General features: G+C 32.6%; 2 protein-coding genes and 1 long non-coding RNA gene across 4 annotated transcripts; all 3 read left to right on the forward strand.

Annotated features, from left to right (window-relative positions):
• The first annotated feature begins 3024 nt into the window (after positions 1-3024).
• Positions 3025-23222, forward strand: LOC143246591 (uncharacterized). Its single transcript, XR_013026059.1, has 3 exons — positions 3025-3176; positions 14833-14874; positions 21166-23222. It is a non-coding gene; the product is annotated as an uncharacterized LOC143246591 (long non-coding RNA).
• Positions 23223-39030: 15808 nt separating this feature from the next.
• LOC143246214 (SIN3-HDAC complex-associated factor-like) lies at positions 39031-79930 on the forward strand. Of its 2 annotated transcripts, XM_076492503.1 has the most exons (6): positions 39031-39164; positions 42776-43024; positions 49221-49374; positions 49768-49937; positions 49969-50015; positions 64502-66939. In XM_076492503.1, the coding sequence occupies exons 2-6, from the start codon at positions 42797-42799 to the stop codon at positions 64710-64712; spliced, it is 810 nt and encodes a 269-aa protein (XP_076348618.1). In that variant the 5' UTR covers positions 39031-39164; positions 42776-42796; the 3' UTR covers positions 64713-66939. The 2 variants fall into 2 exon arrangements, with proteins under 2 accessions (XP_076348618.1, XP_076348607.1); XM_076492492.1 differs by lacking the exon at positions 39031-39164 and adding an exon at positions 39204-39391 and having other exon boundaries at positions 49768-50015; positions 64502-79930.
• Positions 79931-90672: 10742 nt separating this feature from the next.
• LOC143246616 (leucine-rich repeat-containing protein 52-like) lies at positions 90673-95208 on the forward strand. Its single transcript, XM_076493687.1, has 2 exons — positions 90673-90812; positions 92529-95208. The coding sequence occupies exons 1-2, from the start codon at positions 90710-90712 to the stop codon at positions 92672-92674; spliced, it is 249 nt and encodes an 82-aa protein (XP_076349802.1). The 5' UTR covers positions 90673-90709; the 3' UTR covers positions 92675-95208.
• The last annotated feature ends 48971 nt before the right edge of the window (positions 95209-144179 follow it).

The following is a 144179-nucleotide window of genomic DNA, read 5'->3' on the forward strand; positions in this document are numbered from 1 at the left end:
AAAACAAATAAATATTTTGTTCATTCTGTAATACTATTTCTTAATGATACTATTTCTTAATGAGATAGAAGACTTTGAGTATATGTTCATATACTATTGTTTGGTATATTGCTATAAACCATTCTACGAATACAAGCTATGTCAACATTGCTATTAGTATTTGGCTGGGACCAACAAATATTAAAAAAAAATGTAGATATAAATGAAACTTAACAATCTGTATAATAATAACACCAAATAGTATATGAAAACAAGTTAATATATAACAATACACATATTCAACAATGAAATGTGTATTACAGTTGCTACGAGGCCCCAGCAAGCAGGATAATTAGATCACAGGGCGTGCTAATGGGATTTTAGGAGTACCATACTCTCCCCAAAAAGAAATGTCGTAATTATGTGCCTGACTGATGTTTTGAAAAGTTAAATAACTGTAATAACAAAACAAAAACAAACTTTATATTTGTTTGAAACAACACCAGTTTAAGATTGGACCGTCAATAGTAATCTGCATTCCTTAAATATACCCTAGACTATGGAACTGAATGTGGAACCAAAACAACCATTGTATGTGCCAAATGATATACACATTTTAGTAATATTCAGCAACCCACTTATGTGTAATTTGTTTGTTTTTTGAATTTCGCACAAAGCTACTCGAGGGCTATCTGTGCAAGCCGTCCCTAATTTAGCAGTGTAAGACTAGAGGGAAAGCAGCTAGTCATCACCACCCACTGCCAACTCTTGGACTACTCTTTTACCAACGAATAGTGGGATTGACCGTCACATTATAACGCTCCCACGACTGAAAGGGCGAGCATGTTTGGCGCGACGAGGATGCGAACCCGCGACCATCAGATTACGAGTCGTACGCCTTAACACGCTTGGCCATGCCAGGCCCTTATGTGTAATATTATACAATTATATATATATATATATAATGAACAGGCACATTGTTTTAGAATTAAATGACAAATCGCAATACAACTTCTAAATCATACGAAATAAAATCAAATCTTCTCACGTATATTGCTGTAACATTTTGTATAATATCACTTCTCAAACGTTTGATAGAGATGAGTGTGTGAATTAAGGAAATACTTTTCTGTACAGGAAACAGAAAGCCAGCATGTGGCTATTGGCAGCAACCATTCACTGCTGTGAAAGCCGACGGTTTGTACACAACACGTTTATTCAACCTAAGCGATAGCCTGGAAGATTGCATCTAGGATTTCTATTCACAAACGAAATGGACGGACTTCCCTCCATACAATAGCAGCTTTTGTTAGGCCCACATTTGCAATAGTGTCTGCTTTTCTTGTTAGTAATTCTACCGTACTGTTTCGTAGCAGTTTCATCAATTTGTAATTTTTATAAAAGAGCACCTATCGTCTTTATATATATAACATAGACACAAAGAACTATTACATTTTTTTCTTTCAAATTAAACAGTAGTTCAAAAATTATATTTCAATTATCATGATTATTAAAGTTGTGTTTTGCTATTGAAATTCAAGTAATAGTTAAGAACAAGATTCACAAGATAACAATAATATCATTAATACAGGAAAATCCCAGTTTCCTGCAACAACAAACATCATTGTAGACCTACGACTATGATTCACCATCTTCTTTCACACGTTTCTTTAAATTTCTTGCGTGCACATCTTCTCGTGAAAACGTGTTTAACATTTACTAACAGCTCAGTCTTTGTATCATCAATCTATAACACAATGTTCCACTTATTTTTTTAGTTTTTGTTATATTTTTAAAACAGCTTTGCCATGCTCACACGTGAAATATGTTTTTTTTGGTTGATTCTTTACCATGCTGATTACGTTCTTGTAACCGCCTTCAACAAACTTCTCTTGCTGAATCTTACTCCAAACATATCCCACTAGTTTCTGTATTTATTTCTGAGCATGTTTGGAATCGATTTCATGTTAAAAATTGTCAAAGACATTCTCATCCATTTCGAATGTTTTCTTAGATGACTCTTCCGCTTACTACATTTTAAACTTTCAATTCCAGCAAGATGTTCAAATAGTATTTGAGCCGCACCCTTAGAAGGATTAGATTATTGGAAAATATAAATATAAAGCCTAGGTGGAATGGAATGTATCAGAACTACATTTTGCAGGTCTTGGCTTTTGATAGTTACTGTGATACCACCTGAAACTGATAACTTTTGAGAAGGACACGTAACAGTCCTTTCTGACACCAAATATTTCTATCATAGAAATATATTCAGATCAAGGATTTAGAGTTTTGAAAGCGGAAGTATGTAATTTGTGGTGTTGAAAAGAAATAGCATATAAATCAACTTGGGGAACTCGGACCATTCAGAAACAAATTTTATACCTATATGTGTTAAACAAGAAGCAACGTCTTGTAAAAGGCAAAAATTCATGACAACGAAGGCCAGTGCCAAAAGCTCTCCCCATTTTCGAAGCATCAATAATCAACATGACCACAAAGAATCCCTGTCATGTTTGTCATGTGTACACAAGTTACATTCATAAAACATCCCAGAAAAAAGGACTAATTGTAGAAAATTACATAACTATCTATATAGGGAAAAATGGCAGTATCTGACGACACTCGATGAAGTGTATATGGACCTTCATAATTATAACAAGTTTCGCAACATTTTTTGTTAGTTTACGGCTGAAACCAATTTCTAAAAGTGATATATGGCACTTCGCGAAACATTTTCGAGGAAATTCATTATCAATTATGGAAATTCCAGAAAAAACAAGTTAGTGAGCACAAAGATCGAGACAGACACTACATACTGTCAAACCAATGTTCTGATGCCTTTGTATCGCACAGGAATACCAACTTTATACTTCCGGAAATGAGTTCATCATGATATTAGTTTTATTAGAATAAGGGTTCAAGCCGTATCTTCCAGTTAACCGTTCTGTACCGCAAGTAGATGTAGAATGAAACAGGTATTCATGAAGTTCCATATGAATAAATACCAGTTGTATCGACGAACGCAGCTCCTATGGTGTTCTGTGTGATTTTACAGTAAAAAGTAGTGCTGGGAAAAAACGTCGTTTTCGTACATTATTTGGAGTTTGGAAAGTTAGCATGACTTATGATATGGGCGTTTGCGTTTAAAACTGTTCCTAATATCATAGTTGTCAGATGGAGCATCATCAGACAAGGTAATATGTACTGTAATGACGTAATGAGATTCTAAATTCATTTTAATATAACGTACTAAGCCTTCTGTGTACCCTCCTGTTTTTACTTCATTATATCAGTAAAATAAATGATGTAATGAAGTAAAAACATTTTGGCAATGCACTAAAATTTTTCTTTTGTGCCTAGTTTAACCTTAGGTTGTTTGTAAGTCAGTATTAATTCTGTCATAAACCTTATAGCGCAAAATAAAGCTTAGAGCGTGCAACTAACTGCTGAAATGTCCATTAAAATACGAAAGTAACTTGAGCAAAGCATATAAACCTCCAAGTACTTTCTCCAAATTAAATAGAATTTACAAAGCCAAGTGCAAAAAACCAAGAAAATGTTAAGATTTCTAGTGGTAGTAAGCAAACTGAACATGTAGAGAACGTATTTTCTAATTGCCTAGAAGTAAATTTCTTAAGTATAACTTAATCTTATATTAATTACATACTTCACTAGAGGGGTGCATCTATTACACTCCACATCTAAATCCTATGAGGAGTCTCCTCATTAGAATTAAAACTTTTGATAAAAACACGTTAATAGCAGATTTTTTCCACATTACTTTTAATTTGTTCATTGCAATTCGAAATCAAAAGTGTAAAAAAATATTGTTTCAGATCTAGATGACAGAACCACTGCCCAAAAACTCAATGGACGGTGACTTGAGCACTACATATATCACAAATCACTGTCCTAGAAAATCAGTGGACGTTGACTTTGGCACTACATATAAAATGTATACAGTGATTTATTATAAACCATTCCTAATGTCTTTTTATTTTATTAATTTCATTCTGAAAAATACATTTGAGGCATGTCGATAATTAGGTTTGTTTGAGGAATATTTACTACGTCCGAATAGGGGAATCGAACCGCATATTTTAGCATCGTAAATCCGTAAATTTACTGCAGTCCTCTTGGAGGGATTCTGTATGTGAGACACTTTTAATTCTTAATTCTGATAATACAAATAACACAAAACTAAAAAAAAAGTTATCCCTATTTCATTAAAATATAAAGTAGAGCTGTTTAGAAAGGTGTGTAACTGAAACTTATGTGAGATCATAAAGAGTCCTTTTTAAATATACAGTTAATTTCATATTCTTCATTCGATTGCAAAAAAACTGTTAACAATCAAAATAAATTAGCACACGTGATTTTCGTTTAAGAACCTCAACTACACTTTCATAATGATTGCAATAAATGAAACAAGTTTATACGAAGTTCAGAAATGCAACTCAGTATCCACCTCTTATGAAATGAGAAGGTCCCCCGCTGTACAGCGATAAGTCTACGGATTGGCAACGCTAAAATCAGGGGTTCGATTCCATTTTGTGGACTCAGCAGATAGCCCGATGTGGCTTACCTATAACAAAACACACACGCACATCCAATGGGAGGATCAACTACTGGATTTAAAAAATTAAATTTCTACAAAAGCTTATACTTTTCCGCATGCTGAATAAATTGAATGACTTTAAATGTATTTGCATTGGAAAGGTTACTTAAATATAACACGATAATTTTAGTTAGGGTTTTAAGAATAAAATAGTTATCTCATAACTTAGTTGAGTTACTTTGATAAAATTATTCGTATGAAAGTTTGTTAAAAGAGAAAAACATTGAGCATTTTATTTTAAATTATTATTATATATATATATCATTTGGAGAAAATTATAAATACTTTTTTCATGATTGAAAATTTATGATGTCCTCAATAAAAGCATAAAAACGCTGTTAATTGAAAGTCGTAGCTCTTATTTACTATTACAGATTTTATACATTTTTGAAAGTAGTTTATTTCATAACTTTCTTGTTTGCTGTTTTTTTTAATGCGTAACAACACAATGGGCTATATGACAACTGTCCACCGAAGGATATCAAAGCCCTGGAATTTGCTTGTAATTTTGTAGACTTATAATCATTCATAGTTATGTTTATACTTAGTGCTGTATATGAAGGCAGTGCAACTGAATTTCATACTTATATTCTGTATTTTAATGTTTTACAGTTTAAGTTATAAACAAGGTCAGTTTTAGACATTTCAATATTTTGGTAATTGTAATCTTTGATTGTTTGGAATTAAGCACAAACAAACACAATGAGATATTTGTGATCTGCTCCCCACGGGTATCGAAACCCGGTTTCTAGCGGTGTGAGTCCGCAAACATATCGCTGTGCTACTGGGGGTGGGTCAAATCTTTGAAAATAATTTAATTTCGAACATTTGCGTTATTTCGACACCTATAAACATTGTATTTATTTCGAGTTGTTTAGTTTAAAAGACAAGAGGGCAGGAAGCTAGTTATCACCACCCACCTCTAACTCTGAGCTACTCCTTTACCATAGGATAGTGGGATTGACAGTAACCTTATAATGCCTCCACGGCTGAAAGGACGAGTATATTTGGTGGGACAGGGGTTCAAACTCAGTACTAAATATCTATTTTTTTATGTAAAAAGTTATTTCTTGGGCTATCATGGTTAAATTGAAACAAAATTACAATCAAAGTAATATTTTTACAAACAATGTTTTGGTTATATTAAAAACAAAGTACAAACAAAGCAGTTTGGCAACTATGTTTGCTTTTACTGTGTATAGTGAATTATGTACGTATGGTGAGAGCAAATAATTTTCCATATCTGTTTGTATAAATTAGTGTAACATTTCGTTTTTAATCACTTTTTTTAGTTTTAATTGTTTATTTTCTAACCATTTTTAAAGCAAAATATTCCTAAATCTTTTTACATAACACTATCAGTGCGCGTTACATTGTAATGGAAATAAGACAACCAAAACAATACATGAAAAAATATACTAAACATTTCCTGGTAAGCTAGACGACCTTCATCATTTCACTCAACTCTCCATATATAACGCTCATTCGATTACACCACCGTTTCCAGTTGATCCAGGAAGAAACGTCCACCTTTCGAAAGCGATTGGGTTGTAGTGTTTTATCACATTGCATCAAAACTTATTGAACATATGTGTTTTTGTTTGACATCATGAATATAACTAATTAAAAGCAGTGTCTGAACATCCTTTGTATTCACACAAGACGTTTTACTGTTTAACAAATGCATGCACTATTTTTATTAGCTATGATGTCAGTGTTATACATGCATTGTTAGTACACGTCAGTGTTATACGTACACTAAATGTGCAATTTACCCGACAAATCTGCAACAGTCTATATATACATACCTTGAAAACTGCACGTCTGATACAAATAAACCAAATACATTGTTTCCAAAGGCTTCTTATAATTGATGAGGTTTAATTACTATTTATTCGGAGATAATGTCTTTGTTAATTAACCAGTGTAATTAAAGTATTGTTTTTTTAATTTGGATGAAAGACGTAGCTATAAATTTAAGCTGAATCAAGACTATATGTAATATAGTCGCTATAATGTAAGTAAGGTAAAAGTACTTAAGTAAGTAATTGTTGTAGCGACTTATCTTTAAAGATACTCTTTGTTTTTATTAATATTTTGAATTATTCTAAAGGTTTATCTATAGGTGTGGCTACAATTTGTTTTTGAATAAGGACCATACTTGATATCTTCCAGTGGGTCATAGCTATGTTTACGGACTTACAACGTCAAAATCCAGGGTTCGATTCGATGTGGTAGATAGAGCGCAGGTAGTTTGTTGTGCAGCTTTGCGTTGAAGCAAATAAGCAGAAATAACATAACTACTGTTTCCCAGTGGCACAGCGGTATGTCTGTGGACTTACAACGCTAGAAGCTGGGTTTCGATACCCGTGGTGGGCCGAGAACAGATAGCCCATTGTAAAACTTTGTGTTTATATTACAATTAAACAAATCTTAACTACTAATTTACTGAGAGGATTGAAATAGAGCACAAATGTAATCTTAAGCAGAATGATGAAGAGAGGTGAATATAATCAGATTTTAAAACTAGACCATGCTCTAAACTATAACTCAGGAAATAAATCACTTATTGTATTGCCTGAAAAGGGCCTGTGGCTGATACGATGAGCAAAAACTAGTTGTTTTTTTTGTGAATAAATGATTCATATTTGTGTCTTAATGTACTTTGATTTTGATGGTTTGTTTCATCGAATGCAGTTATGTATTTCAGGTCTGTTTAATTTATGCTATTGCAGTAATTCTAAACATAAAAACGTTAAATATTGTCAATAGAAAAATATATAATTTAAAAAAATTAACCGTATATTTCACTGCTAAATATTACTTATAACCATGAAATATTCATTGTTTTCGTAACGTGTTTTTTCTTTCCAAACTTTAAAAGCTCTTATGTTTTAACTCAGTATCAAATTGGAAATTGATTTTACCGAGAATCATTCTCATAACAACTATTTTAATGTATGTTTCAATGATGCTGCAAGCTTGAAGTTCCAATCAATTATCCAAATTCATATTAGCTTGATTAAAGATAGTTTTTTTAAAATTACATTAATACCATAGGCAACAGCTGTCACACTGAATGTGGTACTTCAGGCAAAAAAACTAACTTGTAATGAGTTGTCTCTCTCTCGAAGTTAAAAGTCTAGAAAATAATTTGATTTGTTGCTTTCCGAAAACCAGGCAAATTACACAAAGGTTATCCTTCCATGATTCTAAAGACAATAGATAGCAAATGATGAATTCTTGGACTCAAAATCCGGTAGAAAAATGCTTGAAGAGCTTCGATTAAAGTAAGAAATTGATAGAATACCATAATATGCAGTCATCCTCACCACATGGTAATGTACATTACCATGGTAAAATCCCAAGAACAAAAATTAAAAACTTATTATATTAAACTTATTTAAGCAATAATAAAGTCACGAGTGATGCTAATTAGATACCTTCAGCAAACAAGTAAAATCACAAACTAAATTTGGTTAACAAAGTACAATAAAATCATATTTAACAAAAACCAACAACTATTTTCAATATTTTACTCACTGTTTTTAAGCTGTTCGTGGACCATATGTTTTTTTGGTAATTTTATTTTCTGTGGCTTGTGCTACAAAGATGAGATGACATCTTCTTTATTATTAATAGCTTCTTTGTTACTTTGAGAATGATATCCAGATAGATGGTCAAAGTAAAAAAAATCTGCTCCTGTTTCCATCTTTGGTGACACTCTGGAAGTAGTAAGGATAGAAATATTGACTTCTTCAACGGGTTAATTTACCATTGACTAATTATTTTAAACTCCACCATTTCTTCAGAAGTTTGGTGAAGAACTATTGCTCTGGGTATTTTGATTGCTAACATTGGACATATCTTTATAAACAAGGCTGATTTAATTACACTCACTTATGTGAATAAGTTCTGTAGACACATCAAATTGTTAAACAAATGTGTTGAAAGCTTCCTTCTAGAGTTCTTACTTTCTGGTTAGGAAACAATAAGCTCCCAGCCATTTGGTACAATAGTTTATCACCATCATGATACATTTATTCCCACTGTTAATCGAAGTGACTATCTCAAATGGTTCTCCAACACAATAATATCATAACTTTCCATGTTACCTCTTTTGTCTCACACCATACTTTAACATTTTCTATTAATTTCTAGCATTCAGCATAATAAAATTGTTATTCTATTTTTCCCAGTATCTTTTTAATACTTAACTGTCCAGATATTGGATGGTTATGGAAATAATAGAGTGTTTTGGATTGTAGTGATTGTGAAGAACTAGTTATATCGATAATTTATGTCTTCTGGCATTTTCCCATTTCTTTTACATAACACAACTTCTAGTTGGAATAATGAATCCCACTGTATCCAGTATATAATTGTCTTTGGCTATATAAAACCAAACCACTGTTTGCACTGAGGACAATTCTGCACTATTGTGGTTCTGCTGATTAAATGGAATAATAATCATGTATTTTATCTGAGGGCCTTTTAATAGTGTGTTGGGCCACATTAGTTCTTCTTCATATGATGATGTCTAAGTTTGGATTTTGCTTTGTTGCAAATTATGTTAGTTGTCTTTATTATTTTGTTGTTCCACACTTTCACAGTGCTTGTTCTTTGATGGAAATACAATGTCTTTTGCATAATGCATTAGTATTTCTATGGTTACATCTGGGATGATGCGCAATGTTAAAATTGTGGTCTTAAAGTTTCTGAAGTCATATTAATACTGAGGATTCCGGATTGTAAAATATCATCACCTCTTTAATGTTAAATGATCTGTGCAGAGTGTAAACTTTAGTTTATATAACTAATGATAAGAATGACGCAAGGCTCGAATAATACATTTTCTATCTTCATCTCAGAAGTAACTTTTTACCTCTCATGACTAATCGGATCAAACAATGGTAATTATAAAATCAGTTTTCTTTCAATAACTAACTTTTTATTTCAACTGAAGTTAATGGAGTATTCGCTGCTGAACTTTACCCCTGAATTCAATCTAACACCTTTTTTTCTGTTCTTTGGTTAATTATTTTTTCTTTACTATGGTTAGACTTTGAGATTCATTCTTGGGATACTGAGTATCTTCTTAGGGTTTATAATGATATTTAATTTCTCACAGTCTCAGTTGTAATATTCATGCTTCCCACACTTAGACCACTTTTCTGACATCCTTTGGAAGGAGTTTATTTCGTAAAGACCCTTGCATTTCCAAGCAAAGTACCATCTTAGATTACAGTTGAAATATTTTTGATTGTATGGTTCACATCTTCTTCTGAGTAAACTTTGATCATATAATTATTAGATGATACTTTTAGTTCTTTATATGTGGCTTTAATATATTCCAGTTCCACCACTATCTAGATATTTTCCTTAAAGATGTACGTACATCTACTTTGCTTTAGATTGATTCTTACGTCCTCACCTACTGTGGGATTTATGAATTGATCTCAATTCATAACGCAATTTGGCAAATCTTTCCACATCTTTTCTAAATTCAATTAACGTATCGTCTATTTTCCTCACTCTATAATTAAACTTTGCTTTGGAATCTTTCCTTCTGATATGGCACTCCATACTTGTTGCCTGATAGTTTTTAAGTTTTTCAGGTACAAAACTGTTTAATATTATTATGGCTGGAAAGCAAGATGAAAGCAAAGGCTTACATTCGCTACTCCGTCAATTTACGTCAAAAACGATTTTGAGCTAAGTTTGATATGCTTTCTATGACATATTTTCTTTAAAATACGGTGGTTTCTAAACTGGGTGATGTTAAATTGGCCCTTTAAATAAATGACTTGGAACATAATTGAAGTATTTTAGGAATGTTCTGCAATCATGAATGGTGCATTAGATTAGCTCTCCTATTCCATATTTGATAATTAGTATTGTTTGCATTTTGAGTTCGTTGGTGGATACCAGGAAGGTGGAGGCTGATTTGCTTATTCACTTTCAAGATATCTTATCTTACAGTTAACGCATTCTTATTTTTTCAATATCATTGAGTATAATGGACATTCCAGTATTATAAACTTCAATAATCTCTTCTCAAGAGCAAACAATTTTCAAATGTATTACATTACAACCAAGGCTTTTGTTTGTTTGGAATTAAGCACAAAGCTACACAACAGGATATTTGTGCTTTGCTCACCACGGATATTGAAATCCGGTTTTTAGCAACGTGAGTCCACTGACATATCGCTGGGCCACTGTAGATCACAACTAAGGCACAAAATAACTGTCGAAATGTAGTCTGATGTCATATGAAGGCATACCATACATTTTCTACCTTCTTATCTTAATGTAGAACGTTTTCAAAAATGTCCCCTTATTCCGAATTCATGTAAGTTTTTATCTGGTTTAAATTGACTTCACTTATTCCTTTTGTTTCTTTGTTATTTTACATATTAATACCTGTTCTATTCATGTGTGGTGTTTATGTAATGTTGCACATTGTGAAAGAATACAGACAATAGTGTCCTTAACTGGTAGGACGTATGATATCTCGACTTATGACCTTCCCTGTGTTGAATGAGAATGACAAGTATATGGCAGTGCTAGTTGATATAAGTAAATCCAACGTTTCTTTTTAAATAAAAAAATATTAATTTAAACAGTTGTTATGAGATCTAGAGAGAGCTGGTCTCTATGAAAATATCTTGAACGAAGAAATTCTATTCATAAGCCAATTGGAAAGGTACTGTCCATCGTACAACGCAAGTAAATTTACTGTGATTGTATATATGATATAGATAGATATTATTTATTTATATCAACATAATAATATTAATAAATCAATGGTATAGATAAATATTACTTTTATTTTACTACACATCACATGAGGTCTCTTTATTTTTTAACTTAAAGCTCAAACAGTTTAGTTAAATACAATATAACTCTGATAGTTCCACCACGACTTTATATCGACTTTGTTTGTCACGTGACTTGCTTATTTTCATGCTTAAAGGTGCTTAAATTTAAGGATTCAACCTTCCATTTTCTCTCATTTTCTGGCATTACATTTAGTCTCGTCTTGACGAATAGAACAATGGTCCAGCATGACCAGGTGGTTAAGACATTCGACTGGTAATTTGAGGATCGCGGGTTCGAATCCTCGTCTCACCAAACGTGCTGGCCCTTTCATCCATGGGGGTGGTATAATATGACGGTCAATCCCACTATTCGTTGATAAAAGAGTAACCCAAGAGTTGGCGGGGGCGGTGATGATTAACTGCCTTCCCTCTAGTCTTTCACTGCTAAATTAGAGACGGTTAGCACAGATAGCTTTCGTGTAGCTTTGCAATAAATTTCGAAAACCTACAGACGAATACTACACTGCGAGATCTGAATCCTGATTCGAGTGATATAACATTTGACAAGTAGTAAAGAAAGGTGGCTGAAGAATGCTGTCCCCCAATCATAAATACTTCCCCCTTTTTAGTGTTCTTTCACATCGATATGGGTGACTTTAAACGATATGAATCACATGAAAATATAGAGGCTATAAAGATTATTCATGAACTAGGCAGAGCTGACTCGTCATCTTTGCACGTTTCTAACGTGTCCTTGCTGATAACCACCATGGATATCAAATTCACCCGTAATCCCGTAATCACACGAGAACAAGCAAAATGATTTACAAAATAACTGACGCCGATCTGTTATGTCCTCTCCATCCTTACACTTAAGGTACCTTTAGCACTTATTAACATGCTTTTCTGTGTATGTACATGTCCTAAGTTGTAGAACTGTAACAGGATATAGAGAAACAATGTACTAAAAGAGTGGTAATTACGATTCATTTAGCTATATTTAACAAATGATAAACAAATATACTTCACATGATTATTAAAATACCTTAGAAAGATAATTATTATACGCAACATCTCTTAATTACATGATTAACTGAAATGATTCAAGAAAATCTTGAATGTAATAGTGATACGAAAATATAATAGTCGTGTAATAACATTCTCTAGACATCACACAAGTAAAGTGTAATATATTGACATTGTTTGACATCAATTAAATGTTAACTCTAGCTAGTATTCTTTATCAAAACCATTATTTTTCGTTTCTGTATTGCTTTCAAACGTTCTATACACTTTATCACAAACCTTATTTTATACTATGGGTAAACTATTGCCTCCAGTATATTCGAATGAGCTTGGTTTAAGGAACTGATTCTTTTGAAAAACAAAGCACAATGGGCTATCCGTGCTTTGCCCAACACACGTATGTAAACTCGGTTTCTTTTATTGTAAGTCCAAAGATGTTTTGTTGTGCCACTTGGGAGTGCGGCAGTTAAAAGAACGGATAGCACAAATTTCTGTTCGTTCCTGTACGTGTAATTAAACAAAATCTCAAATATCGTGTGTTAAAAGATATTACGATGTTTACTCATGAATAAACATGCAATTGTTTATTTGTTGCCAGGTGCAAAGCTTCACAATGGTTTTTCTGTGCTGTGCTCACTTTGAGTATCAAAACCCAGTTTTTAATCTTATAAGCCCTTAGAATTGCTGCTGAGCCACCGGAAGACTACAAGCGATTATACTCCATACATTGAAATATATATAAACAAGTGATTATACTCCATACATTGAAATATATATAAACAAGTGATTATACACCATTCATTGAAACATATACTAAACCAGGAATTATACTCCATACATTGAAACGTTTTCTAAAGAGGTGATTTTGCTTCATACATTGAAACATATACCAAACAAGTGATTATACTCCATACATTGAAATATATATAAACAAGTGATTATACTCCATACATTGAAATATATATAAACAAGTGATTATACACCATTCATTGAAACATATACTAAACCAGGAATTATACTCCATACATTGAAACGTATACTAAAGAGGTGATTATACTTCATACATTGAAACATACACCAAACAAGTGATTATACTCCATACATTGAAATATATATAAACAAGTGATTATACACCATTCATTGAAACATATACTAAACCAGGAATTATACTCCATACATTGAAACGTATACTAAAGAGGTGATTATACTCCATAAATTGAAACATATACTAAACAAGTGATTATACTTCATACATTGAAACATATACCAAACAAGTGATTATACTCCATAAATTGAAACATATACTAAACAAGTGATTATACTCCATAAATTGAAACATATACTAAACAAGTGATTATACTTCGTATATGTATATGTATACTGAATAAGCGATTATGCATTGCACCTTAAAACGTTCATAATCGAACATTGATACAACGAACTTGGATATATCTAAAATATACAGCTGAATTAACCTCAAAACTCAATATCGTCCCTTACATTTAACACATTGTATGTAACAATTAAGACTTGTCATGTAGCACAAGTGGTGTCAATGGTTTAGACAGAGTATTTTGATTTTCTGATATTTTGAATAAACTCTCAAAACCTTGAAATGTCGACATTCCAGTGTTTGGATGTATGTATATCTACTGTTCCGTTTATTAATATTAAAATTTCATAACAACAGACCTTTCATTTTTGCTGTATGTATATCTACTGTTCCGTACATTAATATTACAATTTCATAACAACAGACCTTTCATTTTTGCTATATGTATATCTACTGTTCCGTACATTAATATTACGATTTCATAACAACAGACCTTTCATTTTTGCTGTATGTATATCTACTGTTCCGTACATTAATATTACGATTTCATAACAACAGACCTTTCATTTTTGCTGTATGTATATCTACTGTTCCGTACATTAATATTACAATTTCATAACAACAGACCTTCCATTTTTGCTGTATGTATATCTACTGTTCCGTACATTAATATTACGATTTCATAACAACAGACCTTCCATTTTTGCTGTATGTATATCTACTGTTCCGTACATTAATATTACAATTTTATAACAATAGACCTTCCATTTTGGCTTCTCCACTCTTTCATCTTCGTGAATGTCTGAAGTTACAAATGTTTGTTACTTTGCTTTTATTTGTTCTTATTTGGAATCGCTTTTATATTTCATTTTAAATGTTTTTTTACCTTTAAAAACGATTAATTTTCCCAAGTGAAGTTACTAATATTAAAACAGATCGTCAACCGTAATGTACGCAGTGATATTCTCGGTGTTTAGTTCATATTTATTGAGAATAAGTGTAAACTGTAAACACTATTCACACATATTTACTTGCTTTATTGACTCTTTCAGCTGACTCCTTGGACGTACTCAACTAATCAGTTTCAAAGCAAGGTAACCATTTGATTTTTTATACTCGATTATAGTTTTCGTGCCATTTTTAATCATAAACGTTTGGTAGTTTTTGTCTCTCTCCATCTTGTTAGTATTTATTCATGCTAGAGACTTATCTTTCACTTCTGTTGGCCATGATCGATGTAAGAACAAAATTTAATTAGGGATGTTCCCCAATGTTAAATATGACGTAACCTAACGCTGTAGGATATGGCGTAAAAGAATGTGTAATATAACCAAAAGTTCAAAATGAAGTGTGATAGTCAATAAATATTGTGGGGTGGACTATTTTGAAGGTAAGTGTGTCACACAATAAATACTAACTTTCACTTTGGCGACAGGAATAGTTGTACACGGTTGGTCAATTGTATCTGTAGTGAACATCGTGGCAGTGTAATAATACTATACTGTGGCAGTCACAGTATTATGGTGCACTTTGTTAAAATTTTAATTCACATCGTAACACAATTTTATTTAATATTTACTGAGAAGTTTAAATTGCTTTCATAGTTTCACTTCTCCATAGATAGCTGAATTTTATTTCTCATAACAATTTTCTAGTAATCATATATATGATATTTGAACTTAATATGTTACAAACGTTGCAAAAAAGAATATTTTTTGTTGTTATTTGTTGCTCAGCGCAACGCTATGCAAATAGGCTAATTTGGATGTGCCGATTTTTTGCGTTATAAGCTCTCAGATGGAGCCATCAGGGGAGTCTTCTTTTTTTTTATAGTTAAAGTCACTAAAAAGTATTAGGAATCACTTAAATATCGTCTTGTCATTCATCAAATACTGTATCCCGCTAATATAGTGGTAAGTCTACAGATTTACAACGCTAAGATCAGCGGTTCGATTCCCCTCGGTGCGCTCAGTGCTCGATGTGACTTGGCTATAAGAAACACACACACGCACATTTATTAAATACTTGAATAAGAGTTAAATGATCGCTGTTACTGAAAACTAAGATCAGATATAGACAAACAAAATTAATTTTAACAAATATAAAATTATATCACCTTTGGTTAAAATAATATTTAATCTGAATTGGTTATCTGCTATCATTCGCTCATTTGTTCAATGGCTATGATATTTATACTACTTGGAAAGGTCAAAGAGAAACTTAAGTCACTTATAATCTTGTGGATTTGTTTCGGTTCTTTGCACATACGAGTAGGAGATGAAAAATAAAGAACGAATCTGTTAAGAATAATCTTCTATTTTGACCAATTTTCTGTTCAACAGTTCTTTATCAAAGAATAAAAGGTGTTTACTCATCTCATACAACCGTGTGTTAACACGAAGAGAATCCTTTGTTCCAAATCTTTTGTGTGCTGTAAACAGATGTTATTGAAGGCCAGAAAGGAGCTTGTGGTTCTCAGTTTATCGTTGTAGACAAAGTATTAGCTGCACCACAGGTGTGCAAACATCTCTTTTATACTGCTTCTCGCAAAACCGTCATTAATGCTAGCCTATTGTCTTTCGCTGTTTTCTTTCTACTTGTTTTGACAAAGACATAACATTAAAGTTTGTTCTAAAACATTTAAAAATTGTCTACCAGTATTTTTCTCATTTTAACAACGAGTTTCGGACAAATTTCAACGCATTTATACAGGTGTAATTCAAACACATCAAATATTAATGATATTATGATTTTTTCTCAGCCAATAAATTACGACATAAATATAACTTCTTCAGTATTTGAGGTCTTACAACTGTAAAATAGCTTCTAATAGAATATACGCACACACACACACACAAAAGAACTTTTAAAATGTGCAGAAAATAGATGTTGAGTGGTAAACAGTGGCAGTTAATTTCTAAGGAAATAATAAGGCTGGAAATAAAAATAGTGTTTGAAATAATATAGATGATAATGAAAATAGTGTTTCAAGTAATTAGGCTATAATAAAAATAGTGTGTGCAATAATATAGTTAACAATATAAATAGTGTTTCAAATAATATAGCTAATAATAAAAGTAGTGTTTCAAATAATATAGCTAACAACAAAATAGTGGCTGAAATAATAAGGCTAACAATGAAAACAGTGTATGAAATGATACAGTTAATAATGAAAAGAGTATTTGAAATAATATAGCTAACAATAAAAATAGTATTTGAAATAATATAGTTAATAATTGAAATAGTGTTTGAATAATATAGCTAACAATATGTGTGTGTGTGTTTTCTTATAGTAAAGCCACATTGGGCTATCTTTTGGGCCCACCGAGGGAAGCTAACAATGAAACAGTGTTTAAAACCATGAATTTTTACAATGAGAAAGTATAAATATTAAATTTTGTGCATTATTAAGAAAGAAACTACGATAACCAGTGGAAATAGCAGTTACCAACTATCATAAAGTAAGTAGAACAGTAGAAACAGTACTTGACACCAGTTACTAAGCAAACCGTAGAATAATAGAAACCGCGTTGGACATATGCTGTGAATCAAATTACAGGATAGTGGAAAACTCTCAAACAAAACTGCTGAAAAAGTAAAGTGTAGATTAGTGAAAATAACGTTTGTCGCTTATTGTGAAGGTTCGAATCCCCATTACACCAAACATGCTCGCCTTTTTAGCTGTGTAGACGTTCATATGTTACAGTCAATCCCACTATTCTTTGGTAAAAGAGAAGCCCAAGAGTGGGCTGGTGGATGGTGATGACTATCTGCTCTTACTCTAGTGTCTTAACTGCTAAATTAGCGACGAGTAGCGCAGATAGCCCTCGCGTAGTTTTGATGAAATTAAAATAAACAAACAAGTAAGCTGTTAGCAGGACGATTATAACATAAAACAATAACTGTACAAGTTCTCTAGTCTGGGTAAAATATTTCATACTAAGTTAACAACTGACTGTCAGTATCTTCTCACATTACTTTAAGTCATGTAGCAACTTTATTAAGTGTGCTCTTTTTATGAGTGCTTAAATATTTACTTTCGTCTCTCATATAAACAAGCACAAACTATATGCATTTGATTGTTTATTTGTTGCTTAGCACAAAGCTACACAACGGGCTATCTGTACTTTGCCCACCACTGGTATTGAAACTTGGTTTTTAGCTTTGTGATTTCCACTAGGAGCATATATTTGACATTCAAAACATTAGTTCCAGGTTGAACTTCAGGTGCTTTACGTCCAAGAACAAGTACTTGACTCATGAACGCTTGGTGATAAACATCGTACTAGGGCCATTACATTATATACAAAAGGCCGCATTTGTTCTATCATGTCAAGTCGATAAGCATCACAGTTGAGCCTTTGTTGTTGTTTTAAAACTTCAAAAAATGACTCACTCCTATAGACATGATTTATTGGCTTTAAAGCAGATAACAGACAAAACTATTTCTTGTCACAGACTCCATAAATTGTTTGTCTAGACAAACGAAATGCCACAAATAAAACCTTTGCAACTGTTACCATAAGTTGGGCGTTTAATGCTGGAAGTATGAAAATCAACTGTGGCAACTTCAGTTGCAGTTTAAAACCTATATACATCTGTCTTATCACGCCTCCTATTCCAATGTACTAATATTTTCATTTGTTTTATTTTATTTTTGTATTCTCTGATTCCTGGCTTTTATTGATTATGCGTCTGTTCCTCACAGCTGCCACCCACGAGAACATGTGTCTGTGCACATGTAAACTGTTACAATATCCTGAACTGTAACCCTACAGAATTTTTCGAAACACATGAATGATGAAAATTTAGACTAACAAACGAAGTCATGCAAAAAAAATAACAGAAAGTGTTCAAGACTCAAATTTATCAATCGCACTAGGCTGTTAGTTGAACATAAAAACGTCATTATAAATTAATAAAAATTGAATTATGTACGTACATACTTTCATATTAAGATATCTAGTATTCTTTGGTAAATTTTCTTTATATTACAAAAATATAAAAAAAGAGTGACACATTTCAACCATAAAATACGTTAAGGAAACTCTTAAGGCGCGAGTTGGCCTTGTGGTAGATCTCTGGATTTTGGAGTTAGCTCGCGATACCACACAACATTCTCCATATTTTATGTTGTGGGCGTATCAAAGAGGGCAAAGGCGTTTTAATGAGTTTAAGGGTGCTGCTTTTCTCTTATCAGTATCTCAAAATTACGGACGTTGAGAAAAAGCCTTATTAGATTTACCATATATATAAAAAACACGAATACTTAAAAAGATGCAGAGTTGAACGTTGAGAATACTTTCATTGTAATTAGTCATTAAACTCCAAATACATTGTATAGTTTTTAACTACTACTAACATTTATATGTATGTATCTATACATATGTTTCAGACTTATTCCGTTGCTCGCATGCTTAAGGCCATACTGACTCGTTGTTCTTGGTCAATATTTGTAAAAGGAAGAATGAAGCAAACGATTAAAAAGAAAATATTGACCCAATAAATGAACAAAATACAATGATAAGGTAGAAACATAGATGCCTGAGAACGGTTTGCTAACCTGGAAATTTCCAGTGTTCTGTAATTACATTAAATTCCCTTGTATATTCTAATCTATAAACGTTATGACATAAATTGAAGCAACACACACAAATCAAACAGTATAATATTTCTACAGACAAACATATACACCGGGCTTACTTTTAACATTGGAATGAGTCCCTTATTTTGATGTCTGAACACTTCACATGTTACTCAACTTACAAAGAAGAACAATATGTTTTAGCTGTTAGCCTGGAAGATTATACTGAAATCTCCCTCCCTGTCTGCCTGTTTCTCTCTCTCTATATATATATATATGTAAAGATGACGGTGTTTTGAATATTATACATACCCGAAGAAGTGAAAGTACTCCAAATTATGTTGCATAAAATAAATCCACAAGCTCAGGTATTTTTCCAGAAAGTCAGTTTTGTTTAATAATTGAAGTGATTGAATTATTTGTTGTAATGGTTATTTTACACATCCTTAATAATACTTAATTCGTATTAAAAAGCATTACTTAGCTACGGCCAAATGTTTGGATGTGGGCTACGAGAAACTAATGGTCCACATTCAGTTTCTTCAGCCTGGATATACGAGTCACTTCTGGGCTCGGCATAGCTAGATGGTTATGACCCTCGACTCGTAATCTGAAGGTCGAGGATTTGAATTCCCGTCACACCAATCATGCTTGGCCTTTTCACCGTAAGAGCGTTATAATGTGACGGCCAATCCCACTATTCGTGAGTAAAGAGTAGCCCAAACGTTGGCAGTGGGTGGTGATAACTAACTGTTTTCCCTCTGATCTTACACCACTAAATTAGGGACAGCTAGAGCAGATATCCTTCGTTTTATTTTGCCCGAAATGTAAATACAAACAAACGGGTTACTTTTTTAGGGTCCTCATTTAATATTAGATCTGATCACCTTCTACCATGGTAGTATTCTGGACTTGGAGTGGCATAGATTCTAAGAAGTTACATATATCTTGTTTGATTACAGTCCATTTATCGAAAGCATGAACTAAAATGCAAAATGCGACATTCAAGTTTACTCCAAAAACTCTATGTATAATTGCAATCTAGTAACTGTATTGGCCAATATAAATGATTGAAATCGCAGTTACGTTTCATGTAATAAATTTTTCATAATGGGACCACAAGTTAAATTATTCTCTTGGAAAAATCAATGCCTATCAAGTTAAAAATACAGCTTTTCGGATGGAGACGGTCAGCAAAGTTGGTCAGATTTACTCTATATGCAATCATTATTTCATATTCTAAAGACATTAAAGTATCCATACCTTATAATAGGGACATTATCTACACCGTGGTGTCACCTAAAGTAATTTGTACTATAAGAACAACTAAAGAGGGATGTTGATTTTTTGTATTTTTATCTACAAAACATTGAAGTATGGACCACAATACCCTTTTACAGTTCAGTTACTCGCTGAACAGAACATTAGATTAAAAATACAACTTTCGAAACCAGCCTTTATCACTTAGATGTTTATCAAGCCTTTGTTTCAATGCCATTAAATGTATTTTATCCATCAATTCTGAAAACAATACATTCCAAAAGTCAGACACCCTATTAGAAAAATTAAACTACTTTAGCCAAAAATGTCTTTTATCCTGGTAAAATTTATATTTGTATTATTTAGTCTTACCATTTTTACCATTAAGTACGAAAATAAGATAATTCACCTATACTGCCATTTCCCTTAATAATATTAAACATTTCAATCATACTTCCTCTAACTGTTTTTTTTTTTCTTTCAAGTTAATTCGAATTCAGAGATCTTAACTTATACTCGTATGATAACCTTTTCATTACAGGTACCAGAGTAGTTTTCATCTGAAACCTTCCAAAGTCTTCAGTGCCCTTCCTAAGTTAAAACTTCGAAGACTGAACACAGTGGAACTAACTACCTCTATAATATTGTCTTTAGACTTATATTAAATATTTCGGAAATTACAACCTAAAATTCTACCATAAAATTCACTTATCTATGTAACTGATATAAATGAAAAAGGATATAGGTCTTAAGACTGAACTGTGAGGCATCCCACTTGTAATAGTAATCCAGTTTGACTGAACTCCATTTATAACGGTTATTTATCTTTTTCCATCCAACCACCCTTTGTATCCAACGAGCTTACTTAATTAACCCCTACCTGTGGAAACCACTTTAACAAGACTTTTATGTGACATCTTGTTTAATGCTTTCCAAAATTATACATATACCAGAGTATATCCTTACTCTCAGCAAAAGCAGTAATCTTTAAAAAAAAGTTAAAAGATTAGTAAGACAAGATTTTTTTCTCCAAATGACACTATGTTGAAAAATTGTTGAACTTTATTAGTTTTGCAAGGCATCTTTTCTCAGGTATTTAAATTTTTTCCAACTACTGATGTGAAACTTACAGCTCTATCGTTTTGAGGGTAATTTTTATCATCTCTCTTATAAAATATGAGTAATATTTACCAACTTGAAGTCTTCTTGTACCTGTCAACTATTTAAAGAATTAGAACAAATAGTAGTAAATGGTTCACATATCCAAATAATATCCTATCAAAAACCCTTGAGTAAGTATTATCCGGCCCCGTAGGCTTATCATTCTCTAAAATTCCAATTTTTTCATAACAATCTCAAAACTAGTGTGACCATCTAGTGCTATATTGTTTACATCTAGCGACTGTTCAGGAAGAGGAATATTGTTTGAACCTTCTCAGTAAAAAGTGAAGTGTGTTTGTCGTTTTCTTATAGTAAAGTTACATTAGGCTATCTTTTGTGTCAACCGAGTAGAATCAAGTCCCTGATTTTAAAATTGTAAATTCAAAAACTTACTGCTGCCCTAGCGGAGGAGAAAAAAGTAAAATTTAATAACCCAACCATTTCCTAATCATTAGACAGAAAACTCCCTTTATCAATCCTCAAAATCCCTGTTTCCATTCTAATAACTTGTTTTAATTTAATGTATTTATAAAAATCATAACTATTAATTTCATATTTTCAGTGAACCTTTTATCATAAAACGTTTTTTATTTTAACCAACTCTCTTAACCTTCTATAAAACTCTATATTTTTCATAATAACAGTCGGTTTATAATGAATTTATAACCATTGAATATAGAAATATTTAATTTGGAAAGTTTCCACCTTTGATAGTAACTTAGAGTTAAGAAAAGGTAACACCTCTAGCATCGTTTTATCTATATAATTACATTTTTTAATCTGAAACGGTAGTCTCATTATTTTTCTCCAAATACTGTAAAACATCCAACGCAGTTGAGCAATTGTCACTTACGCTCGTAAGTTCTCCCTCGTGCATTCTTTCAACCATTCTTATATTAGAAGTTAATAATAAATCTAAAATAGTAGGTTTCCTAACAAGTCGGTTAAGAAAACCGTCCTTATGAGTTTCTAGAAGCGTATCAGGCTCATGGATTAATTCAAACATTTTCTAATATATGTTTAAAATTTAAATTCCCATTAAATAAAGCCACATTAACAAATGAAAACTCAATCTCAATGTTTCCTCTGATGGTCTGTATCAAAGTTCATCTAAAACAATTCTCTCAGTATGTCTAGTGGATCTTTTTAAAATAATCACTTAGGGTAAAATAATTTAATAAAAATGATATTTCACTGTAACTAAGCAATTTCTACCTGTTCTGTTTCATTTTAAGAAATTATAAATGAAGCACAGTGATAATTTCAACTGCACAATCAAACCAACATTTATCTTTATGCAAAAGATAAACTAAACATCTGTTGCTTCTAGTCATTTAATTATTCACTTACATCTCAAAGTTTGAGCTGAATGAAAATTCACAGAATTCAAATGATCCTGTAAAACGTTCATGATTATTAAACCACTGCAACCACCAACGACGCTGTCTATTAGAATTGATCTTCTTATCACAAATATTCAGGCTTGCTGTGTAAAGTCACCACATCTTGGGGACAAAGCCTTTCATAGACTATTTACATTCATACTCGTTCGTTTGGATCATCAACCCATAATCTCTCCAGAATTGGTCCATCTATCAGGTTTGAGTGAAATGAGCTTAACTGCATAGCTTTTCATAATAGAACACACAAATATTTCTTGGAGTTGCATGAAACATGAGTAACAAACAAATCAGTGAAATAATAAATTACTATTGTGCTCATAAATCTATTAATGTAAATTATACAATTTTTAAGTATTAAAGCAAATGACACTTTTTGCCGTGAAATTGCTTTTTCCTCTATCGAAAGATAGAAATATCTTCATTTGCAGCTAAATTCAATCAACAAATGACGACAATAGGCTCTTTAACGATTAATCTTTTTCTGATATACTGAGTAAAGAGACAGGCCTGTCAAGCATGTCTGAAACCATAGAATTATTACGTGAAAAAGTTACTATCGCTTGAAGTAATTTGTAAAAGGAATCAAAATTAAACTAAGCTTCTGAAAGCGAATCAGATTTTCTCGACAAATTTCCACTAGATCCTGCGGTGAAGTGATAAGGGTATTAAATCGAGCCATCATTTCCCAAAGGACCTTTCTATAGACATGAATTTAAAAATTCACATATCATTCCTCAGATCATTACAGAAAATTCATTTTTTTTCGTTTATAAATGAAAAGTAAGTCGAAGAGACGGGAAATACTTGATTATTATATGAATATAAAGTAGACTTTTCAATATACAAATTAATCCAAGTTAGAGTAATGTATGTTCTTTGCCATTCTTCGTTAACTTTCCTTGTGAACACTAAGAAAGTTAATTAATATCAAGCTGGAAGTTATATAAATACATTTTCTTACAAAAATGCTTTTTCACAAGAACGCTACTTTTTGTTACAAAACCACAAACACTTACTAAGTAGACTGCTTTTTTATTTCAGTGCCATAGTTTCTCTGTTTATCAGTATTATTCCTAAGCCTTAAATAATACAAAGATCGAGGAGAAGATGCTGTTGAAAACTTGATAAAACGTAGTGACAGGCTAGTAAGAAATGAGAAACAAACGTCCCCCTAGTACAGCGGTATGCCTATGGATTTATAACGCTAAAATCAGGGTTTGCTTCCCCTGCGTGGGCTCAGCAGATAGCCTGATGTGGTTTTGCTATAATAAAAACACCAACACACACATAAAGACAAGGAGTGGAAAACACTGTGTAAAGTGAAAGGAGTTCATTCTACAGGCAATCTCAGTTATTGTAGTAATTACACACCGTTATGATATTCTATAGAGCACAAGATTATTTCATTTTAGTGAAGCAATAGATTGTTTTGTAATGTTTCCATATGCCACCTAACTATCAGTAGTAACTGAAGTTTGTCTTTAGCGTATAACACAGTCGTAAACCATTTTAAAAAGTATAACCTAAACCTGTAGCCTATATTTTCCTGTTTACAAAGATCTTCACACTAGACAAAATAGAGCAATTTGTATATAATGGGCTATAATATTCTAATAAACAAAAACAAACCTATAGGAAAACAGAATTAAAGACGGTGCACAAATCAAAGGAACTAAAAAGATCCAAAGAATACAGGCTATAATGTTGGATATAAAATGTATCCCAGGTTTTAGAGGTGACTACAGAAGTAGGATGCTCATTTCGGTGAGAATACACCGTCTATCACTCTTAACCTCCGTTCGTCAATCTCACGTGAAGAAATTCATAAAAATAATAAAAAGAAACAGAAATTAGAAGAATGATTGCACCTTATTTCGTGTTTACTTATTTATCTATTTTCTATTTACGTTTTTATTATTTTCCTTCATTCTTCTTTAATTTGGAGAGTAGCCATTCCAAAGCCTAGGGTATATTTTATATCCTGCATTACAACCTGTACCTTGGGGATACTTTTCATTCTTTTGGTACGGGCAGCGTCTTTGATATTATATTTGTGGGTATGTTTTTGTTTATTAGAATATTATGATTCAGAGATTTGGTTTTGCTATTTTTAACACAGTCCTTCCTTTTGATTTTGTTTTACTTGACTGTTAGATATTAATCTTCTATACATAAGAAATTATAATATATACACAAAGTACATTACATAGTACACCCATGCAGATCAAAATAATTTATTAATCAGACTCAGCGCCATCTATTGATTTGTACATAAAGTAGTGAGATTTAAATTGCTTTGTGTCAGTAAACTCCAAAACAGAATATATAGGATTACGAAAGGAAAGGTACCATTTATCTTACTCAAAGATAAAAAAATTCTATCATTTGTTGACAAGCTAAGGCTATTCTATATTGTGAGAAAAATTGTAACACATATTAACCAAACACTTAAAAGTTCTAGAAGTACTTAGCAAGACACGCACAGTTCTTGATAAAAATTATATTGGAATAAAAGCTATTTACTCATTTGTTTTCCTAAAAATGTATAATATATTTCTACTCATTGTAAAAAATAACTGAAACAGAATAATACGCTCATTATTATGGCTTGTACAAAGTATATGTTAATAGCATAAAATCAGAACAATATTCAAAAGCTTCAACACAATACGATTGCTGTCAGTACACACCAGATCGTCTAAAGACCCATTGAAAAGAAAATCAACATTTACAACTTCACCTGTCTTGACAATAATAATATATATCTAATTGTTCATCGTTCCAGAGAATACCATACATTAAAATGAGATGATATTAAATAATAGGACATAAGTCACACACGAGAAAAGAAAAATGAAAAGCTATCAATTTCATTCTAACTCATAATACATAACAAACAATAAAAGCTGGATGCTCTTCCAGAGAAACATTCAAATAGTTTGTTGTTTTAAGTTTTAATGAGAAAGACTTCAGATGAGTCTATCATGTCACCCCATAAGTAATGTTTGAAAATTTAACACAGGAAGTGCATCATCATTTCTCTCTTTGTAGAAGGCTTTAATGACTAAAATATGTAATAGGACGTGTGTAAAAATGTTCAGACAAATAAAAGAAACTAACCTAACTCCACGTTTTCAGATCATTAATCAAATAAACCCTTATGAAGATGGATGTGTCTTAAAAGCACGTTAGGCATATAAGGTGTTTATGGTGCGGAGTCTCTCAATGAAAGAAAATGTCGAAGGTGGTTTCAGAAGTTCAGATCAGATGACTACAGCTTAAGTGATGCGCCACGTTCAGGTCGTCCTGTTTAGTTTAATGATGACTTGCTGCTGGCTGCACTTGATGAAGATTGTGCTGTAACAGTTGAAAAGCTAGCACAAAAGCTAAGTTCAACCCCCATTCAATAGTTCACCGTCATCTGCAACAGCTTGGAAAAGTGTCAAAACTCGGAAAACGGCTCCCTCATGATTTGACAGAAGTGGACATGAGAGTGGACATTTGCACTTCTCTACATTCTCGTGAACGTAACTCACCTTTTATTTGGACACGTTAGTGACTGAAAATTGGATATATTATAAAAATGTTAAGTGCTGCAGACAAAGGCTCAATGCATATGAACTGGCTAAAGCACGGCCCAAAATAGACCTCCACCCTAAGCAAGTTTTGTTAAACGTTTGGTGGAGCATTGTTAGTGTGATCCACTTCGTGTTGCTGCCACTCAATGTAATGTACATCAGACTTCTTTTGTCAACAGCGCTTAAATGTTGCACTGAAAGAATAATGGCCTGCTATGATCAATGATAAAGGTGTTGTGTTACACCAGGATAATGCACGGCCCCATACAGCAAGGATGACATATGCAAAGCTTGAAGAGCGAGAATGGGAAAACCTTCCACATCCTTTTTATCATCCAGACCTTCCTTCATCTGATTATCATCTATTCCAAAGTTTGCAGAACTATCTTGATGAAAAAGAGCTTGAAACACATGAAGATGTCAAAACTACCCTCTCTACATTCTTTTCCTCTAATCCCAAGAATTTTATAAAAGTGGCATTCAGAAGCTTGTGAATCGTTTGCAGGAAATAGTTAATAGTAATGGAGCATATATTATTGAGTAAATAACATTAAAAGCTCTTGAAATTCTTTTTTCTTTTTCTGAACCTAAAATTGGACATTACGCGCTTAAGGGATGACCTGATATAAAGCAATACATTTCAGTAAAAATACCCAGTTCGAATTCGGGCTACTATTACCACTGGAAGAGCGTTTACCAATACATCCCTGAAGATTAACAGTTGAATTGTCGGATAAAAACTATTTAGTTATAAATAGGGCCTAAAATGGTCTGATGATTAGGACTCTCCACTCGTAATCTGCGGGTCACGGGACCGAAATTTGGAGCCGAAAATGCTCAGCATAATTGCCCTTTAAGCCGTGAGAGCGCTATCATGTAACGATTTATTCCATTATCCGCCGATGAAGGAGATAGCAATGATTGCTGACATCTGGTTGACATTCCAGAATTAGTGATGACAGCAGATAGCCTCAGTAATTTTGCCATAAATAAACCAAGAAACAACATTTTTAATTAAAACAGCTACTAGATAATAATGGGAGTAAGGCACTAAACATGAAATGCTTGATATTCAGTCACTTCAACCTTACCCTAAGACATTTTTGTTTGTTTTGAAATTCACGAAAACTATACAAGGGCTATCTACACTAGTCATTTGTAATTTAGTAGTGACAGACTACAGGAAAGAAAGCTAGTCAACACCACCCACCGTCAACAGATGGGCTACTATTTTCCTTCACAGCTGAAAGGACAAGCATGTTTGGTGTAGCAGAGACTTGGACCAGTGACCTTTAGATTGCGAGTCAAACGCCCTAACCACCAAGCTATGCTAGGCCGCTTTTTTAAAAAAGAAAGTCGTCATTTATATAAATAAGTACAAATATTTATAATAATATAAATAATATCAGATATCTTTTCTTTAAAATGTTTTATTAATTTATTGATTTGGAAATTTAAAATTTTTGAGCCATTCATAGTCTAGTGGAAATGGTATTTAACTAACAATTGTGAGTCACGGGTTTTAACCTTACGAAAAATATAATCGCTGTTTCAGGCTTTATAATGTGACGGTTCATCCCACTATTCCTTATTAAAAGTAGTCCAAGCGTTAGCGGTGGATGATGTTGACTAGCTGCTTCCCCACTAGTCTGTCATTTTTAAATTAGGTACACTTAACGCAGATAGCGTTTGAATGGTTTTGAGCAAAACTAAACACATAAACATTCAGTTCCTTCCCTCAATTTTATTTATTGTACATGGTTTTTTATGCAGCTAAATGCTACAAAATCATTATTACATGTTCTCTCTAATAACTAAGTATTTCTCGTCATTATTTTCAACATAAAGTAAATATATAAGACAAATTTCCTTATTTTAAACACAATCTTTATGTATTTCTAACACACTTTTTTGAGAGTATTTTGCGAACAGTAAAATCAACGATACTAACCATCTGTAAAACACTATATGGACCTGAAAGGTTTAGTTACAAATTGTACTTTAGTGTGATAATCACCCTACAGGCAGTTATAAGCTCAATATGTTAATAGTGTGATCACCACTTATACAACGTATTTAATTACATTTACTTTACCATAAAATGTAAAAATTTAAAAAATGTTTTATTGTGCCTGTCTCTGAGTGGAAAAGCGGTATGTCTGCAGACTCACACCCCTAGAAAACGAGTTTCGATACCCGTGGTGGGCAGAACACAGATATCACGTTGTATAGCTTTGTGCACAGTTCAAAACAAAGAAACATTTATAATGCAACAACAGAGAAAGTACAGACAAAAATAAAACGTAATATGTGTGGACCCACATTAACATAATGACAGACAATACACAGTAACAGGGAAAATATGACCTTCTTTTTGAATTCGTTTGCCCATAACTTTCTCTATATGCACAGCAGATTTTGAAAAGCTGACACACAACTCATAGTTACATGAACTGCTAAAATTTGTGGAGACCTACAAGACATGAAAGTATATTTTAGAAATTACCTGTACCAATTAATATTTTAACTGAATAGTGCACTTTCAAATACAATAAGTTTACTATTCTGAGGCACAAAAACTAAGAACATTTAGTCATCTAAATAGAAAACTTTCAAGGATTTCTCTATCAGACGTTCCTTTTGCTTACTACAATAGCACATACATCCAACTATTTGATATTCACTATATAGTGTGTTAACAGTATTATAGAACAAACTTAATACATTCAAACAATAAGATTACTGTTATCACCGACAATATGTCTAATAATTTGTTGTTATTTTTGCACAACATTTTCGATATATGCTAGTACTGTAAGATGTTTTACGTGTCACCTAACATACCTTGCATTTCATCGAAAAATTGCACAAATCAATTGCTACAATACTTAGAATGATATTTGTCTTCCATATAACTCTTGTTTCAATTGACTTGGTGGTCTTAATACCAATACATTTCTGTTCTTAGCTTAAGTTATATATATATGTATATACATGTAATTATTTTCTTCTTATAAGCGTATTTGCTTGAGAATACAAGCTAGGCTGGACTTTTATTTAGAATTTTCAGTGATCTATGTGCTAAAGTCCCCTTGTGGGACAGTGTTAAGTCTATGGAGTTATTGTGCTAAAATCAGTGGATAAATTCCTCTCAGTGAACACAACAAATAGCCCGATGTGATTTTACTATAAAAACTGCACGTATACATTCACCTTAAAGTATAGAAGATAAAAAATAGAGTTAAACTAAAATAAAACAGAAATTAAAGTACCATTAGTACATAATGGAAATCAAAATAAAATACCCGAGAACAACGTTGATTGTTTATATAGTTCAGTCTCTTGTAATGTAAGTATTGATTATATTGATAAAACATCCACTGCTTACAGCTAAGAAAACTTTGGAAGCAGCAACCAAAATGTTACAGAGTACTTACTTAGTTATATTTTGACTTGAAGATGTTAGAAGTTACTGGTTCTAAATGTTTAAACATTTTATAGAAAATAGTTTAATTTCTGAAACAAAGTTTCAAACTAGGTATTAAGCGGAAGTATGTATATTTATTACTTTATTCTGAAATTGTTAGAATGTTTAGCTAACTTCACTACTATGGTTTCAACATATAAAACTTACACACTATGCGTCACTAAGTTTATGTTAAACCGCATATTTTGAGACACGTGGGCTAAATGGCCAAGACCTTAAGATTCAAGTACAACCGTCTGCAATTTGAAAGAAAAACAAAGACGGTTATCAGACTACAGTAAATGTTATCTACACTGCTACTCATAGCCTGATAGTTAGATTAACTTCCATTTTTATGACACACTTTACAACTGAAACTGAAATTCGTATTCAGAGACGTCGTGGGATCGAATTTTGGACTTTGAAATCCACTACTTCCCTTTTTAATATACAAAAGTAATATATTTATTTAATTTTGCGATTATGAACTCAACGTATTAACTACAAAGACCCCAATTCTATATTAAAATTGTATGTTTGCTTGGCCTATAAAGATTTTACTTATCTGAATATGACAGATAAAGCTCCACTTTTTCTACTAACCTTCTGAAACAAAATAAATTATTACTATGTTCATTAATATAGTTATCATACCTACCTACTCACCTGCTACATTTACCTTATAGTTTGGGCACGGCATGGCCAAGCGTGTTAAGGCATGCGACTCATAATCTGAGGGTCGCGGGTTCGAATCCTGGTCGCACCAAACATACTCGCCCTTTCAGCCGTGGGGACGTTAATGGTCAATGGTAGAATGGTCAATCCCACTATTTGTTGGTAAAAGAGTAGCCCAAGAGTTGGCGGTGGGTGGTTATGACTAGCTGCCTTCCTTCTAGTCTTACACTGCTCAATTAGGGACGGCTAGCACAGATAGCCCTTGAGTAGCTTTGTGCAAAAAACAAACAAACCTTATAGTTCCCAGTCTCTCGTTTATTTACAGTTAAATTTCAGGTGTTATATCGTGTTTATAAAAAAAACTACGTTTGAGACAGTGAGTTCCATAATTTTATTACGAAACTGTTATTTCCTGTAAAAACTTCCTAACGAAGGACTTATTATATCTAAACATATAGAAGTCTATGCTACTTCAATAGCAAACGTACAAAAATATCTCACGTAATTCAATGTTATTTTTCTAAGTCATCATTAAAATCCTGTTACAAAGGGTGTGAAAAACACTTATTTCAGGAGTTATCCTTAATAGATGCCGCCACTTACCATAACTAACCCACAGATCAAAATCATGTTTGTTTATTTTTAATTTCGCACAAAGCTACTCCAGGGCTGTCTGTGCTAGCTGTCCCTAATTTAACAGTATAAGACTAGAGAGAAAGGAGCTAGTCATTTCCTCTCATCGCCAACTCTTGGGTTGTTCTTTTACTAACAAATAGTGGGATTGAAGGTCACATTATAACGCCCCCCATGGCTGAAAGGGCGAGCATATTTGGTGTGACAGATCCGAACACGCGACCCCCAGATTACGAATCGAGCGTCCTAACCACTTGGCCATGCCGGGGCTTACTTATGTAGCGTGATTTTCACGACCAATAGATAATCAAAACAATAATAATGATTACTACGTTATGATGGTCAAAGTCATTTTGTTGTCCCTTGTGCACCTACTACACTTAAATGTGGATGTGTACATGCACTTATTTAATACTTTACAACAAGAAATGGGGGCTAGATGGACGTCTGGAGCAGAACAAGCCATTTCTGATCGTTTCTCTCCTTAAAAGCTAAGTTCTAACACTTGTTTTACACACGTGAAAATATTACTAATGGTGTAAAAATCAGGGACGATGCTAACCGATGGTAAACTGTGACACTTTTCTATTATATATTTGATCCAATTTATATACATACACACACACATATATATGTACGCATATACAATTATGCACACAATTTAAATACATACAAGACACATGGACATTTGAAAAGCTTACGCCATAAGCAAAAATTGTAAATATTGTATCATTACATGATGTTTATAATTTTGTTTCGTATGCTTATAGTATGTTAACTGACCATCTGTTGTGTTTCTCGTGATTTTTGATTCTTTTATTTGATATCTTATTTCGTTTGAGTTAACATTGAAGTTACACGATGGGTTATCTGTGTTCTTCCCACCATGGGTATCGAAACTCGGTTTCCAGTGGTGTAAGTCCACAGACAAACAGCTATGCCTTTTGGCGAGCTATGTGTACGAATCGTTTGGTTTGTTTTCAATTTCGCGCAAAGCTACACGAGAGCTATCTAAGCCAGTGGTTCCTAATTTAGCAGTGTAAGACTAGAGAAAAGACAGCTATTCATCACCACCCACCGCCAACTCTTGGGCCACTCTTTTATCAACGTACAGTTGGATTGACCGTCACATTATAACGCTCCCACGGCTGAATGGACGAGCATGTTTGATGTGACGGGGATTCGAACCCGCGACCCTCAGATTACAAATCGAGTGCTTTAACCACCTGGCCATGCCGAGCCATAGACGAACCGACCCCTACATTCTGCAGAATTGTATAATTAATGCCATGTACTACAGAGACCACATCCTACGACCAGATGCCTTTCCAATAAGCTGCTGCAAGTAGACTCAATCGACAACAATACTCTACCCCATCATGCTAAACTGGTGCATTCATTTCAAACACCAAAGAGAGTTAATCATCGAATATTAATCTTATCGAACATACATGATAAATATCATATCCTGTCAAACAACTGTAGATGGTAAAGACAGTTTTTTGAAGGAGTGGTCGATTTGCGTGAAGGGTTATTAACTGTAAAGATGTGAAACCACTTCTACTATAAGTTCAATTTCGATCGAAGGCGTAATGACCATTTCATATCACGCTGTGTATTATCAAATAAGTAACGTGAATAAAATTGAGTTGTAATTATAAATATCACGTTATCAGAAAGTAATTTTTCCTATGGACTATAATTTTGCCAATTCCAATTATTTTACGCTTGTTCTGTATGCTGTATGCATGTTTCTATTGAAAAATGATAATTACATTCAACTGATTTTGTGTATGAAATAGTACAACCAATTAGTGCTTTTAAAGGAGAGATCAACAAAATGTTTATGGCTACTCACCTCATCAGATAAATGTTTTAAATGAATAAATATATTCATAAGTCATGGTTGGTCTATCGCTTGCTTTCAGTGTTTTAAAAGTAAGTTATATAAGAAAGACAGTTTTACAGGGGCACAACTTTTGCTTTGATATCTTTTGAATTTTGTGCTTGACAAATTTGAATATTCATCACGAATACAATGCCACTTTCGAACATTTTAAAACTTAATAACTTAAGTGCATTATTTACATTTCTCACAATTTAAAATGTTCTTCTTTATTCACTAAAATTGTACACCTTTCCTCACAAGAGAACTCATATTAACATCAACCCTTCTTGTGATTTTTCTTTGAAGCGAAACAAAATTTCCAAATATCCAAGAAGCTGTTCAGAGTATTGACAACGGCATTGTACAATAAATAAATATACATATACATATACATACATATATATTCCCTGAGAGACTTCAGTTGTAAGACCACAGACCACAAGTTGTTTTAATCTCGTGGAAACAACAAACGTTTTATCTATTTTTTATCATTTATATTAATTCCTTAAAACTCCAAATTTCTCTTTATGTGACATTTTACAAAATACTATTTAAACGTTGAAGTACATGACCAACAAAATCAAGTTATATTAAAAAATTCAGTAAAGTGATTAAAAAAAAGAAAAAGGTTTTTCGAACTGTATTGATTATTATTTACTAGATTCCATTTTATTAAAGTCTAAGTTTTCTCTGAAAACAGCTTTCAACGTCTTTCTGACATTGGAACACAAACCAACAGCCAAACGTGTAACAAATACTCCACCAATCCCTAATCGTCCTACACTTTTCACACACACAAATTTTGGTTAACATAAAATATAATTTATGGAACGTTACTCCATACTTTGAAATAAATGCGTCAGAATAGGAAGTTATCTTCACAGGGTTATATCTGGCCAAGTAATTAGCCTATTAGGTAAGTGAATCTAAGATATACAAATATGACAAGAATACAAGCTTAGATATTTACACCTTCTGTGTATAAGTAGGCTAGCGACTGGACAAACGTAATTTAATGGTAGAAACCTTTGAAGACGAAAGCGCTTCTTAAAGTAAGCAAAATGTATGAAAACTATCCCAGATGAAGCTCGTTCATAAATTATTTACATAATGGTTAAACCTTATTTATTTCTAATTTCTAATAGCCTTTTGTTTGTTTAGAATTAAGCACAAAGCTGCACAATGAGCTATCTGTGTTCTGCCCGCCAAGGATATCGAAACCAGATTTTTAGTGGTGCAAGCGGGTAGACAAACCGCGGTGCTACTGGGAGGCTCTATTTACCTTACTAGTAATGTTACTCTCGCAATATATATATATACACATATTTTATTACTAGCCTTATTGATTTTTGGTTGAAAAACAGGGATTTTGGAAAGATACAATACTTTTCACGTAATTTATTTGAAATAAAAGCTCTTTATTCTTCAGTAATAATTTTATGCAACTGACAATATTTTCTTAGCTATTGTTTTCTTTCACAATTTATAACAGTATCTGAAAGTTTGATTCTAGGGCTGCAGTACGTCTTTGCGTAACAATGAAAATTCATTCATCATACAATTGTGTTTTTTTGTGTTTTTTTATGATGCAGCGTCTATAAATATTAAGCTTACAAACACTGCTAGATGACAAATTGAGCTGAGACTAATTAAATTATAAATTATAATGATACATGCAAAACATGATTAAGTTTCATTTATACATGCCAGTACTTTATCGCGCAATTGCTTGTTTATCCGAACCATTTGTTTACAAGATTAAAACTTTCAAAATTATTGTTTCTTGTGAGACAGATTCACTATCAATGTTCTCGCTAAATCTACGCCAACAGTCTTTGAAGATGCACACACGTTTTCGGTCCGACATGATCAGGTGATTAGGGTGTTCGACTCGCAATCTGAAGACCGCGGGTTCGAATCGTCGTCACACCAATCATACTCGCCCATTCAGCCTTTGGGGCATTATCATGTGACGATCAATCCCACTATTCGTTTGTAAAAGAGTAGCCCAAGGGTTGGCGGTGCATGGTGATGACTAGCTGCCTTCCCTCTAGTCTTACATTCCTAAATTAGGCACGGCTAGCGCAGATAGCTCTCGTGTGGCTTTGCGCGAAATTCATGACAAACAGAGAAACACATATTTGAAGGGGGCTTGAATTTCCTATTTTTGTGATGTAAAAGAAAATATACTTATGTAGTTATAGCGCATTGTATTTAACGTTTTCTTCACACTCTACATTTTTCTGCTGAAGTATTAGCATTTTTTAACTTGAAATATTAACATGTCTCAAAACCTTGTAGCATTAGCATGATGATTGTGTTTCGTCCAATATGTTTTGGTTGTTGATCTCGCGAATTTGGACCCTCCTTTCAAACACTCTACTGACAGGCCTGTGACAACCATCAACCTGCGTTTCTTTGAAATTGAGCACAGGACTACACAATGGGCTGTCTGTGTTCTGTCCGCCACGGCACAGAAACCCGGTTTTCAGTGTTCTAAATCTGCAGACATACTGCTGTGCCACTGGTGAGAAGCGAATAACCAGCGAATACTAAAATCAAAACGGAAGTTGGTACATGTGTATTAACTTCCAAGCCAATACATAGTCTATAATGATAAGAAATAATGACATTATGTTTTTTAAACAACTTTTTATTATCACTGGTGTCCTAACAAGTGAATTTAGATAAATTATCTTTGTTTAGTTATTATGGCAACTTTATATCCCAGTATTGTGAATGGTTTATAAATTATATAACAAAAGAAAAGGCAATTAAAATGTTCCATTTCACGTTTAAATTTCAATACTTCCCCGGTGTCCCCCAGTCAATGGGACGTCAATAACCCTACTGCGTGCATGACTCAAATATACGCCCAGTTACAGCCTTGGATTTCATGAAATCACGCACATGGTTTTTATTCACACTCTAGCAATTTGTAAAATGAGAACATGGGTTTAGAGGGTTTCAATTAACGAGTAAAGAGAAATAGGTTACATGCGTTTTATTTTGTGAGCCCTCTAACGGTAAGTTTGTCAAGGATATGTTTTTCAGTGTTTTAACAAACGACTGAGAACAACTCGAGTTAACTAACCGGTTTCAAAAGATAGTTTCTGTTTGTCTCTACCTTGTGAAGAAATGTATTAATGTACTTTTATACACAATGTTCAACACATGTAAGATTTGTAAATGAGGTATATTTATAAATTGCTTTAGAACGTTATATTTTCTTTTATGTTGTTGTTCTTTTCTTAATTTTGCGCAAAGCTACACGATAGCTATCAAAGCTAGCCGTCCCTAGTTTATCAGTGTAAGACTAGATGGAAGGCAGCTAGTCATCACCACCCAGCACCAACTCTTGGGATACTCTTTACCAACGCATAATGGGAATGACCGTAACTCAATAATGCCCCCACGGCTGAAAGAGCGAGCACGTTTGGTGTGACGGGGATTCGAAACCGCGACCCTCGGATTACGATTCAAGCGCCTTAACCCATCCGGCCGTGCCGAGCCTTCAGGAAAAGAGAACTTATCTAAAATGCTTTTATAACACACCTAATTGCATAGGTTGGTGTAAGAAAGTGGTTTTCATTGGTCACTTACTTTTGTTTGTGGAAATATTTAGATATTTCCTTAGACTAGTGAAATTATGCTTTTCCAGGGAACATAGAAAGAGCATCCGTATATTTATACTTAAAGACAGTTAGTATGACTCTTATTTGCGATTTTAATTTTAGTCGTTTTCGTAACAGTAATAAAACTGTGATGATAGACAATAAGCAATAATGCAAACACACAGATATGTACTCACATTTCACGTACTCTTCCTGAAATTAATTTTACCCTTATTAAGACTGTTGACCTATTATAGAGATTTAAGCTTAACTGTGATTTTGTAAGATGTCTCAACCGTGTAAGATATATTAATGTCGAAAATAACCTTAATAGCGAAAAGTATATGTACCAAGCTGGTGATTCAGTATATTACAATCATTTTCTTGGTTTATTCATTTACATTAAGAACTTTTATTTAATTGGTTTTACATGACATTTATAATTATTTTATAAATTATATTTTAAATTATTTTAGCCACCCCCCCAGTGGCTCAGCGGTATGTCTGCAGACTTACAACGCTAAAAACAGGGTTGCTTGCGATACCCGTGGTGGGCAGAGCACAGATAACCCATTGCGTAGCTTTGTGCTTAATTCAAAGCAACAACAACAAATTTTTCTAGTTCTGAATTACAAGTTAAATATCGGAGGAATAAAAAAATACTGGAGGTTGATATATTTTTATTTGTTGAAAGTAATGTTTTCTCAACTATGTTGGATGTCAAATATACATGGCCAAGTACTCCACAGTGGTTAACACATTAACGTATCTGATGATAGATCCGATAATTACACTTCCCGGAAAAAAAAAAAAACACAAAAAAATATACTTTTATAACGTGAGTACATTATACGGATGAAAGTCAAATCCCACTATTCAGTTAGATAAGAGCATCCAACTGTAGCTATGGGTGATGTTAACTGGCATTTTGTTCACTTAGTCTTTCAGTTCAAAATAAGAGCAACCATAGAAAGTGCATACACATGACAAGCCGTTCCTTTTCGAAATTGTCTGGGTTCATATTGGATAAAGTCAAATTTTACCTTCTAAAACTCAGACAATCCTTCTCAGATCCAGAATTATCAAATACCCTAATCATTGAGCAGTGTGATGAGGAGTCTTAACCTTAACGAGTCTATGAAATTAGGTACAAATCCAATCACACTTTACAAAGTTATTAACCAAAACCCACAAAAATACCCTGTCTTTCCCATTATAAGAAGTGCTTCAAAGTTATCCAGAATCCAAATCTAGACCAAAACTGAGGAGGGCTGTCCCATTCTAATTTTTATCTCGTATAAAATTTTCGTGTACATTGGTTTATTAGTTTACGAGATACACGTAGGAAACACAGACAGTTGTCTTTATTGAATTAAGCACAGAGCTACATAATGGGCTATCTGTGTTCTGCCCACCACGGGTATCGAAACCCGATATTTAGCGTAGGTCCGCAGACATACTGCTGCGCTACTGGGGGGTGGAAACACAGACAAATACACACAAACAGACCCAATTGTTGTACCCTTTCCCTCTCTTTTAGGGAGTAAAGGTAATTAGGAACGGGAAGCACAAGTAGTATATCCAAAACTAGTCCCCCGCTGGTACGGCGATAAGTCTACGGATTTACAACGCTAAAATCAGGGGTTCGATTCCTCTCGGTGCGCTCAGCAGAGAGCCCGATGTGGCTTTGCTATAAGAAAAACACACACACACATCCAAAACTAACTACAGTAATGTTGTGAAATAAATCATTAAACCAAGCTTAAATTTACAACACCTGAGAAACACACCAAGTTCTTGTTCGCTAGAACGTTTTGTAATAGTTATTCACATGTGTGTTATAAATTTATGCATTTATTTCTTCGATCTTTAATTCAACACATTTAATTTGGAATATTTTTATGGATCAGTTTCAATACATACGAATTTTTAATTTTACCGTGGACATTTTATTTCTTGACAAAAATTACTCAAATCAACTTAGAGGCTCCTCCCCCTGTCGTAAAAAGTCGGAATGGCCGTGTTTCAAGTTTATACAGCGAAAAGCGGAACGTATTCACGTGTCTGTTGTCTGTCTATTGGCGGAGTTTTGGAGGATTTTGTTGTACGTGAGCAGTCTGAGGTGAGTTAGTTTAAAACAGTTATGGTCATAGTTATAAATGAAAAAAGGTAAAATATCTTAGGTGTTATTTACTTTACTAATGCATTAATCAAAACGCGGCATATACGCTGTCTGTTACAAAGATATGTACATGTAGACTTTCAAACCTTCACTGTTAGTGAAGTTATCTTTCTAGATTTAGGTCAGTGCCCTTGGCCAGATTTCGGCCGCCATTAGGCTACTTTCATGTAAGAAGTCTATTATTTATATAACATAAATTAAAATAAAGTACATTTAAACAGGAAAGTCATTTTTAGATTTCATATTTCGTTAACTTGTATGTTAAATTTTGCTGCTGATGACAATGAATAATATTAATAATAATAGTGGTATATTTTTCATAAACTTAAAAAATTATCTTTTTAAATAGTATTTAACCTTCATAACCCTATGTAACAGTGGGATACAAAATTAACTTGTGCTGTTTCTTTTTTTAAAGTTCGTTTTGTTTTGACTTGAAGATATGTGGAAACAGTTTCTACTCAGTTAGTAGTAATACTGTAACAGCTATCACTTCCACTTAAAACTTCAATTTATTTGATGTTTTGAAATTGTAAGAGTAATCAGTTTAAAGTTTCTAAACCATTAAAACAATGAATTAAGACTAATGTCCAAACAATTTGCTACATATGAAAACATGTAGTATGGTCATCTGAATATCTAGTTAAGCATGTGAGAGAGTGAATAAACAAAGTCTGTTGTGAAAAAAAGTGTAAACTAACTTGTTACATTCAGTGTAATTAAGATTTATAATACTTATCAGACTATTCTGAAAAGGCACTGATTGTCTTGTTTCCATTCTGTTGGTTTTAGCATCTGTCCACTTTTTAATTGTGGGCTATTTTGTTGTTTTTTTTATCTTATTGTATTCAAGTCTCTTATGGTGCCATTGATGTCTTTATTTTAGAAATGTTAGTGGCTCATGCTTGCAGGAATACCAGGTAGTTTGAAAGCTAGGGCAAATCTATGTGTCCTTGTTTTTTATTATCTCTTGTCTCCTACTATATAAATTATAGTCATCTTTAACCCTGTTTGAACTATTGGGATGTTTTGTGCTCACATGTATAATGTTTAAACTAAATGCATGAAATTTGGAATACATTTTCTATGTATTATGCAGTTTGTCCTTGGAAAAAAAAATTGGGTTAGTATTTGTGTTACATTTTGATTTGAAATGATGTTGATACTTATTTTTGCTGTATGAGTAAAAATCATACAAATAGTTTTGAAATAGAACATAAAGGTTATCATAACTTATAACATTGTAAAGAAAGAAAATTTAAAAGTCTAAAGTTTGGCATCTTCCTAAGTTTTATAAATTTGCATAGAATTCTTTGTTTTACACTGTAAGAACTTTTGCTAGTCATTTTCTCAGAAACACAAGTGAAATTTATTGTACCATGATATATAAACCAGTATCTTTTTTTGTCCACTCAGGGTTAACTGTTGGTGTTTGCTTTTGTTTAGATACCAAGATTTACTAGTTACTGTCCAACTTGCTGTGATGACATAAAACATTTTCCAACATGGAGTTCTTGAAAACAGTCATTTAAAAAACAGTTATGTTAAGAATAAAACTTTAGATAAATCTATTTTTTAGGGATGCCAGGGTCTGATGTGGGTATAACAACTCTTAAAAAGGCTTTGTATTGCAACTGCACAGAGATTAATGCTCAAGTATTTTTAACCTATGCCACATGAGCCAACTCGGCAGCTTTTGATACTAGACATAAGATATTCAACAAATGAAGTCATTCTAAAAGCTGGTGATTTTAAGGTTATTTTAATAACAGAAGCTTAGCACAGTTTCTACATTAAAAAAAATCAAATATTAATGTTAATAAGAAATAGTGAAATCTATGTTTTGGTACTACCATACTGAGCACTATCTTTGTATTTACTTTTCATTACAGACATGGAGTCTTTAAATTGAGAATCACAAGAGAAATATTGTAATGAATGTATTGTACATCTTCAGTGTTGCTTCTTTGTGCTTAATTGTGCTGCTGGATTCACAAAGTATTAAAGTAATGATTTCAGTCTGTCTTTTGGAAGACAGTAATAATATTGTGCCTATATTTTTGCTGCTGATGCAGTAATCAGCTGACAAATCTTCTGTTCAGTGGTGTGTAAGATGATTGAGATATTTTCAGATAAATTCTTCCTGTACCCACAGTTCAATTTAATTATTACTCTTAAACTATCAAATTCACAACTACCTCTAGAACATTTTAAACATGTTTTGTTATTACATTTACAAGTTAACTTCTCTATGTTGGGTCAGGTCCTAGGTCTGATTCTCTGACCTAGATCTTTGAAACATAGTACAAAGTCTTCTTTTTGTCTAATCAAAACAACCCACAACTTTCCAAGTGAATTTTCTGATGTTGTGTAACAGGTGTTAAGTTTTTTTTTTTATAAATTATACTAATAACTTTTGAACAATTAAACTTCAATTCTGGAATATTTTTCAACAAAAATATTGTTGAAATATAGTTAGATTACTTTTGTTTTTTTAACCAAAAATTGTAAAATCTGTTATGCAAATGTGCACTTTCAACCCTGGAGAGTACCCACCAGCTCTAATAGGTATTTCTCAAGTGCACTTTATGTTATTGCACACCAATATTACCTTAGGTGTTTTTTGTGTTGTTTTTCACTGTTGCAATTTTCTATTTATAGATGGTCTGACAAATCTCTGGAATACATTTCCATACTTAAATCTATTGATTGTCCTTTTTCCTTTGTTTTTGAAAGAAATTAAAAGTACTGTTTTGTGAGAAGGCTTTAGTTGTATGTACAAAAAAGTGGCTACCAGTTAATAGATTACAAGCTCTTAGGTGTACAGAATCTTTGAAATTCTCAAGATCTGATCACAGTATTCTGAGATGCAAGTTGGTCCATAGTTACTAGTCATGTGGAACTTGTTCTTCCACTGTGATGTCTAATGATTTTTTAAGGTAGTATTTTCTTCCCTAGGAATATTCTTCTTCCAAAATTGATGTGTGGGGATTATAATGTAGCTCTAGAGTAGTAGAGGATAAATTTTGCATATGGAATAAACATTTTAAAAAATAAAATAAAGACAACATTGAAATTTAGTATTTTATTCTGAAATGTTACTTTTTAAATCATACTATCCATGAAGGTATTAGCAAACAAGGCATAGTATAATAGGTGAAAAGTACATTGCATATATAAAGTACATCTAATTTATAGTAAATGTGCTTAAATGAAAATTGAGGTTTATGTTTTCAAAGATAACTTGTTCAATATCATTTAGTAGTTTACAGGTTAAGTTTTAAAACATAAAAGCTAAGATCATAGAGATCCATTTAGTTCTTTGAATTCACCCTCTAAAAGTTTAAATTTAGAAATTTGTATGGATGTGTTTATCCAGCAAACATTACTTCACCATAAAGCAAACTGCACTACATATTTAAAGATGTCAAAGAAGTGTTTTCAATATTATGTGTGTATATATGTATTAATTATTTTAAACTGTTTTTTACATGTGTATTGGATAATATTTTGTTGCTGTTATTCATTGTTATTATTTTTCTGTGTTTTAGCTGTATTTGTAGATCACCACTATGTTTAGTTTTCATAAACCAAAGATTTACCGCTCTGTAAATGGCTGCTGTATCTGTAAGGCCAAATCTTCCAGCTCAAGATTTACTGACAGCAAGAAATATGAATCAGAGTTTGAAAAGTGTTTCTGTATTAAAGAAACCCGATCAGGGGAAATCTGTAATGCTTGTGTTTTACTTGTCAAAAGATGGAAGAAATTACCTGTAGGAACTAATAGAGATTGGAGCCATGTAAGTATCAATGTTATTGGTAACATAAAAGAAAAATAGCTTGGGACTTTGTAACATTTGTTACAAATTATTTTATTGAATAGTCTTAACCAATTTAAAATCAAGATATTTCCACAATAAAGCATTTTGCATAGGAGGGAACAGATGTATAATGCTTCTTGTTTGTAAAAATTTAGATAGTGTATATGTTTGTTAGGCTACAAGTGAATAATTACTGTGAAGAAAAGTTGTAAGTACTTCTTTGGTCTGATTTTGTGCTCTAATTAAATACATATTTTAATACTGAAGTAGTGACATTTTTTTTGTAAATGCATTGTTTCAAAACTGTGTTACATAACATAGCTAGCATGAAGATGATTGGGAAGGATTGAAAGCTTGCTTGTACTCTACACGGAGATTAAAATCTCAATGATTTAGTATTATTGATATGCTAACATTATGAGTTTACAAGAGAAAAGATTTCTAAACCATCCTTATTTTGTTGTTATAATAAATAACATTTCTTTTTGTTGATCATTGCATGAGCATTCCATAGTAACTTTTTAATTGTGTTTATATTAATTTATAAGTACACATATTATAGTTATATATGATTCATTTGGAAGATTAAAGTATTATAACATACTTTAGAGCACATCTGTAGATTGCTCAAAATTGACTTCATCCTCTGGGAAAAAAGTCCAAACTTGTCTCTAGAGTACAGAATAACAAGAAGTGATTCTTGTTCAGGTTTTTACAATGGCAGACATTAGAGAAAAATAACTAAAGAATTGGGAGTTCAGATTAGTCTTGTGTGTACAAGTGGTGGTGAAAATGTGCATTTTCCAACCTTGTACAGTGTGGCATTGATGGTATTATAAATTTCATTCAAAGGTATCAACTTTTTGTGTTATCCCAGATTGCTGATTTCATAAGTTTGTCTTAGAAAAAGTACCAGATACAATATACAGTGATACTACTAAAAAAACAGTAAAAACAACAATGCATTTAACAATGTGGCTACAGGTCCACTTTGTGAGTATGTTGTGTGGCAAGCTGATAAATTTGTCATCTTTAGGGCAAGGCCATTTGGCTTTTTTATTGGGGGCAGCAAGGCCAGAAAAAAATCACTGCAGGACATTAAGGCCACAGTACTCATTCATTGTAATGGAAAGGAAATGAGTTGCCCAGTTAGTTTAATAAATATGGCAGTAATTTTTTTTCATTGGGGACTTGGGAAGGTGGCATAATTTTTCACATTGTTTATCAGATAGATTAGTTTTAACTTTAACCAATGAGACTTATGAAGTAACAGTGTGTCAGTTTTAAGATTAAAAAGTGATCTAAAATGCTCTGTAACCTTAAGATTACTAGTTTTTGCCCTCTCCTGGCCTCAAATAACATTTGCCTTATAATTGAACAGAAATTTAACCCATTCACAATGGGCTCAATATAAGTACTTATAGCATACTATAACTTTTGATGCAGTAGATGTACCTTCATGTCAGTTGATACTGTTAGTAAAGGTTGCAAGTCTTTTGTGTTTGCGCGCGCGCACGCACACACACACACAATTTAATGACTTTTTTTTCACCAAAGATTTGTTGGAGTCTGTTTCATTGCTAGTTCAAGTGCAAAGTGATTTTTGTATTATGATTAAAAGAAAGTTATTTGTCCCAACATTTTTAAATGATGTTTGTGTAAACTGTAAAATCTCCTAAGTACATTTAAAATGTTTGTTTTGTGTAAACTTTGTATTCTGTCTGTTATTTTCTCTACCCTAACTATATGGGGTTTGTAAATTTGACAAACCTTGTAACCACCATTTAAAACAAAAAAAAAAGTTCCATTCTAGTATTACTACAAATTAGAACATAAAAACACATGTTTAGTCTAAATTGCCAAAATCTTATAGCATCATTTATTTTATTGATCTTACAGTCATGCCTGGCTACCATTACAAAAGTTGCATTGATGCTGTCCATTGTGCTACCATATCCAATAATATAAAACTGACCTTTAGTGTTTACAAAGTGACCTATCTTGGCTCTGTGTTAGTGGACTAGTACTTAGTAAAACAGTCACATTTTAATTGCTATAAATTATATGTGTATAGATTTCTACTATTTAGAAATAAGTTCTGAAACTTATTTTTCTTAAAACATAACAGTAATTAAGTACAGTGGTACCTCAGTTCTCGAACTTAATCTGTTCCAGAAGGATGTTCAAAAACCAAATCAATTTTTTCCATAAGAAATAATTAATCTGTTACAGACCTCCAAAAATTATGCATTTTGAAGCTTTTTAAGTAAAAGTATTGCTTATTTATACCTGTATAATAATACTTCATGCATAAGTCAACCACAAAAACTATAAACACAATAAACAAACAATAAATGAAAATTTTACTGCACTTTACCTGTGCTGAGGACAACTGATGGCATAGGTGAAAGGTGATGAGGAATGTGGAGAGTGGGAGGGTTATTATTGTTTGGATTGGGAGTCACCTTCTATAAAAACGTCAGGTAACTCTCCTTCTGGGTTTTTTTTCTTTTTCTGTCTCATTGCACTGCTACAACCTGCTTGAGACTCACTGGATCTATTTCTTACTAAATACTTGTCTGATGAGGTTTGTTTCTGCCTGGCACCCTCCCCATGTCTCACCACACTATGTATGCCACTTCCTCAATTTTTCAAACCACCCCCTACTAGCCTTAAAGGCATCACTTGTATCAGCACTTGTTCCAGGGGTGTTTTTCAGGAGGTCAGCATGCAACTGCTTTCCTTTCTCACAAATGATGGTCCCAGAAATGCTATCACCAGCTAACTGTTTTTTGTTTACCCAAATCAACAACAGTTTTTCTACCTCTTCCATTATTTGTGATCTTTGTTTTGTAAGCACTGTCACTCCTTTTGCAACATCAACTTCTTTGATGACCTCTTTATTTTTCAGTACGGCATAGACTTCTCCATACCAAACTGTGTAGCAAGGTCAGACACACAAACACCACTCACATACTTCGCTGTGAGATCTTTTAACATCTCTATTGTGGCTCTAACAACTTTTCTTTTTGGTTTGCTGCTTACATTATCCTTCTTTGACCCCATGGTGGCTTATTTAATCAGAATATTTAGAAAAAACCAAAAAGAAAAACAAGAATGTTCACAGCAGATTTTAGCGGGGTGTGGACTGTGCGACAGGTGTGGGTAAAATGTTTTGGGCCAGCTAGGCATGGGCCAAAAATGGTCAAAGGGTCAGTGGGGTTATTACAGGAGTTCAGGCCACGACAGCTTGGTTTGGGAACCGAGTTTATGTTCGACAACTGAGACATTTTTTTCTCAAACAATATGTTTGAAAACCGAATTATTCGAGAAGGGAGTCATTCGAGAACCGAGGTACCACAATATAGCAAAATATATCTTCTAGTTACAAAGACTTCTGTACTTGTGTGTTACTTGCTGTTGTTTACTAATCACTTTCAAGTTTTGCACATCTAGGATATGACATAACATAATTTGTTTTAGTTTTTATTTTAAACAAAAAATGATATATAACTACATCGATATCAAGAATCTTTATAATTTATTAAACTTAGTAACAGAGCTAGAGTTTGCCTAAAATGTGTACTTAGAGCAAACTGAAGACAACCTACCTGCTTGAATTCTTTGTTTGGAAAAATGAAGTGGCTACCTACCACTTTAAAATAGCTGGGAAAGTTGGTTATTTATATGTACAAGTCCAAAGCAGAGTTGACTTACTATGCCTTTAATTACCATTCCATCATGTTAGTTTGCTTTGAACACTGTAATTTTGCAGGCACCCAAAATAAAGCATTCATGTTAAATGAGTAGATTTATTGTCCATGATAAGCTAACATTTTAGTGTGGCTAATGTGCAACAATTGCTGTGGAATAAGTGGACACTTTCTAACCAACCTGCTTCAATGTTTTGAATATTTTCGTAAATTATTTTTAAACAACTGTTCTGCAATTTCATTGGAACCAGTGCAATTTTACAAATCTATCTTGGTTGTTTCAAAATAAGGTACCAGACAGTTCCAACTGAGTAACCTACAATGTCTTTTGTTTGTTTCTACCCATATCTTAATGACTTGTGAATTTTTTAAATATATATCTGTCTATGCTTGCCCCACCATCACTCTGAGGTTAAGTGATAAGACTGAGGGCTTGTAATAATGTTAACGTGACAAATACTATCAGTTAATGCAGTCACAAAAAAAACATGCTCACTCTTGTATAGTACTCTTATAAACTACTTATATAAGTTTTTTTTCCTTTGATCTACAGCGTGAGGTCATGTCCAGATGTCAAGTCAACTTCTGCAAGGCACCATATTATAAAAACCACATCATGTGCTTACGTGATCTGCTACTTATGATTTCCTTGTTTCTTGTCTGATCAAGAGATGTATAACAATTACCAATTAAGTTTTTCTACCTGTCAAACCTCTCTTCATAACTTACATTTTATGCAAAGGGAGTTTTCAAAAATGGAAAGAGGTTACTAGGGCTGCTGTGTTTTGATTCAGTACATAAGCCATATCTCAACAAATAGAAAAGATGAGGCTTTTATTTTGTATTCTAGCTTGTCAGTATTAGAAATTTGAGTTCTTTATTTGTATGAAACATCTAATTTGAACCAGTGTTACATTCAACATACCATGTTACACAAAAAACCAATAATTAAGATTTGTTCTTTTAATACTTTATTTTCAATTACGAAATTTACCAATTTATATAACTAAAATTTGAATTATAACCTACAATTTGATACCAAATGTATTGACATAAATTTATGAAATCGTAGTTCAATAAAATTTTGGATGCAAGTCAACAAATGTGACATGGCCTTTGATCCTTAACAATTAAGGTTAAGGTACTTTTCTCCATTTAATAATTTGTCTAAATCTGAGAAGGATTAAACAGAATCCCTGAAAAGAAAAGCATTTTAAAGGTTTCCAGAATTTGACTTCTGGTGACTTTGCAAATCATGAACAAATTTTGGATATCTCTATCCACTTAATTTATTTAATTTTTATTTTAAAAAAAAACAAACACACACCAAAAGAGAACAAGTGCTTTATATAATATCTAGCTTTTGCCCTCCTCACTCCAAATGCCTTTGTCCTATGAATTTTAGACAATTTTTATGCACTGTTATTTTTTTATTACTTTGTCTAACTTTGAGAATGATCAGACAAAATCCCTGGGAACAGGAGAAGATTAAGGCCTAATTTCTATCAACAGAATTCAACCTAAACATGTCTGACTATTTGAATAAGGTTGACAATAATTGGTTACATGATCTTTTTAAAATATTGATGGACAGATAGTTATATTGTCATGACAGTAAACTGTTTTCTATTGTTTATAAATGTATTAACAAACAAAGAGAATTATTGGCATTTTAAGAAGGATGGTATGTGATGGGAAGATAAAGGGTTGTTGGTTACCTTTATGGTTTATATCTGTACATAAAATGATAATTGTAAGGTATGAATAGATAGTATTAGTTTCTTTAATGTGTGTGTGTGTTATATATAAAACTTTCATTACAACTCAAACTGAAATGAGGAGAAAATGTCTAAATTGAATAATTCGGAGGGAACAAGTGTTGCATGATATAAATCTTTGAAAATTGAGAGTAAAGTATTTCCTTTTGAAATTGAGAAATTAAACTTATCGTGTAATTAACAACATTTCATTACTAAATTTATTGACATAATGGTAATAAAGTGGTGCAATTAAATATTAAATGCATGCCTAAAACAGTTGCAACATACCTTTACCTTCCTATATTTAGAATATTAATTGATATGATTCATTACCTGTGAGAAATGATTACATTAATTACTCGCAAATAAGCTAATTGAAATGATAAAGTTGATTATCATGAAAAAAATTGGCTAATTGATATTACAATAGATCAGAATGCTTCATTTGTGGTTTAAAATATCAGCGTGCTGAGCAAAGATTATAAAAATTTACTGGAGTTTTAAAATACTTTTCTATCAATATTTAGTAATTAAATATGTCTAAACATATTTTAAAAATTACATTGGATTGAAAACTTAGATGTTCAATAACATTATTTTTATACTTTATATTCAGTAATTAATACTTTGAGGATGTTATAAGGTTAGGTTAATAATACTTTAAGTAATCTTGATTTATGAGAGAACTGTCTCAATGATTAGGTAGTTGATGCCCGGGCTGGTCCAGGAACTAAATCTGTTAACAAAGCTAAAGCCAAGGCATCTAAGAGATTACAGAAGAAACATAAGACCAAAAAAACAAGTGAAAAAATGGAACATGCAAGCTCTCCTGGTAGCTTTTCTGATGATATGATAGGTAAGGTTAAAGTAATGTGTGTAGCATTGACTGATTCAGATTCTAATTACATGCATATTGTTAGTTAGTCATGTTTGTGTATAAATATATCTTGTAATTTAAAATACAATACAAGTTACAAGTATTTCAATGTACATGCTTATGTTTAAACAGTGTTTTAATATAGAGGGCTCGTGCAATGATGTTGTCTTCTTGCATTTTTCAAACACTTCTTGCTGTCTGTCAGCACAGGGAGGTATGTTTTACATGTTAGTGATCTTTCAGTTGTCAGACCATAAAGGTAGCCGACATGCATACAAAAGTTTTGTTTTACAGTCAGTAATTATTAGTTTCAATTTCTCTCTGGTATGTTAAAAACTAAGAATTTTTGAAGAATGCACTATTTACCTCCAGGTGGGGATGACAGTCTGAGTGAAGCTTCGAGCCTTTCTTTCCCTCACAGTCGTGCCCCTAGTCCTTCCCCTAGTAGCACATCTGAGGATTCTGGAATTTTGGAAGAACAATACGAGTCTGAAATTGTTGACAATGGAAGATCTACACATAGTCACACACAAGTAGATGCTGTACGTCATACAAAAATGAAGCTGTCGCCAGAAGCTTCTCGCATTTCCTCCTTTTTTGGACATGAACTTTTGGAGAAAGTATGTGTATTTATTTTTAACTATTGGATTAGATTTCTATTTTCAGTTTTTATACATCTGTATTTAAGTATATTGTAGAAAAAGCTAATACTATTATTAAGTTGAACTGCAGTGTGTGAGGTGAGTTGTAGGAATTTGAAAGTACATTTTGATAGAAAACAAAATGTATGCAGGTCTTTGTTTCACATGTTTAATTTTTAAAAGCAAGCTTTGAATGTTCTGCTCTCTTGGATGAGTTCACTTTATTTTGGGAAAACAAATTTGCTCAGCAGGTTACATAATTAGAATAATATCCTGCTAGCTATAATAAGTCATTATGTATAAAATTGTTTTGAACATGGAACCTTTGAGGTTGGTGCTTAACCACATTATAGGGTTCCAGATTCATCTGATTAACATATTTGTATACTATACTTTCTACAGTGCATGTAAAGTGCTGTCTTATTGATCAAGGGAATTTATATTTGGATGTAAACTGTTTAACTATTGGTTGGTTGCATCCATCAGAGGAACACTTGGAATTCCATTCTGGATGCAGATATGGGGGGAGACATTATTGGTAATTAGTAACGTTTGTTCCATTTGAGTGATAATTTCTATTTATAGCAAGAAAATTCTTACTGTTGAATAAATTTTTGTAATTAGCTGAACCTTAAACATCATATTTCTTGTCCATTGTTTGCAAAATTGGTGAAAATAATGAGATACTTCATGTTAGCCATGTTAAAAAAACAAAAAATATTTGCTACTTATTTTCAATAAAATAGCATTATTTTAATAATCAATAAATCATTAAAATAGTTAATATAAAAATGTTCTTACTATTTTTGCATCTTCACATCATGAATTCTTAACCATCAAAAGATGGAGAAAGAAATTATCTGCAGTTTAAATGTAATTATTACAGGGATTGCAATAGGAATTTTGTGTGTTAAGTGAATGTTTTCTTAACTTTCAATTTGGATAAGTTTGCTTTGGATAAAATTCCTGAAACTGTTTCATGCAAAAGGCATATGTTGAAACTTCATGGTTACACTCCTTAAAGTATTCTCTGTACTCTGACTTCAATGAATGGATCTCTGCTGTACGTTATTAGAGTAAATTATGTGAGATATCAGAAAAAAAAAAGTATAATTAAAAATGCACCCTGAAAAGAAAGAAAAAGTAAATGGTGATGTAAGGAACATCTGTGTCACTGTTGAGTTCTGTTGTCTGCTCTATATGTTTAGTTTTCACAGAGGAAATTACATATCATTTGTGAACCTGTTTAACTGAATGTATATGTTAACAGAATTCATATTTCATCTACTTAGTAACGTTTAAAAACTACTAGAACATAAATTGGTGCATTTTTCCAGGTGATAAAAATGAATGAGTGTAAAAGATACAGCTACAAAAAAAATTACTTAGTATGAAATAACACTGCAACTGTTAGTGAACTGATTTGCAGTGAAATTATACATTACAATTTTATAATTCATGGCAAATTCTTAAGTACATGAAACTTTTAACATATTGCAGGGAATAAAATAGGCAAACTTGAGAATTTTACTGCTATTTTCAATTTAGTTGCTTTAAACCAAACTGAAAAGGTACAGACACCTTTAACCTTTTCTGGTTTCATTTTTATTATCACTTAAGAATATAAATCAATCAAGATTCTGTTCAAAAGACAACCAAGTTTATATTTTTCATCTAAACATGTAGTTTAAAAAAAAATTAAGCTAAATTCTGTTTGTAACAGTGAGTCATGATTTCCCTCCCAGTAGTAAGGGTCAGCACCTATTATTTTAAATTGTTCTTTACTCTTTGCTAGCTGCGCCAACTTTTCTAATTTTAGATTATCTTCAGTGTGTGTAATATCATTGAGCCAACAGAATTTGTCTGTCTGTGCTGTTCTTTTTCAATTTCCCCTCGGTGTGGATTCCTGTACGTGGTGAGGGGACCTCCCAGGGAAGGTTCTGTTCTATCTGGTTACCTTCTCTGGGATCTAAACATCCACCCACGTGTTTGCCGTGCGTGGCGACCCGTGAAGGGGAGGAGAAGATCCTGGTGGTTGAGGGGTCCAACCCTAACACACCACTTTGCCCTCAAATTCCTGCAGACGGGCGGCCTTTGGGTGGCCCCCCTTGGGTCAATCGGCTGGTCCACTTGGGCTAGAGTCAACCAAGTACCAGTGTTGGAAGTTCTCAACGGGTGTTGTGGACATTGTGCCTGATGCTGGTGTTTGGGTATAGTGCTCACGAAACCCTGGCGTTGCTGCATTGTCCTTGCGTGACTTTGTAGTGCGTCCCTTTGTAGGGCTCCATGGTGGGTGGGGTCAGTGGGTACCAAATTTTTTCCTTTTCCTATGGATCCTCAAAAAATTTAAATAAAATTGTAAAAAACAGTCAATGGGTAAGCGACCACGTCTTGAATACTCAGAACAGCAATCTTCAACATCAGTAACACATGTACCTCATTTTCTTATATTACATTCTCTTCGGAAAACCTTTAGGGCAAATGTCCCCTTTTTTTATTCAAAAGGGACTAGAGGGACTTGCTGGCTCTCCAAAATCAGTAAAGAAACTTCGATCTGGTGACATATTAGTTGAAACATCCACATCCCAACACAGTGAACTCCTGTTGAAATCAAAGGCAATTGGGGATATACCTATTGAGGTTACACCCCATGCTGCCTTGAATTCTTCAATAGGATTTATTGTTGAAAGGGATTTGAAGAACGTTCCCGAGTCAGAGATTCTCGCTGGTCTCTCCACTCAAGGAGTTTCTGCAGTGAGGCATCTCCACTCGCAAAGATGGAATTACACTGCCAACAAATACCCTCGCTTTAACATTTACTTCACCACGTGCACCTGCCACCATCAAGGCAGGTTATCTCATTTGCAGGGTTCGCCATACATACCAAACCCTCTTTGATGTTTCCAATGTCAGAGATTCGCCACTCAAAGACATCTTGTCGTGGTTCCCTGACATGTGCTCGTTGTGGAGGCAAGGACCACGATGCCTATGACTGTGACATGAACCCACATTGCGTAAACTGCAATGGTTCTCACCCTCATACTTTCATTCTTGCCCAAAATGGTTGGAGGAAAAGAGGTGCAGCGTTTGAAAACGACACATAACATTAGTTATCCTGAGGCTCGGAAATTGCTGTCCACAACTCCATCTCGACATATGCTGCTGCACTTCATTCCACAACTACAGTGGGAGTGCAGACAGATCTCTCTGTGCCTCCAAAAGAATCGCTTTCAAAACAAATGAAAAGCCTTTTGACCTCCGTGGTTAAAAGGTTGATGAATCAACTACCACACCTATCTCTGTCCCTCCCATACCTTCCAACACACCTCAAGATCCATGTCCTTCAGTTTCAAATACAGGCATTTCTTCTGATACATCTTTTTCTCCCACCACAAGAGACAACACAATTATTCGTTCAAGTCCCTCAGTCACTAGATTCCCCTTCCAATAACAAAAACCTGCCCACCCGACACAGAGCAGGATCCATGGAGGTTGATAGACCTCCTCCAACTAAAGACAGTAAAGAAAAGAGACGTGGTCGTGAAACCGAAGGGTTCTCCAGCCACTTCACCTACCCGCTCTTAAAAATGGCCACCTTGATACAATGGAACTGTCGAGGTTTACGCTCTAATCTGGATGATATCAAAGCGCTGATTGCTTCCTACCATCCTGTTTGTCTTTCTTTACAAGAAACATTTCTCAAAACTGCTGATACTGTCTCCATTCGGCAGTTTTCTCTGTACAGAAATGACAGGTTGTGTGATGGTCGAGTACATGGAGGGTGGCACTGTTGGTTGATCAACACGTGCCCACCCTGTCTTTGTCACTCAACACACCCTTGGAGGCTGTAGCCATCCAGATTTCCTTGGGTCATACCATCACTGTTTGTTCTCTGTACCTGTCCCTGGAAAGACATATGATCAATCAGATCTGGATGCTCTCGTTGAACAATTGCCATCTCCGCTTCTAATCCTAGGGATTTTAATGGACATCATCTCCTCTGGGAAGTGCTATTATTGATGGGAGGGGCGATCTGTAGAGCGGATGCTCTCTGATCACAATCTTTCTCTTTTCAATACTGGTTCTTCCACTTACTTTCATGCACCTGGTCAGTCCTTTACCGCTATTGATCTCTCAGTTTGCTCCCCTTCATTATTTTCCCATTTTTCATGGAGGGTTGACAGTAATCCACTAGGCAGTGATCATTTTCCAATCCTTATAAGAGAGACTGGCGTGGTCGATGCCACCCTACCAGCGTGCCCGTGGAAGCTGGATCAGGCAGACTGGTCCACTTTCACTGCTCTTGCAGAACTTGATCCTACCATCGTAAATCAGCCATCAATAGACGACTGTGTAGCAGCGGTAACTGACTGTATTACACATGCAGCTGCTCAGTGTATTCCTAAAACCTCGACACGCTTTCCACGATATCCTCGTCCGTGGTGGAATCCTGCTTGCCACTTAGCACGGAAGGCTCAAAAGCTGGCCTGGGATACTTTTCGTAGATATCCCACACTTTCAAACCGGTTGCTTTCCAACGGGCCGTGCACATGCTAGGTGGGTAAGACGTCACAGCCAGAAGGAATCTTGGATTAAGTTCACAACCAGTATATCTTCTACCACCAGTTCCAAGATCATATGGGACAGGATTCAAAGGTTAATGGACACTACAATTCTATCCCCTCTCGATCTTACTCTCTGATGGTCAGGAGGTGACTGATGTTCGAACATCGCTAACACTCTAGGTGAAAGCTTTTGCCGGTATCTAGCACTTCTGCTTGTTCCTCCACCTTCCTGGCCATCAAGACTCGGGCGGAGCGATCACCTCTTTCCTTCGAACTAACTGTTTCTTTGACTATAATCGTCCTTTTACCCTGGTGGAACTAAAATGGCCCTTCATCGGTCTGCCAGTACGCCTGTTGGACCTGATGATATTCATTATGACATGCTGCACCATTTATCTCCTGCTTCTCTTAATGTCCTTCTGATTGTTTTCAACCGGATCTGGCAGAAGAATGTTTTTCCTGATGCTTGGCCAGGCTATTATTTTACCTTTCTCTAAGCCAGGGAAAGATCCCAAGATTCCTTCAAACTACCGTCCAATTGCTTTGACGAGCTGTCTCTGTAAGACATTAGAAAGGATGGTTAATGCTCGCCTTGTTTGGTTCCTTGAATCAAACAACCTCCTCTCGCCCACCCAGTGTGGGTTCCGTCGACAGCACTCCACCACAGACCACGTAATTGCCTTGAAACATCTATCAGAGAAGCCTTTCTCAGCCGCCAACATCTTGTATCAATATTCTTTGATATAGAGAAGGCTTACGACACAACATGGAGTTATGGCGCTTTTGAGACCTCCATACATATGGGTTACGTGGCCATCTACCCATGTTTATTAAAAATTTTTAATGGGCAGGAGATTCCAGGTTCGTGTGGGTTCGACACTTTCCCGTTCTTTTGTACAGGAACTTGGAGTCCCTCAAGGATGTGTATTGAGTGTTACACTCTTCAGTATAAAGATAAATGCCATCACTGAACAACTCCCTCTCACTGTTGCGAATGGGCTGTATGTCGATGACTTTCACATCTCATGTCAGTCGTCAAACATGAGATATATTGAGCGGCAACTACAAACCGCCCTCAATTGTGTAATGGAAGTGGACTATGGCGAACGGCTTTAATTTCTCTCTCTCCAAAACTGTGTGCATGCACTTTTGCGCTTGACGGGTATTCACCCTGATCCTGAACTTCATATCGGTGGAGTTTTGCTGCCAGTTGTCCCGAGACCAAGTTCTTGGGGCTTATCTTTGATCGTAAACTGACCTTTATACCACACTTAAAGCAGCTTGGTCAAATGCACAAGAGCACTGAACATCCTCCGTGTTCTCTCTTCTACCAGTTGGGGGCAGATCGCTATTCAATGTTAAAGGTATATCGTGCTCTTATTAGATCGAAACTCGATTATGGATCAATGGTCTATGGCTCTGCCAGACCCTCAGCCTTAAAGATGCTGGACCCCGCTCATCACCAAGGACTTGACTCTGCACTGGGGCTTTCCGTACCTCTCCAGTTCAAAGTATATACATTGAATCTCATGAACCTTCTCTACACCTTCGCCGCTTGCAGCTATCTTTACAATATACTTGAAACTTCATTCCTTACCAAAGCATCCCACCTGGAAATGTGTTTTCCTTCCTCGGTGGGCAGTACTTTTCAGAACAGACGATCTGTCATTGCTCCGCTTGGCCTTCGTGATCCGGAAGCAATTGGATGAATTGGGTCTGTCCTTGGATAACATTGCATGTTCCACAGGTCGCCCATCCCACCATGGCTTATTACAGCCCCCAAATGTGACCTTTCTTTCAGTCACCTAAAAAGGCAGATACTCCAGATTGGAAGTACCGCCTTTATTCAATGAATATCTTTCAAACAATCATTCAGTTCCTATTTATACAGATGGTTCCAAATCAGGTAATTCAGTGGGCTCTGCTATGGTTTGCTATGGATCAGTAGTTGCACGCAGAATCCCTTCTACAGCTTCTGTGTTCACTGCTGAACTGTATGCCATATCTCTTGCCCTGGATCATATTGCAGCTGAGCAGTACTCCAACTGCACTATTTATACTGATTCGCTTAGTTCTATACTTGCCTTGGAATCGCTACACGCTGGCTCACATCCTATTCTCGCTGATATTCGTAACCGACTGGCCCGCTTCTCATTAGCAGCTACTTCAATCCAGTTTTCTGGATACCAGGCCATGTTGGTATTCGGGGAACGAGCTTGCAGACATGGCAGCTAAATATGTCTGCTTCAGCACCATCACTCCTATGCCTATTCCGCACATGGACTATGGTGTTATCTTCAAGGGTCGGTCCGTGCCAGCTGGCAGTCCACTTGGAGTGAGCAACGTGACAACAAACTTTTCAAATCAAACCCAAAATTGGACTTTGGCCATCTAGCTTCCGTAAAGTTCGGAAGGAGGAAGTTGTTCTCACTAGGCTACGCATTGGTCACAGTTTTTAACTCATCATTTTCTTTTATCTGGAACTGATGCACCAATGTGTAATTTGTGTAACACTCAAATCACTATCAGCCACATTTTACTTTCTTGCCATCGTTACAATTCTCAACGACGGCAATATTTTAAACATATTTTTTCCCAGGGTCAATCTGTAACATTGGACAGAGTTATTGGTGATGGTGACTCTGTCCACCTTGATAATGTTTTAATTTTTTAATGGCCATTAACCTTTTTAATCTCATTTAAGTGTTGCATGTTTATTCATTACACCTTTTTAATTGTGGTTCCTTTTTTACAGTTTTAATCTCTCTCATTCAATTTGACATTGGACAATAGCCAGAACATTAAATAACTTGACACCAGGACTAGAAAGGCCAACTTCAGGTGACTAACGTTCCTGTTTGAACTACTCGTTAGTCATCCTGGCGAAGTTGTTATTATACTTTTACTGCATATCATTTCACACTTTTACTAATTAACTTTTAGTACTGGCCATATTGACTCATAACCCGAACCAGGACTGGAAAGACCAACTTCAGGTGACTGACGGTGGTTTTATACTTACTTGTTAGTCTTCCTGGCGGGTTACGATCATTACCATTCTGCTACAGGTAGTTCTTACAACTTTGTTGACTGGATGTCAACATTGGTTTTACGCCATTTTCTGTCTTAATTGCCGCTTTGCTTTTATCTTCAATTACTTCTACAAATTTTACTCTATTTACTTGACTTTATCCTTTTACTGGACATTTGGCTACTCATTATTACGATTTTGCGGAGTGTCTTTTAAAACTTTTACTTTCTTTTACATTTTGATAATAGCTGCTATGATATATAACCCAGAACCAGGACTGGAAAGGCCAACTTCAGGTGATTGACGGTGGTTCTTGAACTTACCTGTTAATCTTCCTGGCGGGTTATGATCATTACCTTTTTGCTAGAGTAAATACCTTACAACTTCTTATACTCTACCTTTTATCTTAACATTGTAGACTAGGTGTCAACATTGGTTTTATACTTTTTTGTTTTACCTTCAGTTCCATTTATGTCTGTTACTACATTTATTTATTTTTTTACATTTTTACCGAATGTCTGGCGCAGATAGCCTCGCTGCTTTGTGCCATAAAACACTAAATCAATCAATCAATCAATCAACTTTTTCAATTTCACCCTTCAGAATCCCCACCAATCATTTCTCAGATTTAATTCTGTAACCAAAGTACTTCTGCTTTATATTATTTATGTAACTGCACTAGAAAATAAGTCTACTCTAATATTGTTTGTCTTCTCATGACAAAAACTCAAATGAAAAGAATTTAATTCTAGTCTCATGATACATAAATTATAAAATACATCTATATGAAGTTTAGTTTTAATTTTTCAAAGATATATATGAGTAAAACATTTTCAAAAACCTGTTTTTGAGGAATATCAGTAAGTGCAAATGTTAGAGTAATACACAGATTGATTTGGTATGATTGTGTGAGTGTCGTCCCATGCTACATATTGACACAAAATACAATGCAAGTTTTACAAGGTTAGAGGTTGAAAACCTCAGTTTTTTCCTTATTGTGGTTAGTTTTACATGTATCTTGTTTCTGTTTTTGTGTATTTTAGTAACTTACATGATTTACAAATACATGTGTAATCTTGCACTTTCTTATTTGTAACTTCCTTCAGTGTCATATTTTTCTATTAATATTTATTGTAAAATTTACATGTGTTTCATGTTTGTAATAAGAACAATCTTTATTTCTACATTTAATATTTAAATACAAATGACTCGGACTATTGCTATAAGACTTCTCCAGCTTACTTGCACTGGTTTGTGGGTATCTGCCTTTCATATCCTGATTAAATCACGCATGCTCGGGCACACTTGTACATATAAAGATATTGCTATATATAGATAGATACATGAAAGTTTCTAAAGGTAATATCTGTATACCTTGTACAAGTATAATATAAGTAAACAAACAAGAGTATTCAATGATATTTCATTTCACAACAACAAAAAATTATTGTGCAGAAAAGTCTTGAGAAATGAAAATCATATGCTTTTTTTCTATCATGATTCTAAAAACATTTCCTGGGAGCATGTAGGACTTAAGTGTTATCTGAAACTCCTGTGTTGTAGTATATTCCATTGAATACACACAAGAACCCCATGTTAGCAGCTGTGTTGATCAAGACTTGCTACAAAGAACACACGATATGTGGGCAATATCCAAACAATTTTGTATCTAAAACATTTTACAGCCATGTGATGTGAATATACATAAAGCCAGGATTTGTGGATCAGGGATATCAATAGAAACTGAAATCATAAATAAAAGCAACAACAAAAACATTTTTAAAGGTATAGAAATGAAAGCAGTATATTATGTTATGGAACTTGATTGGTTTTGGGTATTTGCTTTTCGTATCCCAATTAAATTGTACGTGTGCAGACACACCTACGTATATATATAAACATTGATATATACATGAACATTTCTAAAGGTGAAAAATATACATATATATACCTTATACAGGTATGAGAAGTAAACAGACAAGAGTATGCAGAATTATAAAAAGGAATGAAACAAGAAATAAAACTGCAAACACAAACTTATAAATTCATTTCTTACTTTGGCAGCTTTATACATTTATCTGTAGACCAAAGTAAGGATTACGTTTTATACATTTGTGGTTTTAATTGTAAAAGTTTTATAACTATCAGGGGTGTATAGCTATACTTAGTTTGTAGATGTTGTATTAATTCCATGGTCAATAAAAACTGACCAGTTAAATAAGAAAAAAGAAAATTAGTATAAGTATCCAAAATGAAATAAATGCTGTAATAATTACTTAAACAAGTAAAGTGATGCTTGTTGGATAGATTTTAAAATTTGTAATCCATATAGTTAATTGAAACAGTTTAATTCAAATTGAGCTAAATGAAACACACTTTAGACTCTGTCATTGACATATACTTACATAAATAAAATTATTTAAAGCAAAATTGTCTTAACACTAGTTAGCCCAGCATGGCTAGGTGTGTTAAGGTACTTGACTTGTAATCTGAGTGTCACGGGTTCAAATCCTTGTAACACCAAACATGCTTGCCCTTTCAGTCATGGGAGCATTATAATGTGATGGTCAATCCCACTATTTATTGGTAAAAGAGTACCCCAAGAATTAGTGCTGGCTGGTAATGACTAGCTGCCTTCCCTCTAGTTTTGCACTGCAAAATTGGGGAAGGCCAGTGCAGATAGCCCTCGTGTTTTGTCATGGTTTTTTTTTTTTTTTTCACCTTTGATTTTGGATTATATTTGACATTTTCCTAATACTTTTGGAAGTTTGTGCCACAAACGTTTTCCTCTACATTTTGTGCTTTCTTGACAGTTGGTACAATTTTTAATTATTTTATGTTTTGTTAGTGGAAAAATAAGATAAATTTTCATAATTATGTATTGAGTTGAAATTTCTTTCTAAATATGCTAATATCTTGATCTTTGTATAAAACATATCATCAAAACTTGTTTTAAACTTTGCTTCTGAGAATTGAGTTTTACATTTGATATTTTTTTCTTCATTGTTTTGTCATTATTGATTTCTTTGCATGTGGTAGGCAGAGCACAAATATACCCTGTTGGTGGATTCTTGTGCTTAAATACAAAGTAACAAATTGATAAATTTTGTTCATGGATTATGAAACTTAAGTTACATTGGTCTTAAGGGACTTCCAATCAAGAGATTGTATAATGCAATAATAACATTTCATCTTGCAACAACAACAAAATTGTGTGCAGAATACTCTTGAGGGAAACAAAACCATATGATTTATTTTTATTGTGATTCTAAATAACTTTCCTAGGATTGTGTATCTAGATCTTTTACTCTTTTCTTAACCCTTTTCAGTGCTCATTCTCATGGGACTCTAAGTAGAAAATATTTTATGGCTTCAATATTTAACCTTGTAAGGTTGAACCTACTTGGCTACTTGTCATATGGAGAATGATACCTACAGTTCATTTGTACTTGCAATAATTCTGAGGTTTCTTAACAAATTGTCACAATGATTGGTAGGATTTTGTTAAAAATTAAAGATATTTTGTATGCAAAGAATGAGATTTTAATTAAGCATTGTTTTATTTGTACTCTTGAGTTTGAGTATTATCATCAGTGTATTATGTAATGAAATGTCTAAAATTACTAATAGAAAAATATACCTACCTTTTTTAATTTTTTGTTGAATAATCTTAAATCATTTTATTGTATTCTCAGTTGTAGATTTCTACATATAATTTATTTTTGATGTTTTATATTCCCTTCTTCTTCTTTAGCATTACTTCTTATCATGGCACACCTCTACAGGCATTCTCAGTCAAGAATACTTTAACATTTGTTAGAATTTTGGGACATTTGCCCACTACACTAAGCATGATGAACTGAAGCAATGTGGCTTATATTAATAAGATATAATTAATTAAAACCAAAATATAGTTTGTCAATCTAAAAAACATTTATAGGTGAGAAACAATGTTAAGTTGCTACCAAGAATTAAAAAGCAGCAACACTGCTAAGAGAGCAGTTTGACAACTTCTGTGTGGGATTCTTTGTGCCTATTTTAAAATATCATTTTAATGGGATATCATATTTGGAAACAAAGGATCTTATACTGATTATAAGCATCTTGCTCAAGTATAATTGGTTGAGAAATTGCAACTCTGTGTAGAAAGTTGTGTGTGTGAAGAGTTTCAAGAAATTTTTCTTTTCTCTGAATGTGCCCTAAGGAGTTTGAAAGGAGAATGTATAAACAAAGCAGTTAACCTATAGGAGAAGTTGCACCCTATTGTAGGCATCTTCAAGATCAAGGGCAACTGCAAAAATGTCCTCCTTTGATTCAAACCCAGACCACGTTTTTGCTGTGGAGCTGGCAGCATTGATCCAAGTTTCACATTGAGGCTTGTATCCTCCAAGACCATCAGGAAACAGGTGCTCAATCTGTTTGGTGATATAGTAAGCAACAACTCTCTCAGGAATCTTTCCACTTATGAAAACATCTGTCCAGACTTCTGTAATGACTCCTGACTTCCAACTCTGTTCATAAGCCTTTGATGAGCTCTAGATCACCTCTGTTGACAGGTCTTTAACATTCTTGAAAGTGCTCCATAATTGCTGGTCCAGATGGCATCCATCACATTTTCCATGTTGAAGCACTGCATGGGCTCACTCACCTAACCATCTCTTCAACTTGATTCCTGACCACTGTCCTTTGATCCTGGTCATTGTGACTACTTTGACAAATCTAGCAAGAAAGGCTTTTTCTTGGTCCTCATTTGTGAGTGGAACTTGTTCAGAGTTGCTGTACAAAGTGGTTCTTCCAGAAGGCTTCTGAGCTTTTAGCTTGTTATGGAACTTCCAAACGTCCCTGGTGTTGAGGTTGGAATTATCACATAACCAATCCCATTGTGCTCTGATGGTTTTAGCAGCAGTTCTCTTGAATGTTGAGGTAGCATGGTGAAGACTTTCAAGTTTGCAGTGCCCTTGCACTGCTCAAACTCTTTCCTTTCTGTTTTTTTCTTTCCAGGCTGCATACATGTCAGGATTCCACCAGTTTGGAGCATTCTTCCATGTGATTTTATGGTCCTTGGAGGTTTCTCTTTTCTGATCCTGTCCTTGATAGCAGCTCAAACCCTGGTTTTGTCCCTCTAACTATACAAGGCTTTCTTCCTTAAAGAAGTGATATGATGGAGCTGATAAAAGAAGCATACTTCACACAGGAAGTGGTTGCTCCCAACTCTGTAGCTCCTTCTCCAAACAGCTAAATGCCTGGCATCTTCATTCATCAGAGCCAGGTCAATCACTGTGTTAGGGTCTCCATATCTCTCTGCAAGCCTTGTTGGTTCTCCAGTGTTGAGGATGCAAAGATTTAACTCAGCAAGGGCTTCAAACAGTCCAAGGCCATTCCTGTTGCAGTCCATGAAATCTCAGCTAGTGTGACATGAATTGAAGACTCCCAAAATGAGAAATGGCCTATAATTGAAGCTCATGTTCTGAAGAAATTCCCACTCTTTAGCACTAGGTACATTGTCACAGGCCATATAAAGGTTAGCCATGGTGAGTGGTCTGGGTAGTCTGGGGTTGGATACTCTCACAAACTGGATCTTCCTGTTGTGGGTGTTGTATGATGCTTCGTCATCTAGACGTTCCACTCTCATAGTGCTATCTATCCCGCTAGTGATGGCTAGTCAACTCTTGCCTAACAGCATATCCAAAGTTCATCCTTTCAGATCAAATTCAGCATTGTCTTGAAGCTTGGTCTCCTGCAGAAGATCAAGTCAAATGCCCCAGTTACCTTCTCCAAGCTGAAACTTACTTTTGCATATTCCCCTGATGTTGCAGTATGCAACCATGATAAGTTTCCTTCTCAATCTTTCACACTTTTCAATGAGTTGTCTCTTTCCAGCTCTTTTCCCAGGCCTCTTCTTCCTAGGATCTCTTTTACTCTTCTTACTCCTATCCAGTCTTCTTCTTTTGACCATTTGGGTCATCTGTCCAGGTGCACGCACATCATAGGCTTAAAGTATTGTTCTTCTTAGGATCCAATGCTCAATTGCTTACCACTTAATCCGTGATGATGAGAAAACTCGCGTGTAGAGAAAAATATACGTGTAAAAACAGCTGGTATGGGTAGAGAAAACTCTGTAGAAGAGCAAACAATGTTTTGACCTTCTTTGTGAACCTGACGATGACCGAAGAAGGTTGAAACATTGTTCACTTCCCTACATAGTTTTCTCTACCTGTACCAGTCATTTTTACCTATACATTATGCTTAGCACATGCATTATATAAAATTACTATTGATCATGCCACCATGACTTGTTGGATTCACATTGATATTTTGTGAAATAACAAGATGATAAAAAAAAGTTATAAGCTCGGTTGATTACACTAGTTTTTCTTAATACTAATATTCTGAGATTTAGCCAGTAATGTATTGGCCTCATTTTGAAAATTGAGAACAAAAGAAATGTATTTCCAGGTCTCAAACATAACTACTTAGTCTTTTGTATACATTTTTAGCATTTCTTGTGCAATGTTAATAATCCCTGGAAAAATAATCTAAGGAGTGGAATTTATGTACAAAGTAATCTTTTAATGTCAAATTAGACTTTCAGCATTCTGTAGTGATGTATTACATTTCTTTAAAGATACATTTGTGAGTAGTTTATCAAAATATTATTATATTAATATCTTTTTACTTTCAGTGTCAAGTATTTGAGCTTACAGTGTATGATCTAAAGACTAGAAGTATCAGTGTTCTTGCTTAAAATACTTAATCTGCATTTAATTACAGCATATTGATTATTTTTCCATGTATACTAGTTTCACTGTTTGATTCATAAAATGCTTGCCTCTTTGAAAGCAAACAATCAATGCAGCTTTTTATTTCAGGGAAAAAATCTGCTGTGGAATTATATTTAAGGGGCCAAATAATGAGGTGCTAATATATCCCAAGCTGCTCCGTCCATGTCCTTGTCGTAAAAGTCTTGGTGCAGGCGGAGAATCTCCACAAATGGTACACCAAGGAAAATCTCAGTTTGCCGGAACAGGCCAACTTTCAACCACTGATATTGCTACTTCTAGATGTGAAAAAGTATATTAACATTGGCTAAACTTAGTTTCATTTATTTATTTTACCTTCTGTAAGAGTTTTTATTTGAGTCCAGTCAAAGTAAGTTGAAAAAACAAACTTGACTACCAACACATGCAGTAAACAAATTTTAGGAGGTGGATGAAATGCTTTAATCCCTACCCCCTATCACCCACCCCATTAATTTGAAAATGTCAGTACATTATGTGGTAGTTGTTTCCAGTACTTTAGCACATTCCAAGTATTTCACATAGAGGCTGGATTATGTATAGATTTAAATTTGTAACCTTTCAAAAAACAAGAAAAATTACAGTATTAGAAGTTGTGTTCAAGGTTACTTGTAAGTTAGATATTGAAATTAATATATTCTTATACCATTTTTTAATTGTTATTAAATTGAAGCAAATTGTTTTCTTGTTTTCCACAATAAGCTATATTTCTCTGAAAAATTTCATTTTTTTTTTTCAAATGTCTAGTGGCAATAATAGAATGAGAATAAAATACTGATAGGTTTTCTCCTCAGATTTTTTGAATAAATGGATATTTAACTTGTTTTAAGATAAAACTTTTTCAGGAAATTATTTTAGCAAAATGTAACACAGCAAGATGTACCAGGTCTTTACTGTATTTATTCAGTGTAATAGTAAAAAGTGGTATTGCAAAAATTATGATATATTGTTTAGTTAATGTTTCACAATGACCATTCCACTTTAAACAATTTCTGAAACTAAGAATTAAAACAAAGAAATAAAAATTCACCAATAATTATAATTGGGTAAAGAAACAAATATAAGAGGAAAATTATGTATATATTAAAAATTAATTACATTAACCAAAGAATCTTGCAGAAATGTTAAAAGAATTTCAGCTTGATAGAACCAAAGATATTTAAAATTGGGATGGTTCTGTTCAATTAAAAGGTCAATTTTTTTTATTAGGGGTTCCATGTCTCGTTGACCTATTAGTAGGACTTTAAGGTCAGGTGGAGAAACAGCAATACTAGTATTTTGACTCAGTGTACGAGTTAAAGAATTACTAGCTTAGCTGGTTTTGTCGGCTTTCCTTGTAAATTCATGAATTTATAAATTTAATTAGCATTTAGTTTGTGCTACTGAAGGTTTAACCCATGGATATAAAGAATTAATTTATGGATGAAGAAGTAGGAGATAGTATATTTAAGTTTCTAAAATTGAATTTGCATTTTCTAAATTTTAATATTTAAATGTCTTTCACTAATGTTTTAATTTTTGGTGCACTTATTACTCAAATAGCAGTATCTTGGATAAATAGAAAATACTGTGTACTCTGGCTTTATGATCGTACTTGTAGCTTTAAAAGTTATACTGGCATATTATGAAAAAACTATAAACTATTAATGCTTTCTTTTTCCCCCTTTCTTGTCCCTCCTCTTACTATAAGCTTGTAATGAGATATTGAAGTTAGAATGTTGATTTATTGATACTGTTTTATTTAAGAGAAAAGGTATTTAACTTTTTATGCTTGATTAGATTTATCTTTTGGAAAAAGTTTTTTTATGTCTAATAACAAGTGATGGTTAGGGCATGTACACTCTTAAAAATAGAAATGTCTCAAACTATAAAGAGTGTATTATACTTGCACGATTTTGTGAAATAAGACATTCATAATTGAGACTGGAAAATATTAAATATGTTTTCCTATTTATACGTACTTTTCACTGTGATTGCATAAATATATGAATATATATGATTACATAACTCTTAAAATGTAATTCATAGTTGCAATAACATTTCTGATCTTAAAGATGAGCATTTAAAGGTTTACTTTGACTGGACTCTTGTCAAGATTTTTTTATTGTACCTATTATTAAAATGATTTATGCCATAATTATGGCTAAAATAATTCAGAGATGTTTTCACAATAAGATAATATGCTGGAAAAAAAATTTTTTTTTGTATATGTTATTTACGTGTATGTAATAATGAAAATGTATTTATTACAATAATTCCAGCACTTGATGCCCTTAGTGTCTGGATGTGTCTGTGGTTAATTTTGTATAAAAATATTAAATGGTATTTATTTACTTGGAATGAAATAATCTGGTTTACATAATTTCTGAAGTTAAGGTTTCATTTTTGTTATTAGATGACTCTAATTAGATGGTAGTAACCTAATTTAATCAAGATAATGTTAGGTTCATTTTAAACTGAAGAAATGTTCTTTTAAGAGTATACTCATTTTTATACAGAAAAAGAAGAAATCTGTTGGTTGTTTTCTAAGTAAGATGTTTAACTAAATAGTCTATTGAAATCTACCATTTTCATAAAAAATAACTTGCTTGCTTTCAGATATAGTCATCTACAACTGAACTTGCTGTTGTCATTTTACCTTTTGGTTCTTACATTCATGTTTTTCATCCACTACTGATTTATTTTAATGCTGTAATTCCTTTTGTTTGTACTGTAGATTTTGAAAATAATTGACTCAAGACATTTACAGTTCTTCTGTTTCTCAAAATATTGAAGCTAACATCTAATCTTTATGAAACATGATACATAGTCATTTTAGGGTTTCATCCAGGTGGCTATTATTGTTTCACCAACATTTAAGGTTTACTAAAAAGTCTGTAATTTAGAATTTTCTTAAGCAGTCTTTGTGGAAACTCTTTCCCTTTGTTTTGTTTTGTTTTCTTCAAAAATGTTACAAGAGTTGTTAAGCAGAATAATGTAAGATAAAGGAATTAACATTATATCTGTTTATATTTTGAAGTCATTAATGATTACAACACTGCACTGCCTACTGTGGTTTATACAAATCTGTGATGTCGTATATGTGCTTGTTGTAGACCAAGCAGTTCTTTTTTCGAAAGTTATGTGCTTAATTTTTAAGCCTTATTAAAACCTTAAAACAACTTGATCATAACATAAAAGTAATCTGTTAAGTAGAGTATATTGTGTTTAAGAGTTATCGAATTATAATTTTTCTGTTATGATTGTCGGTATTAATGGTAAAAGCTTTGTTAACTTAAAAAATGTAGTTCTGAGTGAAAGTTGGAGCATGTGAAGAAGAAAAAAGACATATTCAAGTGTTGTTTTTTTTTTTAGTCTCAGTGTTTCAGTTATGCATGTTGATCATAAAACTAAAGTTTGGTTTATATAGTCTCTTGATAAAGTAGGGTTCTTGTTAATGCAAAATCATTGCTACAATAAATAGAAAAGAAAATTGGTACAATATACATACAGTATACACTTTTTAAATCTTTTTCTTGATGAAGTTGCCATTAGAAAGTTTTAAATGAGTATGGAATGGAAGTATTTTTATATGTAGTCTATCAGTCTAGTGAGACACTTGTACAAAGGGATTGCTGAGATGTGATATTTGGCAAATGATGTTCAATCTGAGAAATCCTGTCAAGTAATTGCCATGGACTGTGTTAATTATACCCTGAATTATCGGAGCTGCAGGACCAGTTGCAAGTGTCCCTTGCTTAGTTTTTCAGACCCAAACTAGAAAATATAGTCTTGCATCACAGAAGGCCACATGAATAACAAGATGACAATCTCAATGAAGAGGCCTGGTCAACTAAGTTCAGTTATTGCTAGAACATCAAAATCTATGCAAGCAAGAAATCTCAAAAGTTTTTGTAATATTTGTGAACTGAATATGGTGTAAATAGTAAGGAAAGTGTTCAAATACGTTTTTTTTAAATTACTTTGTACCCTTTATTATGTAGCTTGTATACAGTGTTTGATTGCCTGTGAATTCACAACATGTATTTTTTTCAAACATTAACGTAACCTGTAATAAATGTGTGTAACTGAAATGTTGAGACAAAGTGTAGTGTAAGGAAAGGTTTTTTTTCTTAACTCTTTTGGAACAAAAGTCATGTAAAATGTTCCTTTTCTTTAAGTGTACAAGTCGAAAAAAGTCCACAAAGAAGAAGACATTTGTCTGGTATCACGTGAGATGCTTTACATTAAGCAACTGTTATAGATTACTGCAGTGAAGGTACAAATTTATTCTTTTGCAGACTTTTATCGACTTGTGCATTTAAAGGGAAGTAAAAATCTTGGACGATTATAGTTGCAAAATGTAGCAAAAGGGTTAATAGTGGTGGTTGCTACTAACCAAACATCATCAAAGTTGTTGAAGAATGTGATAACAGAATAGTTATATTTCTCTGTTCACCCAGCTGACTTCTGATCTCTAACACTGGGTGATGGTAAAAGAACTGTCAAAAAAGCATGCAGTAATTTTGTTTATATAGTCTTGCCTCCTTTGAAATGTATCTTAATCTTATTTTTGTCCATTAAACATTCTAAAACATTTTAACACTAAGCACACCAATCTGTACCCCTCCTCCCCCAAATTTTGTGCTACTTTTGAACATGTGTATAGCACATGATCATTCTTCACTTATTATTGTATTGCCTCTAGTGATACATCCAGTTCTTTCTGACGTTCCTGTTGAATCCTCACTTTCTCAATCGATATTGCTTCATTTAGACGTTCCTTTTTTTGTGCATGTGACTACAGTTCATTATTGCACTTTGGCATTTCTGTAGCTTTTTCAGCAGTTTTATTGTATTTGCATTCTGTTGTTTCATTTTTTATTTATTTTTTGCTTTAGTTTATTGCTATCAAATTATGTTTACGAATGCCTTTGTGGTTCAGTGTATTGAAAGTGGAAGCTGTGGTCACTGTAGGCTAAACTTGTGCTACGACTTCCGCAGCATCGAGTTCAACTTTGTGTGCTGAGGAGGTACACGTCTTAATTTTTAGGGAGTTAGATTCCTACTTTTAGGTAGTGTTTACTTTTTATTTTCAGCCTGATAATGCTTCTGTGAGGAGATATGATCAAGGAGAGGAAAATTAGATTCTTTTTCTTCTGACACCTTCTCATTTTTATCTGTCACACACCATACTTTTTCAGTTTTATTTTTACAGCTGGTTAATTGGGTATTATAGTTGATGGATGTTGTTGGTATAACATTTATTCTATTAATGCTACCAGAGACCTCTACCTTACCTGTTATATTGTCATATGGTTAGTTGGCCCCTTATTAATTTGTTTTCCCTGCACTTAATTTTGGGTGAGTTATGGTTTCTACTCTTTACCCTTTCATGGCAGACTCTGCTATTTGTGATAATCATGTTGCAGATATATCTTCATCAATATCTGTCATAATTGGGATTTCTTCACATACTTTCAAAAACTGGTAAGATTTTATTAAAGATCTTAAATATCTTGTACACAAAGAATGGCATTATCATAACTGTTTTTACAAAAATATCATTTTTCTATTATAGTTACTCGTACTATTTACAAATTGAGTACACAGTGATTTTCATTTTAAGGTAAAAAAATGCTTTTTATTAAATTGATAATTTCAATTCTTTTTCAGGTACAGTTAATTTTTAATGCTGTACTTTACCTCTTATTCACAGGGTAACAATTTCTTTGGGAGATGTATTCAACTCTTCAACAAGCAATATCATAAGCCTTGAGAATAGACACAAAGTTTGATGTATATTTTAAAAATGTTTTAAACCTGTTAAGTTAGCATTTAAACATAACTATTACATAGTTAATTAAAATGCAATAGTAAGATCTAAATACAGGATAAACTAACTACAACCTATTTTGGTAAGAAACAACAAGTATTATAATTGATCATGTATCCAACAGTACTATAGTCAGTTGCATGTACTCTGTGATGACAATAGCACACCCATTATAGTGCAAAATCATTTTTTTTAATAGCTATACAACCCACATCTTACACTTAGGTTAAAGTTGAAACAAATTTGTCTCAACTGTATTCATTCAGAGATCTTTGAAATTAATGAGCCAAATGGTTATGTAAGCATTTTATTGTACTAATGTACCTTTACTCAACTATCAATGTATTACTGAAGGTACAGAAAACCAAAGCAGAGAATTTTCATAGGTTGGTTTTTCTTACAGGTCATTTAAAGTTTTAAGTGGTTTTTAAAAGTTTGTTTACAAATAAAGAACCTAAAAATTGAATCAAATAAAACTTAATAATGTACATTTATATATTGATAGTAAAACCATTAAATTTATAATGTTCTAATGACTTGCACAAAAAAGCTTTTAAAGGGTCTCCCATTGCAAAAAGGTTAATACCAAATTCAGGTGTTACATCATTTTTATGGTTGAGTTGAGATAATGACATGACCTGTAATACTAAGTTTGGTTTGTTGTACTTATTTCTTCTACAATGGTTTTAATCCTCTGCTGGTACAGTGGTAAGTCTACGGATTTACAACGCTAAAATCGTGGGTTCTATTTCCCTCGGTGGACTCAACAGATAGTCTGATGTGGCTTTGGTATGAGAGAAACACAAACTACAGTGGTTTTCAGTCAAATGCTAACTTCCTCTTCATATTTTCAGTTGCATTACATATGTATGACACACTGTTTAGTTATGGGTAGTATACTTGTCTACATAAAGGTGCTTCTCCTTGTGTGGGTACCAAGTTTGCTGTGGGTTTTCATTTTGTAAAGTGGCTATTCACCTACAAGAGTTACCTTTTTTCCAGTCTGGTTGGTGCAATGTAAGATACTTCTAATTTCTGTATGTATATATTCACTGTGGATTGCATCTTTCAGAACAAATTATATTTGTGCACTTTTCTTTTCCCATGTCAGCTTCATTTCTATCTTATATGGCAAATAACATACATGTTCCAGAAGTTAGTGCAGTACCCTGTGTTTATCCTTTGGTTTTGTCTCGGAGTGCACTAGCTATTTATAGATGGTTTCTTTCCACTTGGTGTTAATGCCTACATAGGCCCCATCCACCTCTTCATTGTAGGATTGTAGCTTTATGTGAGAAAAGGAAATACTGTATTGAAAATTAACATTTTCTTATACTGAAAATGTATTTCTTATAGTCACTTGCCTCCTGACAATTCTTGAAAGTGAGGATTGATCAGGAATGCAGGCACCCAGTGCTGATTGTGGAGGGTGGTTCCATGCTATATACGTGTTGAAGAATGGTAAAATGTCTGGGGTATATAGATTTGTGTGCTGAGCATTAAAATTTTTGGCAATGCTTAGGGAATTAAAAGAAGATTGCGATAGCTTTGTGTAAACAGAGATCAGTATGTATTAGAAATATGTTTCTCTCTGTAAGAAAATGTAAACTGTTACTGTTTTAGTGACCAAATACCATAAAAGTTTTAATAGTACGTAAGTCATTTTAAGCCATACTTATTTTATAGAAGACTAAGGTTTTTGTTTTAATTACATATTTAATATATAACTTTCACTATTTATGGAGTGCATAGTCTTATGTATAAATTGAAGTTGCTGTTTACACTACACTAGTGTATGTGTGTGTGTAACATATATACTCAACATTTGTACAATTTTCATTTCAGGGTTTTTTAACGTACTCATTTTCAAGAGTGTAACGAACAAGTTATTCTGTGGCATACCATGGTTTCAGTTGTTACACTTTTATTTGATACCTCATCAGATTTTGAAGTGATATGCTGTGTACACTGTATAATTGCAGGGATTTCAAAGTTTTAGTGATTACAATAGCACAAATATAGTACCTGGTTAGATAAAATTACACAAATTTATGTAGTTACCTGAATTGCACCATTGTTAAACTGGGAGTACATGAACATTTTCATCCTTGTCAACAGTGTGCACTGTTTGTATGCTTAGCAGTCTTCTTAACAGCATCTTTGCATCTGTATATTAAGATTTTATTTATGTTCAGCACAATTCAATATTTGTATTTTCTCTTTCACTGAAGAATACATTCATATTGATTTTGTGTAACAACATAGCGTAACATTTATATCTGTGTTATGCTTAGCAGAAGCAATGCAACATCCATATCAGTGTATTCGTATCAGAATTATACAACATGCATATCTGTGTATGCATGATAAATGGTTGTCATGTCTGTAGTATAGATTAGCAACATTGCATAATACAGTATTAATTTTTTGGTATGCTTGTCAGTAGCATCATTTTTAATATCTGTGTGAATATAACAAGTCTGAATGTTTTGTGTGATCTGTCCTAATGAAGAGACACTTTTCGTGGATATTTGTTTTTATTTCACTGTAGATAGCTTTATGTGATTTTAAATATATTTGCATGTTGTAGTTTTAACATAAATGTTACATTTTCTTTATGAGCTTTGACTGTTGCTTATGTTTCATATAACACGTCACCCTGTGCTGCACCCGTTATAACAGAAGAAATTTCTAGGTTTAGTGAAAAACTTTCCATATATTTCTTATGTTAACAGAAAGACAACTATGTTTACTTCAGTATTTTTCTTTTTAAATTTTATATTGTCTGAAGAAAAGCAGATAAACCATGAGGAAATGATGCTTACCGTTTTGCTATGCTACTAGGAAACTGTTCACCAAGGTTACCTGAAGAAAAGTAACTGTTGTTTACAGGATATTTTGTCAGGGCAAGTTTCATATGTAGCTTAACTTTTAATCATACACTGATCAGTATCTATTTAAACATACATTCTTGCTAATTGGAGAATTAAAGGAAAATCCTCTCACTATAAAAATCATTGGTTTGCACATAAGGTCATCTCATGGGCTTGTGAAAGGTTTTTCAGAATTTTTGAAGTTCAACAGCTGATCCCCCTCCTTTTTGTATATACTGTGCTAAATAACAAAACAAAGTGCATTATTTTTCCATTTTATCCAGCATGTTTCATCTGCACTTAACATCAAATTCGTTGTTCAGAGACAGCAAAAAGTTTTTGTTAAATTTTAGAAATTGCTGCTTTTTTGTGTTCTTTAAAGTAGTTATTAGTTTTAACACATTCACTGCTGTATAATGAATAAAACTATCATTGAAGAGGTGCCGAGGAGCAGTCAGTGTCCAAAATTAAGATCAGTTTGGTTTTGAAACATAATTGTATGTGACCAACCAAGTGTATCATTCAGTCCATAACTGAAAGTCAGTTGTAACTCAACAATGGAATGTATAGCAGTGAATGTGTTAAATTTTTTCTTATTAAGTTAAAAGCAACCACTATTAACTTATAATACATCCTTCTTTTTCACATTTTTCAATGAACTTATGTTTTATGAAAAATATATAAATTGTTAACTGATAATGGCAGTGAGAGAAAAATTGTTTAATTTTAAATGAAAAAATTCACATTTTATTGCATCATTAAATTTCATTGGCAGTCCAGTAATGGAAGTAATTTTAATTTAACTCTGCAAAGGAGTTGAGTAATTAACATAACCATGAAATTTTGAAACAACACCAAAATAATGTGAAATGTTTTCTCTAATTCTTTTACATATATCTTGCTTGTTAACTACATTGTCATAACAGTGTCTAGTTATATATAGATGAGGGTTTCTGAATATTCCAGGATAAAGATTTTGTTTCCTGTGCGATATGTAGACTGTTTTGTAGATGGTTGAACTCTTGTGACCTAGATTAAAAGTGAAAAGGTTCAGTATAGTTTGTGTTATATCTTATCACTTAATCAAATACATACTTGTATTTATAAACACACATTAAAGTTGCAAATATTGAAATTTTACATGAATGACAAGCTTTTCTTAGGTTTGATACATGTGTAGATGGTTTTGGTTGTAGTGTGTTTATAGAAATTGATACTGAGGTTTATAAAAACCACTTTCTGAAATACATTATTGATAATACTAAAACTATATGATGGGATGACATGGAAAAGTGTAAAAATTAAATTCAGTATGTTTAAGTGTAATTGGTTTACATACGTAATAAGGGTGGTAAAATGACTAGTAGTTATTTGCTTGGTAGTATAGTTTGGTGTGTATATTTTATAGTAGAGTTTAGTATTGTTTTCCAGCATATAAAAGTTAACATAGTTAAACAAGTGAAATGAGATTATAATTGATGCCAATTAGTCAGAGCTATCACTGCCATTTGCAACATTTTTTTTCACCCAGTAAGCTCAAGGGAAGGTTCCAGGCTTAATACAAAGCCTCCTTCTTAATTTATTTCTGGGATGAAAGAGTATTTTTTTTGTATTTTCTAGGTAAAAATGTATTGGATTATCAGTCTTTCAAGTGTAGATTGTTGAATTTTGATGATGTATCTGCATACATTTGATGAACTATGTGTGAAGTGTTTTGGCACCTTGTAAGAGAGTGCCTTACTGAATTTTTTTTTTTTTTTTTGTTGTTGTTGTGTTTTTGTTCTGGGGTTGAAGGATTTGTATTTTGTTTCACTAACCACATAGTGGATAGAGTACATTACAAAAGGTGCATAAGATCAGTTGTTTGCTTCTATCGTGTATTTTGCAAAAGGATAATTACGTACTTATAGAATAAATCCATATAATGTCTAGTGTTTCATAAAGAATATTTTGTCTTGTATCTTTGCTTGTCATTGATTTAGTCATGTAAATGTTTTGTACATGTTTATAGTTTACTGTTGAAAAATTTATTTTGAAAGTTTGTGTGAAACATGCATTTCGTTTATATGTAACTGAATGTTTGGTTTTTTTTACTGTCTTTGTTATATGTTTAGATTTGATGTTGGAAGAATATGCTACACAACTTTTTAGTTTATTTCATTTTTATCAGGTAGGGTAGCTTAAGTGACAAGTAACTAAATTAATATTCAAGTAAATGTTTTGGCCCTTCACTAGCACGTATTTAATAATCTGTATATCTTTGTTTATTTGTCTTCAATCTTTCATAAGTAAGATTATAAGCTATTTACTGTTTCTTTATCAAAATACCTTTGAGTTCATGTTTGGAAGAGATTTCCACTTTTGGCGTTGCCTATATTTTGAAAGTGTAAAGTTAATTACTAATCTCTCAATTTTTGTATATGAACTAAATTCACTTTTGCAGTTTCTTGTATATGGAAGCATTTGTATCAGATTTTTAAACAAAGGATGTCAGTATTTGTGATGTTAATCTAAGTATCTGATGTAGAAAATGGAGCTTTGGATGACTGTGTATCATTATTTTAGATTGGTATAATGTGCAGTCAGTTTTTTTCCAGCTACTTGCATAATCTAGTAGCATGACTTCAACTCTCTTAAGTAGTTTATTTAAACAGTAATTGTCTTCCTAATTTAACTTTCTTTGTACATCTAAAATGGAATTTGTGATGTATATGCTTTTGTTGTCATGCTAATAACAGATGGTATATTGGTAAGTATATTTTTTGCACAATGTATATGTAAATATATATTTATGTATATTGAATCACATACACTAGTTTTTGTTTTTCAACTAAACTTTCACTGAACTGAATTTGGTTATGTAATTTTTAGTTTTACTATTTTAATATTACCACTCAAATCGTACCAGCATTGTTCTTCCATGAAGAAGAGGTGAGCGGACGTTTTCTTGGTAAGTTACAGAGATGGACTGTGCTTCTTCAGTAATATTTTTTCACTCATGGTCATTTTTGAACTTTGGGTTATTAATTCTTTTTTTCCAGGATGTAATTCTTGGACTGGAAAATCATATTAGATGCTAAAGTTTCTAATTTAAGTTGGAAGTTTCTGTAGTTTTAGCTAAACTAGTGGTTAAAGTTATGTAGCACCTTCGTACTTTCAATTTTGTAACATTTTTCTATAATTTTGTAGCAAATCCAATTGAAAATGCTTAATTGACAAGTCTTATTTTTGTTCAAATAAGATTCAAAAGGATTTTGTTTATCCACTTTATAAAACCACATTGATACTGTATATTCTGCATAAGAGGAAAAAAATAGCCTAGAAATGTTTAACAAACAGCAGTGTTATAGAATCCAACCTATTTCCAGCAGTGTTTTGTCTTTTAAGAGATCCTGTATATTGTGAAAAGCTTGAATTTCATTAGTGGAAAAACATAATTGTGTATTCAAAACCTTTGTCATGGAAATCCTGTGTAGATTATTAGTTATTGCTTGTAAACATCTGCTTGTGGTTTGATTACAGTACTAACTCACATTCCACTGAATTAGAAACATGTTTGCCCTTTCAACCATTGTAATGAAGTTATTTATCCCATTATTCATTGAGTAGCCCAAGAGTTGGCAATGAGTTTTGCTGGTTGGTTACCTTCCATATGGTCAGCAGTTCAAAGTTAATAACAGCAGCAGATAACCTTAGCAGCTTTGCTACAAACAACACAAACATCCATGTTTGTTTTTACAGTTGCAGATGTTACTGTTGTTAGAGGTAAAGGAATCTTGGTAATTAATTATAATTGACCTATTTGTTTTTAATATTCAGTTGCTGGAGTCCAGACTTTCTTTTTACTTATCTCCCATCTACTGTATGTATACTCTAACATTATATTAAGGCAAATGGGTTTTTGTCACTTGTACATATTACTTGTTTTCTTAAGAGAACACGATCTGAACAAAATGTTATACAACAACTGTTTTCCATATTCTTTTCTTGTAATAAATATTAATGCTTCTTTCATACAAGAAAATGTGTTTCAAGATGCTGCAATGTTGAAATGAATACTCTGGCTTCTTCAAAACGGTAGTTTATCAATATAATTTCATCAACAATGAACAGTTTTAGATGATTACTTATGGTTCATTTATCTCAAGAAAATAAATAATCTCGTTTGAATTTTGATGTATTTTCAAAATGATCTAGTTAATAAATGACTTTCTAAACCTATATCTTGACATGATCAAAAGGACTGTGGGCTTATTCATGGCTTATATTGTATGGACTTCCAAATTATAACATATAGCCTATTGTTAAACTTGTGCTTTGGTGTATCATTGAAATGTTGTTTCCTAGACAGCAGACCAGAAATGTTTCTAATAATAAGAATCATACTGTAGAGGCTAAATGTAGTAAAATATTGTTAACACTTGATACTGGAAGTTAAAAAATTTTAAACTGTATTTCTACATTATGTCTACAGTGTCTACTTGCAACAAAATTTCTGTGACATACAAGGAGAGATAATTATTTTACACGTGTGCATATTTTTTGCTATATTTCTCAAAGTTGTACTTCTGTGTGTTTTTGTTGTTTTTTTGTATTTTATATTATTTGTTATTGTATTCTTGTTTATAAAAAAAAAAAAAGACAAATATTTGCTGGTTTTACCTATAAATAAGTAAACAGCTAGCTAACATCACATCAAACATTATAGCTGAGATTAATCTTTATATTTCTATATTTAACAAAGTAAAATATCCACAAAATATGAGTCAGTTCTCTATAATTATGCTGCCATCTAGGTATGAATACCTGTAAGACCAATCAAAGACAAAAAATATGAAACTCTATAAACTGAGTGGTTTTAAATGGTTGACTTTTCTTCATTAGAAGCAAACTAAAACTAAGTTAGTATTAAAAAAATTGTCACATGTGCCTATTAAATAGAATAAAAGATTTAAATGTATATTATTTGATGGAAGGAAACAGGAGCTTTTATAGGTGTATATCATAATTCATTGTACATCTAGTTTTCTGTTTAAATTCAGTATAGTGGTGCATGAGACTGTTATCTTGTAAAAAGTATGTGTATATCATAAACCAGTTTTCCTTTGAGCTATGTAGAGGTAAAGAATTTGCTTGAGTTGTATAAATGTTGTTTAAGGTGATTTTGTTTGGCAGTCTTTAAACAAGCATTAGCTTTAACAAACTGACTGGTAGTAATAATGTTCAGCAGTGAATATAAAGAGGATCAAAGCATAATTGTGGTCTGTATGTCCAAATTCATTTGAGTGAATATAATGCAGAAATGAAAAATAGTGTTATGTGGTTCAGGATGATACATGTTTAAGTATAAATAATCTGCTTTTAATATTTTTGGTTTTGATAAAAATAGTATTTATAGGTGTTTATCATATAAAAGAATGCATTATAATTTCTTACATAATTGTTGTTTGGAGATAAGTATAAATAATACATTGAAGATAGTGGTACTGATAACAAAGTTGGCACAAGGGAGTTGAAAATGTGAAAGTCATAAAGGTTATTGCTTACATGGGAATGGCTGTAAAATCAAATATTTAGAATAGAAGTTTTCTCAGTGCAAAGTACATACTGTAGCAGTGTTGTAATTTAGTTCTTTGGTTACATTACATTGAAAGAAATGGACTGCACACATTTTGATACACAGGCTGATAGTGACAGAAAATATGGTAGAATGTGTGTGTACTGAGGATGAATGAGGTGTAAAGAAGCATTGGTGTGTTGTTGCAGTATAATAATTGAAGCATAATACTTGTGTGCAAGTGTTATAATGAATTAGGTATTGATAATAAACAATAGCCATACAGATTTATCTAGTCTGTAATATGAAGTGAAACCCTGTTAAAGCATAAGTTATTCAGTAGTGAACAATATCCGGAGGTGTCCAGCACTGAAATTAAGTTGTTCAAACTTAATTAGCTGTTCAAACACAAATGTGTGTAAAGTATATTTTAGTACTTGTTTATCTTCGGGTTAAAGAAATTGACATTGTATTACTTCGTATAAGAAATGTTACCTGTGATTGGTTGCTGAGTTTTACCAAATTTTCATCTAACCCATTCCAAAGTTTGTTTTTTGTGTATTTGTTTTTTCATTTCCAAGATTGCAGTGACTTTGGAAATTTAAAGATTGTATAAGAGAGGCAAAAAGAAATATTGAATAGAGCGTGAAAAATGAATAATTCACTGGATTTAGCAAAATTCACTAGTGCAGAAATTCTCAGTGATTCTTGGTGTGTGGCCGATGAAAAGTACATGATTATAGAAAGGAAACAGTAGTATGGTATGTAGATCTTACTGTAATAGAGAGATTTAGAAAAAAAATTAAGCAGGTGATTTGTAAATCATAACGTTTGAGTATCACTGTATGTATAGTAAGTGTAATTCAGAAACAACACTTAGTTTGATCTGCGAGCTTGCTTACTTTGATATATATATAAACAGATATTAAATAGTAGAACAACACTTGCAATGTTAAGGAATTGATATTTTCTCAAATTAAAAAAAACAAACTTGAAATATGAGTGTTACTTAAATTGTCTAGTTTCAAGAAAAAGTAATTTTTTGACAAGTATATTGATTACAATGAATGACATTTTTCATTATAAAGTTTTTGGCTGGTTTATATCCATGATGAACTTTTTTCTAGATTTATATTTTAAACAAGTCAACTGGTTTTTAATGTACTTTTATTATTTTTTGCACATGTAGAATAGTTATTTTATGAAATCACCTGATTGTAGTGCGTATGCACTGTATAATTAAAATATTATTGTCATTAAACGTCTAACTTTATTCACTTCATAAACAAACACATCCAGCAAAACCAAATTCTTATAAATATTTCTTAATTAATTTTAAATTGTATAACGTCCATTTTTGTCTTCTATACAGTAAGTATACCATTTTCTTTTTAAATCAGGCTGTCAAAGTGATAGTTATTTTGAAGGACTTATAATTCTAGTCTATTGTTAATATCGAGGCAAATTGAAATATAGCATTGAAAAAAATTTCTTAGATAAAATCTACTTTTATCGCATGAACAGTATTGTATATGCAGATAATTTTAAACAAACTTGCCAATGCTTTAGTCAACTCTGGAGTTAATTAACCAAACGAGTTTGACTTTATGACGGGTTTATCTAAACTTTAAAATTCATTGCAAGTATTTTATAGTTGACCGATAAGCTTGTGATAGCATTTAGTTTAAAAGATTTAAACAGCTAAATGAAACATTTTACAAATACTATGAAACAAAACTATGAAGAGACGAGTACGTGGAAATGTTATTTGTTGGACTGTAACTCACTATTCGCAGCCATCACGGTACCGAATTTCTGTATTGGCTCGTTACTTCAGTCTTCCATTAAAGAAGAAAGACCCACCTTTCGAAATTGTTTGGGTTATAGAATTTTTATTTTCTATCAAAAATTCTTGAACCTACGTGTTTTTCTGACATCATGACTGTGCAAATATTGTATTCTCGTGTTGAATAACTTAATTTGCAATAATTGGGTATGAGCCGCAGAATACCCGAATTTACCTACCTTTGACCACGTTTAGCAAAGGAAAAGATTAGATACAATATGTGTCAGAATGAAACATTTATTTAAACTAATCGCAATTAAATAAGGAAATCGGATTATGGGACCTTTACTGGAGGTTTGAAAGATCATTAGAAGTTCATGAAAAGAAAATCCGTAATCTTATGTTCTACACTGACAAAGATAAAACTAAAATACTCTTGGTAATAAGTTGGGTAATGGACACTTGTTTACTTTGAAATTAAATGCCCCCACATCTGAAAGGGCGAGCATGTTTGGTGTGACGGGGATTCAAACCCGCGACCATCAGATTATGAGTCGAGCGCCTTACCCATCTTGCCATGCCGGGCCTGTTTTAATAAAAATAAGAGTAACGAATTTTCAAATGTAAGAAATACTTATAGCAAATGCACAATTTCCAACTCGAAGGAAGATAAATATCAGAGAATAAACGGAACTCGTTTATCGAAATAATACAAGCAAACTAATCGGTTGTTTATTTTAGAATAAAGTCACATTTGGCTATCTAACTGTGTTAAACACAAAGAATCAAACTCCGAACTTTAGACTTGTGTGTCCATAAACTTACCGTTCTTCAAATGGAGGACAAACTAATGAGAAAAGTAAAAATTTCGATGTTGAAAAAACTATAACAAAGTTGTTCTATAACTTATTTTCGAATCAAATACAGTTATTGTATTTAAGAAAAACGGTAACACTTCGTTCAATTTTTTTTCCTTTTTGTTTTATCTTTTGTCAGTTACACTTGATCAATTTGTTGATTGATGTTATGTCTAGGAGTCAAACTTTGTGATGTTAATGAATGATTTTTGCCTTAAACGATCTCGTAACGTTACGGTTGACACAATTGTCGTGTGAGGACTTAATTAGTTGTTCAACAACAGAGCAAATATTGTAAACAGAATATTAGTGCTCAACCTTTCTGAACTGGGAAACATCGCTGGAAAGGTTTGCCTTACGCAAATTTTGAATCTTGAAAATGAGTTTCAGTAGGTTTGACGATTTACGACATAAGCAGTTGATAAGATGAAAATAAACAAGAAAGAGAAACCGATATTAAAAAGTTCCTGGTTGATGGATTTTTTTGACAGTTTAAGTGTTTCTTGAAAATTATGTAAAGCACTTCATTGTAGATCCTTTAAAAAAGCCAAATAATGTTAAACTCTCGTCGAGAAATTTTACCAAAATTATATATCTGGCGTGTATTTCAGCGTTACATCAAGGGCTAAAATGTGGTTTTTCTTGTCAACAATGAAGCCTTCTAAACAAACCATCTTTCATCGGCTTATTATCACAAAACTCTTGTGTGTTTTGAAATGTGCTGATGCTACACTCTGTTTAAATTCACATGTCAAACCATATTGCAATTTTATGGAGGATCAGAATTCAGGTACTTGTAAATTTTTGTGCTACAATATATATAATTTCGAGACACTAAATGTTAACACAGAAATGTTACTAAATTGTACGGAACAGTTAGAATTCGACATATGTAATACAGAAGTCCCCATATTTCCCCTTCAAATGATCAGTAAAACCGTCATGAATTTTAAGAAAATCGTATGGAAGATTGGTTCGACTCATATGCCGTTTGTTGTGTCTCCCGAGAGTGTGGTTTCTCCGTTTGATCAACTTGCGTTTTCTAATTCTGCTTTGATTCATATCGAGGAAGTACATTCTCTTAATAAATGGGCCTGGAAAGCTTTTTCGGCTCTGAAACCTAGTCATGCAGGGGCTTATGTTGATATTGTCATAAAGACGTCGGAATTAAATTATTTGCCATCAGAATTTTCCGAGATTGCTCAGGGAGCAGTGAACTCTGTCTCTATTACAAATTGCCATCTTATCTGGCTTGCTGAAGGATCTTTAGCTGAATTCTTTAAAATTACAGCCATAAGCCTCCAAAACAATAAAATAAAGTTGTTAAGAAGAAACGTCTTTTCCCGACCTGCCAATAATCTGAGAAGTCTCAATTTGCGGTAAGATTTCACTGGAGTGGCTATTTTATATATATCAAAAAACTGAACGAGTTGATTGTAATAGTTTAATATATGTATTAGGCAAAAAAAAAAAAATATAGAAGCATTTCACTTCATAAGATCACAAAACCTTTCAAAGAAATATATATTATACTTCTGATTCGCAGTGCTTTCGTATTTTTTCGAAATGTTGCATATTCGCACGATACATGTATCTTACTGATTTAAAGACTAAATTTTATACTTAACTTATTACGTTTAGAGAAAAAAATAACTTAAAAGGGCCTGCTCAATGATCGTTTTGAAAGTTACTTTAATGCTATTATTAATCAATAAAACATTTTCTGTTGAAATGTTTTAGACGTTGCTCTCGGTAGTACAGTGGTAAGTCTACGGATTTACAACGCTAAAATTAGGGGCTCAATTCCCCTCAGTGGGCTCAGCAAATAGCCCGATTTGGCTTTGCTATAAGAAAAACACACATTTCAGACGTCGTGTCGTTTAATAGTTTACATGCTGTCTATAATTTGAAATGTTTTTATATTTATAAATAACTTTGAACCTACGTGTGTTGTATATTGTGTACTTTATCTGATAACTCTGATTCTGTATTTTTTTATATAAATATATATGAGTTAAGCCTCACTGCCCATGGGTCAGTATTCTATTGGGTTGAGGAATAATTCGTGAGCGTTTTCTCAAGTTAAAAAAATGTATTCATAAATGAAACGCTTTCGCAAAATATTTCATGTCATTTGGTAGATAATTTTTGCTCTAATAGATGGTGTGTTTGATTTTCATATGTCTTTAATTTTTGCTTTCATTTTCAGCTCATTAAATGGGATGTCAAGGGGACAAAATCGAGCATTTTCGACACCATCTGCTTTTCGCATTTAATTTCTTGCAATTTCGTTTAAAACAATGCATACTATATACATGAAATTACATGAAATAAAGTATCATAATAAATGTTTTGGGTGTAATGTGTTCATGCATTGAAGTATTGTATAGTCTTGCATGTAATGCTTGAATGAAATTATTTAAAAACGCTCACGAATTATTCCTCAACCTAATATTTCAGTGTTTCATTCCAGCTCACCTGCTATTTTTTTAAATCTTGAGAGTCATAATTATGTTGCTACTATATTTCTAAAATATTTCTAACGATTAATTTTGTAAAATAATTGACATATAAAATTAAGTACATTTTAATGAGATATTGGAAATAGTACTATAAATTCACCCCTTTTTCTATTTTATGTATTTCAATACAATCTATTTGGAATAATTTAACTCAACAAGTTGCAAATTCGTTTTGTCGATTGGAGTTAATATATGTAAAAATATACATTCGTAAAAACTACACAGTGGCCTCATATCAAACTTCATGTTGATTCAAAATAATACCAATATTTTCAGTAGACTCTTTGTTTGTTTCGAAAATTGCACAAAGCTACACAACAGGCTATCTGTGTTTTGCCCACCATGGATATCAAAACCTGGTTTTTATCGGTGTGAATCGGCAGACATGCCGCTGTGCTACTGGTGGGCTTATAGTAGCTAATATCTCATTTTAATAATTAGAACGTTTCGACTAATTATTAAATTAAGACACTACCTACTTTAAAAGTTAATAATACTATATTTTGATTCAACTGAACATTAAAAGTTCATGTTGGCTGTTACAGTTCAAAAGAAATAGTAGTTCGCTCTGAATACAATTATAAAATGTCTCATAAACGAACACTTCTCAATCACTTATTTTTATACATTATTTAATTGCTTAATCAATTCTCTACTGACGCTTAAATCACAAAATCGTTAAAAAATTCATCTTGAAAAAATGTTAATAAAATATAACATAGTTATTAAAGTTTTTCACGTTTTAAATACTGAAAATTACAGTGAATCACTTAATTTTTACATCAGAATAACGTAACTTACCCTTAGAAACAATGGTGATCAGTATCAAATATTGAATTGGTGGCAAATGTTTAAAAAAAGGTTTTTCATCATTAAGTAAAATGTTCAAAATTTTATTTTCGAAAAGGACTCCCGTGGCACAGCGGTATGTCGATACCCGTGGTGGTCAGAGCACAGATAACCCTTTGCGTAGCTTTATGTTTAGTTCAAACAATAACAACAATATTCGGAAAAGTTATTCCATTTTAAATTATTTCAACTCTTTACTTCTACCTCCCTTATAATTTAAATTTCAGATTGTTGATTTGATTTAGCAGTATTAGCAAATTTTAATTGTATATGACATTTAAACTTTTTGACCTGTCGTTCATATTATCAGATTCCGCACAGTTTACTTTACACATATATATAAATATATTGATTGCAGCAGTTATATAATTATACCTTTCATCTCATTAAAATTACTATTGCCTGTTTCTAATAGTTGATGTGTTTTTATTATCCCAGCGACTATTTCCTTGAATTTTTTTTCAGTCTTGTCAACAGTAAAATTGTTGTAGCTTTTGGGTGTTTCGTTATGATCAAACAAGTAATCAAAATAAGAAGTAAATATTAGATATTGTTGTAATTATATTGTAATTATATATATAAAGACAAATCTCATAACAGTTCTTAATGTTCTCTTTTATTATCATAGATTTATTTCATTCAGCTTAATTAAATTTAACCCTCGGTGAAATATACACGTGTTACCTATTTATGCTGTAACTTTTGATGCAGTTTGTGTACCTTTATAAAATTTGGGTTTATAACTGGGACAGCCATAAATTTTCGAATTTACAACGCTAAAATTAGCGATGTGATTACCCTTGGTGGACACAGCAGATAAGCTGATATGGTTCTGCTATAAAAAAATAAACACACATAAAATTTGGTAGAGTTTTAGTAAGGATTGTAAGTTTCTCGTACACAGAAAGTTAGACTTTTTGATGAAATATTTTTACTAAAGACCTGTTTCTGAAAATATCGAGTCTGTCACGTTATTAGTTCAAGTGTGAAATGATGTTCATGTTAAAAACTATCCTTTATCTTCATAATCTAAAATATTATTTGTGTAACCTCTAAAACCTCTTAAATACATTTCAAATGTTTGTTTTGAGTAAAACTTTGTATTTTAGTATGTTATTTTCTCCATCCTAACTATATGGGGTCTGTCAAATTTACCGACTTCGTAACCACCGTGAAGAATTAGAAAATAAATATAAAATTACGTTTTTCGTTCTAGAATGATTATAGATTATAAAAGGAAAACACAAATGTTTAGTTTAAATAGTTCAAGTCTCAAAATATTATACATATGTATATTTATATTAACTTTCCAGTCGTACATGGCCAACATTACTGAACTGATACATCGCACATGCACTCATGCTACCGTATCATATAATATAAGACTGACCTTTAGCGTTTAGAAAGTGACCTGTTCTGGCTATGCCTTACTAGTATTTGGTAAAATACAGTAATATTTCAATTAACATACATTATATATGTATATAGATTATTACTATTTCCAAATAAGTTCTTAAACTTATTTTTATTACAGCATAAAACAGTGAACAAATTTTTGTATTGACGTAAAACTTCTGCATTTGAAATATTTTTTGAATACATGAAGTTTTAGGAGTTGCATAGTGATTTTAAAGTTTTGAATATCGCGATTCAGGATACTTTCTTAATAACAAGCAAGAGAACTTCTGATGGCCTAAAAATGCAAGCACTCGGGTCTCCCTTCCTGAAAAGCGGGGGTATCATGATTGCTAGCCACTCATTGTTGCCCGATAAACGTTGATTTCCTGGAATCGAGAAACCTCCTGCGATGTTTTATCACAACTCGAAGCAGATACTGGGTTTCCCGTTCATCCCTTGTTAGGAGACAATTGTACTCTTTAATGAGAGCAACTCCACTCTGTGTATGATCACTTGTGACAGTAAGGCTATTGAAAACCTTGAGAGCCTCCTTATAATCCTTTCTATCTGGCCAAGATAGTCCTGGTCCAGGAAGTCAGTGGACAGATGAAGCTTTTCAAAGAAGGACAGAGACCCTCTAGCCACAAGATCAGAGATCTGAAGCTGTTCAATAGCTACTGGATTAACTGTTTGTTTTTGAAGTAAGTGTATATAAGGAACAGTTTCCAAAAATGGAAAAAAAGGAACAGAACTGGGGTACAGTGTTTTATTCAGTGCATAAGGCATATTTCAACAAAGAGAAAAGATATGATGTTCTTATTTTATATTCTACCTTTTAAATATTGGTAATTTGAAATCATAATTGGTATAAAATCACAGCTTTATTATTTTGACATCACCTAATTTGAACCAGTGCTGCATTCAACATATCACGTGACTAAAAAATCGATATTTCAGTATATTCTTGTAATATTTACTTTTAAATTAAGATGTTTATTTGTTTGTTTTTAATTTTGCTCAAAGCTCAAAGCTACACGAGGACTATCTGCACTAGCCGTCCCTAATTTATCAGTGTATGACTAGAGGGAAGAAAGCTAGTCACCACCATCTACAGCCAACTCTTGGGTTACTCTTTTACCAACAAATAGTGGGCTTGACCGTAATATAAGAACGCTCCGTGGTTGAAAGGGCAAACATGTTTGATGTGTTGGGAATTCGAACCCGTGACCCTCAGATTACGAGATCACGATGTTGTGTGGTTAATATTTTCACCAAAACGTCCCCAGAATGTAGCTTTCTGACTGACTGAGGAGAGCCAGCAAACCCCTTTAATCACTTCTGAATAAAAAAGGGAGACATTTGCTCTAAACGTTTGTTTGACAAAGAATGCAGTATGATAAAATAAAGTACAAGTGCTGTTCAGAGCCCTCAAGACGTGGCCTTTACCAATGAGCTATTTTTTATCATTTTATATCTATTTGTAATTGAAGAATCTATAAGAAAGGAGGAATATTCAATGCTGAATAATTCCACTTATTATGGAGTTCTACTAGGCGACGCATTACAATGCTAAGCAATGACATTGCAACAACGCCAGGGTTGCGAGAGCACCATAATTAAACACCAGCATTAGACACAATGTCATAACAACTGTTCAGAACGTCGAACTGTTATTAGATTGTAGCCTAACAGAACCAGCTAATTGACATGGCGGGGGTCACTCTAAGACCACCAATCTACAGAAATTCAAGGCCAAAGTTGTGTGTTTTGATTCGACCCTTCAACCGATAGGATCCTCGCCCCCATTCGCGGGTCGTCACGTATGGAAAACATGTAAATAGACGTTCAGATTCTAGAGGAGGTAAACTGAAATACAGAATTTTTCTGGGAGGTCCCTTCACAACATACAGGAATTCACCTCCAGAGGTGGCAGAAAAATACTTTTACGAAAACCAAAAGTAGAACAAGCCATTTATTTAGTGTTATACATTCATTATTAAGATATAAATATCATATTTAATACTGAAAATAAATTGTTCAAACTCTACTTAATCATATATTTTCTATAAAAAATCAAAAATAGTAGGTTGTAAATTTAATGTTCACTATATTTTAACATAAAGGAAGGCAGCTAGTCATTACCACTCACCACCAACTCTTGGGCTACTCTTTAGCCAATGAAGAGTCAGATCGACCGTCACTTATAATGCCTTAACAGCTGATAAAGGAGAATGTGTTTTATGGGACAGGAATTCAAAACCGCGACTCTGATATTACGAGTCAAGCGCCCTAACTATCTGGTCATGCCAAATAAATAAATAAATTATGCATTATGTTTATTTGGTTACAAGAGTAAGGAAGAAGAACTTACGAATTTATTCAGCACCAGAATGAAAGACTGAAAAAATATAAGTGTGGGAAAATATAATACTTTTAATACATGCGACTGGTGTCTTCTTCTATACTGATAAATAAGGTAACGTTTAGTTGTTTATGCTCTAGTGGGTAACGCAGCAGACTTCCATAAACAAAACACCTGATTGAATCCTGGCCTTCAACGAAATAATTTTGTGTATTTAATAATGTTACGTATTATAATTTATTGTGGATGAGTATCCGATTTATTACGTTATTTAGATTACGTATTACTATCTGAAATAACTAGAAATTTGAGTTTCGAATTTGTAGTTAAGTAAATGTTAATATGTATTAAATTTATGTTATTTACCAATAAGACCGATAAACACGGTTTCTTTTGTTAAGAAAAATAGTTTTAATGTACAAACATATAAACAATACGATTTATAATAACAGTTATTACTAATAGTTATTACAAATGATGGTTTATATACAAGAGTTTTACAAACTATACCGAGTCTTATATTCGGTCTAGAACTGGACAGTTTATCGATAATCCAGTTCCACGACGAGTAAATTAGTTCTGAGTTGATACTGTTACGCCTTGCCTGAGCTCACGCTGTCTTTTTCTTTGCCGGTCTCACACCAACTACAAGCTGACTCCTTCCACAAAAGATGTTTAATGTTCTCGTAGAAATACTATCATCTGAAGTAATTACCTGAAGTTGAATTGTTTGTAATGTTCGAAATCTATAACGTCACTGGACAAATTCTGTAGTTTTCTGATTAACCGATGTTAATAACAATTATGGCTTCCTAGGTCTTTAACACATTGATTGTAGTTGTCTAATAATATTCTCTCCGTCCTTGGCTAGCCGCATTTTATAGGAATCACGAGAAATTGTAGAAATTTCGACACTGTTCTCGAGCGCTTTCATCAAACGAGTATTGTTGATTTTTACACTTAAGAACATTCCATAATTTTCGAGGATAGGCGGAACTTGCACAACACACAGTTAAGAATATATGTCACAGGCAAAAACAAATAATACACAAAACAAATAAATGTGCAACGATAAATTCGTTACAATAACCAGCGTTTTGTTATTTTAATATCTCATAGTTAAATAATAATAAAATATTTTTTTATCCAAGATATTAAAAATCACTTCTGTTTCAACTACGGTATATTATATCTTATAGAACAATGACTTGTCTCTATCACAAGCGTTATCATAAACACTTTTAAGTTTTTATGGAAGTTCATGTAAAAATATTTAAAAAAAAAACCCAAAACCAAAACGCTTCTTGAAAGAAAGTATTATAAATGTAAATGATAGTTATCAAAATGTTTTTATGGAATCGACTAAGAATAAAAGAGAAAAAGACCTAAAAATGACTGATATTTTTCTTAATGACACTGCTCAGTGTTGTATTTTATGAAATGTTTTAAACATAACTCCGTATTTAAAACAAACCTTAAAAGTATTGTGTTAAGGGGAGAAAGCTTAATCCTAGGTGCATTTATAAATATTTTATTCGAGCAAGTTTGTTCATGGTACAGAGCATTATAAAACCATGTTGTAATGCATATGTAAACTACATTTCTCATGAAACAGCAATGATTTTGTTTCCTTCTTTTTCTTTCTTCCTATAATACAAGATTGTCGATTTCAATAAACATATTGGGGTGTGGAATACTACAATAATCAAATGACCACTGCCCAGGACAGATTATTTTTGCAGTAATCTCATTAAGAATAAATTTTATTTGCTTGTCAAAAAAAAGACTGAAACACATTGAGCACATTCAACAACAAATTTTAAAATACCACATAGAATATCGAAACTTGTAAAATAAGAAATGATGGTCCTTTATGTTTATCTTGTGAACTTTCACTCCTCTAGAACAAATAGTATTTGAGATATAATAATTCTTATTACGAGTGCTTTTATTTACACCAGTTCTGTCTATTCAATTAAAGCATCAAGTTTGTGTTTTTTATTTGTTCATTTTTCCACGATATAGTTCTAACGTATAATTAGTCTCGAAGGAAGTTTCTTCCTCTTTATTATAAGAAACTGATGTCTTTGAGATTCACGTGTGTTTCTCAGTTTCAGTTCCTCGCATTATGTTTAATCTCTTCGTTCATCTGTGGCTAGTACGTTTGTTCGCAATTTGCATCCACAATAAAATACAGAATGAACTTTCTACTTTATAGTGACAACCCATTGTCATCTGTCCCTCATGAACTGTTCGTGGAAATGCCAATTCTCATGCATGTCGACCTAAGCAGAACAAACCTTCATCGTCTAGACCAGGATGTATTCATGCACATCATGGATAAAATGCATCTCCGCGTTGAAGGTGATGATGATATTTTGCTTATTTGCCACCAGCCTCGTCTCTATTTTCAATTATTATTTATTAAATTACACTAATAAAAATTGTTTTTTGTATAGTTAGGTGAATTCATAATATTAGGCATGTAGTTTAATGAAAAATATATAAAAATAGAATAACTCTTTAGTTAGAAAAGAGTTACTCTAAGCACTTTATAAAAGTCCAAAATAGAAATAGGCAGGACGTGTTCTGTTATGTTATTGTTTCAGGACTGTAAATTCGAGGGTTCATGGTGCGCTTCTCGTTGCCGAGAACGTGCTCTCGGCAACGAGATCTACTAATAAATCAAACAAGAATTGAGGACATTTCAAAGCTAGCGCAGATAGAAACAACAATAATCATTCCTGTGTATCATCGTTGTACTTGTGGTTCTAGTTACTGAATAAAAATACAAGTGGTGTTAAAACCGTACAGCTGGAATAGTTCAGTGGTTACTATGCAAGGTATTGTACGGTAGAATAAATCAGATAAACTATGTATAGATTTGTAGTAGTAACTGTGAAAAATGTAAGTACTATTAAAATAACAACTGTAAATAACTGGAACAGTTTATGTGGGCTACAGTAAACGGTATTGTTTGGCAGAATAATCTACATAAACTATACGTAGATTTGGAGTGCTAAATATTAAAAATAGAAGTGGTATTAAAACAACACTACAATGGAAAAGTTTATGGGGGCTAAATTACAAGGTGTTGTTAGGGAGAGTTAAATAGACAAAGTTCATCTGGATGGGGTCTCGTAAATTGTGTTAAAGTAACACAAAGTTCTAGTTGTTTATAAACTACGCAATGGCGTCTGTTCAGAAGGATATACTGGATGAACTCAAAGTATATTTCTGGTTTATGTCGTAAATAACCGAGTTTTGTTAAAACAACGCAAGGCTTTTGCATAACTAAAGTTTAAGTAGTTCATAAGTTATTTTACTGAGAATGTTTAGCAGCACACGGAAGATAAATGTTTTGCAAAATTGGCTTTAGTGAGCTAAACATAAATAAGCACATAAAAAGCCTGACCCGGCATGGACAGGTGGTTATTGCGCTCGATTTGTAATCTGAGGGTCGCGAATTTGAATCCTTATCACACCGAATAAGCTCGCTCTTTTAGCTGTGGGGCATTATAAAATTACTGTCAATCCCACTATTCGTTGATAAAAGAGTAGCCCAAGAGTTGACGATGGGTGGTGATGACTAATTATTTTACTTCTAGTCTTACACTGCTAAATTAGGGACAGCTAGCGCAGATAGCCCTCGAGTAGCTTTGCGCGAAATTAAAAACTAACAAACATAAAAAGCCAGCAGCGGAGGTTTTGCGATAGGAACGATTTATTTATAATACAACAATATTTTTAAATATTGAAGTAATAACATGTTCGTTACACAGGAAAATTAGCTTATTTTTTATTTAACCCTATTTCTCTGAGGTAAGAGTTATTGTGTAAGTTTTGTTATTCCCACTAAAAAGCATCAACATATAGAATGCAACACATCTGACATTTGTGTCTAAACAGCAACCATTAAGTTTTATGTTTATTCGTCGCTACCATGCAACTTAGTGTAAGTTATTTAAACAGTCAGTAACTTCTTAAAGTGTTCCAACTTATTTTGCCAAAAATAGAATTAATAACATCACTAAAGTAATTTTTTACAATTAAAATAACTAATATTTCTTATTATTTCAGCGTTGAAAATTACGTGCGACGAAAGAATCCTCTGGTTACAGGAGAAAAAAGAAAACGTGAATGCGAAAAACTGCACATGTGCAGAACCAGCAGAATACAAAAATTGGTCTTTACAAAGATTCTTTCACCAAATCCATCAAATTTAATCACTTCGGACTTAATTTAATATATTTTGTAAACAATCATTGTTTTTCATAGAAAACTGAATAATCTACCAACCTTAATCCTTATTTCTTATTGCAAAGAGAAAAATAACTAGATTTAATTTTAAAACTAGGTGTCATTTCATAAATTTTAGTAAAAAAATAGCTTCTTAAATATGAGCTTGTACGTTTTGCAGAAATTTCAAAAAGAGAAAACAATACGAGCCTTGTCATTCTTTAGAAGGAATTTTAATTTACTGGACATTTGAAAAAAATGGTTGTGTTCGTCCAATGTTAAATAAGGCTTCACAGTCGAAAGGATAATAATCTAGATGTTATAACAAAAGGAAGCAACAACAATGAAAATGAGTGAATTAATAAATACATATACAAATTTAGAATAATTATCTTCATTTAACAATACGATTTGCTTCGAAAAACGAAATAACTAAATGAATCTATTCAAGAACTACGAGGATGCAATACTTGTGTATTTTATAAAATTTAGGCCAAAAAATTTAGAACAAAGATTTTTTTTTTACATGATAATAATCAGCTTTGTCATTCTATGTGACGAAAAATAAGTTTCGTGAGAAACATTTACATTTACAGGTATAAAAAGGATGTTATTAAAATAGAATACATTTAGTTAAAACAAACACATTAAATTTAATTAAAATTTTCTAACCCAAAATGTTAATTGACCAATAGATTAAGGATATAGAAGTGTGAATTTTCTGTTAATTTTAATCTCTGTAAGCTATTTTTATAGCATATTTTATTGTACATTCTTGCAACTGTGTTATTAACAGAAATAAAAGGAAACATTATTTAAAGATTGTTTGAAACAACACGTTTTTACAATTAGAGTTAATCCTGCAAATGCAAATATTTACATCATACCAACATTTAATTATAATGCTATGTTCAGAATTTGATCCCCTCGGAGGGTGCAATACCAGTAGATTATTGTGCCACTTCATATTAAAATGAGCGAAAAAGTTTAATCGCATGGCAGTATTTCGATATGAATTAAAAAAAACACACGAAGTTCCTTTTAGGGACTTTAATCTAAAATGTCCAGAAGAGAATATCCCTTTTTTATATAAATTAGTTTAAAAAATTAATTATAAATACAGTTAATTTTTTTCAGTTTTATGTGTTAATTTTTAATTCTATAATATTTTGAACTACATTTCTGGAACGTAGATAGATTTTTTTAATAGAAATTGTTAAGGAATATTAAAAGAACAAATAAAAAATCGAATACGTATGAATATCTATAATAAAATAAAAGATAAACTCTGCAAGATTTATTTCATAAATGAAGTAAATCATGATGTTCCTTAACAAGAAATATTTAACATTTTATCTGCAGGTTATTTTGAAGTAAACGTTAGACTGTTAAAAGCTCCATAATTGTATAATTCCTTAATATAAAGATATACTTACCTTATGATTTATCTATTAATTAGAAATATGTTAATTAAAATTAAGGTTATTGTGTTACTTCCAATTGTTCAACATTTCCATAACTGCCAACGTACAGAATATTTTATACTATGGTATCACACAAAAATCTAAAACTGGCTGAATTTGATATTTTAAAAATCAAGTATCACATTTATGTATATTATTTATGATAATGAAAATCAATTAACATATACAAAAAATTTATTATACAGAGAAATTTGTAGGATTTATATTCAAATGTAACAGAAATAGATCTTGTAAATTTATATAAAAAATCAAAGTGAAAAGACAAACAAAGAGTAATGGTATAAAGAAGTAAAAATCCTGAACCCTTCATATATTTGGGAATTGACATAACGTACGTTTACGTGTGGTTAATGTGACTTTAAATACGTCTACCTGAACCTAAGTCTTTGTTTCTTAACCGTTAGCCTGATATGAGTTTATATATTTTTCGACTTATTTATTTTTGATTTAAAATTCGTGTTAGATTTTTCAACTTTTAAAGTATGAGGGATATTCAGTGCATTTATAAGAGCTAAATAATGAAGCACAAAAATATTTATTCCCTAATCACTCATTTTTATCTTATTTTGCAATTAAAAGTTGCAAACGCTATTGACGTTTCGCAAGTATTCTTGTTATTGAAAAATAAACGTCAAGATAGTTGTAGTGACCCATTTATCGTGTAAATGGTTGCACCTGGCTTAGATAAAGACGTAATAATAATAATTATGACGATACCCGTGAAAAGGCAGTGGAATTATGATATCATTTAAAGTAATAGCCTCATTTATCATGTGGATTTTTATGCCATTTATCTGATGTACTTAATTTTCGTTCACGTAAAAATTCTTGATGGGACATGAGTTTCAAGATTGCTACACAAGCTGTTTTAGTCATCAAAGTAGGTGTTTTAATTGTTTTCAGATATGATGAATGAACCACATTTAGCTTGAAATATAACGTGCTTTAGTGCTTTCTATAATGATTTTTTTTGAGTTGATCATTGATTCTTATGGCTTCTTCAGTTGTTTATCATGTTTATGCTTTTAAAATGTAATAAAATTAGTTTTGTTTTCATTTAACCCACTGTCTTGTTTGATTTTTCAATATCTGTTTCAATTTCTCTCCTTACACGCTTTTGTTTATCATTTTTCATAACTTTGTATGTCTAACTGTCTTCGTATCTGAAAGTTCATTTTTGTTTATTGATGTTTATTTATTTATTTTCTACCCTGCTTTCAAAATCATACTTTTCTGGATTATAAAATCGTAAAGCTTTCAAAAGTTGTTTTAAGATGGCGCTGTATACACTGATGTTTACTTTACCCTCGTCGTTTTGCTTAATAGATGATCGTGCTTACAAAATAAGTTTCATGATTAAAGACATTTTTAAACGAACAGACAGGGCTTAAAAGCGTAACGTTACATTCTATCACATGCTTTTAGATTTAGGTTGAGAAACGTTAATAATTTTTTTTTTTAAAGTCTTAGGTCAGTTGCTATAAACAATTGTTTGTGTTGATGAAATGTGAAAGGCTGTAGTTCTCTAATCATTCATTTGTCATATCATTTTCATCTTACACTATTGATACCTTGCGGAAAATTGTAATGGATCTGTAAGCTTAAAAAGTTTGCATTTTATTTGTGTTGTGAACAAAGTTCCATTTTATGAACAACCTCTCCAATTACATTTAAATTGTGCCTTGCGTGTCGACCATTTTATTACGAATTAGGCCTTTTACTGGTTGACCCAGTAACATGAATGAGACGCATTGTTCATATGGGTATTAGTATTCATAAATGAAAAACACTGGGGCATCAACTTCCCATTACAATGCTAATGGCCAAGATCACGAACGCAGGTAGTGTAATTTATCATCAGTTCATTTTCTTAGTTCATCTCAGTTTTACGCTTGTGTAGGAAACGGCTGATAATGTTTCTAATTATTTAGTACTTAAGTGTATCGGATGTAGAAGTTTCTATGTCTTGATTCGTGCAGATTTACAACAACTTGTATATGTTTGTGTTACAAAAGCACAACTTATTTATATGTGCACGTTAATCTAGCTTGTTAAGTAACATTTATCAAATGCACAGTTGAAATGGTCTGATTAAACTCTGTTTTCAGCTTTTGGTTAACAAGTTTTCTGCTATATAAATACTGTGTTTCTCCTTGCTTAATCAAGTTCTTAAATATGTTCGATCAAAATGTGACAGCACACATTTAAATCACTCGACTTTAGATAACAGGACACATTTAAATAATGTAGTAGAACACTTGACTGTAGATAACAGGACACGTGTAAAGCATGTACTGGAACACTTGACTTTAGAAGCAATCTGTTATATTTTCCATCCTGACTTTCTAGCCACCTGTTGGTGATGTAAAAATAATATTGATCAAACAATGGCAAATAAACTAATTTATGTACTATATTGGATTTTAATTTCACAAGTTTACTCTTAAATGCATAGAACATGATAAGGGAATAGGTGCGAATCGAAATTTCTTTAAATTACATTCACTTTTGAAGATAATCTCACTCGTTCTTGCAACATTCTTTGAAGGATTAATATTTAATTTGAGCAGATAAATATGTAAGTGAAGTTACCTACTGAAAATAAGTAGTCTTCATAATTTTATACCCAATTTTTTTCCTTTGGATGTAGCTACTTTTCTAATGTGATATATCTATGTTTTAATGTGACTAATTTTCCAATGTCCCATACTTACGTTTATACTATTAACAAATTTACAACTTACGTTACCATTTCAGATGAATAAAATTACAAATGCTTTGACGATTGGTTCCATTAGTATTAACAATGTGTAGTATATTAATATTAATAACTTACACTGAAATTAGTCATTTTATTAGGGCCTCTACTTAATATAGGCTTGGACTACCTTTTCCCATGATCACAGGTTTACAAGACTAATCTTTACATAACTATGTTTATTCATTTATAGAACTCAAGCAATCTTCTAACGTATCAAAGTATAGTCTGTGCAAGTAGATTAAATATAAACGAGTGTGCGTGTGTGTTATAGGAGATGAAAAAGTGATAACAGTATACAATCAACAGCTGGGTAAACTAAACTGAAAGTAATGAACTACAGAACTTCTACTAGGTAATTATTCGTTACTGATTTGTTTGTTTAGAATTAAGCAAAACGCTACACAACGGGCTATCTGTGCTCTGCCCACCAATGGTATAAAAACCCGGGTTTTATTTATAAAAGTCCCCAGACATGCCGCTATGCTACTGGGGGGTCGTCGTTACAGAAGGATCCATACACTTTGGTGTTACCCAGAATTATATTTAAATTTATGATTTACTTTCAATTATTTTATACGCTGCAATCTGTAGGTGCATTAGTTGTTGTTTTATTCTGCGATGTTATTATTCTTCAGAATAAATTATCTATTGTAAAACAAATTGGTCTAATTCTTATCTGGTACTGACTTACATCAAAATTGAAATATTATATTCGATGTCCTGAATATTAACAAGCTTGTTTATTTTGCATGTTAGGGAAAGAAATCCTGAGCTTCTGATATAGTGACTGTACTAGAAGTTTATTAGACTGATGAAGGTATATCAGAGCATGCATGTAATATCACGGCTGCGCGATAGTAGCTTAAAAGGTAGTTTCAACACAATAAATAAATTTTAATTAATTTATTAGAATAACTTGTTTTTGAACTTTCTGCACACGACTAGAGTTGACTTATTTAACGTAAGAAAAAATTAAAAAGGCATATAATCATTTTAAGACAGTCTGTAGAAATATTAATAAAAATTTGACGAATTTCCAAAAGCCATTGGAAATTTTCCGTATAAGCACATGATGGCGCTACCGCAATACCACAGAGCATACTGGAGATTGATTATCCGATAGTGTGTACATTAATTAACATTAAATCAGAATTCAAAACATGATTTCGGAAAATCAAACTAATAGCGAGATAATATATAATCTCCCTAATGAGATTTTGTTTTTGGTTAAACAAAACCTACACAATGGGTTACTTGTGCCCTACCCACCAAGGGTTTCGAAACCCGGTTGTGCTATAAGCCATCAGATATGTCAGGCACGACAATGACTTTGTTTTTTTTTTCCACGATCTCTTAAATTTTAAAGAATATCTATGTTTCACTGATATTATAGTAAATTATGCTCAATTGTAAGCAATCGTTGCAGTTTTAAATAACAAAAGAGATACCATTAAAGTTTATTTCTTTAAGTTTTTTTAGATACGTAAAACTGGAAACGAAACACATTGAAAAAACGTTTAAACTCCAATTCTTCTCTCCAGTTATACTAAAACGATATGATATTGTTATTTCGAAGCAAAGGATAATGCTTCCTTTTACTTGGTATGGTCAGTTGGTTAGGACACTTGACTCGCAACCTGAGGGTCGCGAGTTTGATTCCCTGTCCCATCAAACATGCTCGTCCTGTCAGTCATTGGAGCGTTATAATGTTACGGTCAATCCTACTATTTGTTGGTCAAAAGTAGCGTAAGAGTTGACAGTGGATTGTGATCACTAGATGCCTTCCCTGTAGTCTTTACTGCTAAATGAGGGACAGCTAGCGCAGATAGCTCTCGTGTAGCTTTGTACAAAAATCAAATCAAACCAGTTTTTTTACTCTAGCCCTCAATTTAATAACATTTGTGTGTGATGACTGATATTTGAGTATATCAGTATAATTTTACTAATATAAGAAGTCCTTAGGGCAACTTTTTTACAGAAACATATTAATACATAACAAGATAAAAATCAAGTGCTGTGCCATCTTCATAGTTGATGACTCAGTTAATCCAAAAATACTTCTAATTCGAAATGCATGATTAAACATGATGATAACTTGTTTACCTGAGCAACACCTATTTCATACAATGAGCTTAACATCCAGGATGGAGGTGTTTCAGAGGGAAGAAGATCAGTTGACACACCCACCGCTTACTTTTAACCAAACAATGGAAGTTAAATTACTGTAACAAAGCGTTTTTGGTTACACCAAGTTTCGAACTAAAGACATCAGGCTCTCGAATCTGATTCATTAACAATACGCCGCTGTTAGGCACGGTATACCTGATACAGAGATAAAACTGTTAGATACAGAAAAAATGACGAACAACAAGTCAAATTCGATATATTTTTTTGGAAGTTTAAGTATATATGTTTATTTATACTTACTTTTGTATAAACTTTGAAGACGATGTTTGTATTATATCAAAGTGAAACACCATGTGATTTTTTTTTATATTTAGCATTCATGATAAATATGAGAAAAAAAATGTTATTGGTGAAATTTTTCAAAATTGGAAACACACCTTTTCCTTACTTACAATAATTACTTGATTAATATTATATACAGCAGAGGATTCAGTTTAAAAAACATGGTTGATGTTGTTTATGAAGCACAAAGTTATACAAACGGTTATCTGTGCCCTGTCTATCATGGGTATCGAAACCAGGTTTCTCGTAGTTTAAGTGTGCAGCCATACCACTGTGTCACTGGGAAGGAACTTTGTTAATCAAATTAATGTAAATATACAAGCAAAGTGATTGAAACTCATATTAGTAGTTGACTTCAAAATGATTTCACATTTACATAATTTTCAAAGTAAATTAGGCTTGGCATGGTCAGTTGGTTAAGGCACTCGACTCGTGATCCGAGGGTCACAGGTTAGAATCCCTGTCACACCAAACATGCTCAGCCGTGCAGGCTTTATAATGTACGATTAATTCCACTATTCCTTGGTAAAAAAGTGGCCCAAGAGTTGGCGGTGGGTGGTGATGACTAGTTGCCTTCCCTTTAGTCTTACACTACTAAATTAGAGACGGCTAGCGCAGATAGCCCTCGTGTAGCTTTGCGCGAAATTCAAAACAAAATCTAAGTAAATTACGCAGTTCTTCTGTTTTACTTTACAAAGCTCTTATTGATATCAGAGAGAAAGTTATTTTAACCAAACAAGATAAAGGCGTCGCACTCGTTATGTTAAAAATAAATAATTACGTTATCAAAGTAAATGATGGATTATAAAAATAAATGTTTAAAGGTAGGTAAATACCGAAAATAAAAAATATTGGATGAATTCATTAAAATAAAGGTAATTTTGTATCGTAAAATGTTTTATGCAAACCATTCGTGTTCAAAGAAATAAGCGTGAAATTCCTATAAGTCTTAAATAAAACGTTTCACTGTAAGATAGCGGTCAGGTTACAGACCTATAACGCTAATGTTGAAGGTTCGATCCCCCGAGATAGACACAACAGTGTGCTTTGTGAAGACAATACTATTAAATGTTGATTTTGATTTACATGGCTTTAGAGCTTTTTCTAATAAATCGTTGTTGATAATATTCTAAAAAGAAGTTCAGTTAAAGAAAATCGTTAGTTTTCATGTAAGAGTCTATAACCATGAGTTGTAAAGCACGAGTATTTTTTTGGGAAGGCTATAAATAGTTTAATGAATCTTGCTCATAAAAAATCACAATGAAAATATCTACGATTAAGTTGATGGTGTCAGTATTTAAACACAACAACTGACCACTTTATTTGGACCTCTACTACGTAGTTATAAAAAATATAAAAGACATTATAACTGTGATATTTCAGGCGAATGCTTGAGTCATAAATATGGAGATTTAGTAATCTGTTATTCAAACAGACGATGTGCAGCACTCTTTCAAGAGACGTTGTAATCAAACAGACAATGTGCAGCACTCTTTCAAGAGACGTTGTAATCAAACAGACAATGTGCAGCACTCTTTCAAGAGACGTTGTAATCAAACAGACAATGTGCAGCACTCTTTCAAAAGACGTTGTAATCAAACAGACGATGTGCAGCACTCTTTCAAGAGACGTTGTAATCAAACAGACAATGTGCAGCACTCTTTCAAGAGACGTTGTAATTAGTGCCCATCTGATCTAAGTGTTGTTATCAAATATATTTACAGACTCTTTAATTATTTATTACTTTTATTAGAGCCTAACATCGAATAAATCTTTGACTAAAAACATTTACAATTTCAACCACTGATAACAAACCAAAGTAAATGGTACTCGTCCGAAACATTAAAAAGTAAATGTATCCTATCACTCAATATTGTAGGTTAGTCTCGTTGTTCTAACAGCGTTTACCATTAGCCAGTACTCAACGTTCGCATATAGTTGATTTATCCTGGGTTTACCTTTTCATTAATTTGTATCGATTTTATGTTTCAAAAACAAATTATACGCATCCGGAGTATGTTGTTGGCTCAGAAATCTGACAGGAGGTTTGTTTGAATTCAAGCACAAAGTGACACAAAGGGCTATCTTCATTAGCGTTTTAACTTTTCACACATACTGCTGTGCTTAACACATCGAATTGTGTCACAACTGATCGATTATTTTAACAGTGATCATAATTCCACTATCTTTAATTATAAATATATATATATTTGATATAAATATATCAAACATTTTATGATAGTTGACAGCTACTCTAAAATACGCTTATGTCAAGTGCAATGAAACTACTACGTCAAATGATGCTTAAAACACAAACTATTGATATTGAATTGTTGGAAGTATATCATGTGATCTGATGAACCGTTTTTCACACTTTTTTTTTAATCTTCACGAATTATTTGACTACGCTATGTTGTTCTGAGACTTTAAGCCACCAGCTGAGATGACGTAATAGTATGGGGGACATTCTGGTGGCAGGGATTGGGTTCATTTATTCTTATAGGAAAATGCATAACATCTAGAATGTTTTTAAATGTTTTTAATTCCCCAAATGTTGAATTTTTTAAGATAATGGACAACGGCTTTACTAGGATGACATTATCCAAAACTGGTCTATAATGTTTAGCCCTTAGCATTGAAACGTTACAGGGATTATGTACAGTTTTCACCATTGTTTATCCTCAGTCTGCTCTGAAGAAATAGACTGAGGTGGTTAAATACACAGTTGGTAAATAGTGTTTTAGTTTTCATTTTATTAAACGTAAGTTTTCAGTCACTGTGTCGTATGATTTTCGTCAGCTTAAACTGTACAAATTTAAACTAACTAAATGACCCTTAATGAAGTTATTCTCATAAAAGTCTCATAATATTATATAATTGCTACAATGAGGCAAAATAATGCCGAACATTATTACAAAATAAGAGATATCACGACGATTTAATAACGAAATGACCTAGTCAAAGGGTTCAGAAAAGAAACACGTATTAAAAAATGGATAATTTCACTGTACTATACTAATAATTACAGTATTAATCACTTGAATAATCACAGGTATATGACAGAGAACATTAGGAGACGTTTTAGATTGAGTACATTCTACCAAAACGGTTTTGCGTCCTTCCTGCATTGCAGCAATTCACAATGCTGCGTCATATTATAATCCCTCTAATATTCGTGTTTTTTTAAAATATCCCTGCCTGTAGTTTTCATTGCAAAAAGCTTCGTCGCAAGGTTGTCATATTTAAGCCACACCAGCAAGTGTACGAAGATGACAGATTCACAGTTTTACTTTTAATAGTTTTCTACCCCAAGAATTCATAGACGCTGCATCCATCGACTTTGCTGGTGTGTTTGAATATAAAGCAGTATGTAGGATCAAATGTAAAGTATGTAACAATTTAGAAACTACATAAAAGTCGAACACTTTCAAATAGTTGACTATTATTCTAGAAGTAGCTAATGTCCTCTTTTTGTGTTTTGTTTTAGACACATGGACAGTTTTTGTTATTGAAATTTGTATTCGTAGATTACCTGTTATACAAGATGCTTCTTGATATGTCTGTAGTACTATTTGTTATAGGTCTCTTTGGGATAGTCCTATACCCCAAATGGACCGATAAGCTTTTAGTTTCCAATGCCATTAAGTACGAGGATATTCTTGTCTTTGATATTCTAATTTTTCAACCTGAACTTATCTTTATTTAGAGTGCATGAATATTTTACGTCAAAAAGGGGTTGTTACATATACTATCTAAAATCTACGAAATGTCAAACACTGCTGAATTGTAGTTATGATACATTCCGTTCTACCGTGATATTATATCGGCTGCTGTTGGCGCGAAACTTCTTGGTTTGCAGATTAAAAATTGTTTTAGTGTAATGCCTTCAACCTTCTATATAGTGGTGTAAGATATAGAAGGTTTATGGATCATTACACTTTAGTAGTAATATGTGAAGATTTCATTGGAAGCGGTTTACAGAAACTATTTGTAATTTAAATGCAATAAATCTTATTATATACTATTCTAAGTGGAAAGACGTATTAAGCCATTAATGAATCATGTGATTCAAATTATTATAACTGTAATTGCAAAAAGTATTACAAACACACACACACATATACCCCTAATCTTCTATATACTGTTAAGTAAGTAACCGATGTTTACAAATATAGGGAGTGTAACAAAAGCTAAAATTTTGCTCCCCGAGAGATAATTTCATACCTGTTTAGCAAAGGTACAGTATGCATGATATATTGGTAGAAAAGCTATTCATATCTGTCATCACCACTCACTGTCAACTCTTGGACTATTCTTTTACCAACGAATAATGGGATGAACGTATCATAATAACGCCCCCACGGATGAAAGGTCGAGCATTTTTGGTGTGACGGGAATTCAAATCCTCGACCCTCGGAATACGAGTCGAGTATCTTAACCACCTGGCCATGTCGGACCATGCTTATGGGTAGGTCATAATTGACAAGTTGAAATTTTGCAAACTTAGGCCGGTAGAACTCAGATTTGTGACCAGTGATAAGATTGGCGTAAAGTAATGTAAAATTATGTTACTAAAACAAAAATTGGTATTCTATTTTTTATTTGTTTTCTGTTATTTTGGAATTCTAGCAAAATAATCTTTCAGTTATTATATATTTTTTTCGTTTGAATGCAAAAATATATACATGTTCGGAAGCTTGTAAGAGACTGAGATTATTATGTTTCATTTGTTTTGACTAATTGATGCTACCTCAGTGGCTCAGCGGTAAATCCAAAGGCTAAAAAAAGCAGGTTTCGATATCTGTGGTGTGCCTAAAACAAACAACACAACCGAAGACTAAACGATTATTTATATCTGTATTCACTTTAGCTTGACGAGGACTATAGAACGTATAGCTTGAGAGTAATATATATCAATATTGAGTAAAACATGCATCAATCTTTTATTTAGCTAACGTTTATTAAGCTATATTAGGAAAATGAAATATTATCATCTTATGTTGAGATTTTTTATTCAACTATTTCAGTATTGAGTAAACCATGAAACTATCGGAGTCTCAAAAACTATATAAATATAAAGGGGACTGTGAAAAACATCGTGATTCTAATTTTTCTTCAAAGGATCCTTATGAAGATCAATATACGTTTTACAATATTTACCCTGTTGCGAATATGTTAAATATTCTATTGTACTAAACTTGTTCTGAAGACATTTCTCGAAGATTCTATATTAAATATTCAGTCTATTTTAATTCCCTCTCAAGACATTTGATGGAATGTTCGGTACATTTTCTATAAAATACCTTCTTCTAAAGGTATTTTAATGAAAGTTTTTGGTAAATATCTGAGTCGCAACTCGTGGCTTGTGAAGAACAATTACACGGGGCGTTAACCGCTGTTATTAAGTAATATGGGGTTCACAAAAGGGTGTATGCATGTTTTCTTATAGCAAAGCCACATTGTACTGTCTGCTGAGTCCACCGAGGGGAATCGAACGCCTGATTTTTGAGTTGTAAATCCGAGACTTACCGCTGTACCAGGATGAGGAGACCTTGTTAGTAAGATAGGTAGTTGTGATCGTGCTTAATATTAAAGCTATAGTTTCAACTTGTTCTGGAAGCACTTTATGAAGATTCTATACGGAACATTTTGCCCTTCTTAGTTTAAGTAGAGTACAGTTTATAGGTTTTACGTGAATAGTTTTTATCTCGTAGTGAACACTCTTTTATGAGATTTGCGCCGATTTATTCTCTTTCTCTGTATTTTAAGAAGAAGCATAACAGAGAACGCGCGTGCTTCGTCTTTCGTGGCGTATTCATATAAGATCAGTGTAAATTCTCCAATGTTAGCTCTCTATAGCAAAAGCTTTTATTTGTAGTAATTCTATAACATTCTGATATCATCATCTTGTTACAAAGGTATTCGTTGGGAGTTGAATAAATGTTCTCGCATCCTCAACCTGATAAGAAGTCCACGTTTTGGAATCAGAAAGGTTCATCATTCTTAGACTGCCAAGTAATGGCCTTTGTAGTATATCATAGATATTCCATCCTTTGTAGTTTGACACTAAATTATTTGATGGATTCGAGGAAATGATCGAGCCTTCTTCGTCTTAACTTCATTTATGATACGTTTTGTACTGGTATATGAATGAATTTGCAAAAAAAAGAAAAAAGTTTTACCGTTTTATATATATATATGCGTGTTAGAGTAAATATTCGTACTATTAGAAATGTATTAGCTAATGTTGGATTCAAGAGAGAAACCAACGCTACGCTATCTATTTGTTCAAATAGGGTTTTGTTGAATAGAAAATATGATTTTTGGTTGTAAGGTCCAGAATAACCTTATTGCTGTTGTTTATTGTGGTTTTTTTTTCACAAATGGAGATATTGATCGTTTAGTTTGAAACTACCAAATACATATTTCTAACATTATTAAGTAAAGCAACGTTCATCAAACTTACTAATCGGTGAGTTATTTACATACATGTATCAGGTAACATTTATACTGTAGTTTTTGGTATTAGAAACGTCGAGAGATTTTACAAAAAATGAAGTATTGCATCTGTGTTTGTTAAAACGTTATATATGTATAAAAACAAAGATAAACAGGCTCGTAATTATAATCTACGAATTCACATCGCGAGGAATCATAACACTTTTTAATTTAAATATGTACAAAAAATACGTTTCCATCTCGCATCACAAGGTTGAAAACGTAGAGATAGAAGTGAAACGCCCATGGCATGTTCTCCATAGCATTCATAAGTTGTAGAATAGGGTTGCGAATAATTTTTTTTTTTTTTTTGCTTTGGAAGAATGTTTTACGTACGTGTAAGTTTGCATGGCATGGAAATTAGCTTCACGTTTTTTATGATACTTTTAATAGTTTATGAATTTGGAGCTTAATTCGAAATAAGAGAGTTTAATATTACACATACACACTTGAAAAATTCAGTTCAATAATAAAGCAAGAGTGCTGCAGGATAATATTTTGGAAAAAAAAAGTAAAAACCTCTTAATGTCCTACAAAACTGATTTGAAATTCTTTCAATAAATTTTTTATAAGTTTGCAACATTGTGTTAATAAAAGAAAAGTGGAAAATACATATAATTATAGGTCGTGAAGCCCAAATGTGAAGAAAAGTAAAACGTTTTTACTTAAGAGTAAAACAAATGGATCGTTTGTTTCTGTTTCTCTCGTCAAAATGGCTGTCAAACACAGAGGTGCAGATAATAAGGTGGAACACCCACACTAATCGAGAATAACAGATCAATAAATACCGCTTGAGGGCAAAAAGTTATTTTACCTTTTATAGAGAAAAACGATTTTACTTCAAAAAGTCTTAAATTGTTATGACTAGTTGCAAGCTTTTGTATATAAGCGAAAATTTTAATTAATGATTTTAATATTTCATAAAATTTCATAAAAAGACAGAAAATTTGGAAAACTTATTTTATAATCTAGAAATACTTTGTTAATATTTTGTTTCTCTTTGATTTACACGTCTCACTTGAAATAGATATTAGATATTAAAAACATATTGTGTTCAATATTTGGTACAGCAAAAAATAAGAAAGAAAAGAAAAAGGCGGATTATGAATATATGTCATATTTCTCATTATTCATATAAATATAATACTATATCATATTCGAGTTTAAATGAGACAGGCATATATATTTATATACTTATTACAAAAGAAATTCACTGGAAAATTTCTGTTTGTTGTAAATTGTATGTTGGAACTATTTGGTGATTATAAGAAAGCCATCAGTAAGTATAATACTTTATAAACAGATTTGCATACAGATACACGTAGTATTTATGAAGTTATAATGGTTGATTCTCACTGAAAATTCAACTCATGGTTGCAAATTACACCACTCTAATGCTCTAGTTCTATATTAAATCAGTTCTACTAGTACATAATTTAGACCTTCTGTAATAGGTAGATAATTCACACTTTTGTACAACACTGTATTTCAGATGTAAATATGTTGAGTATTGGCTTAATTTACCACATTTGTTTCGCTTTAAAACTGACTAATAAGAAACGGACTTGGCTGAGCTCAATAGTTAGTTTCGAGCTGCGTATTGAAGAGCTCACAATTCGTCTTGGTTTTAATGAACGTACACCACAGTTCATGCATAGGCGCGTTATAAAAGACATTTAATCCCATTATTTAGCTCAAAAAGAGTGTGTGATTATGGTTGGTTTCCTCATTTCTGGTATTTAGTTTAAAATTAAGTATAACTGTACATAAACCCTTGGGATTTTTGACCTAGTCGCTTAGCCCACTTGTGCTTAAAATACTGCTAGGTTACGGAAACAAATATCAATATAGAAACTTGTTAAAATTGGGAAAAACGAATCAAAGAAGTATATCGAGAAAAAAACTACTTATTTCATAGCATATTTAATAACGTTATTTATCGTGAATAGACTGCTATAGCACGATTAAATCAAAACAAGAAAAAGAAATATTGCATAAAAAATGTTAAGTGATACATATATGTTTAAAGAGAACAAAAACAACGTTATGGTCCTGCACGCCCCTCCTATTGTGATTTTATGTTTCTATAGAGAGAGTGTGCTGTTTTTATATTGTTTATTCTTCTATCAAACAATTTTCAATCGACCGCCATTTCTTCATGTCCTCACAGGATTAACCTGAAACTTGGTAGGATTATAGCTTGGTCAAATCATCCAGATATAGTTTTCAATTTTTTGATCTAAGTCAATTTAAGGGTTTTATTGGATCAGAAAAATCAAACAACATAAAAACGTATATTTTTAGCTTGTGTGTGGTTATATTTAAAGTATTCAGAATGAAAATTGTCACATTTAACTTTTTATATGTCCTTAGGACGCTCTTATTTCGAGTCTTTCAGAAGTAGTCAGTGTTCACAATAATTATAATTTTGGGTTTTTTGGTGCATTACTATGTATATGGGATTTATTAAAAAAATACTTATTTTTACAGCTCTCACAGAAAAATGTGTAAGAACACCCACTTTAGGCTGTCAAAAAAATAAACTCGTAATTTTAGTGTTCCTTTTTCAAGTACATAGCCTTGTGTCTATCAACTTATATGGAATTTGAGTCAACTATACCTTTTGCAGGTTCTAAACAGAGATATAAGTAATTATGGAATGTTTTCTTTTGATCAATTTTGCGAGGAATGTACAATTTCTGGTTTTCGTGAACTACTCATGTATAAGTAAAACATCTTACATGAGACTTAATACAAAGATAGATTCTTTCTTGCAGATGATATAGAGAGTTTTTGATTTTTCTGTGTTTTTTCGGTGTAAAATTCGCCTTCTTGACATTGTGTGACAGAGATATGTTGTATTCGCTCGTACCTCTTAATTCTAAGAAACAAGGTTTAGATACCTGTTATGGACTTTTTGTAGCTTTTTGCTTAATAGCAAACAACAACACCATTTGCTTGCAAATATTAATCTATTTGGTTTGTTATACATTACACATTTATAGCATTAGCTTACAGCGACATTTTCCAATTGCCGAGTTCTTAACTATAATTTGGTGCATGAATTATAAACGAAAGAAATAATATTTTATTTGATAAATAATTAAATCGTAACTGAAAACTACAGGCCCAGCATGGCCAGGAGGTTAGAGCGTTTGACTCGTAATCTTAGGGTTGCGGATTCGAATCCCCATAAAACTAAACATGCTCATCCTTTCAACAGTGGGGCGTTACAATGTGACGGTCAATTCCACTGTTGGTTGGTAAAAGAGTAGCCTAAGAGTTGACAGTTGGTGGTGATGACTAGCCGCACTCTATTTTTACACTGGTAAATTAGGGACGGCTAGCGCAGATAGTCCTCGTGTAGCTTTGCGCGAAATTTCAAAACAAGAAAAAAACGAAAATTAAACATTTCGAAAAAGCTTACTTTAAATATATTATTACTTTACATATAACTGTAAATTTCACATATATGCAATAAGATAAAAGTGATGGTAATTGTTTTAGCCCAAATCAGAGCCATATCTTACGTTGTATATTATTTTAGTCTGTGACCATACAACCTACTTTAATACGAATAAACGTTATTAGATGATTAAAAATGTAATATAAGATAAACTGTTTGTTTCTTTAATTTCGCGCAAAGCTATTTGAGGGCTATCTGCGCTAGCCGTCCCTAATTTAGTAGTGTAAGACGAGAAGGAAGGCAGCTAGTCATCACCACCCAAAGCCAACTCTTGGGCTACTCTTTTACCAACGAATAGTGGGATTGACCGTCACATTATAACGTTCCCAAATCTGAAAGGGTGAGCATGTTTGGTGTGACGGAGATTTGAACCTCCGACACCCGGATTACGAGTCGAACGCCTTAACCCACCTGGCCATGCTGGGCCTATAAGGTAAGCACTTAATCTATTTTTAACATTTTCCGATCATTGCATTTTTAGTTTGAATCTCACGTTTAATACATTTCAAACATTAGTTTTTATGAAGTCATGAAAAATAGTCTTGTAATTAAGCGCTTAACTACGCAATGGGCTATCTATGCTCTGCCTACCGTGGGTATCGAAACCCGGATTATTGCTTTTTAAGTCCACAGATATATTGTTGTGCCGCTAGGGAACTATGAAAAATAAGTTGAGTTATATATATTTAAAGCAAGTAAGCAAGACATCAGGATCTATGGAAGCATAATGCCATGAAGTAGCAATAAGCAAGACATCAGGATCTGTAGAGATATGGGCAAAGTAGGGATAAATGGTTTGTAAATGATATAAATGTTTAAAACGAAATTTGAGGATAGTTAGCCTGAATTACTCCCAAATTTTCTTCTGATTTTAAGAACTCAAGACATAACATAAAATGTACAGATTGAAATTCTCGTTAGAAATATGTATTTTACAATGTATAAATTCTATACTGTATCCGCACATAAATATACACTTAAAATCAAAACATATACACATTGTTATACTCAAGTTTATTTGATGATGATAATTACCAGTAAGACATCCTATGTTAAACAAAATAAAATTATTATCATATAATTCCTGGATACAATGTGCAAACATATCGCATCATTTAATACTCGTCACTTTGCTTGTATATACTATCAAGACGCTTACTACTATGATATTTATTGAGTGATCTTCTTTCATACAACAACCAAATGATAAGTTGTAGTTAAAAGTGATCTACCTACCTGATAATACATGATAAAGTTGACACTAAAATCTAATCTTCTACGCATAATGACTGTGTCGACAGGCAATAGGCAACCAAACACTAACGTGGAGAAGTAAGTATCCGCAATAACTAAGTTTAGTCTGTACACACACTGATCATACAAGTATCTAAATTTAGTCTGTTCACACACTGACCATACCAGTATCTAAATTTAGTCTGTACACACACTGATCATACAAGTATCTAAATTTAGTCTGTTCACACACTGACCATACCAGTATCTAAATTTAGTCTGTACACACACTGACCATACAAGTATCTAAATTTAGTCTGTTCACACACTGACCATACCAGTATCTAAGTGTAGTCTGTACACACACTGATCATACCAGTATCTAAGTTTAGTCTGTTCACACACTGACCATACCAGTATATAAGTTTAGTCTGTTCACACACTGACCATACCAGAATCTATGTTTAGTCTGTTTACACAGTGACCATACCAGTATCTAAATTTAGTCTGTACAGACACTGATCATACAAGTATCTAAATTTAGTCTGTTCACACACTGACCATACCAGTATCTAAATTTAGTCTGTACACACACTGACCATACAAGTAACTAAATTTAGTCTGTTTACACACTGACCATACCAGTATCTAAGTTTAGTCTGTACACACACTGATCATACCAGTATCTAAGTTTAGTCTGTTCACACACTGACCATACCAGTATATAAGTTTAGTCTGTTCACACACTGACCATACCAGTAACTAAATTTAGTCTGTTCACACACTGACCATACCAGTATCTAAGTTTAGTCTGTTTACACACTGACCATACCAGTATCTAAGTTTAGTCTGTTTACACACTGACCATACCAGTATCTAAGTTTAGTCTGTTCACACACTGACCATACCAGTATCTAAGTTTAGTCTGTACACACACTGGCCATACCAGTATCTAAGTTTAGTCTGTTTACACACTGACCATACCAGTATATAAGTTTAGTCTGTTCACACACTGACCATACCAGAATCTATGTTTAGTCTGTTTACACAGTGACCATACCAGTAACTAAATTTAGTCTGTTCACACAGTGGCCATACCAGTATCTAAATTATCGATCCGCGCAACGATCAATCTACCCACAAAGTGAACGCATCAGTATCCAAATATAAAATGTTCGCAAAGTGACCATGTCAATAGCAAAATGGACTCTTTTTGAGTTTTGTTTCTTTTGATCTCAAATTAAACCAAAACATTCATATAAACGTCTACGTTTTCTGAACCATAAAGTCACACATGGGTTTACCATGATCCTAGAATACAGAACGTCTTACGTTGTTCAACGTATGAATATTTTTCGATACATAAGTAACTTTATGATTCAGTAAATGGCAAACAATAATCATACGAATGAAGTAGCAAGTAGCCTCGATAACAAATGAATGAGTAAAAGTTCCATTTTATTGGTGTGTGCTACTCTTTTGAATTAATTTTACTGTAGTGTAGGTAACTGAATAGGGACTATAAGTAAAATTGTATTTGCTTATCACTGCTAGTGCTATTGTATAACAACTGTTTTTATGCAATGGGACTATCTGCTACGTCACTCTGTTACGGTGTTTATCATTTATTCTTTACTGTATGAAGTGATTCCTCTCAGTTTCATGAACTCACAGACGATGAGTAAGAAGGTAATGCTTGAGTAGACCGTTTTCTCACATGTGAGCGCTACACAATTAGGAAAAATCAGTTTGTGCTTTTAAATAAATAAACACTTTCAAGTGATTCCCGTCACTAGCATGGCCAATTGTTTAGAGCGCTCGTCTCGCAAGTTGAAGGTTGCGGATTTGAATCCCCTCAGATCTAATATGCTCGCCCTTTTCAACTGTGAATGTGTTATAATGTTATAGTTAATCCCACTATTCACTGGTAAAAGAGTCGCTCAAGAGTTGGCGGTGGATGGTGATGACTAGTCGTCTTCCCTCGAATTTTACTTTTAAATTATTGATGGCTCGTGAAGATAGTACTCGTGTAGCTTTGCGCGAAATTTAAAACAAATAAATTCTCTATAGATACTGTATAATATTTTGAGAGTAATGTATTATGACTCTCAAGTATGTATTACTTATGTATTATGAAGGACAATTTATTTGGAGCCTTATCAAACTTCTCTATGAATTTCTAACGTTACTGAACTTGTCAGTAAAACTTACAATTAACAGTTAACACCACTGTTATATCTTATTGCTAGACTTAATTATTCTAAGACTTTTTTAAACTTCGTTTATTTTTGAAACAACCAAGTTGTGAAATTTAACTTAAAACAAAAATATAATCAAACAGAACAAACTCTGTACAAGTGAAATAAAAAAACAAACGAAGCAAAAAAGTGACTTAAACATGTAAAGAAAACTTTCAAAAGAATGAAATCAAAATACGCCTGGAGCTTTCATTACATTCCTGATCTTGGTACTGGATTTGGGCTGAGTATAAAATGTGTTATTTTGTTGTTGGTTAACATTTCAGGAAACTTTTACAAAATGCTGCTAAGCACACAACTTAATTATATTTTAATACACTAAACTAACCAATATTGAACCAAGGCAATAACTATTGTATAGAATTTTTGATTTCCAATTTCTTTAATGGAGTTATTCGGGTTTCCAATAGGTTGCACATTTCAATGTGCCTTGCGTGCTGTACACCGCTGCCGGAGAAATCTTTTGTATATTATCAGAGTTCATTATGGCCGCTAGGCTTACAACACCAAGCCTCAGTTGAAATGCCATTTATATGAGTAATTTACGAAGCGTTATATATTACTATATAGGATATAGTGGTTTCGTGCTTTAGATGGACTTTTAATTTTCATTTAAGTATGTTACTGGAGCTAGAATAAAGCTACCCCCTACATAAATAAAGTTCTACACTACTGCAGAGAAACAAAACGCAGAGTCAATAGTGTTGTGCGAGCGACCCACAGTAATAAGAACTTCATTAACTAAACCTACAGAGTTAGTAGGGTTGAATAACTTACAAATATATAACTGTCTATAAAGTACAAGCTGCTTCAAACAAGAATTATATCTATTTTTTACAAAATTGAAATTAAGATTTAATGATTAATATCTAAAGTCGTAGAATTTTACAGAAATTAGGTTTCCTACTTTATATCTCAATAAAACACAAAGTTCGTAGGGTCATTTTATAAGTAGTTAAATTAAACAAATTCTTACAGATTATATAGACGATTTTCTTCCAACAAAATAAAGCTTAGCTACTGTAAAATCATGTGACTTCTATAAAAAAATTATATAAATTAGTAGCCATAAGTAGCCAAATGTGCTCTTTTATTAATGATATATTGTGTTGCTCTTGGATCTACATTCTATATGGACAACTGTGCTCTGTTTTATTAATGATCTATTGTGTTGCTCTTGGATCTACTTTCTATATGGCCAACTATGCTCTGTTTTATTAATGATCTATTGTGTTGCACTTGGATCTACTTTCTACATGTCCAACTGTACTATGTTTTATCAATGATCTATTGTCCAAGTTGTGGTTTTCATTCTAACAAGTTTACGCAAAGAATAACAAAGTCAATCTTAGATTTATTTCCTGACAAACTTTTTAGAAACCTTCCACTAAACGTGTAAATCGCTTTTAATTCCACATGTAAGCTAATAAGAGACACAAGCTTCATTGAAGTTACTTATATTAACTTCGTAGTTGGGCGAGTCTAGCTATATTTTGCCATCGTACGCATAAAAATATGTGTTAATTTTGAAACAAAGCTTGTAAATGTTTTATTAGAGAGCTTTTGTGAGCTTCAGTTTAATTTAAAATATTTTTGGATTGGAAGGTTCACTTTCCTAACCATAGCCTGTTGTTGTTCTAAACATTTTGCTGTGCGAATTCTTTGTGATTTCACACAGAAAATTACTTTCATTTCTTCAGAAATTTTGAATATTTAGCTCTCTATTTCGTTTAAAAATCTTATTATATGAACATATTTTTTCGTAAAGGGCTATGACGTAAATTTCAACCATGAAATTACTGATGGTTATAATGCACGTGGAATATACGAGAATATGAAGGGGAGCAAACATACAGATAATTAGCTTTTCTTCCGTTGTACCTCGCCTCTCATCTACAATAATGCATCAAGATACACAATTTGTTCTTATCACACGTGAAACACTTTCTGTACTGGGTCATCAAACCAAAGTTGTTTATAAGAAAATAATTTCAATCTTTTGCATTTATATCAGTTTCAAAATAAATACTGAAAATTCTTAGCTATAAAGCACGATAGTTTAAACTGAAAAAAATTGTTATTAGTACTAAGATACTCGTTGGTCTAAAATAATTTAAACAATTATTTGTTTTTAATATCTATATTTATCTTATCTAATTTATAAAAGTTTGGAAAAATGCTTCCATTTTTGTTTATTACTGTACAGACAACATGAAATTCTATTTTGTTTTTGTTTTTAGATGCACTTAAATTCAGTGGAGTTTCATTAATAGTACAATCACGAGAATTTTCTATTACCTCGAATTGGCATAACATTTTATTTAATAGGATGTTCTGAAGTGAAATGAGAGAATGCTGTTTCATACAGTGTTTTTAAGTCGGTGTACTACTAGTTATTTCTACAGAACTTCAATAAAATGTGCGTGCATACAACTATTTTCCTGGAACGATTTTCCTCAACATCAATCTTAAGCAGCAAAAATAGTAAGTTTAGTTTCAGCAAGATAACAATACTTAAGATGGGCTAATCAAACTGTTTTACCCTAACTAATGTTCTTTATCTCCTAAGTTTTAGTCTTGATATGAGAAATTAGAAACATGATATTAATGGATGGACACACGAAACATAACACACAAAGTAAATCGAAAACTTTGAATAATAAAGTCGCTAGGACTAAGTGTGTAAAAGAAGAAACTAAAACAATTGATAGTTTAAATAACGTTATATTTTTCATTTATAAAATATCTCAAATGAAAATGTATTGTATATTACTGTATCATGAAAAATTGTTTCAGCTCTTTCAAATTACGGTTTATGAGAACAAGGTTTCATGATCTTGAAGCTTCTGTGAATCCCGGGATTTTAGTGGCTCAGATTTCGGGATTTTAAATATCTTATTGATTTACTCACAAATTCTATTTCAGTAATGAATAATTTAACCATCTGTAGTTTTTATTTTATTTATAAAAAAAATAATGCGAACTCAGGAGCTAAGTAAAACGCTAAACATTTGTACGCTTGGATTGGAACTCTTCTGTATGCGCGTCTGACCAAGTCTTCATCATTCAATAAAGAAAGGTCTTAACAGTTTCTGGAGTCAAAGCAATTAAACCTGTGTTTAGGAAGATTTCTCTTAGCTATTTATGAAGGTTATCAAAGCAAACGTAGGCAGATCAGCAAAAATTACAGGTAGCAAGAATGATTTCTATGTGGTTTGTTAATAAATAAACAGCTTCAGTGAATTACTTTGTTGAATTGTCTGAAATTGGAGGAATAAACTGTAGTTTAGTGTGCCGACTGTGTGTCACAATAAGGTGTTGTTTAGTGTGCCTATTGTGTCTCACAACAAATTGGGGAAGTTTCATAACCTACAAAATCATAACAAATGTTGAATAAAATTACACGAATATGTTAAAGCTAAAGCTAGATACTATTTAGAAATTTTTACGAATTTTCATGTATTCTGATTCAGTACAGCCATTAAGAAAATAACAATCAGGACTTATCAGTGATACTCTTCTACCTAATAAATAGTTAATATAATCCCAAAAAATTCGGGATAATGTTTTAGCATAGGGAATTCGATGATTGCATTCAATCATGAGTACCAACGTGGGGATATATAATTCATAAGCCTCGTTATGCATTATTTTACAGCATAATGCTTTAGAAACTTCTAGACGAAGACTTGTTTTCATTGAGACCGAGGATTCATGATTCGCAACCAGTTGCTGCAAAAAAAGAAGAAAAAACACTTTACGTTTTTGGACCACGACTGTGTTATAAGAATTTGTTAAATCTTGTTATTTTATCAGATAAGAATAGCGCAAGAATTGGCAGTGGGTAGTGGTGACTGTCTGCCTTTCTTCTGATCTACCAGTTTAAATAAGGGACGGATAACTCAGATAGCCCTTGTAAAGAGTTACGCGAATTTCAAAATAAAAAAAACTAATAATTGAATGCAAGAAGGATGTTCAGTCGCGTATCGCTACATTAATCTTAAAATCTTTCTAGCTTAGTCACTGTATCATACTTGGTATTTATTATAAAGAAGTCCCTGTAATAACATGTTTTTATTAATAATACGTGAATACGTAGTCTGACTCATAATGTAAGCGATTTCCCTTTTTTATCGTTCTGTTGGTAACAACATTCTGTTCGTTTGTTTGTTTGTTTTTGAGGGCTGCACAAGGGCTATCGGCGCTAGTCGTTTCTAATTTAGCAGAGTAAGACCACCACCGCCAACTCTTGGGCTACTCTTTTACCAACGAATAGTGAGATTGACTGTTACATTATAATGCCCCTATAGTTGAAATAGCAAGCATGTTTGGTGTGAAGGGATTCGAATCTGCGACACTCTTGTTACGAGCCAAGCGCCTCTAATCACTTGGCCATGTCGGGCCTAAAAACATTTTGAAAAATGCTTTGTGTAAGTGGCTCAGAAATACTTCACTAAATTCTCAATGAATAACCATTGTTTTTTTTCATGTGTTTCCTGTGTAGATTAACAAAACATTTTATAAAGACCCAAATACCAGACACACACACACACCAACAGACTGGCATTATTTGATTTTCTTTTATCTCAAAACACGGTGGCGTCGATAACATCTTGTTTTAGTAATGGTAATGGTAATGACTCATAAAAACTCCTACAAGATTTAACACAACAAACACAAAAATTCAAGTACATCCAGCAGTAATGAAGACAAACGATACAGTTAAGATGTTTTTTGGGACAAAACCAACGAAAATATCAATATACTTGATAGCAGTCGTAGTACTTCGGGAGAGAAGAAGGAAACCACCCAAAAATACAGATAATTTAACTAAAACGATAAAGCAAAAAATTAATAACTAAACAAAAACTCACCAGGCCGTCTTTTATACTTTTCTGCGCCATTCATCCAATATTTATTGTCTCAAGCCGCATCAGTTGTCATGAACTGAATGATGATGATGATATTGGAGTCCAGAGGATGTTTCTGAACGTGAATTTTCTGGAAGGCCACTGTTAAATCATGTTAGGAGAACCTAGTTCATTTCAATTTGCTAGATCTACAGCGTGCTGTGTCTGGTTGACCATTACCTTAAGGCCTAAGATTAATCGATCTTTCATCACAACTGACACTTCTCATACACCACAAAGCTGCAGTCGCCAGAGAAAAGTCACAGCTCTGATAATAAAACTATCAGCAATAAATCTTCTTCTGGTGATGGAAACAAATACAATGTAATTGTACAGTTTTTAGGAAACTAAAACTAAGAAAAAAAAATTACGGTCATTACGAATGGTCATTTCACCTGGTAACTTACTAAGAGAAAGGAAGTTTGCAAAATATTTTCTTTTGGTTTCTATTTGTTTTAAAACTTTTAATTTTGAATTCATTGTTTTTAGAAATGATGTAATGGTTAAGCAAACATACACCCAGTAAGTAATAAAAATGTACCATTACAAAATTAAGACTGACGTTTCTATCAGTTTTCACCCATACCGATGTATATTTTCAAACAACGGAGCTTTAAATAAAGCCATTGGGTTCCTGTAAGTTATTGAAATACATATCTTTAAACCCTTTCATTAAGTACCTTATAATTTCTACCCAAGTTGCACCTTATGTGACATATGAGATACATTGTCAGATCAAGGACTCTTGAATTAAGATTTAAACATATAGTCATCTGTTATTTAAAACAGCTGTTCAGAGAGTCGTGTCCATTCAGTATCACTAGACACTTACAGGTTACTCTCCTTGGAATAGTTATTGATTATACTCATTATAAAATATCAACTGACCATTTTTAATAATCAACATTCCCCCTTCACTCCCTGGCTTAGCGGTAAGCTTAAAGCTTTATTGCTCTGAAGTTCCAGTGTTAATCTCTACCGTAAGCATAGCGCAGATAACCCACTGTACAACTCTTTTACTAAAAGCAAACAGTAGTGAAGAATCAGTTACGTAAAGGTTTTATAACGGCGATTATAACTAGAGAAAATTAATAACAGTTAATAAAAGCTTCTAACACGTTATCTTTTCTTCTATAATAATGGTTTCGTTTATAATGCAAAAGTAATAATAAAGTCGGTTTCTAAAGTCAATTTTAAAAGCTTGCTGTGCGCACAGATATGAAATATTTAAAAATATATATATAGAAATATAAAGAACTTTTAAGGTTAAACTTTTGTCAACCGTAAGATTATAAAATAGATTAAATAGCCAAGACCTCATACTTCTTTATGTTGTCATAACAAAAAGTTACTTGTTTTAATAGATTCACAGCTAATATAAGAAAAGAAAAGATGCCCAGACTTCCAGGTGAATAATTTGTACAACCTAGAATTATGGCTAAATAAATAGTGATACGCTTCAAAAGGTTTAATGTATTACGAGACTACGTAACTTTTCTTGGTTACCACACCAAATGCTCTGTAGTGTAAGAATAATGAGAGAAAGGTCAAGAAAGATGTTAGAAGAAATGTCACATTTCTTGAAAATTGTTGGTTTTGAGATTTACTTAAAACACAAATTTACAAAATAAACAATTTATTTATTTTAAGCCATACATAAAGCTGTTAAGAAGCAACGACTAGAAAATAAACAAATCATTGACAATTTGAATGATAACAAGAAGGATTTATTTATTTGTTTCAGCCCAAAACCACATTGGGCTATCTGTTGTATCTACCAGAAGAAATCAAGTCCTAGATTTTAGTGTTGTAAGTCTATAAACTTACAGCCGACTCACCCGTTAACCAGGAAGAAGGGTTAATATTAATAACAGGGAGTTTAAAACGTTAAAACAATTGAAACCACAGCCGTTAAAAACTTCATAGTGGAACGGAATATATCAGAACATAGTGGAACGGAATATATCAGAACTACATTTTGACATTGTTTGTTGTTGCGTAGCTAGTTAGGCGCCACCGAATACTTATCTAGTTAGAGACCCAAAATATTCATACATTCAGATCATAAAGAAGTGTTTACATTCAAAATTTACAAGACAGGGATATCTTCGTGACATTGAAAAGCAAAAAATAAGGATAAACATAGGGCGTCAGAACAATCTAGAAAGAGACTTAGAGATTAGCTATACCTCAACCATGTTAAACAGGTGCGAATTCACAAACACCAAGGTTGATGAGAAGTCATCCTCGTATGCCCTGCGACAGTGCGCAATATGAAGAATGGTTCCCGCCTGGAAAAGTGATAAAGACAGACAGAGAATGAAATAGCTTGACTTTCCTTAAAAATATACATAAATATATATATACCATTTAAGTGGTTGGACTGCGGGACAGGAAAAGCCGAGATGAGTGTTGATAAATTGTCATTCTCCTACACTCAGTAAATTATAAAAAGCAGCGGATGGATATTATTTAAACAAGGTGTATTTGCAATAGAAAAAGCACCTTAGGGTTATTGCCAAGATACACTGTTCAGACAGAGCATTTTTAGACACGATAACATGGACCGTAACGACAGGGTAAGGCTCCAAAATTGTTTTAATATTACGTACTCAAACTGTGCATTATATAGTTAAATTACAGAATATCCGTGAATTAATCTTTAAAAAAAAACATTACCAGGGTAGTTTTAAATATGTTAAAATAATATTAAATTGGTTTGTTGTGAAAGTCGGTTTAGAATGTCTATTTATTCGTCTGTCATTTTATTCTATCACTAATCTATTACTAAAAAAACCAACAAAAAACAAGTTCTAACTTCCAACTTTACTCACAGGTTGCATGATGCAGGACTTTAGGGCTTAATCGCTGATCGCGAACGAATTACCTTGAAACGTATATTGATTGTCTACTTCCTGTATAACAGGATTAAAAAAATACGAGAGAAGGTCATAAAGAGGATTGGATTTAGGACCAACAATACGTCTTGTCTACTTCCTTTTTTTTATTGTTCTGTAATTTTTTTTATCTTTCTTTTCTGACGATAGCTGGCCTAATGTGAGTAATGACATTAAGAAAAGTGCCTTAGATTCTGAAAATCCTAATAATCTGTAAATGGGACCCATCTAGCGGCGTATAAATAAACTAGAGAAGTAAATGTACATTTTATTCTAATAATTGAAAATGTTTGAACTTGACAGACCGATTTCTTGTTCTTGACTTATGAATTTATTTTCTGACTTTTTATTATGTATAAGAAAATCAACAACACTGGTTAATTTAATGTACTACATTGCATGAGAAAAGTGATATTAACTGAATTTTTTGCTCATTGAAGTCCATCTATGAGCTATTGGATGAAAAGATTATATTAACATTGTGAACTCTAGTATTCTGTCCCCAGACATGAAAGAAAAACGAATTAATCAGAAGAACTAATCTAGACCTCGGAATATGAATTGTCTTTGACATTTGATTAACTAACTTTGCCATGGCGTTCACAATGACAACACAAGTACTCACTTCTAAATATATACCTTAACTGATTTACTTTGTGTAAACATAATTTTACGAGTACAACTTTATTTCTAACCTCTAGGCAATTCGTTCAAATTTTTATATAACAGTGTTTACAGCGTTAACTAGATAACATAACTTCCATGTGGTTCAGAGAAAGTTTCTTTATCATTTTTAGTTGATATTATGCGACTATACGATCTTTCAATAAATGAATATTTACTTTACTAGACTGGTTGTAAGTGAAAAAAATCTTATTCAAAGTTAAGCACAACTTATTTAGCTAAAGAAAAATATGAGTAGGAAAGTGTGCTCATGTATCTCACGAACACAATGTTTTTTTACAAAAAGGACTACCTAAGCTAAATGAGCATTTTAGGAACCAAAATTTGAGAAACACTCTTTCATTATCTCTTTAATGTGTTTATTTATTTATATTTTAAAAGTATTAACCTACAAGATACAAGTATACTAAATTGTTCAAACAACGTACTTGACTCTTATAAACCGTTATCTAACTGGTTAAGGAAAAAGGTAACAAGAACAAACTATTATAACATTCCGTTCTGATGGAAATTATCTTGTTCAGGGTTACTGGTAACAAAATCTTTCCTGTTTCCTTCAACCTGTACTCTTATACTAAGAACGCTAATTATGTAATGTTTTACAAAAACTCTGTTGGCATAATTAGGCCACCTTGTTACGCTATTATGCTCTGTTTTGAAATTTTTATTTCATGACATATATTCTGATCTCTGATTTAAGAGATCTCTTCTGATTTTTATGAGTTGTTTTGGCGAGTAGTGAGACATGGTATCTTTTCTTATTTACGTATGATTTCATCTTGATGTCACATGTGATCATTGAGGCGTATTTATTCCCCTGATGAAAATCATTTTAAACTGTTTGGCTGTAAATCGTGAGATGAGCAACATGTCTGATTATAAAACACTTTCGATAGGGATGTGTTGTATAATTATTAATCAGTTGCTTATTTTCCTTGATAACCAGTTACTAATTGCTTAATAGTTTTACTCATACGTTTCGGCTTCTAATCCACTGCCGTTATCAGGAAAAGAAATGTTACCACAACCCTTCTTGCCGATGAATGCCCAACACATTTGATAAAGAAGATAAACATGGATGAATAAGTTAGAAGAAAAGTAAAAACAGACTTATTTATCTGTGTAAAATGTCTCTTTGAAACTGTGGAGAGAATATGTAAGCAGGTTAAACTCAAAACAAGTTCAGTAGCCATAACACAATAGAATCCACTTACTGTACACCAAGTCACTTAAAGATACAATAGATAACAAAATTACTCTTTAAAATAACCATTGTGAGTGAGGACTCCAATGTATTGCAGAAACAAATACATCAACATAATAGACATAAATCCCCCCCCCTCAGTGACACAGTGGTATGTATGCGGGCATACACTGCTAGAAACTGGGTCTCGATATCCGTAGTGGCCAGAGCACAAATAGACCATGATGTAGCTTTGTGCTTAATTCCAAAAATTTAAATAATAATCAATCAACAGACATAAAATACACTGGTATTCAGATCTAAAGTTTATTATGCAAGAGAAGACCACATAATAACTTGGAATAATATTAAAAACTAACAAAATATAAATCATACATGAGAAAATTAAAGATAAAATAAGTTTTCTAAACCTATGTAACTGATAATACACTACACCAACTTAACACACAAGCCATGGATACCTCTATCTTGAAAGTATTCAGTTAAGATAGTTAATTGAAGACTTAGAGGTTAAAATCATTGTCTAAACGAACGGATAACACCCCAGCTCCTATATAGATGACCCAGGAAAAAAGAAATTGCGTATGGCCTTTTTTTTTCATTGTTTGTCTTTTCTTGTCTGCAAGTTGAAATACGGTTGCTGTTTACTTTGTTTGTTTTAAATTTGGAGCAAAGCTACTCAAGGGCTATCTGCGCTAGCCGTCCATAATATAGCAGTGTAAGACGAGAAGAAAGGCAGATAGTCATCACCACCCAAAGCCAATTCTTGGGCTACTCTTTTACCAACGAATTGTGGCATTGACCGTCACATTATAATGCTCCCACGGCTGAAAGGGCGAGCATGATTGGTGCGACGGGGATTACGAATCAAACGCCTTAACCCACCTGGCCATGCCGGGCCCGATTGTTGTTTTATTATTACTGTATAAAACACTAGTGTAAAACGTATATATGTGGTGGTGTTTTCATTTGTATGTTACCTACAATCTGACAGTTTCTAAGCATTAAAATAGCTGCCTGTTTCAGTAACGATTGTTGCCTGAATGTTTAGACTAAGAACAACAACTAATGTTTGATTAATATCTACTTATACTATAATATCATCTCGCCTTCAAGATTTTCCCTTATCTATTTAATTGAAAAGTTTATGATAAAAAATATTGCGATATTTCTCTCAACGGAATAAATGCCAAGGGTTCTCAATAGATTGTTTGATGTTAATGGGAGAAGCGACGTGTAATTCTAGAATCTTGAAGTGTAAATGATGAGATTAGCGCTACATAGTGGGTTGAGGCTGTTAATGGAATTCTTATGACTTTTTAAAATTCTACGCTAGATAATGCTTATCAATTACCTATTTAACGTGATGTACTATGCTAGGTATACTAGCGAATCCTGGAAATGGTGAGACAATGTGGTGAATGATGATATGAAGAGAAAGATCCTGCACTTAACGTAATTGTTAACAGGCCATTTCCGCATAGCGTTCAGAAAGAAAATCAGTCCCCACTTAAAGCTCATAGTAAGAATTAAATGAGCTACTTCTATAGCTATTAGTAAGAGAAGTACCAACTTTCGCTCTAAATGATGTTAGACGCTTGAAGTGTTAGGAAGAGTTGGGCTATGCCTTGTTAATTAATACAATTTTCCAGAAGACTTTGATTTTAGCGAATTAAATGAAGCAAACATGGAGACCACTACAATGTAAATATACGAAACGTGACTACAGTATGAATGGTGGTGCTGGTTACTTCAGTGAGAATTGAAGATAAGGAAAATTTATATTTATTTTTAAGTACTTATTTTCGAAACGTTTTTAGTTATTAGAATATACATTTTTTTATCCATTAATCTTTTCAACAAAAACATGTAAAATGAAAATAAAATATAATTTGTATGGTGTTGTGCTATACAATTATTAATAATTCCAACTGACTTACTTTATACATATAAATTAAAAAAATATATACCCTAACATGAACACGTGAAAATATCTATACATATTTTTCTGTTTTAATCATATTTGATTAGAAATTTCTTGAGAACGTAATCAGCATTGTATACAGAGATAGTAATACTGTAAACACAGTAAGTTACCATAATTAGTAACTATAGTCTCATTGAGTGGTCAATTATTTCATGAGCTAGTTCTAAAATTGGTTCTATATGAAAGAACGAAATGTAAATGCTTGAGAAAGCGCACACTTTTTTTTGCATTTAAAGTTTTTATTCTCTACAAAGCGTAATATAGATTATTTTTAAAGGCTATATAGTTACGTGATTATTTTATATTCATCTCTGAAACTCATTTTTTTAATAGCAAAAATGCAATTCACTGTAAGAAAATCATTCTATGAGCATTATGTGAAAGCATGTGCACGTTCATTTGTTCACTTTGCCCCCATACACGTGCTCCAAAATGTAACATATATAAACAAATCATTAACTGTACTCGCTTTGTATGATAACAGCAAAGTAGAAAACCCACTGATTGTAAATGAATTGAAATAATGCACTTGCAGTCTATGAGAATACACGTGTAAATATATGGTATCTCTTTTTTAAAAAAATATCAAAATCCAGTTATACGCATGTACTTAACCAAATACATAGTTGGAAATAAAACAAAACACTTATGTAATTAATGCAACAAAACAATAAACACAATATAACAGGTCACAATCACATTTTCAGTTCTCTTTCTCTCTGTTATTTTACTCTTTATTATATATAATGGTGAATAGCATTTTGGCTACTGATTTGTAAGCTACTCACATGAACTTCACAGTAATCACACTTCACCAGCTTGATTTAATTTATACGGTGACAAATTTTCTTTCTTATTACTTCGTACTGTTCTGCCACCATTCAACAAAACTACCTGAAAGTATTGTATTAAAATCTGGGCAATCGTGTCAGTAAGCATTATGTAGGGTTTGTTTGTTTTTGAATTTCACGCAAAGCTACACGAGGGCTGTCTGCGCTAGCCGTCCCTAATTTAACAGCGTAAGACTAGAGGGAAGGCAGCTAGTCATCATCACCCACTGCCAACTCTTGGGCTACTCTTTTACCAACGAATAGTGAATTGACCGTCACATTATAATGCTCCCACAGCTGAAAGCGCGAGCATGTTTAGTACGACAGGCAATCGAACCCGCGACCCTGAGGTTACGAGTCAAGCGCCCTACCCACCTGGCCGTGCTGGGCTTTATGTAGGGTAATGTATTGTTCCTTTGAGTAACTAACAGATAATAGCAGCTGTATCACCTTTGACACTCAACCGTTTTAATGTAGTTTGTGGTTTATATGACGCCTCATAATGTTTTACACCCATGCGTATATAATTGTGTGCAGTCTGTGGATGTCATTTAATAATTATATGACACATACGGTTATTAACATTTTCTTGCAACTACACTGGTGTCGATATAATTTGTTTATGTATAGGCCTACTTTTTTTGGACAAGACGCTGATGACAGAATACAGTTGTTGTTTTTAACTATTGCACGATGGATTTCAGCTATGTTACAAAAACATTTAAGCTGTTTCCCACAATAGAGCTTGTTCGGCAACCATGGTGATGGTTGATGGTAACCGTCGAATAATAACTAGCACTACGTGACTTCAACTTTTATAGATACTAAAGATAGAGTAGCCATCCTTGAAGCTGATTGTAAAGAATGGCAAGAATCATGAAAACAGGAAATCTAGTTAACGTGACGCAGAAATGCTTTAGTTTCACATTTCATTCAGAAAGTATTTCGCATTTCTTCAAAAGTTTAGGATCGTCACAGTGGAATAGAATCATAGAAGTGTCACGACGCAAATTCTGTCAGAAATGGAAGGGAAATTGTTAATTAACATGTTTTCAATCTTCTACAGCTTATAAAACGTAGAGACAAATCTAACCAACTGTATTGAAACTGTTTCCGGCCTTCCTGTTATATTTCTCTTCCTCTTCCTTCTTTCCGCAGGAAATATAACAATTATAAATATATCAAAATCCTTATTTATATACATGTTTTATTATATTATGACACGTTGTGTTATATTTGCATTGAAATGTAAGCATCCATCTATACAAATTGAAAACTTTATATGGCTACCTTTATATTTACAGCTTTACAACTTAAAAATATATGACTCCATACATAACTTATACGATTACAAAATCCAATCCATACACCATTCCAGTGTATTTCAGTAGTCCTTCCAATCCAATGTGTATATACTTCTCATATAGTTACAGGGTATAAATATAGTAGCTGTATATATAGTTTACAAACATACACATGGCGATTGTACACAAAGTACCACTATCATATTAACATTATGGTAATGATGAGAGGAGCAAGAGACATTCAATCATCATAAACCAATCCAAGGCCTGGCATGGCCAAGTATGTTAAAGCATTGTAATCGTAATCCGAGGATCGCAGATTCGAATCCCGGTCGCACCAAACATGCAGCTCTTTCAGTTGTGGGGGCGTTATAACGTGACGATCAATCCCACTATTCGTTGGTAAAAAATAGCCCAAGAGTTGGTGGTGGGTGGTGATGACTAGCTGCCTTCCCTCTGGTCCTACACTGCTAAATTAGAGACGGCTAGCGCAGATAGCCCAAGATTATTTTTGCGCGAAATTCAAAAACAAACAAACGAACCAGTCCAAAGGCTGACATTGTTTCCAGAGATAATATTAACTATATATTTTATTAATCTGACTTGTTTCAAATAAGGCAGTATTACTATTATACAGGTTTATGTCCACGATGGACATGAAAACTAAAGACAAAGGATAATTAAAAACTATTAATTTTAAAAGGGGGAATTGGAAACTTGAAAAAAATACAAAAACACAAAAAAGTAAATAAAGGAGCTCCAGGTTTAAAACATTGTGTTGACATTAATTACTCAAGCTACAAATTCTTGTTTTGAATCTCCTGAATATTACGACTTTTAGACATGGAGTCAAAATAGGAATTTGTAACTTGAGGAAGTAATGTTAATTGTATGTCTCAAGCCTTAACCTTCTTTGTTTACTTTTTTGCAATTACAATTTCACTTTAAGCTGAATATGTTTTTAGAGCATATTTTTGGTATTCTTAGCTCCCACTTTTAATTTAACAATTATTAATAATTTTGTACAAATAGTTTTCAAATACTACTGTGTCTATCGCGTCTCAGTTAGCGTAAAGATCTCCAATATTCACCGAAAGATCTCGTCGGCATTAAATATAACAGATATGGTTAATATAACAGATATGGTTAATATAACAGATATGGTTAATATAACAGATATGGTGTAGTTAATTTATAGAATTTTCAATGCTATTACTCATGAATTCTCATAATTCCCCATTTAACTGACAGCCGGCGAAGTTTAGTCGTTTCCCAAAAGTCTAAACTTTGGACGCAGTTCTTATTTTTAGTCATTTAAAAACTTTGGAACTAACATTGTAGTACTAGAGGCTGTAGTTTCTACATCTGACTACACCGCTAAGTTGTCACATAATAAAAGATGTTTATATAAATCAAATGTGTGTTCAGAAATACATCACAAGAACGCCTGTTTCTTTATCTTTACGCATGAAACTACATAATGATCTAAGAATGTTTTCTACAGCAAATACATTACAGTGACAGTATTATGTATCAGTGATTACGGGAAGCGAAGAGATTTTATGAAATTGATTACTATCCTTCACTTATGGAATCGTGTGATTAAGTAGTTGAAATGTCTTTTCCTTGCAAAACTTTACATACAATTATACACTGTGTTGATATGTGTGTAAACGTATTTTTACTGGAAGTGTGAGCTATGCTAAGTAAGTGAGGGTACCTAGAGACTTCCTTGTTTTTACTATTTACTAAGACAAGTTCTTTAAATATGTAACACTGAGAATGTACTAAAATCAAACATTAAAATATAAACAAGTATTTAACCTGAAAATGATTTTATTAAAATAACGCAAACATTTTCATACAATACGTTTAGTTTGTAGTTCGAAAGGACCACTAAAATTACACAGAAGTTGATTTGATTTTAAATTACATGAATACACATAACTAATTCTGTTATCTCACTCGAGCTAACAACACCAATTAAGCATTTCATACGTCACAAAGAGGTAATGAGAACAGAACTGTGTATGGTCAGAACGATAGCATGGATATGAAACCGACAATATCTATATATATTAGCGTACAAGTTACTATTAGTATTCCAAGTTTTCCACAGTTCCCTCCCATTTCTCGCCTATGTCATTGACAGAGGTCATCAAGGTTTACTTATCATGTCTACCATTCCCAGGGGCCATTTACGTTTCATTTCCTTTATCATGTTATAGAATCAAGCTTTTTTCAATATTTCATTGTGATAGGTTTATCAGTAACCTTTGATATCTTATACTGTCACCATAGTAACAGAACTTTTCCGGAAAAAAATGGGTATCTTAAAATGGAATTATTATGAGTTCTATTCTGGAGAAGATTACGTTGAATCTGTAACCAAAAAGTCAGAATAGACCAATTAACTGTCCTATCTTACCGCTTGCAAATTAACAAAATGAACATATCAAAAACGAAGAACTTCATTTTCTAAATTACTTAAAACTCTAAATATGAATTAAAATTACAGCTACATTCGAAAACTCACAAACACATTTTACTGGGTTTTTTTATCCAGCTACCCTAGTGAACAGTACTATCGGTTATTATGTCGGCGTGCATGGTCGGTTTGGATAAAAACTAAACATCTGGACAGGTCACCGTCCAGAGAAAATCAGTAATGGAAAAACTAAAAACAATCTTTTTATATTTGGGTGAAACTAAAATAGAAACAAATGCCGCTCTAAGGGTCATTGGCCTTTACTGTAGTAATAAGTTATGGATATTTTGAAAATTGATCTATTATTCTCAACAAAATGCTAGGAGTACAAATCCTGAAATACGATTTCCACTTATCCATGAAGTAATTCTGTGCTACACTGAACATCATCTCAAGCAACTATTTACAGTACCTACTATTTATAAAATCAATAAAATAATATTTTCAATGATATACCACATCACAAGTTATAGTCTAAACTAGAATAAGACGTTTTAATTATCATTTTATGTGTATATATATATATACATTATATTCATGCCTTTAGTTGCATGCATTTATTTCTAATTAATTGAACTTATGCATCTTTTTATTTTAGGTTGTCAAATATCCAACTGTAACGAAAGTTTTGAATATTTAAACCTAAGATAAAAATTAAAAGTGATAGTTTTGTTTGTCTGATTTAGGTCAAATTAGACCTCAGAATCGAACTCCTGATTTAAGCGTTGCAAGTCCATGGATTACCGCTATCCCATCAGGGAAACAAAAGTGTGTGTATCCAACGAGGGGAATCGAACTCCTTATTTGTTTAGCGTTATAAATGGATAGACTTACCGATGTCCCACTAGGGGTACAAGCAATAATACGACAGAAGTACTGAGGTCAAATAAAGTTGTGTTTCAGATGTCAGTGAACTTTTTTCAAATGACTTTTTAAACAGATTAATTTATTAAATATCCTGAAAACGGAAACAGACCTACTTAATATTATTTATATTTTGACCATTTTGCTGTCAGAATTCTTATTGTCAGCTTAGAATCTCCCTTCCAAGCAACACTCTACGCAAGATTATAAGTTTCTTTCATAATGTAGCAAACAAGCATTTGCGAATGTTTATTTTAACATATATAGTAATATGTTGTAAACTCTATCTATGATCTTATACTGTAAGGTTTTATTCTAGATTGATTAATTTGAGCTATTTGCACTTTGTTCACAGCGAAGAATCCAATCTCATAATTTAGCGTTGTAAGTCCTTAAGCTTACCGTTAACCTACGCGTAGATTTCTTTATATTTACCGACGACAGTTCTATTCCATTGAAAATCAAGCAACACAACATAATTTTCGAATATTTTGTGATTGTTTAAATATTATTTCACGGCATGTGAACTCCCTTTTCTTCACTATCTCGTGATGATAGCACCAAAAATTAAATTAAATACACAATACAGTCCACCAGATATCATACAGAAACAGTTTTATATTTGACTGATATTTCTAAATAAAATGGTGTGCTTCTATTGGTTGTTAGATTTCACGTTTGGTCTTTTAGATTAATAAGAATATCAATAAAAGGCAAATTATAATGGCCAATGAAAGTGCGAGCTTTCATCAGGATGAGTTTGTTTGTTTTTGAATTTCGCGCAGAGCCACACGAGGGCTATCTGCGCTAGCCGTCCCTAATTTAGCAGCGTAAGACTAGAGGGAGAGCAGCTAGTCATCACACCCACCGCCAACACTTGGACTACTCTTCTACCAACGAATAGTGGGATTGATCGTAACATTATAACGCCCGCACGGCTGTAAGGGCAAATATGTTTGGTGTAACGGGGATTCGAACTCGGGACCCTAAGATTACGAGTCGAGCGCACTAACCACCTGGTCACAACAGGGTGGAAGAGATAACAATTTTTTTGGGGGGAGTGTGAAGAGAAATATTTTTCTGAGCGACCACGGTTACATTTAGATCTAAACTTGTTGTTTGGGGCAGACCGTTTACAATCAAAATTACTGTAATGCTTTTATGTTACTGTATTATTTGTTACTGTGAAGTATGTTCAAACAACAAAATCTACTCTTATAGACATTCGATTGTATTGTTTGTTTACTCCTAGCTGTATATTTCCCTCACTACACAACCACAAGTTAATATGTAACACTGCGTAACACAAATTTTGTTCCTGAGTAATATGTGTTGTTTCTTAACACTCCTACGAAAAGTGGGGCCTATTGCCATTTCATTTGATTTCATTTCATTAAATATCATTTAAATTTCATTTAAATACAAAATTATTAGCCTAATATTAATAACCTTTCAAGTTGCTCTGGGGCCTATTAGGCCCCACTTTTCGTAGGAGTGTTAATTGCTTAGATTGTAAAGTACGGAAAATGGTCATTATTCTCTTCAAACTTTGCTTTTGTGACCTGGATAATGAAATTTAGAAATTAACGTATGTTCTGTGTAAAAACGGGCAAATTTGCACATTTTCATTTACACAAGGTTTGAACAAAACAATATACGAATCAAGGTCTACATGTATTTATACTAAAGTTATACAAAAATGAACAAAAATGTTCAGAAGTGAGTAGTTTTTCGAGATTTGCGACTGTAATGTAAATCACTTTCACGTATCAGCCCCCAAATACAGTCTCGTCATTCGACTTTGTTAGACAAAGATCTCTGATCAAGTCATTGAGGTCTCTTTGGTTGGGGTAATATGGGTTCTCTCAATAGCCGCACCTCTGAAATTGTAATCTGAATCTTCAACGTCTACTTCTTCTTTCGATTTGCTGCTTTCTTCTGAGGATGGCTGCTTTCTCTCTGGCGGACTAGGTACATGGAGCTTAGAGCAGTGTGGAACTGGGGCGATGGATGATGGAAGGTCCAGATACATGATAGCGGATGCGTTCTTGCCAGCCCTGTAGCAATTGCTTGAGTGGTCAGAAGGTGCATGCCAAATATTTGGAATAGCGAACTTCATGACTTTCTTTTCCCCTCTGACCATCCTGCAAAGGAGCAAAATAAAATTGTTACCATGAAAAATACATTTATTTTATCCACAACTAATGTGTAAGAGATTCATGCAAAATATTTTATATATGAAATTTTTCAATACTATTGGAAATTTAAAAAAATAAATTAAAAGATATTTAAATTTTAAAAGGTCTAAATTTGTATAATATAAAATCTTAATAATTAAGCAAGCAAAAATCTTTCGTCTTACCTTTTAGAGTTTTTCGCAGTGCTCGCAAGTAAAATGAAGTGCCCAGAGTTTGTCTTGATTCCCGACAGGCATGCCGAAATATGACTTTACACATTTTAGCAGATGCTGTCCCAGAGTACTTTTTCGCTCTTGTCTTGATAAATTGGCCACATACATAGCAGAATGCGTCTGGAATCAGATAGGTCTATGTGTTCACTTAGGCAGCTGGAACTAAACTGAAGTGGTGAGCCCATGTTTATATATTACTATGAAAAGTTCTAGAAAATTCTGAAAGGTTCTTGATATATCTCATACGTTCTACAACATTCTAGAAAGTTCTTGAAAATTCTTGTAAGTTTGAGAAAATTTTACTGTCAGCTAGTTAGCACTGAATCTACCTGGAATGTTCTGGAAAAAGGGGAATATTTGAAATTTTCATTTCCCAGATCACATAACCAAAGTTTAAAGAGAAAAATTGGTCTTTTCTATTTACTTTAGGCACAAGCAATTGAGAAATAATACTTCTGACTAGGAACAAGAAAAAGTAAAAATTTTGTTACATAGTGTAATTAATTAATTTTACTGAAAATTTATGCTTTGATATCTTTTCCAAGGGTTTTTTCTGTGACTTGATTTTTTTAAGGATTTCACTTCTGAGTCACGTAAGTCTTTAAAAAGAACAATTACCTTTCTAACAAAATCGTCTACGTGATTAATTTGAATAGAAATTAATATTGATTATTGTATCTTTATATTTATTTACTGAGTGCCAAGCTAAAAGTATATATAAAAACTAGAAGTATATACGTAGCTGTACATTCCACAAGGTAATTTCGTGTAAACGAGAAATATATAACGTTATAAAGTTTTTCTATTCTCGATATAGGAGGTAACTCACAGCTATGACCGATAACAATTCTTATGAAAATGAAACATTGGCCATTATCTCAACAAACGTTACAAAACAACAGGTGGTTCTTAATGAAATCTGTTTTCCTTGCGTGTTCATATTGATGAAAAATGAAGGTGTTTTTTGTTGAGACGGCTGATTAAATTCATCATTGTTAAAGTGTCAGCCTAATCTCCTGGTGATTATAGTGATTACTTGTTTGTTTGTTGCAGAAATTCGTAGGAAGCCTTAAATCAATAACTCCTACCGCCAATTCTTAGTGTGCTCTAATAGAACAGTGGGATTTGTAGGTCACTCTTATAACGTTTCCATCACACCAAAGTGCTTAATTGCGACTTTGCGGTAATGAGACGCGAATTGTAGACCTTTGAATTGACTGTTGATCATCATAAGTTTTGGGCTATGCCCAGCCCGTAAGCTTATCAAACGTAAGATAATCCTATAGATCAGAGCTAAAAAGTAACACGAAGTAAGGGAAATATTTACGTGTAACACACTGACTAGAAGTGAGTAACGTTATAAAACTCAAGCGAAACTTGAATGTGTTGTGACAAAAATGTGTCGATTAACCAATTAGGTATTTTTGTTTTACTCAGAATAATATTAATGAAAACAATTTAAAAAAAATAAAGTATACAAGAAAACAGACAGGAAAAGTGCTGTATCATTCTGTAATATTTTGTACTAATAAAAATATTTTTAAACTAACAACAACATTTATAACAGATATACTTTGATTATACCAACAACAGTTGTTATGGTAGGACAAACTAAATTCTATAATTTCGTTCTTTTGTTTTCTAACAAGTGAAACAATTAAAGAACAGTGGAGTTTCACATGTTTATGTGTATTGTCAGGAAAACACATTTCTTCATGTGTAATGACGAAAATCACTTGAACTACTGATGCTTCATTAGGTGTCAGTGTTTAAACAGGAACTTTTGATACATTTCTTCTTTTCACAAAATTGATACAAAAACAAATTAATCAGAATATAAAGCTTACTTTATTGATTTATTTTAGAATCTTTGTTTTCTAATTAAAACAAAATCATTTCTTTTTGGGTAAGTTTATCGTTTATAATTATTTTCAATTAATCATATTCTGACAGAAAGAATCATATAAAAAATCGCTAAGTTGTTTGATGAAAACATATTAGATCAATGTCGAAATGATAAGAATATATCTAAGATCTAGAGATACACATAATCTATCCATGCAACTTTAATTGGTTTTGAATAGGCTTAATTAAAGACACAACACTCTTTAATTCTATATAAATGCTTAATTATAATCTGGATAAATTTCAGTTTTTCAAGTTGTGTATGTTTTTAGTTTTCATAAAATTATTCTATAAAACTTCAACTCAATAACATGATCTCTCTCCATTAAGGTTTTTTAAATAATGGTTTTTAAAGTTTTTCGTGGAATATTCCGTTTAAAAAAACAATTTGCAGAAAATGATATGAGATTATGAAAACGTTTGTAAAGTTTTCCAAGAACAGAAACAACGTATCTTTAAAACTGGATCATTCAAAAAACTTGTATGATGTTATATACCGTGCGTCAAAAAAATTACAAGAACAATTCCTAATTTTACAAACGACCGTAAAGTGTTCATTTTCTAACGAGCTTTAAAGTGAATCAACTGCGAATGTCATAAAGAATCAGATAAACCAGTAGTGTCGTATAGTAGTTACTAAAATGATCAAGATAATTTACAACTTTCTAGAGAGTAGATTGCACTATTAATAACCAACACATTTTCATACAAATTAAAAGACTTGAGATTTGGGTAAAAAAAAAAACGAAAGAAAGTTAAAGCATAATTTTAAATAAATTATGCGATCAACGAATCGATCAACTCGTACAAAATACATGACAATATAAACGCCAATAGATACAGTTAGTAATTGTTAAGACATGCTATTTTAAAACCTGTATTTAACTTAGAAAATTCATGTTGTTGTTCGCTATTAAGCACAAAGCAACACAAGCGACTACTTGTGCTCTGCCCACCACTGGTATTGAAACTCGGTTTCTAGCAGTAAAAGTCCGCAGATATACTACTGAGCCATTGAGGGACTCCTTTAAAAAGTATTACCATCCTACCAACGAGAATGATATAGGCTTCTAAAAATGCTACTCGTAAAGGTACCGCAACCAAAATGGGCGTTGTGTAATGAAATATGACTAAATTTTCGTTTTAAACAATTACTCATTCAATGTTTTAGCTGTTTCAACTAAGTTAGAGTGATTCTAGAGAGACATACTGACAGAAATAATTTCTGTAGTCCAATATAGTGTGATAAAGTGTAATTGAAATCCAGAAAAAAAGAAAATTAATAAATTGCTTCAGTTCGCTAATTTTGAATCATTTGACATCTTAGTATTGATAATTTTAAAATTCTATTTTACTATTGAAATGTTCTTCCAGTAAATCAGTGAGAGAGTTGACTGACTTGCAAAACTAAATTCCGGGGCTCGATTCCTTACGGTAGAAAGAGCACAAATATCCCACTGTATATCTTAGCAGTAAAGAATAAACAAACATTTTTGAAGTGAAGAGAATGAAAATAGACACGAGGGTTAGTGAAATAACAGATTCTTTGTTGCTTTCTACAGAATTTAAAATATATATTATTCACGTGAAATTATATGATAAATTATTGCAAGTATTACGAATGAATGGAATTCATAAAATCTAAACTAACTAGTTAAGTATGTGTAAGTTAAAAGGGTTTGTTTTTAAAGTTGATGTTCTGAATTATTGGGATATCATAAATGAGAAATTAACTAAATACTATATTTAGTCTGTTATTTGTAGCTGTTACATGCTCATTATATTTAAAAAAAACAACAGAAGATTGTATTATTAGAAATCACTGCCAAAATGGTTTGGAACAAAAAATAAATAAATATTTAAATACATGTGAAGGTTTATACAGTAAATTTACTTGCACTTGTATAACATGTGTTTCCTACTTAAAATAAATGTTTTTTTTTTCAGATAAGTTATCCATTGGTAATAAAATGAAAAAAAAAATTCAAACAAGGAAACCTGGCTTAATATTTCTTTTTCGTTTGTGAAATGTATAAAGCGACCTCGTGTTTGTGTTGTAAATTCGAATATCTCTGTCAAAACAAAACAAAATGTATTATTGTATGATGTTAGTAATTTATGATTCAGCTGAGTTTGGGTTTTCAGGGATGTTTATCAATTCAATTTTAAAATGTTTGCAACAAAATATACTGAAAACACAAGCGTAATTCACCTTAAAAGCAACAACAGCTTAAACTCTCCTATAAGAAATTTCTAATTTTGTAATCACAAAGTGTATGAAACTCGTTATAAACACCACAAATAAATGCAGTTTAACAAAATAACTCATTTCTTAAAATCTAATATAACTACTTACACATATGTAATAGTAAAAAGAAATAGGATTTGTTTTTAAAGTTGACGTTCTGACGTCTGGTAGCATTATGAATGACAAACTAAGCATATAATATTATTAATTAAACTATCCGCATTATGTCTGTCATTTAATAATATTAAAGATTGATATAAAAATGGACCTTTCTTCGGGGGTTAACGTGTAGTCATGGAAGTGGTATATAAAGGGAGTTGAGTAACGTCATGAAGGTCATTCAGTTTTCCACAAAATGACTAGTTTATTTTTCCATGTATTGTTGCAAACATCTCATTTCCTGTACAACGTAAATGTGTTATATAAAGAGGTGAAAGGAATATGTTGCTTTGTAATTGGCTAAAAAACATATATATATAAAACTATACTTAAGCGTTAAGTAAAATAAAGGTGGCACCTGAAGACTGATTGAAAAATTGATATTAAGTTAATCAATTTATACAAACAAGTATGAAACATTATCATAAATAAATAGTAAGTCTTAGGAAAGTTAGAGTTCACACTACTTGAAAGAAATAAGCAAAGAATAAAAACTATTTTTCTTACAGAGTTGAAACCAATGATTGGATATCGCTGATTCCAAGAAACAAATTGATTCCACAAGGCTGAACAATGTTTAGATTGACGATCCAATAAGTTCCTTTTATGTCTTTGTCAGCTTTAGTTTTGAATCCTGTTTCAATGTTGATTAAAGTAGCATCGATATTGGAATAATCGGGTTGGTTAAAGTGTTAAGAAATAGAGAGATTTTTTTGGTGTTAATAGAAAATTTGTGGTTGTTGAAAGGCTCTGTGAGAGTTGTTTGTGTATGTCATACGTAATAGTAATGGCATTACTTATACTATATAAGGTAAATAGTGTTTTGTGTTACGCAATTAATTTTTGAATATTTTAAAGTTTCTTTGGTTGTAATTATCAGAAAATAAATCAGTTGTCTTTTTATGAACTTGCAAATTTGATAACAAGCTTTAGTACTTTTTGTAGGAGACGAAATATTTTCAGAATTCGTTAAACATTTCTGAGGTTAAATAAATAGGGAATAATTAGAGGATTTCTATATGAAAGTTTCGTATTGCTCTGTTTAAAAATGTTTCTTCACTGAGTGTTGTTTGCTTTTGTCATCTGTCTGTTTATTTTATTTCGTTACTTTTATATCATCTTTGCAACGTGGTTTGTTTTAGATCGTTGGTTTGTTCTCTGTAGTCTGTTTGATCTGAGTATATTTTCTTTATTCTAAGAGCTTGACTCTAGGTAATGTTCCGGTTAGTGATAGATGGTTAGAACGTTTGTATTAAAGTATTAGTGTCTGTCTGTAGGTTTTATACACGTCGGTGTGTAAAATTCCGTTCTTTAAAAATATGGTAACGTGAAGAAAGTTAATTTGGGTAGGAAATTAGTCAGAGGTAACAGATTGTTTTGTGAAAGGAGTTGCATGTGAGGCAAATTCTTTAAGTCATTTAAGACCGGTTGACCAAGTGAAAAGTATGTCGTCTGTGTGAAGTTTCCATATATGAGATTTTATAGAGCTTGGTCGTAAAATTTAGTTTTCAATATGATCCATAAAAATGTTGGTATAATTGGGCAGCCATTATGTTACCCATTTCTGTAACATTGATCTGAAGGTTGACCCATCAGTATCCCAAAGAGTAACTAATCTTGCAGGCCTTGCTTTAACTCTGAATAACTTCGAATTCAATAACGAAAATAACTTTCAGGTTAACGGTACTGAAATGTGAAGCATTGGAAAGAGATGGGGATGAACGGTCGCTAATAATGTTGGAGTTCCGGCTGTTCGGTATTTGTTCTTCTAAATAAATCACAATATACTGGCTGGCACGCTCGGAACAACCCACTAGTGTGTGTTGTTTTATCTATTGTTTTACTCTTTCGGTTATTTGGTTTCCCAAAGTTTACATTCAAAGCATTTCTGAAACTCTCTCTTTGTGTTTACCTCTGAAATCAACCTTTCTTCGCCTGATTATTTGCTTCTAAGCATTTTTACAAGTAATAGTTGTCATTCCTTTTTACCAGTTGTGTTATAAATGAACTGAACTACGAACGTATGTTCAAATTTATAGGTTTCAACTAATCGTCTAAAACATTATAAGATGAGACTATTTTTACAAGTACATATGAACTAAGAATTATACAATGAATGCATGAAGAGGCTGTCATAATAACATAATAAAGTAAATATGCATCACATTATTGAATTGTAATAAACAAAGAACTTGATTTAAATACATATCAATGGAGAAGCAGTTTTTATCTCAATAATTTATTATACTAGGAGTTATTCATGGAAAATGACCAGCCCATAAAGACACGTAAGCGGCATTGCATGCATTTCTTTGCATAAGACATTCCAAAAATGTAATTATGCTACTTTGTATAAATCATGAAGTTAAAGCAAAAGAGACATATGTGCACAAATGAATACGTTTATGAAATACTCAACAACTAGTTAAACCCATTTTACTACCGTTATCCTTTGTGTGTCAAGATAAACATAAATTCAGTTAATAATCAGTAACTATTTATTCAGCAACAATATAAAGTACCACTCAACAACTCTGTCATTTTCGTAAACTGGAAAACTTCCGAATAAATGTTACACTTATTTACATATTTACACATTCAGAACTAAAATCTAACAAAGCTTCTTCCCTATCATTCTTCCAAATCATTCAATGGAATACTTCGACGTGTCTTCATGTTCAGAAATGTCGTACTTCTTAACACTGTTCATAATACCAGTGGCTCAGCGGTACGTCTGCGGACTTACAACGCCAAAAACCAGGCTTTCGATACCCGTGGTGGGCAGAGCACAGATAGCCCATTGTGTAGCTTTGTGCTTAATTTAAAACAACAACAATCATAATACTTGAAAACTGTAGTTCTGAAATTGAAAATTTTTGCTTAGCATCTTGAATTACAGCAAAAGTAACATTTTCCATTTTTTACGTCCTTGTAAAGTGTATTTTTACTGTTTTCAGTTTTTTTAGAAATCTAATAAACTCTCAGCTCGTCACGATATCTCTAATCCAATCACAAAAAAGCAAATTTCTCTCTTACCGTTTATGGCTTTCGAAACATAGTACAACTTTATTATAGACCATATTTACCAAGATATGTTTTTTTTACGTAATAATAACTCATCTATAGCAAGTATTTTTTGTGGTCTCTATGGTTTAAATTGAACCTGCTAAAACAAGTTAATTTCAAAAGTAGCTTAAGAGTTGGCGGTTGGTGGTGATGTGTAGCTGCTTTTCCTCTAGTCTTACACCGCTAAATTAGGGACGGCTAGTGCAGATATGTCTCGTGTAACTTTGCGCGAAATTCAAAAACAAACTCTTTATCAAAGAAACTATAACTTATCGAAATTTACATTGAGGACAAAATTACTGTGTGTGTGTGCTATTAACAACAGTATATTAACTTTTGATTCTTGAACAGTTAATCTTTTTGGTACTTTGAAAACTATCAGTTGCTCACTTTTCACTTATTCTGTTACTTTATTTCTGGAAGGTCAGTTCTGTAAACATAGTGAATAAAGATTTCTTCATCGCATTTTGTAATATTTTCTAAAGAAATATCCCTGCTCTTAATCATATTTCCTCGAAGTGTTTATCCTAAGTATTCACTCCTCTTCAACAGTTATCATTTAACATCAAGTAGTGTAGAAAGTTTCCCTTTAAAAAAAAAATGTTTTCTATTTTATCTAGGCTAGTGCATTATCGCCGGATCGTATCGCTTTTTCTACTGATGTCCCCTATGGAAGTAGTTTCGTATCACTTGTCAAACAATGAAGGTCTGTGATGCATTGTTAATCATCATATGACACGTGTTTCATTCCTGTACCACTAAGATCCGAGCTAACCTTCTTAAAAAGTAAAATATTTATAATGTATGGGGCAAATGTATTCCCAAGTGTCTACATGAATATTTCCTCTCAAGTCCAACTAATCCACTTTCCTTTACTGATCGTTATTGGCACTATTATTGTTATTACACTTCTTTATATTTTGTTTTAAAAGAGCTTTCAGGATGATCCCCCAGACTGCTATTTGGGGATTTATGGCCATCTATACGTTTTTCGCATTAAGATATAGCACTATAGTTCAACCATAATAATTTCATCTTTTTTTTCTTCTGTGGGATCACCATTGCTAATATCTTCTAGTAGTTGTTTTTTGAATTAAGCACAAAGCTGCACAGTGAGTTATCTGTGTTCTGCCTATCACGGGTAACGAAACTCGGTTTATAGCGTTGTGAGTCTACAGAAATACCACTGTGGTGTCTTCCAGTAGGTTACTATTGTCTTCAATCTCCAAACCGTACTCGTTTGTCAACAATTAAAACAAATGTACATTATGAATGAGTTTTTCTTCGATGTTGGATGCTTACTTTGTAGAGTTGATCCTTTTTACTAATTTATTATGTTTCAAGAGTAATAAAGTAAAATAATATTTGTGTCATAAATATATCAGAAGTGTTATTAATTGTGTATCGTGAACCGTGAAATATTTCTATTCCAGAACAAGTTGACAGAACCTGAACTCTGGTATACTGGTCTTTCGCTTTGCTTTACGCAATATGCACGTCTAGCTTCAATATGTAAATAAATACGTCATTCGTCAACAACATATAAATAGGAAAGCGCAGTGATGTAAGTTACTTAGTTAATGTATTTATTTCACTGTAAGGCCGTGATCTTTTACGTACAACTACAAGATGATAGTCTGTTCTCAGTTAATTAATCTAATGATTGAGAAGTAATTTTAATGTCGTCTTGAAATATTTCATATATTCTACTGTAATATTATATCTTGCCTTATTTTTGTGTTTAAAAAATGGAAGGTGTCTTATGATTTATTCGACCGCGATTTTACTTGCATTTATTTAGGTTGTGGTTATATCTATATCTATATCTACATATACATATACAAGTTATCTTTTGGTAAATGGATATTCGCGCAAAGCTACACAAAGGTATATGCACTAGTAACCTCTAATTTTTGACTAATCTAATAGTCTAATCAATAGTACCCTCTTGGTCTATATTTGTATGACAAAATAATATAACTTGACCAGTGCGGATTGCAGTTTTTTATGCGGGTACAGGACACGAATAATGGACCTCTAAAATCCACAGTGTCGTGCGCTAACCGCTGCCCCACACCAGGGCCTTAGTAAAACGTAATACTGGATGCGATATATAAGAATCAATATTTTAAAGAAACTATATTCTCTTCTAGCCATCATGCGTCTGATGGCTTCCCTTCCTACGTGGCTCCTAAGGTCATGGCTTGGATATTTAAACGTACAATATACTCTACTTCTATAACCAGAATGATAATTTTCTGTCAAAAACTAACTCATTTAGAAAAAAGCCGATTTTTACCCCCCCCAAAAAAAAAAAACACGTTAACGTTTTTTAACACTACAGAAAATCAAGTTTTAGAACCTTTTGCATTCTTGTGTACTTTAGAGCGAAGAGTCATAACTTACAACCATAAAAGAAAGAAATAAGAAGAAGAGACACGTTGGACAAACTAAGTAAAATGACAATTTAAAGAGAAACTTACTTAAATATCGGATGTGAATTTGACGTAAACAGGAAAAGAAATCAAGTTTATAAATTTAGGAATTAAAGAAACTTTTGTGATATTTGACAACTTCTGTAAACCTCTGTTTATTTTATTTTTTATTTCAACATCTTGTAAACCTCTGTTTAGTTTCTTTTTTATTTCAACATCTTTGTTAACGATTAGTAGACCAAAACCAGTTATCTATAAATTTATTTTCAGTGAATATTTACTTTAGACTCTTAAATTAGACCGAAAAAAAACTTCTTCTAGCAAGTTTGCTTTTTGAATTTCATGCAGAGCTACACGAAGGCTATCTGCGCTAGCCGTCCCTAATTTAGCAGTGTAAGACTAGAGGGAAGGCAGCTAGTCATCACCACCCACCGCCAACTCTTGGGTTATTCTTTTTTACCAACGCATAGTGGGATTGACCGTCACTTTAAACTCCCCCACGGCTGAAAAGACGAGCATGTTTGGTGTGACGTGGATTCAAACCCGCGACCCGCCTGGCCACTACTAGCAAGAAATCTAGCCTTATGTATTATCTAAAATTAATTTTAAGAAACTTCTGGGTTTTTACAATTCACTACCACATATAAGAAACGTATGGCAAACTTTTCTTAATTTTAATCTTAAGGAAAATAACAACGTTATTAGTTCTCCCATACAATTATTAAATATGTTATCTCTTAAAAAGGAAGACAAGAGCTATTTATCATAAAGTTTTTAGTACAGCTGTTTTCATTCACAATGCTAAAAACACATTTAGTAAAACCACATATAAGTCTATATGTATATAAACTTTGTAATGAGTTAGCTATTTTGTAAAGATCGAAACATAAGCTAATCGACAGTCTAAAGATCAACAGATATGTCACAGTTTATCAAGATAAAATTCAATATTATTCCCAGCTCTTTAAAGTGCTGACCTAATTTAGTCTTAACTAAGTTTAAACCTCTTTATTAAACCAGTACTTCAAACAAGTGACACTTCTTGAAAACAGTGCAACCTTGGCAACCCTGTTTTATCATTTTATATCAATACTGCTTTCCTGCAAGTTACATGAATAGCCCTGTTTCAAAGTTTACTAGATAGTAGTGCTTTTGAAATTTTTTATAAATAGTACCTTGCCTGTTATTTTTTGTAAATATTACTGTTTCAGAAAATTAGAAAGATGGCGTTGTTCATATTTCTTTTTAGCTGCGTCTCATATAACTGCTCCAAGTTTTTTTTTGTTGTTTTTTTAAATACATATTTTTATCTCGTAGTCTCGTCATCTCTTTACCAATTTGAGATCTAGTTTCGGACTCAGGAGCTCACACCCTTTTGATTGATGTATTTGACCATGTCCAAGGTCTTATGGACTAAATCATTTTAATACTGCCTAAAATATTTTCAGTTTAAATGTAGGCTGTTAGACATCCTAAAGAGTAATAAATTTGAATCGTTTATACATGTGCCCCACGGTTAATATTGCAGGTGCACAAAAATATGGCTGATAAAAAGGAAAAAAAAACAACTCATAGATTAATTTTCTCTACCTTTGCCTAAATTAATTTTAAGTGCCGCGGCTATTATCGATTCTCTTTTCTTTTTATAAGCACAAAATTACGCACAATAGAGTACCTCTGCTGTATCATTCACAAGTATCGAAACTTATTTTTAGCGAATTAAGTCCCAAGACCGAAAGATGAACCACGGGAAACTATTCCTGATAATATTGTATGTGAAAATTATTATTTTCAATGCTGTGGAATTATTTGATAAATAGAGATAAGTAAGCAAGTTCTAAAATCACACATATTTGTCTTTCTCTATAATCCTTGGAACATTCAGAATTCCTTTCAAGATTTATTTTGAGTCACCCATAAAAAGTAAACATT

This window comes from Tachypleus tridentatus, chromosome 1 (genome assembly GCF_004210375.1).
Source record: "Tachypleus tridentatus isolate NWPU-2018 chromosome 1, ASM421037v1, whole genome shotgun sequence".
NCBI lineage: Eukaryota > Metazoa > Arthropoda > Merostomata > Xiphosura > Limulidae > Tachypleus > Tachypleus tridentatus.

What these genes read in the sequence shown, in the direction of transcription:
- LOC143246214 (XM_076492503.1), top strand. Translation starts at nt 42,797, where the DNA reads ATGTTTAGTTTTCATAAACCAAAGATTTACCGCTCTGTAAATGGCTGC. An exon ending in CTAATAGAGATTGGAGCCAT is followed by an intron (nt 43,025 to 49,220) that starts GTAAGTATCAAT and finishes CTCAATGATTAG; the next exon opens with GTAGTTGATGCCCGGGCTGG. An exon ending in CTTTTCTGATGATATGATAG is followed by an intron (nt 49,375 to 49,767) that starts GTAAGGTTAAAG and finishes ATTTACCTCCAG; the next exon opens with GTGGGGATGACAGTCTGAGT.
- LOC143246616 (XM_076493687.1), top strand. Translation starts at nt 90,710, where the DNA reads ATGCCAATTCTCATGCATGTCGACCTAAGCAGAACAAACCTTCATCGT. An exon ending in AATGCATCTCCGCGTTGAAG is followed by an intron (nt 90,813 to 92,528) that starts GTGATGATGATA and finishes TTATTATTTCAG; the next exon opens with CGTTGAAAATTACGTGCGAC.